The sequence below is a fragment of the Oryctolagus cuniculus genome, chromosome 11, assembly GCF_964237555.1.
Source record: "Oryctolagus cuniculus chromosome 11, mOryCun1.1, whole genome shotgun sequence".
NCBI lineage: Eukaryota > Metazoa > Chordata > Mammalia > Lagomorpha > Leporidae > Oryctolagus > Oryctolagus cuniculus.
This window is the reverse complement of record NC_091442.1, coordinates 114,302,432-114,407,439: the sequence shown is the minus strand read 5'-3', so window position 1 is coordinate 114,407,439 and position 105,008 is coordinate 114,302,432. Positions and strand designations below refer to the sequence as shown.

Sequence of the window (105,008 nt, the reverse complement as noted above, 5' to 3'; positions counted from 1 at the left end):
GTGAATGGGTGAGGCCACCTTACGCAGGGATATTAAAGCCACAGCAATGCATTTGCTTTGTGCCGTGTGCCAGTCTGGAAGCAGCTCCCGTCTCTCCCCTTTCACGAAGCCTCAGTGTTGGTCTCGTCCAGCCCCCCCCCCCCCCCCACGGCACCGGGGTCAGGCTTCTGGCTTGGCAGTTGACACAGTCGGGACACCCGCAGCCCGTCCTGGAGCGCCCGGGTTTGAGTTCCTGCTCTGCGCTTGATTCCAGCTCCCTGCTCGTGTAGACCCTCGTGTAGAGCTGTGATGGCTCAAGAAGCCAGGTTCCCACTCCCCGTGTGGGAGACCCGGGTGGAATTTCAGCCCCTGGCTTTGGCCTCAGCCCAGTCCTGGCCGGTGCAGGTATTTGGAGAGGGAACCAGCGGATGGGAACGAGCCGCTCCATAAAGTGGCAGCGAGGCCAGGCTCCTCCTTACCTGACATTCACACTGGTGCTGGCGGCTCTCCCCTGCTGCGGGGCCCTTGGGGACACACTGACTTCTCCCTGAGAGTCAGAGACAGAGTCACCGAGGGATAAAGGTGCCTGGTGGTCCCTGTTGCAGCCGAGTCAGGGGTCTCCCTCTATGGTGCTCCCCCAAGCCTGCCTGACACCCGCTCTGTCCGTTTCAGCGCTATCCTCTATTGGATACCTGCGCAAGGCGCTGAGACTGTGTGTGGGCTAGTCACCTCCTGGTTTTATTTACACGGACGCCTGTGGACCTAAAGGCTTAAAGTAGGAGATTATTAGAGAGGGACGGAGGCAGAAAGCTCCCATTCACTCCCACAGTGGCTGGGGCTGGGCTGAAGCTGAGGCTGGGATCTGGGAGCTCCATCCAGGTCTCCCATGGGAGTAGTGGGGACCCAATTACTTGAAACATCACTGCTGCCTTCCAGGTGCACAGGAACAGGAAGCTGGGGCGGGGTGAGGAGCCAGAGCAGGGAATTCCTGGAAGTTACTTTGTACGTTACTTAGCAGTGTCTACACTGCTACCTGGAGGTTACTTTGTATGTCATCAGTGTTACACCTCCTTCTAGGAGGTAATGAATTCCTTCCTTCATTGACTCGCCCTTCCTTAGTACATCCCACAAGCCGGAGCCCCTTGGTAGTCCCTGCTCCACCTGGGCTCTCTCCCCTGCCCTCCGCTGACCACGTGCTGCTCACAGCCACCGCCCCCCTGCTGGAACAGGAGTGGAGCTGTCCCCAGCTTCTCCAGGCCCTGCAGAAGCCCCTCTCACAGAGGGCTGAACTCCTCTTACCCAGCCAGGCCATGCTGGGGGCCTGCGTCCGGGGTGGGGGTACTATTACCACCTGGACAGCAGCTGGAGTCCCTCGGGCAGTTGCAGGCCAGCACCAGGAGGGGGCGCTCACGCCTCACTGCTGGTGTCACACCCAGCGCCAGGACAGCAACAAGGTGGGCCAGGCTATCCCCTTAGGACACCCCAGGTGCTGCTGGGGGGTGGGGGCGGGGACCAGGCCAGGCTTGGGAGGGCTCTTATTGGATAAAGAGGGGTGACAGTGGGCCCCTTGCACTCTTATCCTTAGCGAGTCCTCCCCAGCCAGGAAAGCTGAGTACCAGGCTGGCCAAACAGGGTCAGCCGGGGACAGCAGCCATCAGTGGGAAAGTGCCACGCCCACGGGGAGTACCAGTCAGTGTGCCTGTGGCTGCACTCCACCTGTTCTCAGGGAGGGGAGAAGGGCAGAGTGCGGGCCTGGGGGCCCAGGGGGCCCTCTCCAGGGGCGGGGACGCAGCTGATCTCCAGCCAGGAAGACCAGTTTGCACCCGCCCTTCCTTGTCCCGTGGGCCTGACTTCCCTGGAGTGAAACGGGTCTGGCAGCATCCCACCTGCCTGCCCCGGGAGCATGGCCAGGAAAGTGTGCCGTGAACAGGGCAGATGGCAGCGTAAGCGAATAGGAGACCATGAGGAGGCTGTGGCCTCCCGCTCTGGGGTTTGGGGTCCTCTGTGAGGTCCGCCTCAGTGCCCTGGCTGGCGCGGGTACCGGGGGTGGCCCTCGGGGGTAGGAAGATTCCTGGGGGGGCCTGAGCACTGTGGAAACGGGATGGGGGTGGGAAGAGGTGTGAGGAGGGAGCTGGGAGCTCCAGGGAAGAACCCCCACTCCGGACCGGGACCTCTGTGGCGGAAGGGCTGGGTGGGAGCATTTTGGGGCACCCCTGCCTGTGCTTGGGGGGCTGTCGAGGGCCTGGAGGATTCTGGGCAAATCTCTGGGTCTGTCGTGCCTTTGGGAGGGGAGTTTAGTGCGTGGCTGCCAGCAGCCCGAGCTCAGGAACACGTGTGTGTGTGCGTGTGCGTGTGCACGCGTGCCCAAGGTGTGTGTGTCACCACCGGCAGGTGCTCCATCTGCTGGGCTCAGCTTCCAGCCCCGCAGGGTTTCTGGGAGAGTCCGGCCGCGGGACAGAGGTGGCCGGAGCAGCTGGGGCTGGGGGTGGTGTAGCCTAGAAAGAGGCTTAAGCCCTGCAGCTGGGGTAAAGCGATTATCAGTGTGTGTGTGTGTGTGTGTGTGTGTGTGTGTGTGAGAGAGAGAGAGAGAGAGAGAGAGAGAGAGAGAGAGAGGCTGAGCACACAGCCTCTTCAGTTGCCCCCAGAGGGTCCAAAAACTCGGCCGTGGCTCCCCTCCCCCCACCACGATTCGCGCCCTGGGTGACCTGGGCCCCTGTGTTTGCTTCACAGAGCTGCGCTCCTGAATTCCGTCTCCTCCTCGGCCCTAATGTGCAGTGTCCATCCAGGTCAGGGGGAGAGGGTTTGGGACGCGGGGAGCTTTTGATGCTGCCCTGGTGACATGGACACACTGGGGCTCCCGACCTCGAGTCTGAGGGGGGAGTCGCCTGTCATCACCACTCATCTTTACCTGCATGTACCCAAGCGCAGGAAAAGCCCGGCCTGCTCCTCCCGCAGCCAGGGGGCCTCCGGGGTTGACGGTTATCAGGGCAGCCGAGCGGGGTCAGCCTTCTCGTCCCTGTGAGACGCACACAGGAGGAAGTAGGTTCTTACCGTGAGCACGGCATGACCAGCCAGTCCTTCGTGGCCCCACTGTGTGCCTGGCGCCACCACACCCTGTTCTTCCCAGGCCAGAGGCCCTCCCAGCCGCCTTCCTACGTCCATTTTATAGATGGAGACTGGCACAAGGACCTTGGGGGGGAAGAGGGGAGGGAGGAGGGAGTGGTGAGCATGACTGGCACTGAGCAATCGAGGAAGGCTTCCTGGAGGAGATGGCTGCAAAGTTGGAATGGGCTTGAGGGCTGCTCAGGTGTGATGTCCGGGCCTTGGAGTCCAGTGGCTCTGGAGTCAGATCCTGTGCTACCGCTGCCTGCCTGCGCAAGGGGCTGCTTCCCAAACTCCTCTGGGGTTTTTACCCCCGGGCTCTGCCTGCCCTACCCGCCCCCCTGAAGTGCTCGCCACCAAGCCAGCCGGCGGGGTCCGTCAGCCCTGCCCTTGGCCGGTAATCAGAGCACTTGGGCCCTGGATCTGCACGGAGCGGCTGCTTTCGCTCCCACGGGGTTTTCCCAGCGCTGGTCTGGCTGGAAGCCTGGGTGAGGCGAACTCTGAAGGCCTCCCACGGTCGCCTTTGATATCCTTGGCCTCACAGCTCTCATCTTTCCCGCCGGGAAGCTGCTGAGCTCCAGGGACCTGCCTCGCTGGGATGGAATCCGCATGGTCCCCAAACCCTGCTGGTCCCCCGGGGCTTCGCAGGCTGGTGATGGGAGGCCCAGGGTCGTTCATGTTTCCTTGTCTGGCATCTGCTGCTTGGAGACCTGTAACTGGTGGGGACCGCGCAGTTCCCATGGGCATTGTGTGCTGCAGGGTCACCTGTGCAGACGGTCCCAGGGCCGCCCCGCCCCTCGCTGGGCGCTGGGAGCCAGGCTGCCTCTTCCCACGCCTCGCGCCCCTTCCCTCGCTGGTCAGCGTTGCTTTCTTCCTCTGGTGCTTCTTGGAGGTGGGAATTCCACTGCGTCTGCCCGCGCTCCTGGCTCAGCTCAGCCGCGAGACCGCGGGGATACCAGGGGGCAGGTGCTCCATTGCCCAGGCCTCAGTTTGTTTATCTGGAAAATGGAGAGAAAAGGGTTCCATGTCTGCTGGGTACTGGAGCTGCTTAAAAATCCTAGGGTGTGGCCAGCGCCGCAGCTCACTAGGCTAATTCTCCGTCTGTGGTGCCAGCACCCCATGTTCTAGTCCCGGTCTGGGCACTGGATTTTGTCCTGGTTGCTCCTCTTCCAGCCCAGCTCTCTGCTGTGGCCAGGGAGTGCAGTGGAGGATGGCCCAAGTGCTTGGGCCCTGCACCCACATGGGAGACCAGGAAGAAGCACCTGGCTCCTAGCTTTGGATCAGCATGATGCGCCGGCCACAGTGGCCATTGGAGGGTGAACCAATGGAAAAGGAAGACCTTTCTCTCTCTCCCTCTCTCTCTCACTGTCCGCTCTGCCTGTCCAAAAATGAAAAAAAAAAAAAAAATCCTAGAGTGTGGCTGGGGCCGCAGCTCACGAAGCTAATCCTCTGCCTGCGGTGCCGGTACCCAGGGTTCTAGTCCTGGTTGGGGCACTGGTTCTGTCCCAGTTACTCCTCTTCCAGTCCAGCTCTCTGCTGTGTCCCGAGAGGGCAGCGGAGGATGGCCCAGGTCCTTGGGCCCTGCACCTGGGTGGGAGACCAGGAGAAAGCTCCTGTCTCCTGGCTTTGGATCGGTACAGCGCGCCAGCCGCGGTGGCCATTGGGGAGTGAACCAAAAGAAAAGGAAGACCTTTCTCTCTCTCTCTCTCTCTCTCTCTCTCTCTCTCTCACTGTCTAACTCTGCCTGTCAAAAAAAAATCCTAGGGTGCCAGAACACCCCCCAACCCACTGTCTACTTTTACAAACTTTATTTACAGAGATTCCAACAGCCTTTAGTACAATGGCACAAGGTACTGTTTCATCCAACTCTCCCCTCCCACAAACCATCACCCTCTGTAAAACGTTTGCGAAAGTTCAAACAAAAAGCTGGAAAGACACAGGATTTAAGGGGTGGTGTTGTGGCGCAGTGGGTAAACCCTCTAGCGGTTTTTTTTTTTTTCCCTGAACAATTTTGAGAGTCTCATTTGGATGTCTGCAGCATTGTATGTCAACTAGAAGCTCAGGAGAGGGAGAGAGGAGGTGGGGAGGGGGAGAGGGCTGAGGGCACGGGTGCTCGGCGGTCGACACTTAATGCCTGCGCCCTGTGCCTCATGCCGTGGGTGCCACCACCTGATGCCCCTGTGTTCAGAAAGATGCCTTGAATATTCCAGGATGTGGCCAGGCAGATCTCAGGTGGCGGCCGTCTGGGGTCCGTGGGAGCTGCCGTCACCCGGTGGCCGTGGTGGGCTGGGCTGGTGTCCCAGGTGGCTCCTGGCAGGTGGTGGTGGTGTGAGTTTAGTGAGGGGCCCTCGTGCGGGACCCTGTGGTGGCCTGGACGTGGTGGCGGTGTGGTCCTCAGGGTGCGAGGTCTCTGCGCCCTTGGAGGAGCTCACCCCAAAGGCATTCAGGCAGATCTGGGAGGGCCACTGCGCTCTCTGGCGCTGGTGCCCTGCGGGCCATGAGCTGGGGCCATGACCGGCAGCAGCCCAGATCCCTGACCCGGGGCCGGGGCATGGGGCTGCCCCCTGGTGGACAATCAGCTTCCCGCACCGGGAAAGGCAGAGAGAGAATGTGAGAAGAGACAGAGAGACAGAGAGAGGGTGGTAGTGGGGGGACATCTTCGGTCTGCTGGTTCATTTCCCGAATGACTGCAACCACTAGGTCAGGACCAGGTTGAAGCCGGGAGCAATCTGGGTCTCCCATGGTGGGTTGGGGGGTGGGGGGAGGAAGCCACGTGCTTGCGCCATCCCTGCCGTGCCCAGGGCCTGCCCCAGGAATCTGTTCTTTACGGAGCCAGCCTGCCTCAGGTATCTCACCGCAGTAACACAGACGTCGGCCCCACCGAAATGCTGCTGTCAAAGGCGAGGCGGGCGCGTGCGGCTTTCACTGCGCCCGGCTTCTCCCCGTGTTGGCTGTTTATTTGTTCTCTGTGGTTTGTAAACAGTCTCGTCCTCTTCCTCTCTCTTGAGCAGCTCTAGGCTGCGTGGGCAGATTTGTGTCAACAGCTCCAGCGAGGCTGGGGCACCAGTGACACCGCGGGGCCCACCCCCAGGGCAGCTGAGACCGAGGCACAGCGTCTGGGGCTGGTGATTTGTCACTTGTCTCTTGGACGCCATGGGCATCTGGGAGGGAGGGAGGCAGAGAGGCTGGGGGCCCTCTGTGCAAAGGGGGTGCAGATGGCAGGGGGTGTACAGCAGGGTCTGCCTCACGTGTTTCTGTTAAGGATCGCCTCTCGTTGCAGACAACAGGGACTGGAAATGGCCCTGGCTTGGACCATCCAGGCTCTCCTCCCTCACATCGGGAGATGGGGGTGTGGGGTCGCTGAGGACCGTGATGACACTGAAAGGGACCCAACTCCTTCTGTCCTTCAGTCCCCAGACTTAGCAAGGGGGTTCCAGCCCCAGAGTCACTGCATGACCCAAAACAGCTGCAGGACCTCCGCCATCACCTCTAACTTTCAGTACAGGGCAGCCTAGGCTGGTCGGATGTTCTCTTCTCTCTCACCTAACACTGCGGTCGCCTTTCACTGGCCACTCCTGGCTGCCAGGGGGGCTGCAGACGGGCACCTTCAGGCCAGGCGTGTGGCCCCTGGGTGCAGGTTACTAGGGAAACATCTGCCCTGGTGTTGGGTCTCGAGCATCCCAAGGGGAAGCCCAGCTACTGTCCAGGGAGACCACACTGCCAGGCAGGGGAGGGGAAGGGGTCCCAGCCTGGGACCCAGCGTGGGGCTCTTTTCGTCCCTTCGTCTCCCACGGCACTTGTGGCCCAGGGGCAGGGCGTCTGGGGGACACACGGGAGCTCTGGGTCATTGTTTCAGTTTCTGTGTCTCTAACGGATGCTGAAGTCAAACATTTTTCATGCAGCCATTGGCCATTTGGATCTTCCTTCATGAGAAGTGCCTGTTCCTGTCTTTAGCCTACTTAAAAAAATTTTTTTTCTTATTGACTTGTGGGAGTTCTTTATATATGCTGGCTACTAGTTCTCTGTCAATCTGTGTGCTGGAAGGCACTGGAGAGTCTCTTCTGCAGCTGCGGATTGGCTCAGCTTTTGAGATTCTGAATGGAGTACACGTTCTTAATGAAATGAGGCCCAACCTGGCCCTTCCCCCTCTACGGCTGATACCTGCTGGAGAAAGCTTTGCTCGCCGAAGCACAGCCTGCTTAGCCAGCGTCCGCCTTGCCTCACCTCGCTGGGCTGCTCTCGGCTTCCTCTTCCCCATCACATCCGCCTCCTGATCCAGCGCTCCCAGCAGCGAGAGAAGGGAGGGGAGGGGCTGGGAGATCCGTGGTGAGCCCCACACCTCCCCAGGACAGACCCGCCTTCCTCCCTGGGGAGGGAGGATTTGGGCTTATGCTGGGCTGCAAGATTAAAGGCGGAGAGATTAAGAGATTACCTCCAGTCAGGAAGGCAAATGCCGCCTCTGCTCCCGGAGCCAGCGGGAGGAGGGGTGGATGAGGCCGCAGGAGCCACCTCCACCTCCAGGCCCCCCCCCCCCCCGGGGCTGCTGTCACTCACTCACCTCTCTGGGCCTCGGTTCCCAAGGTGGAGAGTGGGTGGGGGCGGCGTGGATCTGCAGGCACCAGCCAGGGCTTTCATGGGGCTCCCAGTGTGCAGCACCCCCCCACCCCCGCCAGCAGTCCCAGCTTGTGAGAGGCGCAGCCGGCCCCTCCCAGGCCTGCTCCGAGGCTGGGCAGCAGCAACACAGAGGGCCCCGTGGCACAGCCAAGGCGGGAGAGCACAGCCGCTCCTAGCTTAGCATTTAAGGAACACGCAGGTCCTACTACTCATCCCGCTTTGCACTCAGGGAGACCACAGCGGGCACAGAGAGGTGAAGCCGCTGGCCCGGGGTCACACAGCTCCTCCGTGGCAGAGCCCGGGCACGGACTGGGAGGCTGGCGGCCGAGACCGAACCAGCACGCGCCGCCCTGCCGGGCTTCGGATTCCGGGGCTGTGTATCCTCAGCCTTTTCAGCAACTCACAGCTTTCATCTCTGCTGGCCCCTACTGCCCACGCCCGGGAGCCCCTGACTCTCAAGGCCCTTTCAAGGCCCCGTGGGACTTGTGCCACCTGCCTCTGCTCCCTGCCTCCAGGGGCTCCTGGGACCCCCTGCTGCTGGGGCGGAGGGCAGCAGTGTGGAGACCAGAGCACCGGCTGGCGCAGGGATCCCTCCCGGGTCTCGGTTCATTTCTCATGATCCCCACCCAGAGGACCCTCCTGCCACCAGCGCTGGTGAAACTCCCAACCCCCCGCGCTGGAAATTGATCAAGGAGCAGCCAGGCCCAGATGAGGGGGCTGATTTATGGGGCAGCGCTGGGGAGCGGGAGCCAGCAGCCTGCGGCCTGGAGGGAGCCATCCATCACCGCTCCCAGGAGCACTGGCGCCCGGCTCTGCTGCCTGCGCACCTCCCCGCCCCCTCCCCTGCTCCCAGCCAGGGCGCCTTGCCTCCATGGTTTTGGGGTTCCAGCAGCACCTGCTTTCCATTTTTTTGAGAAAAGATTTGGAAGGCAGAGTGATGGGGGGGTGCAGAGAGAGAGAGAGAGAGAGGTTCTGTCCATTGGTTCAATCTCCCAATGCCCTCAACAGCCAGGACTGGGCCAGGCAGAAGCCATGAGCTGGGATCCTACATGGTCCATCCAAGGTCGTGCTTGGGCCCCCGTCCATTGCCTCCCAGGTGCGTTAGCAGGGACCTGGAATCAGAGGCAGAGTAGCTGGAACCAGGCGCTCTGAGAGGGGGTGCGGATGTCCCTGCAGTGCCACATCGCCTGCCCCGAGCACCCCCTTTCTTCCGCGGCTCTCAGGCCTCTGAGCAGGGGAAGAAGGACCCCCTGGCCGTGACCTTGGGCAGTCCCTTCTCTGGAGCTGTTTCCTCCTCCCTGAGACCTGGGCCCCAGCCCTGCCCTGCCAGCCCCACAGGCCGGTGGTGGAGGTGAAAGACGTGGCTGTGACCAGCAGAGGTCGGAGTGGGGACCTCGCCCCGCCCTGCTGTGCCCCTGCGCGGTGCTGGGCTGTCCGTGGGAAGGCGTGTGTGGCGCGTGTCTGCGTTTGCACGCATGGGCCCGTGAATGCACTCGCGCCGTGAGCTGCAGCTCTGCCTCGCTCTCCCTCCGCCCCTGCCGGCTTGGAGGACCCCTGGGGGGGGTGTGGTTGGTGCTCATGCCCAGGCCCCATCCGGCTGGTTATTTATTGATTAATTCTGCTGCCAGCTGATGGATGCCAAGCCTGTGCCAGGCACAGGCCCTGAGCTGATTTACATAATTAAAAACCATCAGTAACAGAGCCAGGCCTCCACCGAATGCTTCCTCTGGCATGACAGCGGCTCGCCTCCCTCCTCCGCCCCGCCCTGTCCCCCGTACCTGGGGGCTCCTTCGCGTCTCCCACCCAGGCCTCGGCGCCAGCCCCCCGACGGCAAGGGCACCGACTGTGGGAGCGTGGAGCCCAGGGCTCTGAGGCTGCTGGTGGGGACCGCAGCTGCGATCCTCTCGCTCTCCGTGACCGTGACCGCGGTGAAGACGGCCCAGCGGGGTGGGGGATGGGTGCAGGAATCTGGACCAAAGGATGGAGGGCCTGAGACCCCGCGGGGCGGGTGTGGGGGTGGACTCCAGCCTCCCAGGGGACTCAGGACCGCTCAGGCCCCCCGGAGGGCGCCATGTCAGCCGCCTGGCAGTGTCCCCTTGATGTCCTCTGGGGTGACACAGGTGCCGGGTCATGAGCCTGAGCCCTTGCTTCCTGGTGGTGCGACCCTGGGCGAACGACTCGGCTGCCCTGGGCTGCACTCGCCTCACCTGCGGCGTGGGCCTTGGCGTGAGGATTCCTGGTGGCTGCACGGGACCCGGCGGAAGCAGAGACCTGCGGGGGACGGATGCAGATGCAGCTCCAGGCTCCCGGCTTCCGCCCAGCCTGGCCTCAGCCCCAACCCTAGCCCCAGCCATCGTGGCCATATCAGGAGTGAATCAGCAGACAGGAGATTTCTCCCTCCCTCCCTCCCTCCCTCCCTCCCTCCCTCCCTCCCTCCCTCCCTCCCTCCCTCTGTCACTCTGCCTTTCAAATAAACAAAACTTAAAAAATAAAATTAACAGTAGAACATAGGGTGGTGCAGGGACTATAGCAGTTCATTCAGAAATTAAACGCAGGGGCGGCGCTGTGGTGCAGCGGGCAAAGCCACCACCTGTGGCGCCGGCATCCCATATGGGCGCCAGTTCATGTCCGGCTGCTCCACTTCCCATCCAGCTCTCTGCTGTGGCCTGGGAAAGCAGCGGATGATGGTCCAAGTCCTCGGGCCCCTGCACCCGCGTGGGAGACCCAGAAGAAGCTCCTGGCTTTGGACTGGCCCAGCCCTGCCTGTTGAGGCCATATGGGGAGTGAACCAGTGGATGGAATCTCTCTCTCTCTCTCTCTCTCTCTCTCTCTCTCTCTCTCTCTCTCTCTCTCTCCTTTCAAATACATAGATAAACGAATCTGCAAGAGCAGGACATGATTAAAATGGTGACGTTTATGTTGTGTCTGTTCACAGTCCCCAAAGATTGCTCACACCCCTGGGAGAGATGAGCTGTCCTTTTTTTTTTTTTTTTTTCTGCATCTGCTCACCACTGTGCGCGCAGCCCCGCGTTCCTGGCACACAGTGGGTCTTCAGCCGCCGTCTGTGGAGCGGCCGAGGGCCCGGCTGGCTCTGAGTGGCGGCTCCTGTTCTGTACCTTGGCAGCTGCCTCCTTTCTCTCTCGATGTCACCAAATCAACCTGGCACTGTGCCGTAGATGCCGGCAAGGGTGCCTGGTGGGGGCACAGGTGGCCCTGGGCTCTGGGGGTTGGACACGGCCCGTGGGTGACACGCGGTTTCTCATGGAAGCCTCTCCCCAGTGCCCATCAAAGCGCGGCTCGGGCAGGGCTGCGGAGCCTGGGGGACGCCGGCTCGGCCTCGCGGTGGCTGCTTTGCACACAGGAGATCCTCGCTCCTCGTTCAGCTCGGCGGCGCCTGGAGCCCGGCTTTGCTGCGCGCCTGCGATTTGCTGTCTTTGATTTCTCCCCCTGAGCCGAGAAGAGTGGCGGCCGCTGGGACAGGCTCGGGCTCTCGGGGCCCACAAAGCTGGCTCCGCCGGCTGGTTTTGCGCAGTCCCAGTCTCTTTGTGTCCTGCATGAAGCTTGCACCGCGCTCCAAGGCCACAGAGTCAGCGCCAAGCCCTGTCTTCCTCGCATCGCAGGCGCGATGGTGTCGCCGGGAAAGACTTTAAATCTTGTCCCTCGTCTCCAAGACCTTGGCGCGCCGCCCTCACTCCGTCTCAGCGCTGCACGGGGTGGGAAAGTGGGTTTTCATTCTTGCCCATCCCTGCTGGCAGCTGGCTGGATAGCTGTCAACTCCAGGGCTTTGGTCTGAAGTGTCATTGTCACAGTTCCTCTCCCTGCTGGCTGAGGAGCGGGAGGCCCCTGGTTGCCCGCCAGCGGCTGGCTGCACTGCAGCGCCGAGGGCTGCCGTCCGGAGCCAGGCTCTGCCTTTCCTTGCAGCCGGCACAGCGGGCACCGCCCGGTCCCTCTGCCCCCGGCTTCAGGGCTCACGCAGCCATGATGAGCTCACCTCCAAAGTGACCCAAACCCTCGTGAGCAGTGGCACGTGTTTCCCATTGTTGGTGAGGATCAGCTTGCACAGGGTGGAAAATCCAGCCGCAACTCCTGGAACACAGTGAGGTGTGCTCCTGAGCACCAGGTCTGTGTGCTGTACAGAGCCCAAAGAAGCAGTGACTTCAGTAAGACAGGGCCTTGCTCCTCCATCAAAGCACAGTGCAATCGACGGTTTTATTGTATTACCTGCTTTCCTCCACCTGCAAGTGGCTCTACCATGTGGTATAAGAGGGCTGCTCCAGCTCCTGCCATTGCATCTGCATTTCACTCAATGGAAAGGGTGGAAGAACAAAGGCGAGCCCTGGACCTTGCCTTCTGAGGGCATGAACAGGAAACTGTAGCACTCTGGCTCTCAGAGTTCACAACCCCGCTCTCCTGGAAGTCAAGATGGGAGCGTTCCACGGTGCAGGGAGTGGCTAGAAGGTCAGAGGCAAGGTGAGTGTCTGGCCCAGGGGGTCACTGAGACCTCAAGGTCATGTCAGTGGCTTGGAAAGGCCCGAGGGAGAGGAAGTGGGTGAAGAGAACAACCCTGGGGGAGGGTAAGGAAGAAGGGGGATGGGGCAGGAGCAGCCTGCGGGGGCCTGGCACAGAGGGACAGGGCTGCCGGCCCAGCCTCAGAGAGAGCGAGGGGCCACCCCATCTTCTGGGGATGGGGTGGGGGGACCCACAGGCAGGCAGAGGGCATGAGGCAGGAGGGGCCTCGCCACGTGGGGGCGTCTGACTTTTTTTTCCCTAAGACTGATTTGTGTGAAAGTCAGAGACTTAACAGAAAAAGAAACGAGACCCACCAGCTGCTTTCTGCCAGGCTCTCATTGGTCAGACCGGGTCACGTGCCACTGCTAGCTGCAAGGGAGGCTGGGAGCACACTGCCTTGTCCAATGCAGCTGGGGCGGAGGGAAGAAAAGGGGGCTGCCCACTGCTGGTCCCCGTCCTCACCGCTGTCCGAGCGCACCTGCCGCGGGGGCTCGGCTGGCACGCAGGTGCGGGAATCGCCTGTCTCCCGTGGTTGGCCTTGGCCCCCTCCCTCCAACGAGCCACTCCCCGCCTGCCTGTCGAGTGTCCTGGCCGTGGCCGGCCTTCTACCCGGCCGCTCCATGTGACGGGCGCTCCGAATCAGGCCTCTGAGCTCTCGGTCCCTTCTCTGGCTTGAGTGACGTCAGCCAGCCGTTTGGTACCAGACGGCTTTATTTTGTGCTGTTCTAGAAAAGCCCCCGTGGCTTCCCAGCACGAGGCCTTGATTGTTTCGTGGGGGAAAAAAGATGTGAACATTTCAGCGGCCCCGCCCCCGGCGGACATCGGATGTGAGAACTGGCGCCAGCCGCCCAGATGACGCGGTCCGAGCCTCTCCCAGGTGCTTGGAGCTGGGCTTTCTATTTTTGCTTCTTTGCCTGTGCAGAATCAGACATTTCCGAGCCGGCACCTCCCACAGGCAGGCAAAATCCTGCTCACTATTTATGACGACGCTGTCTTTAATTACAGAAACTTTGGTAGATTCTCATCCCTCATTTGGGGTTGGCTGAAACAAACCACTTTGCATCCTTCATCCGTTTTTGTTATCTGGGGCTACACCCCAACCACAGACACCTCCTAAGGGCTTACTCTGTGCGAGGCACTTGTGGTTTTACAACAAACCCTTCAGACAGCGGGTAAAGCTGCTGCCTGTGGCACTGGTTCGAGTCCCAGCTGCTCCACTTCTGATCCTGCTCTCTGCTAATGCACCTGGGAGAGCAGTGGAGGATGGCCCGAGTTCTTGGGCCCCTGCACCCACGTGGGAGACCCGGAAGAAGCTCCTGGCTCCTGGCTTCCACCTGGCCCAACCCTGGCTGTTGCAACCATTTGGGAAGTGAACCAGCAGATGGAAGATCTCTCTCTCTCTCTCTCTCTCTCTCTGTAACTCTGCCTTTCAAATAAATAAATAAATCTAAAAAAAAACAAAAGAAAAAGACAACAAGCCCTCAATGTTTCGGATGCCCCTTCTGTTGAGAGCCGAGCTCTGGGTCCCCTCCTTTGCAGTCTGGGCTGTGTGGGGAGCGTTTATCACAGTACAAAGCAGCAGAAGCAATGTTTTGGGATTTCCCAGGACGCTCGCACCTGGAGAAGCTGCTCACCTTCCAAACAGCCACGCTGGAGGCGGCCCCTCGGCGACCAGCCCCAGCAGGGCTGTCAGCCAGCAGAGATGGCGGCCCCACTGCCCCCTGCCTGAAACTGCAGAGAAGCCGGAAGTGAGAGGAGCCCGGCCAAGTCCACCCAGAACTCCTCGCCCCCAGATGGTCAGCAAAAGTGAACGTCTCGCTTGCTTGCTTTCTCCCTTTCTTGCGCCCCGGGATTTTTAAGCAGCCCCAGTACCCGGCAGACATGGAACCCTTTTCTCTCCATTTTCCAGGTAAAGAAGAGCTGGAGCACCTGCCCCGTGGTCTCCCCGCAGTCTCGCGGCCGAGCTGAGCCAGGAGCGCGGGCAGACGCAGTGGAACTCCCGCTTCCAAGAAGCACCAGAGGAGGAAAGCAACGCTGACCAGCGAGAGAAGGGGCGCGAGGCGTCGGAAGAGGCGGCCCAGCTCCCAGCGCCTGGAGAGGGGCGGGGCGGCCCTGGGGACCGTCTGCACGGGTGACCCTGCAGCACACAATGCCCATGGGAACTGTGAGGTCCCCGTGAGAATCACCACCGGTTGCAGCTTAGCTCAACCCCTCCAAGCCTCAGTTTCCCTATGTGTTAAGTGCAGGAGGAGCCCACCCTAGCCACGTGGTCTAGATTATCCTCGGTGACAAGCCACAGGGATGCCACGTTCCCAGCACGCAGCAATGACACTGGCTGAGGTCCCGGGCCAGGGCTCATTCCTGAAATTTGCCAAAAACCCCGCAGTTCTGTGAGTGTTGACATCGGGGGCGGCTGGGCAGAGGGTGTGCGAGGACCGCCTGTGCTCTTTGCACCGTCCCTGGAAGGCTAGGATTGTTACCAGACCAAACATGGACTTTTTAAAAGCCCCTGCGCGGCATCTATGGCTTTTGTCTGCCTAGGTCCTTCCCCCCTACCTGGCCCCACTCCTGCTTACAGGGGAGGGGGCACCCGACCCCGGCTGGGCCATCAGCCGGCCCTCATCACCCTGGCCATGGTGATTGGTCCAAGAGGTAAGCATATGACTCAGGCTGGGCCAATCAGGGTCCTTGCCTAGAGCAGTCCAGACTGAAATGGGGAAGCAGCCCTGCCCTCCCCGGCTGGGGCCCGTGCTCCTGACTCCGGCATGGGTGGGCCCTGGGCCTGTGGGCCCGACAGCACCGAGTGAGAACGAGAACACCGACGGCCTCTGAGGTGGCCCCGTCCTGGTCCCCAGGCCACTGCTTTGGGCGTCACCTTTGGAGTGTGCGCCACTCCACACTGGGCTCTGGTTACATTTCTGTCACTTACGCCCCCGAGTCCTGACTGCTGATGCCCCTGCGGTCACCGTGAGGGTGCAGCAGCAGGTGCATGGTCCCTGGGCCCTGCAGGTGGGAGCCTGGGGCCTGTCCTGCCGGGCTGTGGCCCTGTCGCTGGCCTTATGCCCCTCCTGGCCCATGCAGGCCCTGGTCAGGGAACCTACCGCAACAAGGCGGGTGCTCCCCCTGCTTGGCCTTCCAGGTAGCCAGAGCACCTGTTTCCAGTGGAGGTTTTTTTTTTTTTTTTTTCTGCCCAGTGCCCCTCCTGCCCCCAGGGCAGGCCTCAGCTCACTTCTGTTCCTGCCAGGCGTCCATTCCCTCCGCACCCCCCCACCCCCTTGCTTCCCTCACTGCATGCACGTGACCGCTTCATGCCGGACCCTCAGCAAACCCAGGCGGGGAGGGTCTACCTGCCCTTGTCTGTGGCAGTGAGGGAGGGAGAAGGGGCGGGGCTTAGGGTGCATGGTGGAGGCGGAGCCGGCAGGAGTCACTGATGGATCAGACCTGCGGGATCCCAGCTGGCATCCAGGTGGCCCGAGGCTCTGGGCCTGAGTGCTGTGATGACAGCACACAAACCTGGGGAGCACACAGCTACTCACCCCCGGCGCTGCCAAGGGACAAACTCGCGCCCCTCCACACCTGGCCTGGGCCACAGCACAGCTCCGTCAGCAGGAAACCTGGCCCGGCCACGGCTTCTTTCCTCCCAGTGTGATCTTGGAGGAGTGGCTGGTGTCTCCGAGCCTCATCATCAGAGCAGCACACTCCTTGGGGACGGTGTCACTCATTCCTGGGCGCACTTGACATTGAGCCTGAGACAGTGAGCAGTCCGCATCTGGAACTCTTATGACCCTCCCAGATGCAGCCTGGCCGCTGGCGGAAAGCTCCGGCTGCCGCCCTGGGCACATCTCTGGGCTGAGAGAGGATGCGGGGGAAGCAGCCCGCAGAGCTTTTCTGGTCCCTGCAGCAGCCGGGGCCTTGGAGCGGGCGCGGGTCAGCGGTCAGGAGCACGGCCATCAGGGTGGCGACCTCAGCTCCCACGGGCCTCTGGCTGCCCCAGTTCCGGCCCAGGCGTGGAAGCCAGGCTGCCCTTGCTCCCAGCGTCCCTCTGGGCACAGTCAGATAGATGGTTTAATAACGCGGCTGCTGGCTGACCTGGCTCGCGCCACCCCTGGCTATGGCTGCAGGGCCCAGGCTGGAGGTTCCGGCAGGATCCCAAGACCGCAGGATCCGGGAGCTCCAGGTTGGGGCGCCCGGGCCACCGTGGCAGACACCCAACAGCGCAGGGCTCCGCGCCCTTGGCTCGGGCACTGCGTGAGTCAGGTGGGGCAGGGCTCCGAGCCTCCCTCCAGCCCTCCTCGGCTTTCCCCGCGGATGTCTCCTAGAGCGTGGGGGCGGTGGTCTGCCGAGGAGTAGGCCTGGGAGGGGGCGGACAGGGACGCTCTCAGTGTCACCCTGGCGTCTTTGGGTGGGGCAGCTCAGCAGGGCCTTCCCCAAGCCCCACCTCTGCACCTGCCAAGGGCACAGGCCCGGATCAGACGCGGCTCACACGCCAGGGGGGCGCCTTGTCTACCAGCACTTTGCGTATCAGGCGCCAGGGCCGCTGCCCGGACACCTCAGCTCCCAGCCTGACCCGGAGTTTCGCTGCCCTGGACTCAAGGCGCACAGGATCCAAGGGAGTCCGGGAGTCCAGCTCCGGCTCGCGGTGTGCGCAGGCGCGCGGAACTCCCTGCGTCTTCCCAGATGCAGCTCCTCTCAAACCCACCGCCCCCGGGGCGCCCCCTGGTGGTGCCTCCTAGGTCTAAGGGAAGGCCTCACGCTCTCTCCCCGTTCTGCTCCGGGGAGCGCCATGTTGCGAGGGCGCTCAAGGCGTCCTGCGGAGCCTCCGCCAGCAGCCAGCAGCTCCCCCGCCTTGGGATGAACCATCTGGAAGTGGGGTCCCCCAGCCCGTCCAGCCTCCAGCCCAACGGCCCCGCTGTGATCTTGGGAGGCGGTCCAAGCCTGACTCACCCCCCTCCCGAACCCCAGCCCATGGATGATGGGGAACCCTGCGTCTCTCTCGGGCAGCAACCGGGGCGGGGCAGGGGGCGGGGGACAGGCCGTGGAGGATGGGCTTGTCTTGCACCCTCCACCACTCGTGACAAGTGGCACGAACCGCGTTTTTGGGAACGCGACTCTTCGCCAAGGTCCCGTCACAGCCAGGCCTCTAACCCTTGGGTACCCCGCCCGCCAGGTGCCCAGGGAGACAACGCACCCCCTGGTAAGAGCCCCGCCCCCGGCTTCCGAGGGGAGGGTGCCCTGCCTCCTCTTGCTACCCGTGTGTGTGGGGGTGACTCCAGGGTGGGGGAAGGGCAGGGATTTTCCGTCCAGGCTCACTTGGCCCTGCCTCCTCTCCCGTGCCGTGAGCCGTGGCCCTCGGTTCCAGCACCAGGCGCACAATAGAAAATTCTGAATTTTTTGGTCTGGATCCAAACCAGGGCTGTGACACCCCCCACACACGCCGGGGCTGGTGTCTTCCTGTAAAAGAATCACTTAACCTAATTTCCTTAGCATCGACTCAAAAAGCCGTGTAGAAGGAGTGAAAAAATACCCAGCTACGCACGGGGCTGCGTCTTGCTGTTCGCCTTGAACGCGCTCGGGGCTTCTCTCATTGTTTGTCCCCTCTCTCCTGCTCGCCAGCAGCCCGCGGGTCGAGCAGGGAAGACGTCCTCCGGGTGACATGGCCAGGGCACTGGGTCACTGGGATGCCAGCCCCTGCTGGCCAGCCTGGGAACAGGGGCCACTTGCTGGTGGGAGGTCGGGTCCTTGGCACCCCTCCATGTGCCCCTGGGGAGCAGGTGCAGGTCTGGGGTGCAGAGCGGGGGTCCAGGCAGTCGAGGACGCCCACCCAGCCCTGTCACCCGGTACTGAGCCGCCTGGGATGATTCTGCTGCATTCTTTGCCTAGGATTCAATTAGTCCAGCTGGGGCTGGGTGGTCACCTTGAGTCACCGCCATCGCGACTACAGATGGCGGGGAACAGACACTGGGTGCCCTGGACAAACCCCCCTCCCCCCGGACATCACCTCGTGGCTTGTCAGTGGGCACCAAGTCTGGAAGGGGCCGGTGCAGGGCCTGGCCCCCGTCAGTCGGTCTGGAGTAAGTCAGGGGAGGGGCTCTGCCTGTGAGGACGAGCAGTAACAGCACACCGTGTGTGGTCATCAAGGCCTGCACGGGATAGTCAGGGGAGGCTTCATGGAGGAGGTGGCCTACCTGATGATAGACTGGAAGTAGAGAGAGGAGGAAGGGGCGTGGGAGCAGGGAGGACTCCCAAGCACACGGGTGTGGCGGCGATGGCGTGGGGCCCGAGCACACACAGAGCAGTCCTGGAGGTGCGGGCAGGCGAGGTTAGGGGTCGACTGCAAACTGCTGTACTTGGGTAGACGAAGGAGTTTGGGGGCCTCAGCACCCATCTCTGAGCCCTTGCCCGTGGCAGACATCACCAATCGATCATGACACTTTCTGCAAGGAGCAATGGCCTGGGTGGCCGCTGCCAGTCATTTGTCGTTGTCATGAGAAATGGACCCACCCCATCCCTGTGCAGGCTCTGGGGGCTGAACGGGTTGGTGGGGAGCAAGGGAGCTGTGGCAGGCGTCCAGCGAGAGACCTCCAGGCCTGGGCGGGGACCCTGATGGGGGAGGGTGCATGGCTGCCTGTGCCTGTGCCTGTGCCACCCTGCCCATGACCCTGGAGATGCTGAGCAGACCTGCAGGCCCCCACCCCCCAACCCAGGAGGTGCTCAGGGTCCCCGGTGCGTGTCTGTGTGCCGGCTCTGGGCTTTTATTTATTTTTTAAAAAAGATTTAGTTATTCATTTGAAAGGCAGAATTACCGAGAGGGGATTGGCTCACTCCCAAAATGGCTGTGAGGGCTGGGGCTGGGCCAGGCTGAAGCCAAGAGTCTGGAACTCCATCTGGGTCTCCCACGAGGATGCAGGGGCCCTTGTACCTGGGCTGGCTTCTGCTGCTTTCCCAGGCAGGGAGCTGGACCGGACGCGGAGCAGCTAGGACCGGCACTGGCACCCGTATGGGGTACGGGGGGTGACAGGTGCTGGCTCAGCCCTACGATGCCACATCGCTGCCCCCCCCGGGGGGGGCGTGGATTCAGTGATGAAGTTGCTGTATTTCTGGACCTGCACAACTCAACACGGTAGCCACAAACCACAATGGCATTTAACTTTAAATCAATAAAAATAAAAATTAAACTTCAGTTCCTGAACCACACCAGCCACAGCCTTAACCGTTCAGAAGCCACATGTGGTTGGTGGCTTCCCCAAGCGGGAGGCCTCCTCCCCCTTCCTCTGCTTATCTCACCTCCAGGGCCCGCGGGTGTAGACGGAGCCCAACGGGGCGTGCAGACGGGGTGGTCCGCTTGGACCCTCAGCCCAGGCCAACTCCGGCTTCTAACTCAGAACCACCTCGGGGTGCGCCCGAGTGAGAAGGGGGCGCCCCCACGGTGCAGGGGCCCAGCCCCTCCTCAGCCTCATCTCACCGCACAGGAAACTGAGGCCCAGGCAGGATTTTACCTGCACTCCTGCAGGAACCCCGACAGCCCGTCCTGCCTCCTGGTCTTCTCAGGACCCCTGCCCAGCCCCTGGGTCCCCAGCAGACCGGGAGGGGCCTCCGAGCGCGGGAGACCGCGGAGCTCCCTGCAGGTGCACGCCGCGCCCGCCAGAGGGCGCAGGGGCCGTCGTGTCTCCGGCCGAGGGGGGCGGGGCGGCGGGGAGGGCGCGCTGCGCTCCGGCCCGGACCTGGGACCCAGCCTCCCGTCCAGCCGTGCCTGGACGCTGCCTTCCGGGAGAGCTCGGGCTAGAGGGCAAAGGCTTTGTAATGGCTTGCTGGGGTGTGAGACGAGAGACTTTGCAGGGTGGGTAGAAGTGCACCAGGCAGCCAGAGGCGCAGGGGCGCAGGACAGAGGTGGCCCACCCAGTGCTCAGCCGGCTTCCCCTTGGCAATGAGCGGCCAGCGTCCCAGGCTTGTGGGTCCTCGTAGCCCACCCAGGGCCATTTCCTGGCCTGCTTAGTGGACAGACACGTTCTTTCCACCCAGGTGGGGACCACCTCCGTCGAGTTCCCTACACACACACACACACACACACGGGGCTGTTTCACGCCTATGCACATGCAGGGACCCATTATTGCTGCACCCTCGGCAGCGGGCCACTCCTGCTCAGCAGAGACTGTGACCTCCCAGGCCTGGACGAGCTGCCCGCCGCGGGGCGGGCCCTGGCGCTCGAGTCCCCATCACAGTGATTGAGAGGTAGGGGGCCTGCCCGCAGCCGGATCGGGCGGCTGGGTTTGCCGATGGCCGAGGCCAGGAGGAGGGGCCTGGCGCAAGCCCAGTCTCCTCCGAAGGGGCTGTGTGCCCCGACACGCGGGGATGGGCCCCGGGTGCTGGAGATCCGAATGCATCTCCGCCTTGGCAGGGGGCGCGAGTGTGCGCGGTGGGCGGCAGGGGCGGCCTGGGCCACCAGGGTCTTAGGACGCGTCTCCGGGAGCCCTGGAACCGGCTCGTGAGACGTGGAGTCGGATTCTCGCCTGTGTACCCCGGGGGAGTCTCCGTCGTCACGACTGTAAAATGGGTACGCAGCCCCCACACTTGGCCCGTGGCTGGCGGTGGAGCACAGGACCGGCGAGCAGGGGTCTGCCCGCGAGGAGAGGGGCGCCCACCGCGGGAGGCGGGGTCGGGGGCGTCCTGGGCGGGCGGGCGGGCGCTGGGGGGCGCTGCGCACCTCGCGCTGCCCGCCCTGCAGTAAGTTTGCCTCCAGCTGTTGAATGCGCTGGCTGCCCACCGCGGCGGCGGGACCGGGTCCTCGCGGGGTGAGCCGCACTGGGGGCCGGGCCGGGGTGGGGGGCGCGCCGGGTCTGTGCCTGGAGTTCCGCGGAGCCGCTGTCACCGCCGCCGCCTCCTCCTCCGCCTCCGCCTCCGCCTCCGCCTCCTCCTCCTCCCCGGGCGCTGCAGCTGTAGCGGCGGCGGCGCCAGGCGCGGCCCCCGCCGGCGGGCGTGTGTGTGTGAGCGCGCGTGTGTCCGTGGGAGAAGCCGGCCGGGAGGGGGCGGAGGGTCTCGCTGCGCAGAGGCCTGCGGAGGCGGCCGGGCGCCCGCGGCCAGGGCGCAGGGACGGACACACTCGGCGCGGCCCCTCCTGGGCGCGGGGCCCGCCGAGGCGGCGGCGGCGGCGGCGGCGTGGGCGGCGGTGTCTGCGCGCACTCGCCGGCTCACAGACACACGCACGGACACACACGCGCGCGGGCCCCGCCACAGACACACGGCACGCACCGAGCCGCGGCCGGGCTCGCACTCACGCTCGCGCGCAGGGCCCGCGGCAGCCGCTGCCCGGAGGCGGCGCTCGGTCCGGATCCCGGCTGCGGCTGCAGGTGAGTGAATTCCTCCGGATCCGGACGCCAGCGGCCGGCGGGGACCCCCGCCCCCCACCGCCGCCAGTGGGGGAGGGGCTTGGAGAGGACCCAGAGGGGGAGGATGAGACGGGCAGAGCCGCCGCCGGCGCCTGCTGGTCTGGGGGTCCCGGTGAGACCCCCCGGGTCCCCCCGTGAGTGGGGGTGGGGGTGGGGATGAGAGGACGCAGAGGTGAGCGGTTTTGGGGATGGTGCAGAGGCTCCGTGGACGGCGGCGCCAGCGGGCGCCACACCGCATCTCTCTGCCCCCCACCTTTGCGATCCAGGGGCCCTTCCCCCACCCCCCTTTCACGGGGTGCTGCCGGGTCAAGAAATTCGTCTCGTCGCTGGTAAGACACGGTTGGCTGGTGCTGGGGGGCTGGTCCCCACGCAGGGGCTCTTCACCCTGCTTCCCGCCAGAGGGGCTGGGATGGAGTGGGGCGCTTGGAGAAGGTTTGGCCCCTTGCTGTGCCTGCCTAGGGACTGCAGCTCTGCCAGGGCCTGGGCCACAGCCGGTCTGTGTGCACGCGTGTGCGTGTGCCAGCGCGTGTGCTTGCTGCTGTGGGCTCCAGCAGCCGGCAGGGGAGGGGGAAGAGCGTGGCCGGGTGGCCCCCGGGTGTGTGTGTGTGTGTGTGCGCGCGCGCGCCGGGAGGGATTGTGTGCCGGTGAGTGTGGACCTAGGACAGAGCCCCCTCTCTTGGCACACGCACGCACACTCACCCGGGCTGTCTGTCCAGCGGGATTTCCTGGGACTGCTGGGAGGGGAGACAGCTGGGGTGTGTGCGTGTGTGTGCACTTGGGGGGTTTGTGTCCAGGGTGAGGCTGCCCGGCTGTGATGTGTCAGGCGTGCCCCCCAAGAAGGGCACAGTAGCATCGACCCTGGACCCTCGCCCGCTGGCCAGGCAGGGGCACTGAGGGCACTCCCCGTGCCCGGTCCCCTGTCCCCTGTCCCCTGACTGCTCCCTCCCTCCCCGCAGCGGCTTCTGGAAGGCACTGGCTCGGCCCTTGCTGCGAGAAACAGGTGTTGGGCTGGAGTGTGTGTGTGTATGTGTGTGTGTGTGTGCCGGGCTGCGGCTGTGTCCCTGTCAGCAGGCCGGGCTGTTGGAGGCGAGAAGCTGGGGGAGGGGGCAGCTGCTGGCAGCACCTGGAGGCCCCAGCCCACGGAGTCGGGCGCTGAGGGGGTTTTAAAGTGAGAGCTGCATCGCAGGGGCCCCGGGCATGTGCGTGTGCGGCTGTGCGTGTGCAGGGCTGCCCACACCTGTGGGACATGGCATGCACAGGCTGACGGGGCATGTGGGCCTGCACATATGTGTCAACATGTGCCTGTGTGGGGGTGCGTCCCCCACTCCGTGGCCTCACAGGCACTGTCCCTGGGTGGGTGGGGGCTGCAGCTGTGGTCCAAGGCAGGAGCCTCAGGGCGAGGTAACTGCAGGAGGACAGCGGGCAGAAGCGTGTGTGTGTGTGTGTGTGTGACGTCACTGGGACGTCAGGTGTGACATCAGCTCCAGGCTGCCTGTGACGTCACTGGGACGTCGGGTGTGACATCAGCTCCAGGCTGCCTGTGACGTCACTGGGACGTCGGGTGTGACGTCAGATCCGTGCTGCCTGTGACGTCACTGGGACGGTGGTTTAAGGGGTCTCCCCCACCAGCTGGAGTGTGTGTGATGTCACCATGAGTGTGGTGACGTCCCCGGTGTGTGGGAGGGGTGGAAAGGGGAAGGGGTGGAGCCCTAGGGTGAGTGACCCCTCCCATGAGACCTCATGTCCCAGTGTCCCGAGTTGAGTGTGGGGCCCCTTAAGGCCTGCCCCCCATTGTGTGTCGCACCTCCCATCTGCACCCCAGCTGGTCCCCTTCGCCTCCCTGTCCCAGCCAAGTGGAGCAGATCCTGGAGACGTGTGTGTGTGTGTGTGTGTGTGAGTGCATGTGACAGGCGTGTGTTAGAGTGTGGATGTGAGGGCGTGTGACACGTGTGTGTTAGCATGAGTGTGAGTGAGGGCGTGTGGCAGTAGCAATGGCCACAGGTTTTCGTGCCCTTTTGCCACCTGCTTAGCTCACGGCTCCGGCCTTTAGCTCAGCTCCCTGGGCCTCAGCCTGTCATCAGTGGCACGGGCAGGGGGTGGGCGAGGCGAGGGAGCAGGGGGGTCACAGGAGGTGGGGGCCTTCGGGGGGGCTGGGGCCCAGGACCTCGGCCTCCAGCCTCCCAGCAAGCAGTGGCCGCCTCCCTGTTTTGGGTGAAGTCTAACTTTATAAAGAACTTTCTTTTCTTTCCACGGGTCCTTACAGCCACCCAGTGAGGCAGACAGGCTGGTTCCATGGACATTTGACAGACAGGCAAGCTGAGGTCTGGAGTACGCTGTCTATTGAGTCCTTTAACGTGAACCCCCTGCCCGATGATGGAGTGAGGCACGCGGTCAGCAGGTCCCTTCCCGAAGGGCATCGCGCGTGTGGACAGCCAGGGAGCCGGTGGGGGGGGGGCGGTGTGCCAGGCCTGGGGCGCAGAGGTCGTCTGGAGGGGCTGCTGTGGGCGCCTAGGCTGGGGTGGCTGCTCCCTCTTCCCGGGAGACAGCAGGAAGAGAGATGCTGGGCCACTCTGGGTGCTCACTGGGGCGCCGGCCTTCCTCCCCTGTGTGGCCCCTTGTCCCCTGACCTCTGCTTTGGACCTGGGTTCCCAGTGGGTGTGTGAGGTCAGCCTCTCCCTTCTATGTGGGAGGGGGCAGTGGCTGCCTATGCGAGCGGGGCCAGGGTGGTCCCGTCACGGCTGTCCTTGCCTGGCCCAGCCCGTGTGCCCTGTGGATGTGTGGGCAGGAAGTGGATTGCCCCAGCCTCCGTGGCAAGTTCATGGTCCCGCAGGTCCAGGGAATTAACCTTCTCCGGGCTCAGCCAGCACCTGGGGCAGAGTGGCTGCCGTTGTCCCTTGGGGATGGTATCGGGGCGGGGCGGGGGTTGGGAATAACAGAAGCCCCTTTCCCTTCGCTCTGTAGGGGGTCCCCAGGGGAGTCCCCTGAGAGGCCCCGAGGACTGGAGAGCCACCTGGCAGGCTTCCCCCGGGGGCCGGAGGAAGGGCTCAGGCTGCCCGGTAGCGGTAGCAGTGAGGACCGTGCTAATTGCGAATCAGGCCCCGTGTGCACCTCTTTCCAGGCGGCCTTCTGCGCTGGGAGCTGTTATTCCTCATTTCACGGACTAGAAACAGGGCACCAAGCAGTGCAGGGCCACGCAGCGGAGGAGCTGGGCTGGCAGCCCCACAGGTGCACCCTCCCAGCAGAACGCAGGGGGCTCCCGTGTTGGGGTGCCCCTCTGGCTGCATGTCCTCCCTGGGCTTTGCTTTGCCCATCGGTAAATGGGGGCGGTGACCCCATGGTGGAGACAGGGACAAAAGGGCAGGAAAGAGAGGCATTGGGGACAGATCCTGGGCCTTAATGCCCCGCCCTGTTGTGCCTGCCCCCCCCCTGCAGTCACCTGTGGACTTCCTGAAGGCAGCTCCTGGCTCCCGGCCCTCCCCTGGCGCCTCCCAGCTGGTGCCCAGCAGTGCTCACTGGTCTCCCTGGGGGATGGAGAGGGCGCCAGCACAGGTCACTCAGCTCTCTCATTGTCATGGCTGCAGCAGGGGGTCCCCCAGACCCCCCTGCCACAGCCTTCTAGTCGTGCTTGCTGGAGGAGAGGGGCTCAGGGGCCCAATTCTGCTGCTTTGCCTCGGCAGTATGTGTCGTGGGCAAGCCATTCCACACCCTGCCACATGGGGACGCTGGTGCGGCATCCCTACCCTGCCAGACGGTCCTAGAGGGTTGGGGGGGCAGTGCCAGGTGTGAGGAGCCCTGGCTGGGGCGCAGCAGGTGCCACGTGGTTTCCTCCCCCTGCCCATCTGACTCCTGTTTCCAGTCCTGCTTCCCCGGAGGGCGTCTGAAGCTGTGTGTGCGCAGGGGGAGGGTGTGTCTCTGCGTGTGCAGGTGCACGGGGGTCTCCATAGCGGGGGGGCGTGTCTCTGTGCGTGCAGGTGCACGGGGGTCTCCATAGCGGGGGGGCGTGCCTCTGTGCATGCAGGTGCACAGGGGTCTCCATAGCGGGGGGGTGTGACTCTGCGTGTGCAGGTGCACAGGGGTCTCCGCCTCTCTTCAGAGGAAGTGGGCCTGCTCTGCACACAGCCTCAAGGCTGACTCAGTTTCCCTGCTGGTCCTGTCTCTCTCACCTCTCCCCACTGCAGTCCCCTCTGGGTCTTGGCGAGACAGAGGCTGTGGGGTCAGCCTGCCCGCCTCTCTCATTTCTCCTGGCCTGGGGGATTTTGTGTCAGCTCCCAGAGTACTTGTTGAACAAAGTCCTGACGGGCTTTGGAGACGGTGGCTCGCCTGCAGGTGGTGCACACACGCAGGCAGCCTGCTAAGCCGGGGGAAACGCTGGGCTCTGGGCTTGGGCAGGAACCCCAGGCATCACCCCCTACCCGGGGGAGGGGGGGCACCTAGAGCGTCTGGCGGGTTCTCGTGGTAGGGCCAGCTTGACAGGTGCTTCTCGTTAGCCTGTGACCTGGCCGGGAGGTGCTGAGCCCGGCTCCTTGGCGGCGCCTCTGTTCTGGGCCGGGGGAGGCTGAGCCACTCTGATACTTGGTGGGTTTTGAGGGCTGGGAAAGAGATCCCAGTGCCCGCCCCTCCCAGGTTGGGGCGCGCCAGGGGGTTGACCGTAGATCCAGGGGCCCGGCAGTGGGACACCTTGGAGAGGGCTCTGAGACGCTGACCAGGAGGAAGCTCAGCCACACAGGCCGTCTGCGCTGGGCTGGGAACGTGGGCGTCGCCCTTTTCGACAGGGAGTTGCAGAGCCTCCGGGTTGTGTTAAAATGCAGATTCTTGGGCCCTGCTTGGATTGCTGTTTGGCCCAGGAACCTGCGTTTTCTGGGAGGTTAATTCACCCAGGTTTGCTGGTTGGATGCAGCTGAAGGGGGCTGCTGCCTGCCCCCTCCCCGTGCCACAGGGTCCCCCCCCCCCCCCGGCAGCACCCTGCCGAGGCTGATAGGGCAGGGCCAGGCCTGCACCGCCTGGGGCTGGCTAATGAGCTCCCAGTTCCTTGGCTGCCATTCCCAGCATCAGGAGTCCCTGGTGGGGGCCTCAGGTGTCCCTGTGCACACTCCCTGGGGCAGAGGCTGCGGCTGCCTGCAGACACAGGTTCGAGGCGCACAGCTGGTAAAACCTGGTGCTGGGGGGCTGGCACCAAAGAGCTGGACGGCGCTGCCCCAGCACCTTGGACAGAGCGACAGCCCGCCGTCTCGGTCCTCGGGTGGCGCTGAGCCTGCGCTGTGCTCACGCGCAGAAGCCGAGGGTGGGGGTGGGGGAGAGCGCAGAGCTGGGAAGGCCTCCCGGAGGAGGCGACGACACAGGGCTGTGGAGCTCTGCCCGAGGCCATGTTCCCGGTGACAGGTGCGTCCCTCTGTCTGACTTGGGCATGGCTGGGCTCCAGGAGGCTGTGCGCCGACCCCCAGCCCCTGGTGCCTGTGGCCCGCCCCGCCAGCTCCCGCCGGCCCTCATGCCTTACTGCCCTGTGCTTAGAATTTGCAGCCACATCCCCCTGAGGCCTTCAGCCAATTTCACGGCCCCTGGGCCTGGTGCGGAGCCGGGTGGGGGTGGGGAGGGGCAGTCTGGAGAGGAACACAGACTTGTTGACCAAGGTGTGGGTCACACCAGTATGGACAGAGTGAGGGGCCCCCGCTGGCCTGGACCCCCTGGGAGCGGTGGCCCAGCGTGCTGGGGTGTGCTGGGCGTGCTGTGTGGGCCAGCATGCTTGGGACACGTATGTGTTGGTGTGGGAGTCTGTGTAGGCCGTGCCTGTGGCCGTGGGCATGTTTGGGTGTGTTGGGTGAACCCTGGGACCCGCGTGTGTTCGGACGTGTTGACACGTGTCTGTGCAGTGTGCCCGGGCGTGTTGGCACAGGCATGGTCTGTGTGTCGGTTCCTGAGTCTCGGGAGGCCTCCTATGTGTGGGCTCTGTGGGCAGCTGTGTGCAGCCAGTCTGTGGGCATGTGGGCGTCTGGTCCGTCTGCTGGGGAGGCTGGGGTGTGTGTGAGTCTCGTGTGGTCCTGGGGCACCCCCCACGCTGCTGGTCACGGGGCCCAGGGTCAAGTGCGGGCCCCTGAGCTCTAGGGCTGGGGAGCCCCTTGCTGGAGCCGGCCCCCCTTCCTTGCTCTCCGCCTCTGGGGCGGGTGGGGGGAGCGGAGGCGCGGGGGGAGGGCGGCGTGTGTGTTTGTGTTCTGTCGCTGACTGTGACACTGGCTGCCAGCACTCGGTGGGTCTACATATGTTTGTGAATGGCAAGGCTGAGGGGGCTGAGGTGTGAGCCCCTGCCGGCAGGGGAGGGCCCAGAGTGCCATCTGCGCCGGTGGGGGTGGGGGCCAGACAGAATGGGGAAGGGGCCGGGTGTGCTTGTGCACGTGTGCGCGCAGATGGAGGCAAGCTTCGGTGAGGCCCGCTGTCTGTGTAAGCTGAGGTCAGACATGGTCGCCGCTCTGGGGCTGAGGGTGAGCACTGGGGCGCGGGGAGCGGGGTGCAGGGGTGGGGCGGGGTGGTGCAGGGGCTGGGCAAGCCGGGGCAGGGGTGTGCCCTCCCCAGCGTGGCTCTGGGAAGAAGAGAGGACCACCCACTGACTGTTCCCTGCTGCAGGGGCCATGGGCCTGGCTGGGGGCGGCAGTGGGCAGTGCTGGGCTGTGAGGGGGTGAGGGCTGTGTGTGGGCACCGGGTGCAGGGGGAGCACGCAGGGTGGGGGGATGTGTGTGGGGGGCCAGGACTCTGACTTGGGAGGCACCTGCAGTCTATGGGGCCCAGCAGGGTGAGAGGGGCAGGGGGGAGGGGGGAGGGTCCTCCTCCCCAGGGGCTTGCAAGAGGTCCCCTGGGCCCCGACCCCTGCGGGCGAGAGTAGGGAGCCCCCGCCTGCGTCTGCGGCTTGAGTCCCCTCCGTCTCTCGCTCCATCGTCGGCCTCGGCTCTGCCTCCGTCTCTCCCCAGCTCTCCCTCCGCCTCTGTGCCTCTATCTCTCTCCATCTCCCCCCATCTCTGTCTCCATCGCTCTCCATCGCCCTCCATTGCTTCCCTCCCTCTGCCTCCTCCCTCCCGCTCACACTGATATTCATTTGTGGTATATTCGGTTGCCACGGGAAACCTAAGAAAGAAGTGAGTGTACCCTTCAAGACTTCAGCGCCTCCCCTCCTCCCTCCCTCCTTCCCTCCCTCCCCTCCTCCCCCCCCCCCCCCTTCGCCTCCTTGCAGAAGGAGAAGACTTGGCTGAGGAGCTGCTGCCGCCTGGGCTGGGCCAGGACCGGAGACCCCACTGCTGCCGCTGTCGCCTAGGCCCTCCCCGAAAGCCCGTGGCCGGGACAGAGCCTTGCTGGCGCTGGCCGGAGCAGCCCTCTGGTAAGGATGGGACCCTTCTGACTGTGTGCGTGTGGCTTCTGTGAGCACGGCTCCCTCAAGCCCAGCCTCAGCCTCAGCCTCCCGGGGGTCCCCAGGAGAGCCGCAGGCCTGCTGGGGGCTGGGACGGTCCAGTGGGAGGCTGATGGGGGGAGCAAGCCCGTGGGAGGCTCAGAACCGCCCTCCCCCAACACCGCTCCTGCCACTTTGCCCAGCTGAGAGGCTGAGCCTGGCTGGGCCTGCACCCCCGCAGGTTGGGGGGCAGGGAGCCTCTGTGCTCCTGCTGGGGGCAGGGGACTGGCTGTTAGGGGGAGGCTCAGGAGAAACTGGCCTCTTCTCCCACTGGTGGGGGCACACCGCGGGCTGGGAGCGAGCTGGGGCAGGGCGAATGCCGGCGGCTCCGATGGGAGGCTGCCTCCTGTGTCATCGGCTTGGGGAGAGCAGTCTGGCACTGGAGCCGCAGGCAGGCAGGCAGGCACGACGCTGTGCCCCGCGGGCTGGGGCTGGTGGCTGCCCTGGAGAGCAGAGGCCCTGGCTGTCGCTGTCGCTGTCGCTGTCACCGAGGCTGTGCTGGTGGTGGCCACGTGGAGAGAGCTGTTGTGCGGGCAGGCGGTCTCTGTGGCATCGTGGTCTCCATGGAGAGGGGAGCCAGAGGGGGAGGTGGCCTCGGGGCCGGTGTCACGGTTGCTAAGGAGAGAGGGGAGATGCTGTGTTTGTGGTGCCATGGTCCCCACGTGCAGCGGCTGAGGCTGCCAGGTGGGGAGGCCCCCAGGAAGGGGTGGCGACGGGGGCCCTGCGGGTTGGACCGGGTGTGTGGGGGGCTGGGCTGGGGAGGGTGTTGCTGTCCCAGGCTGAAGTGGGGAGCCTGGGGGAGGGACTGGGGTACAGTGGGCGGGTCTGAGCTCTGCGCGCGCGGCCTGGCTCCCCTGCAGCGGTCTCTGCAGCTCTGGCTCCCTGCTCCTGGCCCTCGATCCTGTAAGTCCCCATCCGGTTCAAGCTCCTTCCTGGCCCCCAAAGGACTCTGCCCCCATCCTTTGTGTTTTGGGGGGGCACCTGTGACCCGAGCTCTGAGAAGCCAGGCACGCAGAGGTGACTTTGAAGTGCCAGCTACAGGAAGTGCCTGGCCCAAGGGCACACGGCAGCCCCACGCCGGGCTGGGATTCAGTCCCGGGCAGCCCCGCCACTCAGCACCTCCCTCCGTGTCTCTGCTGCCTGCCTCGGGGGTCCCTTCTCTCTGAGACCACCTGCCCTTGTTCTGGCTGTCCCAGGCCATAGACATTCTCATGAAGTGAGGTTTGTTTAAGTACCACCAACAGGAGGCAGCGTGGAAGGGTGCCCAGTTCTGGGTTGGAGTCCTGGCTCTGGTGCCTGCGTATGGGGGGGGTCTGCCCTCATACGTGCCTCAGTTTCCCCCTCTGTGCAGGGCTGCTGGATTTGGGGTGAGACGCATCGTCTGAGTGTGGCTCCTAGCACGTAGCAGGCCGTCAGTGGTGGTGACCAGCGCCATCATAACTCCTCACACAGAGGCTTTAGATGGAACATTCCGGTGCTCAGGGGAGGCCGGTGGCGCCTTCTCAGCAGAGCTCTGCCTCGCGGAGCCCTCCCCGGCCCCTCGAGCAGTAGGGGTGCTGTTCTGAGTGCGTGGCAGCAGGAGGGAGGCCGAGAGGGGCAGGGCACCTCACATGGCTCCCTGGGGGCTGCGCCAGGTGGGCCTGGGTGCTCCTGCCCCCTACCTGCCCCAGGGACCCCCAGCCCCCAAGCTGTGGCCTGAGTCCCCTCTCATTGGCTTCCCATACCCGTTCTGGGCCTGCTCAGCCCAAGCTGGCCTAGGGCAGGCGTGGGGGGCATGGGCTTGTGGTGCCCCGGGAGTAAGCGATTCCCAGGAGGCCCATCCTGTCTACCTCGCCGGCACCAGCAGGGGACAGACCAGCACGGGGCTGGAGGGATGCCCCAAGAGGGACATTCGAAGGGCGTGGGAAGTGATGGGCAGGAGGATCAGCTTTTTTTTTTTTTTTTTTTTTAGATTTATTTATTTATTTGAAAGGCAGAGTTACGGAAAGAGAGAGAGAGAGAGAGCGCGCGCTTCCATCCGCTGGTTCACTCCCCAAATGGCCACAACAGATGGGGCTGAGGCCAGGAGCCAGGAGCTTCTTCGGGGCCTCCTACATGGGTGGCAGGGGCCCAAACACTTGGGCCATCTTCTGCTGCTTTCCCAGGGGCATTAGCAGGGAGCTGGATGGGAAGTGGAGCAGCCAGGACTGGAACCGGCGCCCATATGGGATGCTGGTGCTGCAGGTGGCAGCTTTACCCACTATGCCACAGGGCTGGCTCTGCTGATGGTCAACTTTCAGGTCCTGATGCTGCTACCACTTTTCTTGGGCACGTTTTGTCACCTGCCCAAGTGACAGAAACCCAGCAGTTTCTTTATCTGTGCCGTGGGGATGGCGTAGAGTGGCGGCTGCCCTTTCTAACCTGCATTGCAGGCTGGCCCCGGGGCGGGGGAGGATGGGGGGCTGCTCAAGGGGCAGAAGGGAGACCAAGCCCAGCCGTTGGGTCATCGAGGGCGACTCCAAGTCTGAGCTGCCTTGGGCTATCCAGGGGTACGCGGGGAGGACTGTGCGTGGGTGGGACTTCAGTGGAGAAACCATGAGATTTGTGGCAAAGCCTCAACTTCCTCACCTGTGGAATGGGAAGAAAATTCAGCTAGAAGGAAGAGACCCAGGATATGCCGCAATCTGCTCGGCACGGAGGGAGCGAGGAGCAGGGGACTCGTGGGGTTTGGGGCTGGAGTTGTTTCTGCAGCAGCGGCAGCTCCCCAGGCCCCGCCCCTCCTGCTCCAGGTCTCCTTTGAGTCCGCGGGCTGTGCGCTCCGTGCCTTCTGCAGGAGTTGCTGTACCTTCTGTGCTCCGTGCTGCTCGGCCTGGCTCAGTGCGTGGCTCCTGGCTGGTTAGTCATCACCTCCTCAGGGAAGCCCTCCCAGACCAGCTGTTTCCTTCTCGCCCCGGAAACAGTCGGATGCAGTTTCTCTCTCTCTCTCTTTTATTTACTTGACAGGTAGAATTACAAACAGTGAGAGAGACAGAGAGAAAGGTCTTCCTTCTGTTGGTTCACTCCCCAGATGGCCACAACGGCAGGCGCTGCACTGGTCTGAAGCCAGGAGCCAGGTGCTTCCTCCCGGTCTCCCATGCGGGTGCAGGGCCCAAGCACTTGGGCCATCCTCCACTGCACTCCCGGGCCATAGCAGAAAGCTGGACTGGGAGAGGAGCAACCGGGACTAGAACTGGTGCCCACATGGGATGCCGGCGCCGCAGACGGAGGATTAACCAAGTGAGCCACGGCGCCGGACCCTGTGTCTTTGCTTCTTTTCCTATCTGCCCTCACCTGGGTAGAGCAGCCCCTCTCCGCGGGCAGCTCTTCCCGTCCAATCCCTTGGCTGGATGGGTAGCCCCTCCCCCCGGGAGGTGGAGCTTCCATTCGTGGTGCTGGGGGCCCCTGGCCTCTGGAAGTGGCCAGCTGGCCCGATGCCTTCTTCAGCGGCACTCCCCTGCCTTGTCGCAGGTGGTGGTTGGGGCGGGCTTGCATTTCACGCTGGAGTTTGGACTTGACTCTGCCGACAGACACAAAGTCTAGAAGGTTCTCGGATGACAGGAAAGGCTTGTGCCTAGTGCATAGCAGAGATTTTGGTAGCTGCCCGAATTGCCCGAAAACAATCACTCCTGCTGCCGTGTGACCTTAGGCAAATCACTTGGTGACTGTTCTGGGCCTCAGTTTACCTGTTTGTAGAATGGGGATAGTCCCTCTCTGCTGGCATCTGGGAGGTCACGGCTCTGAGCTTTGATGCACAGGCTTGGCTCTGGGGCCTCTTCCTCGGGGTGGAAAAGTGGTCTTGGCTGCCCCCCACCAGCCCCAGGAGGCCCCAGGGGGGCGGGAGGTTGTGGTTTGTGAACAGGGCTGTCATAAGCGCTTGGACCAGGCCATTGGCGGCTGGCTTGACGTGGCACCTGCTGTGTGCCAGGGGCCTGTGCAGCCCCAGGTGGCTGTGGCCGTCTGCCCATGGCGAGGTCGGGGAGACTGTATACTGGAGTGCCTAGTGGGGATCTGGCCTAGGCTTTGAGGTCCTGGGCCGCATTGGCTCCCTGGGGAGTGGGCTGGGTCCCAGCCCCGCCAGCAGAGAGCTTAGGGTGCTGGCCCGTGTTTCCGAGGGGCTGAGGGACGGAGCGCCCACCCCCGCTGGCCAGCAGGCCAGGCTGGCAAATAGACCTGGCCTTGTGCACCACGTCCCGGGCCTTGCTCAAGACCGCATTTGTTTGGGGAGGAGAAAGGGGGGTCTGTGGTGGCCAACAGAGGTGGGATTCATGCGCAGGGCGCTGCGGAGGGCGAGCCGGCCTGGCACCGGCCAGGCCTGGAGGGGCTCCAGGAGGCAGGGGTGGGAGGAGGGGCTGAGGCGTGGCCTGGGGTCCTGCTGCTGCCCCTCCCCTGCCCTGGGCGGTACAGTCCTGTACCGGGGTTCTGGAGAGGCCGAGGGTGACTTCCTAGTCTGAGGGAGAGGAGTCCCCTGTCTGTGGGCGGAGGTGCTCTCTAGGGTGGGAGGAGAGGCCGGGCCCAGCGAGGGGAGGCTCCCTGAGCTCGGCGCGCCCTTCTAGGCCGAGACAGTCCCCGAGGGCCGGCAGAGGAGTTGCAGCGGGGGCAGGGCCTGTGGAGAGGCCTGCTGTGCAGTTGCAACTGGGGCTGAGTGGGTTGGCACACGCTGCCTCAGTTTGCTCCTCTGTGGAATGGGGATGCTGTTGGGCTCTTGGAGGGGACGGAGTGAGGCAGCGCTTGGAGGAGGTGTGGCTGCACACAGCAGGGCACAGGCTGCCAGGACCGCCCCGTGGTCATCTGTGTGGTCGGCAAGTCAGGGAGGAGAAAGCCCAGCGCCATGCACGGGCCCCACCGTCTCCCGTGGCGTCTCCCATGGGTGCCTTGGCGTCCTCTGCATCAAATGGGAGCAGGAGCAGCGCCCACCTCCAAGGTTGCTGCTCTACTCCCCCACACCCCTCGTGCTGCCGGGCCCGTGTGTGCCTGCTCTGCGCCTGTGGCCCGGGCGTCGCGGCCATCCAGCCTCTGCGGACGGGCTGCCCGGGGATGTTGGATCCCTTCCCCACCCCTCGCGCTACCCGCCAAGAGAGATGTTAGGGAGAGAGCTAGGTGGGGTGCCTTCTTGGAGGAGTGAGTGGGAGCAGCAGGAGGCAGTGCCCTCAGGTTGGGGTTGATAGCGAGGGGGAGGGAGGGCGGGGCTTGGGAGTGGGCCCTGGGGAGCCCTGGTTGCAGGAGGGAGCTGCAGGGGGACACCATCCTCGGGGCCTGCCTGGGTCTGCAGGGGTCTGGGGCCAGGGAAGAGTGACCGGGCACCAGGACCCCAGGGTGCTGGCGGGTTGGAGGCAGAGGGGTTTCGCACCCACTGCCTGCACTGGTGGGCAGGCTGCAGCCCAGAGAGGTGAGCCGCTGGCCCAGGGCCACACCGCAGTGGCTGGGCCGAGTGTGGCACCGGCTTTGCCAGCTTTCGGCTTGGGCACTTTTGCTTCCCGTGGTCCCTGGGCCAGCCAGAAGCAGTTGCTTCTGGGCGGGGTCACAGCAAGGGCTGAGTGGGGCTTTCTTGCCCTGCGCCTGACTCTGCCTGGCTCTGTCTGTGTCCACCCATCTCTCTGGCCTCATCGGCCGCAGGCTCCCGGGCTGCCTGGGACCACGGGAGTCCCGTTTGTGAAGGCCTGGGCGAGTGTAGACCCTCCTTTGCCTCCAGGAGCTGAGGCACCTGTCTGAGTGTAAAAGGGGAGGGGGCAGGCGGCAGCACAGAGGGAGCCGGGTCCTGATCCCCCTCAGTTGGCCTTGGCTGGCACAGCCCCGTCCCTGGTGTGGTGGCTGGGCTGTGGGTGGGCCCTGCCTGCAAGGCGAGGTGTGGACATGTGGCTCCTCCCTGCTCCACACCCCCTGCAGCTGCAGCTCCGCGAGTTGGGCAGGCAGGACCCGCTTGCGGGTGGGACTCCTGCCTGCCGGCATCCCTCAAGTGCCCTTGGCTCGGGCACCTGCAGCAGGGGCTGGGAGCCCACCCCGGCCCTGGCCGCTCCCCACCTGCTCTGTCGCAGGCTCCCTGGGCGTTGGTCCCTTGATGCGAAGGGGATCTGCTTCAGGGCCTGGCTGCCCCAGGCCCCGAGTGCCCGCAGAAGGGGATGAGGCCCTCGGGAACTGGGGTGGGGCCGGGTGGGGGATGCCCCTGCAGAGAGGGAGGGGGGCGTGGGGCTGGGGCAGTGCGTGGAGGCCCAGACCCTGCTCATCTTGCTTGGTCCCTCTGTCCTTGGGGCCTGAGCTGGGTCAGTCCTGGGACTTGTTCCTTCTCTCGGCTGAGCTGGAGATGTGCTAACAGCCAGGCACTGCTCTAAGAAGTTAGTAGAATGAATGAAGTCCTCACGACAACCCAGCAAGATACATGTTCTGTTCCTCTCTCTCTCTCTCTCTCTCTCTCTCTCTCCGCGGTTACTCCCCAAATGGCTGCAACGGCCAGAGCTGGGCCGATCCAGAGCCGGGAGCCAGGAGCTTCTTCCGGGTCTCCCACACGGGTGCAGGGGCCCAAGGACTTGGGCCATCTTCTACTGCTTTCCCAGGCCATAGCAGAGAGCTGGATCGGAAGTGGAGCAGCCGGGACTCGAACCAGCGCCCATATGGGATGCCAGCACTGCAGGTGGCAGCTTTACCCGCTGTGCCACAATGCCAGCCCCAATAGATGTTCTTGTTTCTCCTCATTTTACAGATGGGGAAACTGAGGCACAGGTTGTGGAACTGTCCCTGGTCACCCAGCAAGTTGGCAGGTTGGTCCTTGGCTCTGGGCCAGCCTCCTTGCTGCGGTGAGCATCCTGGGTAGCCAGGGGGCACGGGGTCTGCGTGTACCGGGCATGGGGACACCAACACTCTAGGTGTTCAGCGTGTGGCAGGCAGTGGCGATGGCCCTGTGGTGAGGTGAGAGGGAGGCGGATGAAGGGACACAAGTGGCGATGGGGTGCACTGTGTCCCCACGAGTGTGTGCTGTGGGCCCTGGGGGATGCCCCGCTCAGCCCTCAGCCCCATGCACCTGCCAGTGGTCACTGGCGTGTGTGCACTTGTGTGGGTGTTACATGCGTGTTCTCACGCACACACCTGTGATCTGGAAACTATGGAGCGGTTTTGTGTCTGAGGGCTGGACTCTCCTTTGGAGACCAGCCCAGTTCCCTTGCTGTCATTGGGGAAACTGAGGCCTGGGCAGGGGGGAGGGGCTTTGCGCCAGGGCCCACACTGAGTCCTAGTCCCTCGAGGTTCAGTTGCTGAGCCGGTCCTTTTATGAAACAAGCTGGGGCCTCTTCCCCTGCCTGTCCCTGCCCACCGCTGCCTCGCCCGAGCCCGGCCCAGCACCTCTCCCCGTCCAAGGCCCAGGGGCTCGTTTCCTGCTTTCTCTGTCCACCCCCGCCACTGCTGGCTCCTCCGCAGTCACAGCGGACACCCCTTGAGGACAGGGCCTTGCTCACCGCCAGGCCTGCAGGCCTGACCCGGGGCTGGGGCCTGCACTCTGGGTGCTCGGTGTGAGTGAAGCCCGGCTGCTTCCGAAGTGATTTCTGAAAACCATCCCCTGGGGACGAACCTAGGCCCCCGGCCCCAGTCCCGAGGCCTCCTGTGTTGTGCACTCGGGTGTCATGTGTCATGCACACGCACACGCATACATGCACAGGTGCACACACACACGCAGGTGCACACAGGCACATACACATGCGCAAGTGCACACACACGCAGGTGCACACACACGCAGGTGCACAGGCACATACACACACAGGTGCACACACAGACACATGCCAGTGCACACACGCAGGTGCACACACACATGCACATTTGCACACACACAGGTGCACACACACGTGCAGGTGCACACAGGGGCAGGTGGACACACAGGTGCACACATGCAGGTACACACATACATGTAGGTGCACACACACAAGTGTGCACACATACAGGTGCACACACATACACACAGGTGTGTGCACACACGCAGGTGGACACATGCACAGGTGCACACACATGCAGGTGCACACATGCAGGTGCACACACAGGCACATACACATGCGCAGGTGCACACACACATGCAGGTGCACACACAGACACACGCCAGTGTGCACACACAGGTGCACACACAGGTGCACACACATGCGCAGGTACACACACAGGTGCACACACACAGGTGCACACACATGCACAGGCACACACACGTAGGTGCACACACATGCAGGTGCACACGCACACAGGTGCACACACATGCAGGCGCACACACAGACACATGCCAGTGCACACACGCAGGTGCACACACACGTGCAGGTGCACACAGGGGCAGGTGGACACACATGCAGGTGCACACACAGGCACACACACGTAGGTGCACACACACAGGTGCACACACACGTGCAGGTGCACACAGGGGCAGGTGGACACACATGCAGGTGCACACATGCAGGTACACACATACATGTAGGTGAGCACACACAAGTGTGCACACATACAGGTGCACACACATGCACACAGGTGCACACACACGCAGGTGGACACACTCACAGGTGCACACACACGCAGGTGGACACACACAGGTGCACACACACGCAGGTGCACGCACACACACCAGGCTGCCACCCAAAAGCTTCTCTGATCGTTGCTCAATTTTCTCGCCTAAAAGTGTCCATCTGTTGCTGTCTTCGCCAAGGCTGCAGGCTGGACGCCTACCGAGGCACCTGCTGCAGGATTCTCCCTCAGGACAGGGCAGGAGTCCTGGAAGGGGGCCCTGGAGAGATGGGGCCAGCCCAGGGGATGCCTCATCCTTGCAGTACCTGCCACGTGCCCCAGGGGGCGCTCTCTGGCCCCAGCTGCTGGCCACGTGCATTGAGCCACACCCTGAAATCCACCTGCCCAGGCCATCTGATCACCACTCCGCGGCCACCTCCCGTGGCTGGGCCCTCTCGGGCTTTCGGGGAGGGGGTGTCATTCCCAGGGCCCAGCCTCCCCCTCCGCCTCACCCAGGAGGTCTGCCCTAATGCCCAGGAGGATGATAATTAGCACGAGGCAGGCTGATTAGCTAGAAATTAAGTCTTTGTTTGCCTCCCTCCCCGGTTTGCCTAATTGAGCAGATGCAGAGCGGGGGGCAGGGGAGGGGCTGCTGGCTTGGTCACGGGGCTGGTGGAGGGGGCACGCGTGGTTGTGCGCGGGCTGCAGGGGCTGGGGGCGTGGGGGCCCTGTGCTCGGGGGCCCTTCCTCTGGGGGGGCCACGCCTGGGAGGATGCACCTGGGGGGATTTGCAGAGCTGTAGCCCTCTGGGGGCGGGGGCCAGGGGGGATCTGAGTGCCTGCAGGTATTCGGGGGTCCCTGAGTTTGGACGCTCATGGGAACCGCTGTGGGGTACCGAGCGCCGACTGTGTGCGGTCACAGAGCTGGACGCTGGCTTGCTTTGTTCGGTGCTGGGGGCCGTGGCGCAGGCATGCGTCTCAGAACACTGAGGTGGCTTTCCGAGGCCACACGGCTCCAAGAAGCCGGGAGGCAGCCTCTTGCTGCCCTGTCCTGGGCTAAGAGGCCCCCTGGGCTGGGGGAGGGGGCATCGAGTGATGCCCTGGATGTGGGGTGGGTGGGGCCTTGGTCTTTTCCTTTGTTATCTGTACCCGGGACCCTGCCTCCTCCTCCTCCTTGGGTTACTGGGAGGGTGACGGCCACAGTGCTTATGACCCGGGTGAGGGGTTGGTCAGTGCTTGCTGAAGCCCGGAGCCTGGAGTCCACGCTGTCAGTCTGTCCATTTTAGATTTGAAGAAGCTGGGGTTCGGAGAGGTGATAGGCCTGCACGGCCCCCCAGTTACTAAACAGGAGCCCCAGGCTTCAGTGGGGCCTCAGCTCTACACCGCGTCCTTGGGGTGCTGGCCCCTGGCAGGTGCGTAACGAAGGCTCCTGTCCTGCCTCCCTCCCCCTTCTGAAGAGGCCTGGACGTGCAGTGTCCCGGGGCTTGGCCTGGTGGGTGTGGTCCATGGTCATGACCTTCCTCACAGCAACCTGCGTGGTAGTTACTACTTTTATTACCATCTTGCAGATGGGAAAGTTGGGGCTTAGAGGGGAGAAATGACTGGGCCAGGATCGCGGCGCTAGTGAGCTGTTCGGGGCTTGGGGTTTGAGCCCAGGTGGTCTGTGGCTCCAGGCCTCAGTGTGTCCACCCTGCTGCCCCTGCCCATGTCCGGTGGCCATCAGGGGCCTGCACTATTGGGGCAGCCACGCCCCTCTGATCCACCCCCTACCCTTCTGTTGGCCTTGCCTCCCTCTCCCACGTGCCATGATCTTGTTCTCCTGGCTTCCTTCTCGGTGGGTTCTGTGTCCAGGTTCCCTTGCCAGGCTCATGCTCGGCACAGCCACAGAGCCTCCCAGGTGCCCTGGCGCGGGGGCTGTCCCTCCGTTCTAAGAACCCTTTGAGGGCAGTGGTGCAGCCCATTTTGCAGATGGGAAAGCTGAGGCTCAGAAAGGCGAGCTGGCGTCTGAGGCAGTGTCTGCCTCCTTCTGGGCCCAGCGAGCGCATGTGCGTGTGCACGGGCGCACACGTGGCCGGCCCTGCCGTGTGCCGTCTGCCAGGCCATGTTTGGACTGGGATGCTGAGCCGCCTCCGCGGGCTCAGAGGTCTGGGCTGGTCTTTGGGAGCTGAGCCTGTTTTCCTGGGGGTGGTGCCCAAGCTGTGCGAGCTGGGAGGTGTCCTGGCCCCTCGTTAGCCCTAGGCGCAGAGCCCCCAAACTCGTCTCGCTTCTCCCTGCTCCGTTTCCAAACAAACGTTCGCGAACCCAAACTGCCCAGCCCGCCAAGGCACAGATGGAGGGAGTCGGAGTAATGAGTGCTGTTTCCACGGCAACCAGCCCAGGCCTAGGATTTAGGTTCTGACTCCTCCCTTGTCCTGGCTCCTCCCCTGCCTGTCGTGGCCCCACCCCTTATGGACCTGGCCCCGCCCTTTCCCCCGTGTGTGTCGGGATGCTCTTGGGAGGCCGTGATAGGGATGGTTGAGTGCTGGCGTGGAGAGACCTTGGACAAGTCTCTGAACTGCTGGAAGCCACACTTGGTTCATTGGATGGATGGATGGATGGATGGACAGATGGACGGACAGGCAGATAGGCGGAGGTGGAGCGCCATGGAGTTGGCGGTGAGAGGGAAGATGGAAGGCAGCCTTGGCCTGAGATACTGTTGGGCCCACAAGGGGGTCCTTGTGTTGCAGAGTCAGGTGTGCTGTGACGGCCAGCGGGTCCTGACACCCTCCTCTGTCCCGCACCGATACCGGTCCCCAGCGCCTGCCCCCTCCCATGACCACTGGCCCGTGTGGTACCCACCCAGCTCTGCTGCTCCCTCTGCGGCCCTGGGCAGGGCGTCTGCTCCTCTCTGTGTCTGGTCCTTGCCTGAGAACTGGGTGCAGTGGCGCCCACCTTGCAGGTTCACGGTGAGCGGGGCTGAGCCGGGCAGCTGCTGATGAGGGCCAGGGCAGGAGCCAGAAGATGGCCACGCTGCTGCCCGCTGGGGTGGCCTCACCTGCCTGTCTGTAAGAGCCCTGCCTTGGTGCAGGTGGGGAAATCAAGGCAGAGAGAGGGTTGCTAGCAGGAGGCGGGGAGCCGGGCCATGCAGCAGGCTTTGGAGGGCCCTGCAGGGTCTTTGGAGGCTGAGGCTTCTTCTCCCTTGGACTTAGGGAATTTGCCTCCTCTGCTTGGGCCTCAGTTGCCCCTTCTGTGAAATGGGAGACATGCAAGAGGCCGTAGCTGGCAGTGAGGGTTGTGCAAGGTCCTGGCTGTGGGCATTGATGCTTTGTGCTGGCAGCTGGGGGCCCTGCAGGCAAATGAGGGGCATCCCTGAGAGTGGACTCAGGGTGGAGGGTGCAGAGGGGACTTGGGGGGACCGGGCCACCCCTGACCTCCACCCCCTTTCTTTCAGAGCCCCCAGTGCTGGGGGAATGCGCCCCTGGTTCGGCTGGGACCAGGCCCTGGGCAGCGCTGGCTTCTCTGGGAGCGATCCTGACCCACGGAGCCCAGAACCCTCTCTCGCAGGTTCGCAGGGGCCTCTCAGGGTGCGCATGAGCAGGAAGCCGGATTGGAAGCAGAGGCAGGACTCCCAGGACGTGGGTGTCCCAGGCAGGAGCTGCCTGGTGGGCCAGGGCCATGGGAGAGAAAAGGTGCCAGGACTGGTGGCTGCATCTCCCCTCGGCCCTACAGCTCCACCCTCTGGGGACTGTGGACAGGCGGCTGCCGCTTTGTGACTGTCCTCATCTGTCAGCCGATGCCTCTGCCATCCCCAGTTGGAAGGCATGAACCAGAGGTGACGGGTCAGGTGCCGGCCAGGGCTGGGTCACCCCAAGGTGCACCTGGGGCCTGAGGAAGGCAACAGGGGGTGGCGAGGCCTGCGAGAAACTCCAGCAGAGCTGGCCGGCAACACGGAGCCCGGGGCGCCTTGGGAGCCTCCAATTTGCCCCAGAAGGCAAACTACAGACGGATTAGCTGGGGATGGCGGTGGGGGCGGGTGTTTCGCTCTCCTTTGCTGACAGTTACCGAGGGCTTGCTCTGCGCCGGGAAACAATGAAGCACTTTACCAGGATTAGCTCACTTGATCCTCATACAGCCACGACGGGCAGGGCACGCTGGCTGCTCCGGCTTTGTAGCCGAGGCACTTAAACCACAGAGAGGTTGTGCCTGGGCCGGAGGTCACACAGCTGCGGGAGGGCGATGGAATGGGGCGGGGCTCGCCCTGGGCCTCTGAGTCCTTGTCTGGGGCTTTTCCCTGAGCCGTGCGGGCAGACCTACTTGGCAAGGAAGAGCAGAAATCGGTGGTTTGCGTGCTGCCGAGGGGCAGGGGGGAGGGAGGAGACACAAGGACGCTCGGGGGGCTGTGGCGCCCAGGAAGAATAACTGATTTTTGATGAGCTTGTTGGCATTTGTGAAGTTAAGGAAGCAGAAATGGATCCCCTCATTTGCATGTATTACAGGAAGGGCTGGTGGGGCCAGGCAAGCACGGTTAGCCGGCATCTTTGCCCGCCTCCTGGGGCGGGGCCCTGGGCTGGCCAGGAGCAGCTCCCGTGCCTGGGTGCCGTCTTCCGCTTGAGCCTGGCCATGTTTCCTCTCTCTCTCTCTCTCCCTCTCTCTCTCTCTCTCTCTCTGCTGGGCCTGAGAGCAGAGGCTTGGCCCTTAGTTCAGTGGTGGAATGTTCTAGAACCGGTCCCAGCCTCCCCACGGGCCTCGGAGTGTGCAGAGATCACCGCTTTGCTGCCTCTGGGCTGTGGGTTCTGGGGCTGCTGCTTCTGCTAGCGTCCTGCTCCGGGACCCAGCTGGCGCAGACCTGTTGGGGAGCCACCCCCCAGTCCCGGGTCTAGGCCACCCCCACTTGCCGTCCCGGTCACTGCAGGCCGCTGCCACTGCCCCGGGCCTGGGCGTGAACCAGGGCCTTGAGAAGAGGCGCTGAGTGGATAAGATTATTTACCTGTGTCACTCGCAGCCACTTTGGCGCTACAAGTCCCTTCCCGGCCAGCGCGGTCATTTGATCCCCTGGGAAGAGGGCCAGGCCGGGACAGTGATGAGAGGCTGCGGGACTTGAACCCCGCGTACTGGCTCCCTCTTTCATTTGTTCAAGGGAGCTTTCAAACGCCTGCTGGTGCCAGGTTTGGCCCAGGAAGCCGGGGAGGCCTTGGGAAGGCGCTGGCCCTCTGCGGGCCTCAGCCTCCTGTCTGTCCGCCGGGGCCTGCGGGGCATAGACACTCCCCAGGCACAGGTGTCCGGGCCCCCAGGGTGGGGCTAGAGGAGGCTGCTGGTGCTGCCCTGGCCTTCGTCCACGGGCCCTGTCTGGCCGCAGGGAGAGCAGTCCCTGAACAGGAGAAGTCGCACTGGCGTGGGGAGGGGCCACAGAGCATGGGGAGCCCCCTCCCTGTCCCGTCTTCTCCCCCTGTCCTTCCACTTGCCCAGGGAATGTTTTAGATTTGTAAATTAAAAAAAATTTTTTTTTTTAGGAAGGCGAGGGGGCGGGGGAGATCTTCCATCTGCTGGTTTGCTCCCCGAATCCTCTCAACAGCCACAACTGGACCAGGAGCCCAGGAAGCCCATCTGGGTCTCCATGTAGGAGGCCGCGACCCCGGCACCTGGGCTGTCACCTGGGGCCCCCGGGTGCTCGTTAGAAGAAGTTGGAGTCAGAGGCAGAGCTGGACTCGAACCCAGCCCCTCTGATGCAGAGTGCGGGTGTCCCACGTGGAGACTCAACTTCGGTGCCGAATGCCCCGTGCTGCGGTTTGGGTTTTGTTCCCTTCTGGTCGGAGTTGGCAGCGGGTGAGGGCAGAGGCAGGTGACTTGGGTGTGTGAGCCGGGCACCGGAGGGCGCCCATGGAGGGCCGGTGGACTTAGTCCCAGAGCCTCCGTGAGCTCAGGGCAGCTGCTGAGGGGGACGCGTGTTTGTCCAGCACACAGTTCTGCTGGGGCTGGTGGGGGTGAGCTGTGTGCACACTGCTGGGGGCGCAATGGGGAAGATGGCTCCTGCCGTCAGGAATCCCACAGCCAAGGGGGGTCCAGGCAGAACTGGAGACTAGTCCTTACAGGGCAGCTTGGAGGGCTTCCTGTAGGAGGTGGGGCTGAATCCTGTGTGAGAAGGCACTGGGTGGGCTCCCAAGGGGAAAGGCCAGAGGGGTGAGACGCTGCCTGAATTCAGAGGGTGAGAAGCTTGCGTGGACCAGGAGGATGCCGGAGTCTGGGGGCAGAGCAGGCCGGGAGGAGGAGCCGGGATGCGGCGTCTTCCCGCAGCAGGGAGCGCAGGGGGGCACTTGGGGGCGGGTGCGGAGGACCTGCTGCAGCCCCTGAGATGGACGGGGAGAGCAGTGCAGGTGCGGGGCTCCTTGCACTGCCGTTCTGGGCTCTGGCTGGAGTGGGGGAGGCCGGTGGTGGAGAGGAAGAGGGTGAGGGAGGGGCCCAAGCTCAAGGGTCGTAGGTCTGTGCGTGTGCACGTGCCTGGGGTGTGCCCATGTGTGGCTGTGTGTGCAGGTGTGTGAGGTGTGTGCATGTGTGGTGGCGTGTGCATGTTAGCATGTGCGTTCGGTGTGCACGTGGCGTGTGCATGTGTGTGGTTGCATACGCGTGGTGGTCTGTGCAGGTACGTGATGGTGCCTATGTGTGGTGGTGTGTGCCGTGCATGACTTGTGCGTGAGGTCATGTGTGTTTGGCGTGTGCACGTGTGTGCAAGTGCACGCGTGGTATGTGTGCATCAGAGTGAAGGCGCTGTGGCCGAACGGCCTAGCCCAAGCCAGGCAGGTTCGTGAGTGCTGGAGTCCTGGGCAGCTGGCGCCCGCCCGCCCCAGGGTGCACAGAAGCTGGAGAGGAGGCTCGGGGGACCCCGTGGGCCACTGGCGGAGCCCAGGGGGCGCAGGCCAGGAAGGGGAGCTAAGCAGTGAGACCTGGCCCAGGCTCTTACCCTGTCCAGCCTGTTTCCTGGGCTGCACGGTGCCCAGGGGCCTGCTAGCCGCTGCCTTACCCCATGGCTCTGAGAGTGGACAGAGCAGGCGCCCCGCGGTGCGACACCGGCGTGAGTGCGCTCACAGGGTGGGTGTTGCCAGTGCGTCCTGCACCCCTTCCGCAGGCCAGCGCCCGTGTGGTACCCGTCGTCAGGGCTCGCTGTGGGTGCGCTGCGTGGAAGCCCCCCAGGAAGCCGGGGAGTGAGCGGGCGGCCAGGCGGCGGCCTCTGCGCGCCCGTGCGCTCCTCCCTGCTTCTGTCTGCCCAGATCCTGGGCCCGGCACGAGCAGTGAGCTTCACAGGTGCTTGTGCAGTGCGGGGCGGCCTCCCCTGGGGGTCCCCAGGGGGCTGGGGAGGCACTGAGCCTTCCCAGTCACTCGTCAGCTCTTGGTGCTGGGCTCAGCTGCACTCGCGGCTTCTCCGGCTTTTGCAGGCTTTGCGGTGCCCTCGCTGGTGGCCGGCAGGGGCCTTCACCCTGCTCTCCCTGAGCCTGGAGCCGCGGCAGCGGCGGGGGAGGGGGCAGCTCTCTGCCCCTCCCACCCTGGGCCTCTGCCGTGCAGGCCGGAGATGCAATTGGCTCCTGTCTGCAGCCCAGGGTGCAGCGTGCCCGTGGCACGGGAGTCCTTGCTGTCAGCCCGAGGCACCGCTCCCCGCCGAGCGCCCTGCGGTTTGAGCAGAGCTGGTGGGGACAGCAGAGCTTGGCTGTGCCTTGGGACAGCAGGCCCCACTGCCCTGGGCCTCAGTGCCCGCATCTCTGGGATGGGTGTGGCTTGGGGCTGTGTGAGTTACCGCAGAGTGCCTGGGAGGGCCGGCAGGTGGCCGGTGCCCGTTGTCCAGGACTTCCTTTCCAGCGCACAGTCTGAATCCTAGCGCCACCTCCCGGCTTTCGACCTTGCGAGGCCCCTTTGGCTGTGGGAGCCTCAGTCTCCTCATCTGAGAAGTGGGTCAGGTGATCTCCACCTGGCTGCCTTGTTAAGTGCAGGGCTGTGTCGGGGCAGCCGGGCCAGTGCTTGGTGATGGGGACGGATGCCCAGGCGAGGAGCCAAGAGCCCTGCGTTCACAGTGAGAAAGACCGGGGCTGCCACAGCCGGTGCGGCCCGCAGCCGACGGAGGCCGTCCCTTGGCTGCTGCATCACCGCGCCGGCTGCGCTGGGCCCCAGAACTGCCGCAGTGATTGCGCCTTGCTCACCACCTGGCCCCGAGGGTCCAGGAGGGCCACCCGCTCCCAGGGGGTCAGACGGGCAGGGGGACTGGGAGAGGAGAGGCCGGAGTAGGCGGCCAGGCCAGGGTTGGAGAATCCACGATCTCCTGGAGGGCTTTTTCTGGCATCAGCTGGGGATGGTGGAAGCTTCTAGAAGGGCTTTGAGAGAGGGGCACCCCATGGGTCCGTGAGGATGTCAGGTGCTGGGGTGGATTGGAGAAGGTTAAGGAGAAGGCAGAGTCGGCGTCATTTCAGCAGCACAGAGAGGGTCAGTGATGTGCCCACGGTCACACAGCCCCGGAGCTGAGCCGAGCCCCAGGCGGGCCCTGCCGATGCGGGTGGCCCCGCGGCACGGCGCCAGGGGATGCTGAGCGGCCCTGCTGCGGGGCGGCGGCAGAGGCATCACGCTTCATTCGCAGCTCCGCTCGGCGCAGGACGCAATGGAGATTGACTGGGGCGTCTGCCAGCGCACGGGGGATGCGTTCCATGCCGCCTGGCCTGTCACGCCGTCAGCTGGGGCCCAGCGTGTGAGGAGCAGGTGGAAGGAGGTATAGACAGAGCCAGGGTGAGGGCTGGCCGAGCATCACGGCCAGGGAGGCTCCCAGACCCCAGGTGAGAGTGAGCCAGGTTCACAGGCAGCTCCAGCCATTCCTGGGGAGAGGACTTAGCCTCGCCGGCCTCAGTTTTCCTGTCTGTGAAGTGGAGGTTGCTCCAAGAAGGGGACGTGCCCGGGAAGTGGTGGGTGCTGTTAGCCTCGTCACCTTGGCTGCTAGTGGTGGCAGCTGGAGGCAACTCTCCATGGTCCTGGGGTCGATTGGCCTCTGACTTGTGACCTGTCTCCGTCTGCTGAGCCGGGTTAGCCCCAATGATGCCTTCGCGATGACAGACTGGTGCCAGCGCCATGGCCACTGCCTGCAATGCCACGGTCCCAGCCCAGGCCACCGACGGGGGGAGGACATGGGAGACTGCAGAGGACATCACAGGGCCTGTGTGAGCCCGAGAGAGACTTCCACGCGGGCGAGGGACGAAGGATGGGACGGGGCCGCCGTGGCGAGGCCTGGCAGCACTCAGGGACCCTCCTTCTCCTGAGTGTACCGGGTAGATGTGCAGGAGGCCAGAGAGGGTGAGGGCTTGACTCAAGGTCACACAGCAGCTGGCGCGGGGAGCAGGCCCGCTGGCTTGGGGCCTGGGTGCTGCCCGCCCCCGTGCAGGAGGGCTGTGATCGTTTATCAGGGGAGTTTAATAATGAATGAAGTTGAAGTGTTTTTAATGCAGGCAGCAGGCCCAGAGTAATAAGGGATCCTGGATTAATTCGGAAGTTAATGAATATGCAGGTGTGTCTGAATGATTAATGGGGCCCCCGAAGGCCTCGGAGAGGGGTGCGCGGCTGCCGCTGATGGAACTATGAATATTGCATACATCTGGGGAGTCGGAGAAACTGGGGAGCAGGAGGGCATGGACGAACCCGAGGACGCGCCAGCAGCTGAGTCTGCAGGCACGCTGGGGGGCGGAGCAAGTGGCACTGTCGCATCTTGGAAGTGTGGTCATGAGCAAGTCACTTCCCCTCTCTGGCCTCAGTTTCCTTGTCTGTAGAATGGGCGTGGGACACTGTAGGTGGCACACCACCGAGCCCTAGCAGGGCCAGGGCACTTGGTGAGAAGCAGACGGAGGGAGCCGAGGAAAGACGGCTGCGGCGCAGGAGCCCCCCCGAACATGGACAGCCACTGGGCTGACCCTTTGCTCCGTGCAATGGCGGCTCCTTGTGGGGCAGAGGAGATGGGGTTGGGGTCTGAGCTGTGGCCCAGAGCAGGCTGGGCACTGCAGGGGCCAGGTCTGTGGTCCCCGCAGGGACCAGGGGACCTTCCCCAGGGGAAGGCGGAGCCTGGGCCAGGCCTGGGGCTGGGGGCGGGGTCCTCTGCGGGGAGGGTTTTTCTGCTGCCTGGGGCTGTGTGAGGCTGTGATGGGTAAAGGGGACGCTGACCCCTCGTCCGTGCCCAGCTTCCGATGCTCAGAGCTGCAGAGTTCGTGTGCGTCACCCCGTCTCGGATCTAGGGCGCTGTGGGCGCTGGGGCGCTGAGCTGGGCGTCCTTGGGCACGTGCCTGGTCGCGTCTCAGCTTCAGCGTCCCTGTCTTTCCAGCGGGCACACCAGCGTGGCCGCCGTGGACCAAGAGTGCCCCTCCCACCCTGTCGCGCCCCCGTCCCGGTCCGCGTGTGCCTTGGGGTCACACCTGCAGCCCAAGAGCATTTGTGGGAGCTTCTGGGCACGAGCGAGACTGGCCACCCCGACCCTGCTGTCCGTGCAGACCCTGGCCTGGGTGGGAGGGGACGTGAACCTGGCGTCCTGGCATGGTAGCTGGGATGCAGCAGGAGCCCGAGGGCGGCCCCCACGTGCGCTTGGGCAGGGCTGGGTGGGCTGCTGCTTCCTCCCCGGAGCCCTGAGCCAAGGCCAAGTCTTCTGGCTGTGGGTCTTCAGCTCCCAGCAAGAGATCCTCAGAGAACGGCTGCTTGAGTGAGTGAGTGAGTGAGTGGCTGGCTTCTAGGTCCCTGTCCCCCGCTGCAGGCCGGTGGGCAGGGCGCAGCCAGACCGCCCCCACTGCTGTCCCAAGCGGGTCTCACCTGGGTCGCAGGGCTCCCCCCCGGGGCCAGACAACTGGCTGTTGGGAGTAGCGAAGCCAATGGCCGTGGTCCTGGTGCCGCCCGCTGTTGCCAAAAGGGAAACTGAGGCCCCGAAGGGCGAGGGGCTGCAGGGCCCCTGGGCTGCTCCTCAGGTCGCCCTGGGCGTCCAGCCTGGCTATTTATAGCGCTGCTGATCTATATTAACGCCGGGCCTGCCCGGGGCCTTTGCAGCCTCCGGATCTGGGGCTGGCTTTGAAGCCCCCGGGGGGCTGTGCAATCAGGGCTCACCCCTGCGGTGAGGGGAGCCCGCAGCTCCTCACCTTTTCCTCCTCAGCGCTGGGGCTCCCGCTGGGCCCCGCGCCTGGAGGATCTGGGCCGGCCGGGCTGGGCTCCCCACGGCTGGGTTTGCTGGGTTGGCGTCTTTGTGTGGGGTTTGTCACCGCGCTGTGTGGCCTCGGGCAGGCCAGCCCCCACCCCTGTCCCTGCGCCGTGCCTCTGTCTCTGCCTCTGTAGAGTGGGCGACTCTCGGGTGTCAGGGGTCACGGTGGACACCCCCTCGCGTCTCTCTGGTCCTCCTCCCTGCTGCGCCTCGCCTCAGTCTGAGCGTGCCAGCTCCCCAGGCCCTTCCCAGGGCCCGTGGGGTCCTCGGGGCACGCCGGGCTCCTCACCCCTGGCCGCCGCGGGAGCAGCGCCACTAACTCTTTGCTTCTCTTCCAGAGCAGAGACGACTGGCCGCCCTGAGCGCAGTTCAATTCAACAGACATTTACTGAGTGCCTACTATGCGCCAGGCCTTAGGCTAGGCACCGGGGTGGGCGGCTCAGAGAGGAAGACGGGGTCCCCGCCTTGGGTAGCTGAGGGCCGGGGTGGGGGGGACACGGGGGAGACAGGGGATGGCCGAGCGGCCGGCCTGGAAACCAGGAGAGGAGCCTCCTGGGGGGCTGGAAACGGCAGAGCCCCGGGTTCAAGAGCGTCCCTGGAGAACTGCTGGTCCCCCTCTGTGCCTCAGTTTCCCTGCCTGTATAATGGGCCACACACTAGGGGGCTGGGGACAGGGCCAGGAGTCTCTCCCTAGAGAGGGGAACTTTCCAAGGGTTTCTCAGAGGAGGGGGTGTGATGAGGGCTGGGCCCCCCGGGGTGGAGACAGGTGGGGGTGGATTCCCAGGCTCAGGGGTAGCGGTAGCCAAGGCCTGGAGGGCAGCTCCTAACCCCCACAGGGCTGGGAAGGGACAGGGTGGGGCGTGGGCTTAGGCAGGGAGAGAGGGGTTCGAGGACCACATGTTGGGGTGGGGGCACCATTCTGGGGACAGGGGGAGTCACGGGCTGTTGAGCCAGGGGAGAGCCAGGATGACCGCCCTGCCTTGTGCCACCTCCTTCTCCGCCCCCTGGGGTGCCCCGAGAAGCTCATTCCCGTAGGTCCTCACTGGTTGTGTCCACGCCCGGCTCTGCACTGGGCCCTGTCAGTCCTTGCTGTAGCCCCGGGAGGTGGGCATTAAGGGGCCCGAGGCTCAGAGAGGCAGGCTTCCTGCTCAAGGCTGAGATCTGAGCCCCCCTGCCCGCATCATTCCCACCACCTCCCCCGGGGGCCGTCTCTGTTCTGTGTAACCTCTTCCATCCCTGGGGGGCCCCTGCCCCATCCCTGCCCAGCCCCAGAGTGCCTGCCAGGAGCGAGGCAGGAAGCCCCTCGGCTGCTGTCAGCAGGACCAGATTTCCCAGCCCCTTCTGATCTGCAGAGAGAGGCAGGGCTCTTTCCCACTTCACAGATGAGTAGACTGAGGCCCTGAGCATCGAGCGGCTGGTCCGAGGCCAAACTCCAGGGAGAGACAGCCCAGGTTGGGGGGCGTCTCCTTATCATTCAGTGGAGACTAGAGAGGCGTTCAAGCCCCCCGAGACCTGAGCAGAAGCTGATCCCCGCCAGGGTGTGGGAGAGGCTGGCACGGGAGTCGCAGACCTGGGTCCAAATCCCAGTGTTGTGTTTCGTGAACCGCGTGATCGTGAGCAAGTCAGTCATTGGTCTAAGCGTGGTTTCCTGATGTGTAGAGGGGAGAGCGGCCTCCTACTTTTGCCCCCTTTTTTTTTTCTTTTTAAGATTTATTTATTTATTTGAAAGGCAGAGAGAGCGAGAGAGGTCTTCCATCTTCTGGTTTACTTCCTAAACAGCCACAATGGCTGAAGCTGGGCTGGTCTGGTCCGAAGCCAGGAGTCAGGTCTCCCACGCGGGTGCAGGGACCCAAGGCCTTGGGCCATCTTCCACTGCTTTCCCAGGCCACAGCAGAGAGCTGGGTCGGAAGTGGAGTAGCCAGGACTCAAACCGGTGCCCATATGGGATGCCGGTACTGCAGGCGGCGGCTTCACCTACTATGCCACAGCGCCGGCCCCTTTTCCGCACTCCGGAGCAGATAACACTGGGCACCTGCTGGGTGCCTGTGCCAGGTTCTTCTGCAGGGCAGAAGCAGCAGCTCTGATTCTGGGGTGACCAAGGGAGTCCCGGCAGAAATGCACGAGAGAGACCTTGGCCGGGCGAGAGAAGCAGGGGGCAGGGGAAGCCCTCGGCGTTTGCCCAGACTCCCCAGGAGCCAATGCAGGCTTTTCAGTCGGGGTTGCCCTGGTCAGAGGTATGTTCTAGAAAGTTCTTCCTCTGCAAGGTGGAAGCTGGATGGACGGGGGCTCTAGGACTAGAGGCAGAGAGGCCAGGGAAGGCGCTGAGGAAGGCATTTTGGGTGAAGAAGGCGGTGAAGGGAGAGCAGGGGCTGGGGCTGGTGGGCAGAGGCCAGCAGATGTGAGCTGCTGGGAGAGATGCCAGGCAGGGAGGGGGCAGTCCCAGGTGCGAGGGCGGAGTCCAGGAGGCTGAGGCGTGGTCAGCATGAAACTGACAGCAGAAGCCTCAGAGGGGCTGAGATGCTGGGGTGGGGGTGGGGGCGGTGAGGATTAGGAAAGAGCGGAGAGCTGGGACCAGGACCTCAGGGAAAGCCACTGCTCCAGGTACAAGCAGAGGTCCCCCCCCCGCCCCCGCCCCGTACAAATACCCCAGGGGTGAGGCCTGGGGGCAGGAGGAAGCCAAGGTGCAGGTCCACCAGGAGGCCACGCGGGTGACACGTGCCAGGCTGGCAGCCCCAGAGGGGCCCCTAGTCTGCTCCCGTGCCTTCCTGGGGCACAGGGGGCCTGGGGGGAGGTGTTGAGAAGGAGGGACAGGGAGGCTATTTGCATGCGGAACCAGGCCGGAGTGAGGGAGAGAGCGAGGAGGAGAAAGAGATGAAAAGAAATTACCATGCACCAGGATCTTGTTATTCAACCTAATTTTCAAAGGACCACAGCTGTCGCACTGAGATAATCCGTTAATTATAACAGCCATTGTGCTTTGGCAATGGGAGAGCAACCGAGGCCGGGAACAGGGCGGAGGGTGGGGGCGGAACAGGCCTTTGTGGGGGCTGGACCTCAGCGAGGGGGCAGGGCAGAGGCCAGGAGGGGTGCCTTGCTCTCAGGACCTAAGGGAAGGTCCTGTCGGGGCCAGGCCTCGGCCACCTTCCCAGTCCTTGTGATGTGATGCAGCCCTACTGTGTGCCAGGCACCTGCCAGGCTCCAAGAGGCGGGGCCACGGCAGCGACCCCTGCAGCAGCTAGCTTTCCTGAGCACCTACTGTGTGCCCGGACTCCCTCTGTGAGCCATGGAGGCCCTGCCCTCCTGGCCCATTTTACAGAAGGGGAAACTGAGACTCAGAGCAGAGCAGCGGCTTGCCAGGACCAGGGGTTAGGTGAGTGGTGCTGCCTGGGTTTTCCCTGAATGTGGACCCCGCCCTTCCAGGCACCCGTTAGGAAGGGCTGCTCCCGCTGGGTGGGCCACCCTGAGTTGCTGGACACGGGGGATGTCAGGGTTCAGGGCCGTGGCTTCTGTCCAGCCGGCAGTCACCGGCCGCCCTCCCCCGGTGTTTCCGGCGCCCGTGTCAGCCCCTGGGCACGGACAGAGCCTCCTTGTTCTCCGAGCAGCAGCTGCAGGCCCCCCGCGGCCTCGGGGGCGTCCTGCCGCCCGGGCTGCCTCCCCAGCCTGCCCCAGCACAGGGCCAGCTGAGGGAATTTGGGACCATGCAGGGCAGCATCCATCCTGACCCTTGGGACCAAGTGCCAGGTTCAAGGTTGAAGGGAAACAGAAGGCTCCTGGGCTGTGGCCCACAAGGGGTTTCTCAGCCTGGCCTTGGAGGTCCTTGGGACCTTGAGTGCTGGAGCCCGGTAGAGGCAGGCTGGGGAGGGGGCAGCAGCCAGGAGTCCCCGTGAGCAGTGAGGGGTGCCCACAGCGTGTGGGGGAGGGGCAGGAAGGAGGGGTCACCCCAGGAACTGCAGGGGAATCCACCACGGCCTTGGCTGGGAGCTCAGGTTTGATGGGGGCGGGAATCGTGGTTGGGGCAGGTGAGCCTCACCCCAGCAGGAGTTTCAGACTTGGTCCAGTGGCCCAGGCAGTGTGGTGGGAGGAGCTGGTACACCTGCCCCAGTGCACTTGATCTCAGACCCACAGAGCGCCCCCCCCCATGTCCCGAGGGACCCCCGGAGGGCAGCCCCTTGTCCTGGAGCTCAGAACCCAGAGGCGGGATGTCCTCTGCACAGCTGAGGACTCTAATTGTCCCCCCACCCCGGCCCTTCCCTTGTTCCAGTGCTCAGGGGTCAGGGCGACGTAGGCCAGAGGGGAGGGAGGAGCGTGGGTGTTGCCAGGGCAGGGCCGGGGCCGGGGCCACCCACTGTGTCCCCGAGTGGGCAGCCCAGCCCGGCCGGGTCTTGGCAGTTTGCAGGTGGATCCCTGGAGCAGGGCTGCTTCACACCCCACCTCTCCCGTTTTCCGTTGTGCCCTGGTCTGGGTGAGCCGCTCTTGGGCTAGAGCCTGGGCCGTGGAGGGGACGCCACTGTGTAGCAGGGCGAGGCCTCAGTTTCCTCATCTGTAGAGTGGGAATGATAGCAGTGCCAACACCCGGTTATGCTGAGGATTAAGTGAGTTCACCTGAAGCGTTTAGGCCCCGCCTGGGTGAGCCGATGACCTTCCCTCTGGCCCCCTTGCTGCCCACCCCTTCCGGCTAGGCCACTCTGAGTGGGCTGCATCCCCCCACACCACCCAGGGCCTCCCCTTCTCCCTGTGGGGGCCCCGAGCATGCGCCCATGCCTTGGCAAAGCCCCGAAGACATTGGCAGGCTGGGAGCGGTCACCCCTTGGGGCCTGGAGGAGGAGCAGATGTGGGGCAGAGCTGGGCGGGTGGGCCTAGCCGGCGCCTGGTACATAGTAGGTGCTCCATAAATGTTTATTGAATGAATGAATGGAGGCCGTGCAGGCAGAGGCAGCCGTGCGTGCGCAGGCCCTGGTGAAAGAGCGGGTCCAGTGGAGCCTGGTGAGTAGTGCCCAGGGGTGGCAGCTGAGCCGCTGGGGGAGGTAAGGGGCAGGGGCAGGCGGGGCGAGGGCAGGGGGCAGGTGGGGCGAGGGCAGGAGTCAGGTAGGGAGAGGACAGGGATCAGGTGGGGAGAGGTTGGGGTCTTGGAGGTTGAGGGCAGGGGTCAGGCGGGGAGAGGGCAGGGGTCAGGCGGGGAGAGGATGGGTCGGGGGGATGAGGGAAGGGGGCAGGTGGGGACAGGATGGGCCGGGAGGATGAGGGCAGGGGGCAGGTGGGGACAGGATGGGCCGGGAGGATGAGGGCAGGGGGCAGGCAGGGTCCAGGGGAGGAGAGGAGGAGGAGAGGGGCTGGGGGAGGCAGCGCCATAAGGAGCTTGGATGATTCTGGGCGAGGAGGGTATGAGCCCCGGGGTGGGCTTTGCACTACAGGGCGCCCTTGGCTGTGGGCCGTGTGCTGCCCCCAGGTGCCCGCAGCTGGGCGGGCCGTGCAGGCTGCTGTCGGTTAAGAACAGGGCAGGCCTGGCTTGGGGGACTGCTGGGCGGCTCCTGGGGCCAGGGCGTCCGCAGAGCCCTCCCTGTGCCTGCCTGCCTCCTTCCACTGAGCCGCGGCTGATGGACGGGCCAGATCAGCTTGTGGGGCGGGAACGCAGCGGACCTGGGCAGGAGGCTTCGTGGGGCCCCAGCAGCGCAGAGAGCCACGCGTGCACTGCCGTCCTGCACACAGGCGAGGAAACTGAGGCCCACAGACGGAGGCGCTGACTCGCCGGGGCCACGCTGAGCCCGCCTACGAGGCTCCCGCAGTAGCCGGCATCGCAGGGAGCCGGCCACAAGCCCTTCCTCGGGCCTGGCAAGCCGGGGCGAGGTCGCTGCGCTCGGCCCTGGCTGCCGGGGACGTTGTGTTCTGGCCCAGCTCGCTGAGTAAGGTGGCAGCATAATGAGGCCGCGGCCTGGCTGTCTGCTGCATTGCCGGGCGCACAGTAGGTGTGCAGAATGCGGGAGGCGTGTGGCCATGGGTGTGTGGCTGATTGAGCTGCGAGCAGGCTCCCCGGCCCCAGGCGCACGACACAGGGGCAGCTGTGGCAGGCTCGGTCCTTGCAGGATGTCACAGAGCTGGGAGCGGGTACTGAGGCAGCGAGGGGCAGAAGCCAGCGTCCCCCGAGAGCCGGAGCAGCTGGCACGGGGGCCTGAGACTAATGAGACGTGATTGAATGGGGGTGCACGAACACCCGGCTCCGCGGGTGAGACCTAAACAGAGACTGCCCAGGGCTGCCCAGGGCCGTTCGGCGGGGGTCGGGGCTGCCGTGTGTGTGAAGGGACCCCGGGCTAGGACAAAGGGAGGACACAGCGCTGGCACGGCCCTGACAGAAGCCGGGAGCCAGACTGAGGGAGGCAGGGGCCAGGGGCCAGTCCCTGCTCTCCCGCGTGTGCTGCGGGTTCCAGGTGACACCCTCCAGGGGGCCCTGGACAGCAAGCATGATCCAGGGTGGCCGGACCTGGGTGGGGGCGGGCAGGTGGCCGGCGTGGGGCTCTCAGCTTGGAGAAATCAAGTGGCGACAGCTTGGCAGGTGTCGGGGGGCCTTGTCCTCAGTGGCTGCAGGCTGCAGGCTGGGACCAGTGACCAGGGGGACGAGGGGGTTTGGCTTCGTGGAGCAAGGGGGGTTTCTGACAGTCCGAGCAGTTCTGCAAGAGAATAGCAGCTTCTGCTGGGGCTGAGAGCCTTGTCCCCGGAGGTGTGCACGTGACGCGGAGTCGCTCTCCGGGGATCCTGGGAAGCCGGGTGGCTCCAGGGGCTCTGGCATAGGTTCCCGGCTGTGCCGTCTTGGGCGGATCGGCCTCAGCGTTCTCATCTATAAAGTGTGCTGAATTACACCAGGTGCTCAGGGTTAGAAGATTCTGGAAGCAGAAGATGCCAGGTGAGCCGTTGGCTAAGGATACGGAAGCCCAGAGGTGCATCAGTTGCCCCTGGTGTCCCACAGCCCAGCCTTCAATCCCGGGACCTAATTGCACCTGAAACCCAAAACCTGTAACTTCCCAAGTGCTAGTTCAAGGACGCAACTATGATGACCCATTTTACAGATGAGGCATTGAGGCCCAGAACAGCCTGCTCGCGATAGCCGTGTGAGGTAGAGGCAGCGGCAGCAGCTGGTCGGTGTCCCTCGTTGGGCGGGCAGGCTCTCTCTCAAGAGTGGAGCAGAGGCAGCCCGCCTCTGGCCCCCGGCCTGCTGCAGGGCGAGCGGCAGCGCCCGCCCTGAGGGTTCTGGCTGGGCCCCAGGAGTCCTGGACACGGGCAGTGACAATGGCACCTCGGGGAGTCTTGGCCAGCCCGGCTCAGAGAGGAGCCCGTGCCAGGGCTTATCAGCTGCTACAAATGAGATTTCCCTGGCTGAGCTTCCGGGCCCTGCTCCTGGGAGGCGCGCGCACCTGCTGCACCACCCCCAGCCTGTTCTCATGAGCCTGCGGCTGGCCAGGTCCCCGCAGGAGTGGGGCTTCCCGCCCTGACTGGCTCCACTGTGTCCTGGCGGCACTCACGTGGCGGCAGGGGGAGACACCGAGGCAGAGAGCGGGCCTCCAGCACAGCTGAGGTCTCAGAGCTAGTCAGCCCTTGTCCCTGGTGCTGACCCCCGCCGCCTGCCCCCACTCTGCCTGACTTCAGCCAGGCTGCCCTCCTCCTGCCCAGCCCAGGGAGGAGGCCGAGGCAGCCGCCCGGGACCCTCAGAGCCTTCCCTCCCACATTCCCTCGGTGGCTGCCACTTGCAGGCCGGCCAAGGGAGGGCCCCGGGGCGCGTGCCCGGTATCTGGGCTTGGCCAGCCAGGGAGCTCTCACCACAGGACCGTGAACTCCCGCAGGGGGCTTCGGGGTTGCTGGATCGGGCCCTGTTGCTTCCACCGCGGGTGCCAGACTTGGCCTGCTCCCAGCCCTGAGCGTGTCCCCTTCCCTGTCCTGGCCCCGGTCCCCCCAGGGGCACAGGGATGGGGCCAAGCAGGGGTTCCTCATCTTCCCAGCATGGGGCTCTCAGAGCCGGAGCCCACGCAACAGCCCAGGAGCAGGTGGCCCCTGGGCAGGAGGACAGAGCTGGGGCAGCTGTGGCCATGAGTGCGGCCCCTGCGCGCGCTCTGCCTCCTGTTGGTCTTGCTAGATCTTTGTCCCCTGCTCCGTCCAGCGATGGCCCCGGGAGTCCTCTCTCCTGTGTGTCACTGGCCAGACAGGCGCCCCTGCACGATTCCTCCCTGGCGTGCTGCTCCCGTGCCTTCTCCCCCCTGGCGGTGGGGGTGGGGGGTTCCACCGGGCCAGGGTGACAGGGGCGCTGCTTTCCACCGTCCGCCCTCCACCTGCTTCCCTGCATGGCCGCTGCGAGGAGGGTTTTAGTGCCCCTGGGGCCTGGGCAGGAAAGGCCGCGGGTCCTGCTGCTCCCCTACTCCTGAGTTGGCTCAGCCAGGCCCGGTGTCGCCTGTCTCCCCGGCTCATGGTGGTGGTGGGAGGTGGGCAGCGTGGGGCGCAGGTCCGGGTCCCCTTCACCCCGGCTCTGTCATCCACCTTGCTCCATGGGGTCCTCCAGGGCTGCCAGCCCCTCTGCCATGAGCATCCTCTCTCCCTCCCCGCTCGGCCGCCTCCGCCTCTCTGCCTTTCTCTCATTCTCAGTCCTCGCCTCCTCCCTGCGGCCCCCCTTCCTCGCCTTGTTTCCCTCCTCCTCCCATGCGGGGTGTGGGGCTGGGATCTGCTCCCCCGACTAGTGTGTGTGCGTGTGTATGTGTGGGCACGTGCGTGTGCAGGGCCATCCTCCTGGGAGGATGTGACCTTCAGGAGCCGTGACCTTGCCTGTGTGACCCCCAGACCTGAGCGAACACGCTGGCACCCCTGCGCCTGGCCCACCTGCACCTTGAGTGGGTGAGCAGCTGGGCTGGGGGCCAAGTGCTGCTGTCAGCGCCTTCGTGGCCTCCCTGCCCCCACCCCCCGGCTGCGTCAGGCCTCGACGGGTGGCGGGCAGGCAGCCCAGGGACGGGGACAGGGCGGCTGACGCACATGGGACAGGCTGACGGGGGCCTCCTCCGCCCTCTGTCTGAGTCACGGGCAGGGTGGGGGCTGGGCCCTGGCCTAAGCTGTCCTGGGGACCAGAAGGAGCAGGAGAGGGCCACGGGCAGGTCACCTTGAGGGCTCTAGGCGGGGAAGGGAGGGGTGGGGGCAGAGCCAGCTGCTTCGAAGCCTTGGCCCCTTCTCCTGCGCCCTCCCTCCAGCCTCTTCCTGGGCCAGCCTTGCTCTCCATGACTCCCTTGTTGGACGGCCCCCGCCCCCATCCCGGGTCTGCTTGACCAGGTGCAGATTTGAGCAACTCAGGTGTGGGTAGAGGGGGAGAGAGGGGGGCGTGTGCGTGCGTGCATGTGTGTGTGGCTACAGCTGTGCATGGGGGCGCACGGGCGTGTTTGGCGTGCACACCAGTGTTTGCCTGTCATGGACGCCTCCCCCCCCCCTTGCCACACTGGAGCACGTCTTCCTATAACCAGCCACGCGTGCACGCGCGCTGTGCACACGCACCCGGTCTGCTCGCACACGTCAGCAGCACCCCTGCATCGCCTCTCGGAGCCAGCCGCACACCTGCGCGTGCACCTGCATACCAATGAGGTCCCCAGACACTGCCAGACCGAGCAGGAGGGGGAGGAGGAGGAGGAGGAGGAGGAGGAGAAGGAGGAGGGACCGCGCTTGGGAGCCGGTGGGGGGCCCTGGGACGGGCTGGCTCACAGATCCCTGAGGCGCTGCTGTCTTCGGAAGGGGAAACTGAGGCCCAGGGCAGGGTAAGGACCGGCCTGGGCTGCCCGCGGGAGGGCTCAGTGGCCACACCAGACGGGAAGCCCAGTTCTCTGCCAGCCTTGAGAATTGTGCGGGGCACAGCCAAGGACGCGCCCGCTGTCTGCTGGCCGGGCAGCCCCCACGCTGGGCCTGCAGGGGCTGGGGAGGTGCGAGGCTGGCCTCCCAGGTCCCAGTCCTCACAGCCTCTGACGCAGCATCAGCCTGGAAGCCAGCCAGCCGTCTGCGCCCCTGTGCACCTGCCGCCGCCTCAGCGGAAACGCCTGCCCCGACTGCTTTTGGGATTCTGTCCCCACCCCGCCTCCCTGCCCTCTGTCCCAGCCCTCTGTGGCTCAGTGCTGTGAATTGGTTTTGCTTTGACGGCAAAGGTTACAGTTTTTTTTTTTTTAAAGCACTCTGCTTCCTGGTGTTTCCCAGGTGGAGAGGCAGGCGGTGGAGGTGGCTGTGGCGGTCTCCAGCTTCCTTTGTCTAAACGTGTGTTTCTCTGGCCCGGTCTGCACACCCCTGGCCTTGCCGAGGGCAGAGGGAGGGAGAACTGAGCTGTTGGCGTAGACGAGAGGGCAGGTGGGAGCCGGAGCCAGGATCGGGCCACGGGTCTGTATGCAGTTTGCTGTGAGACCCAGGCAAGCCCCACCCTGTTCTGGGGCTCAGGTTCCCCACTTGGGAAGTGAGGGTTGATGCAGGTGGGGTGCAGACTGGGACCCCCGTGCTGCCTCCTCTGTAACTCTGAGCCCTGTGTCTGGGCAGTGTGTCCTCCATCAAATGGACTGGTCCCCGCTCTGCAATGTGGAAATCGACCCAAAGAGATGGTGCCACTTACCAGACTTGTTGGCAGGGGTGGGTGGGGCTGCAGGCCTCCTGGATCCTGGCTTGGGCTCTCCTGGTGCTGCGGGAGCCCTGATCCTGGCTCACGTGGTGCTGTGTGACCTGGGGCGAGTGCCTGTCCCTCTCTGGGCCTGTGACTCTCCAGCTGTGGAAGAGGACTCGGGGCTTCAGCCGTGTTGTTGCAGAGGCCGGAGGAGCCCTTCCGGGGTCAGGGTCCTTGGTGGAAGCCCACTGGGGAGGTGACGGCGGGAAGAGCCGGCTTCCCAGACCTTTGTATTCTGTCTCCCTGGACTCTGCCTGTCGGGTGAGCGCTCCCCACGCAGGAGACCCCGGCCTCCACGGCGTCCCCTGCTCGGGGGGACCCACAGCCGTGATGCTCTGCGCCCCTCCCCCCGGAAGCTGAGACAAGGGAATTATTTTTGGAACAAGAGCAGTTACACAACAAATGAATTATTTATCTTTGGGCATGAAAGAAAGGAGGCATCTTGCTGGGCGTGTTGCTGCTTCATCTGGACTTGGGGATGCCCACTTGGGTGCGTGGACATGTAGGGGCCTGCGTGTCGTGTGCACAGGTCACAGGTGTGTGCGTGTCTGTGTGTGTTTCTGTCCGAGTCTGTGCTAGGGAGCCCCGGCAGGTGAGGGTGGAGGCCGGTGCTCTGGGCACGTGTGTGTGCCCGTACGCACCTGTTCGTCCTGTCCACTGCCCACCTCTGCCTTCTCTGCCCACTGTCCTCGGACGCCGCCCTCCCCCTCTCCCCCTCCCCCTCCTCCCCTTCTTGCCAACCACCGGCCTCCCTTCTGTTTTGTGGCAGGGACCGCCCCCCCTCCACCCCAGGGTGTTTGCTGGCCCCCAGGCCTCCGGGAGGGGGTGTGGAGAAGACACCGGGGGCCTGCGCTGGCATGGAAGGGCTGCCCGGGCCTCGCGCTAATCTGTCGCCTCCTCTCCACGCTGCCTTCCAGGAACCAGGTGACAGATGGGTCCCTGCCTGCCTGCCCTCGTCTCTCTCGCGCCCTCTGCACTGCTGCACTCTAGCCTCCTGCAGGAATAGTTTCTGAAGTGCTGAGCCCGGACCCCAGGAGGAAGCAGCGGAGGAAGAGGAGGAGGAGGAGTGGAAATCAAGCCCAGAGACTCCGTGCGCCTTCCCGGCAGGAGGCGAGGAGCGACACTGCCAACCTGCCCGCCCTGTCCGTGGCCAGGCCCGACCTCTGCTCCTAGCACCCCCACAGGCACCTCCCCCAGCAGCCGGCACCGGCCGAGCCCACCTCGCCTGGGGCCCCCGTGCTGGGGGTCGCCCCCAAGATGGTGGCGGCCCCAGGGAGGACTGTGCTGCCAGCCCCCACCTCCGGCCGCTAGACAGCCGCCCCTTGCGCCCGCACCTCGGCCCCTTGCACCCGGCGGCGGCAGCCCGGCAGCCTTCGAAGGGCCCGAGGCCGGCGCCATGCTGCGCCTGGGGCTGTGCGCGGCGGCACTGCTGTGCGTGTGCCGGCCGGGCGGCGTGCGCGCCGACTGCTGGCTGATCGAGGGCGACAAGGGCTACGTGTGGCTGGCCATCTGCAGCCAGAACCAGCCGCCCTACGAGACCATCCCACAGCACATCAACAGCACCGTGCACGACCTGCGGCTCAACGAGAACAAGCTCAAAGCTGTACTCTACTCCTCGCTCAACCGCTTCGGGAACCTCACCGACCTCAACCTCACCAAGAACGAGATCTCCTACATTGAGGACGGCGCCTTCCTGGGCCAGTCCAGTCTGCAGGTGCTCCAGCTGGGCTACAACAGGCTGAGCAACCTGACCGAGGGCATGCTGCGGGGCATGAGCCGCCTGCAGTTCCTGTTCGTGCAGCACAACCTCATCGAGCTGGTGACGCCCGCCGCCTTCTCCGAGTGCCCTGGCCTCATCAGCATCGACCTGTCCTCCAACCGCCTCAGCCGCCTCGACGGCGCCACCTTCGCCAGCCTGGCCAGCCTCATGGTGTGCGAGCTGGCCGGCAACCCCTTCAACTGCGAGTGCGACCTGTTCGGCTTCCTGGCCTGGCTGGTGATCTTCAACAACGTCACCAAGAACTACGACCGCCTGCAGTGCGAGTCGCCGCGGGAGTTCGCCGGCTACCCGCTGCTCGTGCCCCGGCCCTACCACAGCCTCAACGCCATCACCGTGCTGCAGGCCAAGTGTCGCAACGGCTCGCTGCCCGCCCGGCCCGTGAGCCACCCCACGCCCTACTCCACCGACGCCCAGCGCGAGCCCGACGAGAACTCCGGCTTCAACCCCGACGAGATCCTCTCGGTGGAGCCACCCGCCTCGTCCACCACGGACGCGTCGGCCGGGCCCGCCATCAAGCTGCACGCCGTCACCTTCACCTCGGCCACCCTGGTGGTCACCATCCCCCACCCCTACAGCAAGATGTACGTCCTGGTGCAGTACAACAGCAGCTACTTCTCCGACGTCATGACGCTCAAGAACAAGAAGGAGATCGTGACGCTGGACAAGCTGCGCGCGCACACCGAGTACACCTTCTGCGTCACCTCCCTGCGCAACAGCCGCCGCTTCAACCACACCTGCCTGACCTTCACCACGCGGGACCCCGTCCCCGGCGACCTGGCGCCCAGCACCTCCACCACCACGCACTACATCATGACCATCCTGGGCTGCCTCTTCGGCATGGTCATTGTGCTGGGAGCCGTCTACTACTGCCTGCGCAAGCGGCGCCTGCAGGAGGAGAAGCACAAGGCCGTGAACGTCAAGAAGACCATCCTGGAGATGCGCTACGGCGCCGACGTGGACGCGGGCTCCATCGTGCACGCGGCGCAGAAGCTGGGTGAGCCGCCCGTGCTGCCCGTGGCCCGCATGGCCTCCATCCCCTCCATGATCGGCGAGAAGCTGCCCGCCGCCAAGGGGCTCGAGCCGGGGCTGGACACGCCCAAGGTGGCCACCAAGGGCAACTACATCGAGGTACGCACCGGCGCAGGTGGGGACGGCCTGGCCCGGCCCGAGGATGACCTCCCGGACCTGGAGAACGGCCAGGGCTCGGCCGCCGAGATCTCCACCATCGCCAAGGAGGTGGACAAGGTCAACCAGATCATCAACAACTGCATCGATGCCCTCAAACTGGACTCGGCTTCCTTCCTGGGGGGCGGCGGTGGTGGCGGTGCGGACCCCGAGCTGGCCTTCGAGTGCCAGTCCCTCCCGGCAGGGGGGGCTGCTGCCGCCGCTGCCGCCGCCGCCTCTGCCGCCGCCCCTGGGGCCCTGGAGCGGCCCAGCTTCCTCTCGCCTCCCTACAAGGAGGCCTCCCACCACCCGCTGCAGCGCCAGCTCAGCGCCGACGCCGCCGTGGCCCGCAAGACCTGCAGCGTGTCCTCCAGCGGCTCCATCAAGAGCGCCAAGGTCTTCAGCCTGGACGTGCCCGACCACCTGGCCGCCGCGGGGCTGGCCAAGGGCGACTCCAAGTACATCGAGAAGGGCAGCCCGCTCAACAGTCCGCTGGACCGGCTCCCGCTGGTGCCCGCGGGCAGCGGCGGCGGCGGTGGCGGCGGCGGGGGTGGGGGCATCCACCACCTGGCCGTGAAGCCGGCCTTCCACTGCAGTGAGCACCGGCACAGCTTCCCCGCCCTGTACTATGAGGAGGGCGCCGACAGCCTGAGCCAGCGCGTGTCCTTCCTCAAGCCGCTGGCCCGCTCCAAGCGAGACTCCACCTACTCGCAGCTCTCCCCCAGACACTACTACTCAGGGTACTCGTCCAGCCCCGAGTACTCGTCCGAGAGCACGCACAAGATCTGGGAGCGCTTCCGGCCCTACAAGAAGCACCATCGTGAGGAGGTGTACATGGCCGCCGGCCACGCCCTGCGCAAGAAGGTCCAGTTCGCCAAGGACGAGGACCTGCACGACATCCTGGATTACTGGAAGGGGGTCTCGGCCCAGCAGAAGCTGTGAGCCTCCCCTGCCCGGTGAGGTCGGAGGGGGCGGGCGGGCGGGCGGGAGACAGGCTCGGGCGACCGGGCGGGGCTGCCCAGGGGCCGAGGCCCAGGAGTGGACGCACACGCACACCCGCACGCACGCACCCACGCACACACACCTGACCACCACCTGACTGTGAACAAACCAACACCCGACAATAACGGACAGGAAAACAAAGACACATTTTCCTTAAAGTTTACAGACTGATACCGAAACCAGTCGTCTTTACTGTGCTGCCCAGGGACTCTGCCGGGCTGTGCGGGGCGGGGCGCGGGGTGCCGGGGGCGGGGCGGTGGGGGCAGGCCAGGCAGCCGAGAGAGGGGCTGGGGTCTGCGGGCCTGGAGCCGGGGCCAGGTTCAGGGGCAGAGGAGACTGGGCTAGAGGTGGACTGAAGGGGGACCCCTCCCCCCCAGACTGGGGCACAGGTCACTTGGAGACGTAGCACCTGATGGACGTGACATTGGAATCGCCTCCTTCCACTTTGTGGGTGGGGAAAACGAGGCCCAGAGAGAGGACGTGACGACCCCAGGGTCACGCAGCAGGTCAGTCTCGGTCCCCCAACTCCCCAGCCCTGAGCGGCTCCCCTGTGCCCCTGCCTTCCCCCTTCCTCCCCCCTCTCCCCCCCCGCCCCGCCTCCACCTCCCACCCTCCTGGAAGCTGTGGTCTCCTGGGACTGGGGACTTGGGAGTCAGGCAGGTGCTTTTCCTTTCTAGAAAGATCCATGGCTGTGCTCCCAGAGCGTGGAGCTGCGATTCGTGTCCCCGGGAGCGTCTCTGCCCCCGACGCCAGCACCTGGGAGGAGAAAGAGGGCCCCAGCAGGGAAGGAGCAGAGGCAGGGGGGCAGCTCACCAACCCCCCTCAAGTGTCTTCCACGTCACCCGGGGAGCTGCCTGTTGGCTGGGCTGTGGGCAGGCCGGCTCCCACGGCTTCTCAGGTGCAGGCCCCCACGCCCCTGTCCCCCGAGCTTCTCTGGGCTTCCGGGACCCCTCCCCACCCCAGAAGGGCAGCAGAGAGCGGGGATGCTGGGGGGCTGCGGGGAGGTGGCATGTAGCGGGGACTCCTGCCTGTCCCCGGCCTGGTGCCCCTTGTCAGTGGGATCCGGGGGAGGTGTCCGCCTGCCCGGCGGAAGGAGGGCTCCCCTTGCCCCCTCCTGGCTGCCTCTGCATCTCTGCCTCACCCCCTGTCCCCATGGCAACGCCACTCCCCCTTTCTGACCCCCCACCCAACATCGAACAAAGCACAAACAGTGAGGTGCCCCTCGTGCCCTGGGTGGGGGGCAGGAAGCGGGCTGGGTCGGTGGACCCCCTCCCCCAGCCAGCCTGTCGCCATGGCAACCCATGCCTGGCAGTTGGTGCCCAGAGCGCGGCGGTTGGGCTCTGGGGCTGTGAGTGTGGGCGGCAGCAGAGGGCAGGGTCCTGCTGCAGGGAGGAGAGGGGGCTTCCGGGGCTAGACCTGGGGGTCTCCAGCGGTCCAGTCAGGATTCTGAGGACCCAGAGTTGGGGCCCCTTCACTCCTGAGTGGCAGCCGGGGACAACGGCTCCAGGCCTTGTCCACCTGCCCCTCGGCTCCCCTGGACCCTGGCGGGAGCCCCCAGCTTCCTGCTTGTCACCCACATAGGCTGCTTGGGATGCGGGGGGTGGCTGGGGTGAGGGTGGGCCTGTGGTAGGACACAGACCCGTACCGCGGGGGCCCCCAGGGAAGCTCGTATCACCCCTAGGGGCAGGCCTCTCCTCAACGCCCAGCCAGGGGTGGCCCAACCCAGGGCTCGCTCTGCAGGTGACCTTGGCAATGACAGACTGTGCTGCTGGGGAGACGAGGGCATGCAGAGCAGCCCCCCGCCCCCGCCCCCCTCACACCCCATCGGCGAGCTGGGGGAGCGCGCGTGCGAGAGCAGACTCCCTGTTATATTTGCATGACGATTTCACTGTATTTTTCTGAGCAAACACCTGTCGTGTATGTACCAGTCTGTCCACACTCCCCGGCCCCGCCTCCCCAGATGCCTCTGTTGTGATCTGACGAGCAGCTCTTGAACCCGGGGAGGGGCCAGCTCTGCAAGGGACCCAAAACAGGTGCCACCCAACCCCGCCCTGCCCCACACCCACCTCCCCTGTCCCCTGCTCAGTCCTGTCCTCCCTCCTCCCTTCTTTTCCTCCCCCAGGCCAGGGAGGGTGGGCCCCCAGTGAGGTCCCTAGAGCTGACCTCTGAGCACAGGACACCGTAGGGGGCTCCTCGCTCCAGTTCCCCAGGGGTTCGTCTGGCGAGGCCAGCGGGGGCTTGGCTGTGCTGCCGAGCAGAGAGGCTAAGAGGGAGAGGCTTGGGACCTGAGGGAGGGAAGCGGGGTGGGCCCCAGGTGGGGTTCTCACAGAGGGGTTGCCCCCCACCCTCCACCCCCTGGGGCGCTTCCTCCTTGTCAGCCGCCATCTTGTCTGTGGGGAGGAGACCTTGAGAAACCGCAGGCTACTGGGGAGGCTTGGAGACCCAGGTCACCTCGGGTCCCCCACCTGAGCCAGACTCCCAGCCGCCCAGGCCAGGCCTCTCTGGAGCACACCCCACCTGGCGGCACGTGTCCATCTCTGTCCCGAGCAAAACATTCACGAGAGACAGAGGGAGTGCCATGTGGGAGGGTGGGTGCTGAGAGGAGGGAGGGGATGGGGGCGCAGAGGAGTGGGGTGATGGGGGTGAGCCGGCCGGAGGAGGAGGTGTGGGGGCTGCACCCGGGCTGTCTGGACCCCAAGGAGATCATGCCCAGCTTTGCTGTGCTCTCCGGCAGTTGCAGCTTTGAGCCGGGCAGGGCTGGGGTGGGGGAGGAAGCGAAGTCTCAGTGGACCCCACCTCAGCGCCCTGGGCTTCTCCTCTCCCCAGGAGGGGCTCCTCACCTTTGCAGCCCCCTAGGGCCCAGTGCCCAGGCCGGGGTGCCCGTGGCTAGGGTGAGAGGTGGCCAGGCCTGGGCTGCCCCAGAGAGGCACCTCGCTCTCCCAGGACCACCAACATCCCCCTGCCACACCCCTGCCCCAGGAAGTTTACCCTGGGAGAGACAGAGGCACGGGAAACCCCAGGTGGATAAACCCTTCGTGACGGGCAGAGGCCAGGAGGGCCAGGCAGAGCGACGCCAGCCTGAAGGGGTCAGAGGTCAGACACAGGACAGGGACTGCTCCGCGGGGTGGGGGTGGGGGTGGCTGGGGAGGCTGGGGCGTGCCCCTCAGAGGATGTGACGGGGGGGACAGCTGGAGAGGCTGCCTGTCCCCGAGGCGGCACCTCTGGCCACCCCACCGCCTGCCGCTGCCCGCTCCTGGCACTGAGGGGCCAGGGTTGGGGGTGGCCAGGCAGGGTCGGGGGTGGGAAGCCAGGGATGTCTGACGCCCCGCCCCCAGGCCCTGCCCCGCCCCAGGCCGAGGCCTTGCCCACTGAGGCCCGTGTAGAGGTCGGGGGTGGGGAGGGGGCGTGGCCTTGCTGCCCCCCTGCTCTTGCCTCAGACCAGGTCATGATGGCTCCGTCCCGCACCCTCCCACCTGTAAGACAGAACCAGGCTTTTCCCTGCTTTCCCTGGAGGCTGCCCCGCCCCCCGCCCCTGCGCCCATTTAAAAGTCACTTCCTGGGAGAGGAAGAGGGGGGTCCCAGGGGGAGGGGGAGGATCCGGGCCCTTTTCCTTCCCCTGCCCCTCTGCCGACAAGCACAGGGCTGGGGCAGGGGCTTGGGGGCCAGGGAGGGGTGGCCACACTTCCTCGCTCTCTCCCTGTCTGTCTGCCCCCTCCTGGGAGCCGCCAGCCCCCAGGGGCGCCGCGGCCTGGCACCTGGTTTGAGCCTTGCAGAGCTGGGCCGTGGCCCTGGCCCCTGACCCTGGGAACCCCAGCTGTGTATGGACCTTTCTTGGGGGGCCCTGAACCCTCTCCTTCTCTTCTTCTAGGGGGTGACCTGGTTTATTTTCTCTTCCCCATATCTGCCTCCCCCCCCCCCATTCCTGTTTTAAACTGAATGGCACGAAATTGTTTTCCTCAACTCGGAGATTCCTGTATGGAGAGAATCAATTTCTATATTTGCAATAAATTTCTTATTTAAAACAACGGGACCAAGGTCTGTGTTGAATGTCCTCCATCCCACCCCAGACTGGCCCCTGGCCCCCTCCGGGTCATGGGGTCACCCCTCCATGTCCCCTTCTCACGGGAGCCCCGTGCGTGGGACCGAAGAAGTCAGTGGTCTCTGAATCCATCCAAGGGGAAAAGGACTCTGGCAGACAGGGCGGCCAGCAGGAGGCCAGGGTCCCCGGGCGCTGCAGCACTGGGGCGCCAGCACCCCCCAGGTGGCAGGCAGAGGTCCTGAGGCCCAGCCCCAGACCTGGGGTCCCTCTGCCCTGTGGCTTCCGTCGCTCCGGGTTCAGCCCCCTGGGTGGCGGCGGACGGCTATGTGGGGGCACCTCAGGGCTTCAGCGGCTTCCCAGGAGCCAGGTTCTCCCAGGCCAGCCTCCTGCCCCTGCAGTGATGGGTCAGGTTCTTATGGAAACTGCCCCCTACCTCCTGGCACCCACTCCAGACCTGCCCCCCGCCGTCACCTACTGCCCTGCGCTCCACACCTGGGAGTCCCCTGCCCCTCCCCAGCAGTTGAGAGACACACACCTGGCCCCTCTGGCCCAGCCATGAGCTGTGGCACTGAGCACTGACTGCAGGCTGCACTGCCCAGACCTCAGCCCACGTGGAGCCCGGAGCCCAGTGCTCGGCCCCAGCTGCCTCCCATCCCCAGAGCCTGAGCATTCCTGCCCCCTTCTCAGACTCCTGTACTCCAACTAGGACAGACTCCTCCTCCAGGAAGGCTCCCGGCTTCAGCCTGGATTACTAGAGGGCTTCTTTGAGTGGAGCCCCTGGGACTGGGCTGGGGGAGCTGTGGCCCTGGGGGCTCTGGTGGCCCACAGGGCTGGACTTCCTGTTTCCTCTTGGGTCGGTGGGATTGTGGGGACTATCTGGGAAGGCCCGGGGCTTTGGGCACCCACCCCTTCTTCAGTGGATTTTTGGCTGGTACTCTGTCTCCAGCGAGTGTCCCCCCACATAGTGTGTGTTCCCCCACATAGTTGTGGCCTGGCCACGGCCTCTCCTTGTTCCCTCTGTGGTCCCCATGCAGCCCCGGTTCTTCCTGCCTGAGGGAACTCCCAGAACGAGCTGGCGCCCTGGGAGGAGGTGGAGGGAGGGACGTGTGTGTGTATACCAAGCGGGGGCAGTGACCAGGCTGTCACAGGCCTTGCAGCTCCAGCCGCCCTGCTCCACGGTCCACCCGTGACGCTCTGCCACATGTCACTCCAGCAGCTCCCAGGCCGGAAGGACTCACCTGACCCCGGGAGACGGAGGTGTGAGACTGGCTGGGCCAAGTCTGAGTCCATGCCCTCGCCTGCCCAGGACCCCGCCTCCCTGGGGGAGGGAGACCTGCAGGTGCCGGGGGTGTGGGGACGGCTGGCTTTGCCTCTGATGCACTTACTGGCTTCCATCACATTGAAGGTTAACCATGAACTCAGATCCACTAAGCTACCAATGCAAAGCCCTCACCTTGTAGGTTTCACAAAAACAAGGGGAAAGTCCTTCCATTCATAATGTAGCCAGTCTGTTCATAATGTAGCCAGTCCATTCAGAAATGTAGCCAGTCGGACTTGCGGCGGGAACAGGGGCTCTGGGCTCAGGCTGATGCTGGTTGCGAACGTGATGAAGGCCATTGCTAACCGGCCTGGGCTTCACCCGCAGGTGCCGTGTGTTTGCTTTCCTTTTTGAATGCTCCATTGATTTGCAGAGTTTCAACAAAGAGCCCCAAACCCAGCAACGCTGAAGCCGGGTCCCCGCAGACACGGGTGGCCCAACCAGTGTGCCCAGCTTGCATTGCAGGGCGGGTGGGTCACGCACGGCGGGGGTGGGGGGCAGGGCACATGGCCCACCTCAGGCAGGACCCCGTTTACACTTCCTGCGTGCTGCCCTCCTGTTGGGGGCGCTGCTGTCTCAATCCGGGCTGCAGGGGCAGCTGCTTCTGCCTCCTCCAGGGGTCCATGGCCCCCTCCCCAACTGGCTGACAGGAGCCTCTGTAACCCAGACATGTTTTCTCCCTGGGGCTTCTCAGGCCCCCACGGAGAAGGCCCCCAGCCCCCCGGGGGCGTGGCCCCCAGCTTCCCTGCGTGCTGCCAGGCCTCGGTCTGCAGGTGCTCCCTGGTCCCTGTTTCTCGGGCTGGCCTGGCAGCCGGCCACGTGGGCAGGCACTTCCTCCTCGTGTAGTTCTTCAGCTCAAGCCCGTCTTTCAGCCCCCGCCCCGCCCTCTTCTCAGCAACAGGGCCACCTTCTCCTCCAGAAATGCCCGTAGGAGGGGCCTCAGGCCTGGGGCGGCTCTGGGGAGTCTGGATCGCAGGTGGATCCAGACTCTGAGGGCAGGGCCCTGGGCACCTCAGCCCCAGGTCCAGCTTCTCCCAGGCTGGCCGCCTCCTGTGTTGGTGGGTCAAGTTTTTGTGGGACTCCCTGCCCTCCCCAGGCCTGCTCCAGGCCTGGCCTGAGGACCCTGTCCTGGCCCCCTGCTGCCTGCTGCCCTGCGCTCCACACCTGGGAGCCCCCTGCCCCTCCCCAGCAGTTGAGAGACGCACACCTGGCCCCTCTGGCCCAGCTGCGAAGCTGGAGCACCGAGCACTGACTGCAGGCTGCACTGCCCAAACTCAGCTCACACGGAGCCCAGAGCTCGGCCCCAGCTGCCTCCCGTCCCCTGATCCCTCTTGTACCTTTCTCAGACTCTTGTACTCCAACTAGGACAGACTCCTCCTCCAGGAAGGCTCCCGGCTTCAGCCTGGATTGCTGGAAGGCTGCTTTAAGTGGCCCCTTGAGGACTGAGATGCCACTCAATGAGTGACGTCACACCATGGCTTTCAGCAGTTCGGGGCCTGGGTCAGTGGGAGCTGGCCCTGGCCTGGGCTGTGCTTCCTGCTCCCTTCTGCATCCGCGAGGGTCAGCTGCACTGTGGAGGCATCTGGGAAGGCCCCTCCCCTCCCTCTGGTGAGCCCCGGCTGGTCCTCTGTCCCCTGCAAGTGTCCTGAAGAGCCACAGGACAGCCCAGCCACCTGCCGCCTCCCCCCCTCTATTTCCTGCATGTCCCCAGGCAGCCCCAGTCTTCCTGCCCAGCGCCCTTGCCCCTGGGCTGCGCTGGTGCTAGGCCTGCCTGGGGCATGGGGCCCCCTTCCCAGCTGCTTTCTGTCCCCCCTTGCTCGGGGTCTCCACCCTGCTTGCCGCCAGCGCCGTGGGGCTCGGAGCCCCGCTCTGAGCCTGAGCTTGCTCTCTGCAGTTCTCCTGGCTTGTGGGCGCTCTGTACCGTGAGCAGAGAGCTCAGGTGCCTGGTGTTTGTCGCCTGGGTGCTGTCCTGTCTCTACAGCTGTGGGTCACCCTCTGGGCCCTGCCGCCTCCGCTGGCTCGAGGTCCCCTGCTCATACCCCAGTTCAGGCCCCCACCTCTCAGTGGGCTTTTCTGCCCTGGCAGCCACTCCAGTCTGGAGACACCCACACGAGGGCCAGGCGCCGCCACTCCGACCTAAGCCGGGGGCCCCTTCTCCTTCCCTAGGCCTGGGAGCCCCTGCCTGCTGTCCCCTGCCCTCAGTGCAATGCCTCTCCTAGGCCCTCCCCCCACTCCCTCCCTGGGTCTCTAACGTAGCCACCACACCTGCACCTCTGGCCCTCGTGGGTGGGGCACGTGTGAAGGAGCTCCCCAGTGCCCGAGGCAGAAGCAGGAAACCGTAGCTTCTTGAGGTCTCCCCTGCCCCTCCCCTCCCCCTTTCCTGCCCAGCCCCCCTATCGGGCTCATGGCCTGTGCCCCATTTCCTCGGCACAAGCCCTGTGAATTTAGAAACTTCCATCTGGGGGCTGGCACCTTGGCTCACTAGGCTAATCCTCCGCCTTGCGGTGCCGGCACACCGGGTTCTAGTCCCGGTCAGGGCGCTGGATTCTGTCCCTCTTCCAGGCCAGCTCTCTGCTGTGGCCAGGGAGTGCAGTGGAGGATGGCCCAAGTGCTTGGGCCCTGCACCCCATGGGAGATCAGGATAAGCACCTGGCTCCTGGCTTCGGATCAGCGCAGTGCGCCGGCCATGCCGGCCATTGGAGGGTGAACCAACGGCAAAGGAAGACCTTTCTCTCTGTCTCTCTCACTCTCACTGTCCACTCTGCTCATCTGGGTTCTGCTCCAGAGACCCGGACTCTCGCTCGCTAGATGAAAAACATTCATCGGAGGTGTCTGAGCGGTGGGTGGGAGGCCGGGCACGAAGGAGACAGTGTTTTCAGGGTCGATGTTCTGAGAGGCAGTGCAGGACAGGGCCGCGGAGGAAGCGTCAGCCGTGCCTGTGGTCAGTCAGGAGGCCTGGGCAGGCCCTGCAGGGGGTGGGCTGACACTGGGCAGGGGACTCTTTGGTGCTGTTTTGAGTTTTGGGGAGCAGGATCAGAGGCGGTTGCTTCTCTGAGCTGGCACCCCCCAATCCCTCCTCCTCCAATCTTCGCTTGCTCCTCTGAGTGGCTTCTTTCAAGCAGCCCCTGGGGCCTGGGCAGAGCCCCCACCCCCCACCGCAAGGCCAGTGGAGTCAAGGGGTGCCGTCGCTGCCCTGGGCCTGTGGCACAGATGGGGCTGTGTCAGGCCCTACCCTGATTCTTGCTTCCAAAATCCTTCCGAGATAGTGACAAGTTTCACCTGAGGACAAGGAGGAGGAGACCAGAGAATAGGGGATTGGGTGGAGTCTTCCCCGGTGGCCGGGAAGCAGGAGGCCGGGCCTGGTGGTGTGGCCAGGGTACCCTCGAGGTGGCGAGTGGGGAGGGGGCAGGTGGGACCCGGGTCAAGAGGGGCCCTGTCCCCAGCCGTACACGTGAAGGGCGTCCTCTGGCCTCTAGAGCCTCCCGGTGGGGCGATGATTCTACAGGGCCAGCCCCTGTGCCCAAAGCCACCTGCCCACTTCCAGTCCATGCTTTGACTCCCTGGGGGTCCAGGATGTGTCTGCGTTCTGGGCCTCTCCTCCCAAGGGCGGGCTGTGTGTGGAATGGTGGTTTCCATGCACGCACGTGGGAGCCGTGCAGTCGCGGGCTGGTGCTGAGGTGGAGTGGGTGGGGACAGGGACAGGAGGTGGCGGCTCACGCACCCTGGGCTGGCACCGTCAGGGAGTCCATGCGTTTGACCTTGAGGCTTGACTGACAGCGCTGCAGGACTAACTCTGATGCTGTGTGAGTTCTCTTCCCCCAGGGCCGGGGACCTGGGCTCGGAGTCCGGGGAGCCTGCACGGCACGGGCAAGGCCCAGCGGCAGGAGGAAGGGGCTATGTCAAGGGGCCTTGGCAGAGCCTCGGCCCAGTACTGCAGTGGCGTTGGCACGCCTGGCTCTTGGAGGGGGCGGGAAGGCGGAGACAGAACCACTTCAGTGGGGGTGGGGGGCGGGGTCAGAGGGCGCTTAGCACTCGAGGTGCCTTTGCCTTTTCTAGCTGGGTGAAAAAAAAATTCTCTGGTTTGCTGCTCTGACCAGAGTCCCCTAGCCCAGCTGCTCCTCCTGGTTTCCTACTCTGAGGGTCAACCCCCCCTCCCCCCGGGCTCCAGCCCTGGCTGCCACCTGCCGCGGAGATGCGGAAGGAGACACGGCTGTGTCCATCCCTTAGCTCTGTAGGACGTCCCTTTCACTTTCTAAGGAGGAGGAGAAAATACTGGAATGGACCCTAGCAGACCGCAGGGCCCCCGTGTGTCAGTCCCTGCGGGGTGGGGGGTGGTGCTACCAGCAGAGAGTGAGGGAGGCGGAGCCCTCTCTGGACTTTGCTCTCTTGAATAGCATCGAGGTTGCCCCCGTCGGCACAGACCCCGGTTCTCCGCCTTCCAGCACTGCGCTTGCGCCAGGGGCCCTGAGCTGAAATCTCCCAGCCCACGCCACGGGGAGGTGCGCGCTCGTGTGGGCTTGGGCGCCTCCTCCAGCAGGGACTGGAGACGGACCAGGCTGGGCAGTGGCATGACACAACCCAGCCGCTGGGCTCCGTGAGCCCACAGTCGGACCACGAGCCGATGGCTGGAATGGCTGCCAGGGTGACCCCAAAGAAGGCCGGCGCTTAGCCCGAGGGTGGCTGTGGGGAGTCCAGAGCCATGTGACTTGCTCTGACTGCAGAGCGGAAGCCTATTGGTGGGCGGGCGGAAGGGGGCGGTCCTTGTTAGACATGTGCCTGGGACACAGAACCCTGTGCCACCTGGGACCCCCGTGGGTCGCCCTGTGAGCCGAGGGGACGCACAGGTTTGTCTCGGGGGAAGGAGGAGCGGCGGGCAGAGGCTTCCCAGGCCGGGCCTGCTGCCGCCGCCCTCTCTTGTGAGATGAGGTCTCTGCGGGGTGGGTGTCTCCTGTCACTTGCAGCCCCACGCAGAGGTGCAGCCAGAACGCGTAGGTCTTCCTCCTGTGGGTCGTGGTCGACGTGGCCTCCGTCCGCGTGGGGTCCGGGCTGGGGGAGGGGAGGGTGCTGTGCTGTTCTGAGCCCCCCAGAGTCCCCAGAGAGGCGCTGTCCATGCAGGGCGCTCCAGGAGGGAGGCTGGCTCCCTGGGGTCCCTCTGCCGACCAGGGGCGGGATCTGGAGACCCTGCCCCACGGGGGGCCGAGCGAGAAATGGGGCAAAGAGGAGGCTTTGCAGAGGCGTCTCGAGTGTCTCCGGATGCACGTGGGGCCGACCGAGAGGCAGTGGCGCTGGTCGAGAGCGTGCTGGCTGCTTGGGGCAAGCACAGGTTCACGGACACCCTTCTTGCCTGGGGACCTGGGTGAAGCGCGCCGAAGCCCACAGCCCCCTCGCTCTCGGGTCTGGGCCTCTGAGTGCTGCGTGCGACTGGGGGACGCTGACGCCTGCTGGTGCGTGGCAGCCCCTGCCAGAGAGGGAAGAGGCCACACTGGCCGGCCGGCTGCTGAGCAGGGTTTGGCCCGTCCAGCGCAGACGGCTGGGAGACGTGGTGCATCCCCGTGGGAAGCCTGCCGTGGGCTCGGTAGGCAAAGGCGGAAGGCTGCGAGAGAGGAGACAGGGCAGGCAACAAGGATGTGCAGGTGAGACCCCGGCTCTCCTCCGCCTCCCCTCCTTGTTCCGCAGGAGCAGGACTCCTGGCCCAGCCCCCACCCAGTGAGGCCACGCGCCCAGCTTCCGGCCAGCAACAAGTAGCAGATTCAGGAATCTTCCTTAAAAGATGGCTGGTAGGTGCTCTTTGCTTTCCTTTTCTTTAAGATTTATTTTTACTTATTTGAAAGAGTGACAGAGAGAGGGAGAGAGAGAGAGAAGGAGAGAGATAGAGCTAGGGGGTCTCCATCCATTGGTCCACTCCCCAAATGGCCACATTGGCCAGGGCTGGGCCAGGCTAAAGCCAGGACCCTGGATCCGCTTCCGAGTCTCCTACATGGGTGGCAGGGGTCCAAGCACTCGGGCCCTCTACTGCTGCCTTCCCAGGTGCACCAGTAGAGGGCCAGGTTGGAAGTGGAGCAGCTGGGACTCAAACCAGTGCTCGTGTGGGATGCCGGTGTTGCAGGTGCTGGCTTAACCAGCAGTGCCACTATACCGTCCCCTATTTCTTCTTTCTTCCTGTGGCTGGAAGACAAGATGTAGTAGCTGGGGATCCAGCAGCCACGCTGGACTATGAGGAGACCTTGGGAACAGAGATCACACAGCAAAGTGACGAGAAGGAGCCGGGGTGTGTGACACGGTGGGATAGAGCTGACATGCCAGCTCTGGCTTCTGTCTGGTATCGCTGCACACCCGACCCTGACCGATGAAATGCAAAACAGGACAACGAACTGTCACCCTCTGCACAGGAGACTGGCAAGGATCAAGAGGATTTTATGATGGGGTTCGTGGCTGCCCCGTGCTGCAGCTGATGCCCCCTGGGCTGGGCTGGGCTGGGCTCTGGAGGCTTGGAGGACAAGCGTGTAAGCTCTGCACTCCCCTACAATAAAGAAACGCGCCCCGAGGGCCTGCCGTTCCCGTTCCTGGGAGCACCTGGTGTCCCTGGGCCAGCGAGCAGACGTGGACAGAGCGTGCTCCTGCTCGGACCTGGCACTTCGCAGAAGGCTGGGGCTGTTTCTGTTAACTTGTGAAAACTGCCTACGAGGCTCCTCCTCTGTGGGCCCTCTGACCCAGGATTCCCCTGGGGCCAGATGCTTCCCACTGGAGGGAGGCAGCGCGGTGCCCTCGCCTGCTCCGTGGAGGCTCTCCCAGAGGGCCTGGGGTGTCCAGCCCGCCTCGGATTCCTGCCTCGTGCTAGCTCAAGTGGCCCTGGGGAGCTCCGGAGAGGGTGTGCCCCTTGGGGTCACCCCAGCTGGCAGGGCCCAGGGACAGGCGGTGCGTGTCCAGCACCCCATGCTTCCCAGGAGCCCTCAGAGGAGTGGGCAGCTGTCCCCCCAGTGTCCTCTGCCATGACCTTGACAATGGCCCTCACGGTGGCTTCTCCCTCTCCTGCCTCACTCTGCCCGCTTTCTCCTGTTTCCTGGGTCTTGGAGGAGCCCAGCCCCCAGGGCCCCCCCGTGAAACCCATGACTCTGTCTTCTGCAGGCAGGGAGACAAAGGCCTGCGTGGTCCCACCGGGGCTCGGGTCAGGTTTGCTGCCCACAGGCAAAGGAAGGGGCTGGGGTCATCTGAGCATTTGGGTTCCCAGCTGAGGTCCCAGGGGCCCACAGGTGCACCTGCTCCTGCTCACTGCATGACTCCCCAGGGCCGCCCACTGCACCCGAGGGCCCGGGACACAGCAGCAGCCAGGCTGTGGAGTCTCCCGCCCTCGGGAGCTGGCGTTCGAGCTGGACGAGGCAGCTGGGAAACACAGGTACAGAGACGAGGCCACATGGCTGGTGACGGCACTGGGTTGGGAGACATGGCTGCTCCTGGTGGGGTGCTCGGGGGCTGCCCATTTGCAGGACGGAGGTAGGAGAGGGGGTCTGATGAGGCACATCCAGGCCAGGAGCACAGCAGGTGCAAAGGGCCTGAGACAGGATGGGGGCGCTTATTTGGGCAGGAGCCAGGAAGTCGCAGGAGCTGGCTGGCTGGGAGACAGCCCAGGGTGACCATGACCTGAAGGCCTTGAGCCCCGGGGACCCACCTTCTGATGGGACAGTGGACGGGTGTGTCGAGGGCAACAGGGCAAACTAGCACCCGGCTTGCTGCTCTTGGCAGGTCATGAGTGGGGACGTGGCCAGCCTCGGCCTGGAAATGTGGAGGAGGGGCCGCAGATGTCCTTTGACACAGCCAGGCAGCCTGGCCGCCATCCTGCTGAGGAAGCTGATCCAGGGTGGGACAGAGCAAGAGAGCATCCAGGCCCCCAGGGCTCCCTCCTGCAGGCAGACCCGTGGGCACATCAGTGACAGCAGCAGGTGCGCCCTAGGAACACCAGGGGACCAGGGAGAGCGCGGGTCGGTCCTGCACCCCCGGTGCCCCCAGCCCCAGCTTAGCCAGAGAGACTGATGAAGAGTTAAGTTGGCATTTAGATAAACATAAAATGCTCTGTAGAGTCACCTGTCCCCGATACTGCGCATTCACTAATAGAATTCATTAATATTCATTAATAGGGTGCCCTGCGTCTCCTGTGCCCCCCGCAGCCCCCGAGACATTCAGCAGTGTCTGCAGGCGCGTCTGGCTGTCCCTGGGGTGGGGAGGGACCGCTGGCCTGTGGTGGGTGGCGGCCGGGGTGCTGCGTGCCCAGGGCGACCCCGCACGGAGGACAGGCCAGCCTGAGACGCCAGTGCCCAGGGTGAGACCCCCAGGGGTGTGGGAAGGACTGAAGCCCAGGAAGAAATGGGAGAGTCCCGTGTGTGTTTAAAAAAGAAAAACCCAGCGGCTGGCATCAGGCTGAGCTGCCCCCTGCAGCGCCGGTATCCCGAGTCAGAACACGGGTTCAAGTCCCGGCCGCTCCACTTCGGATCCAGCTCCCTGCTAATGCGCTTGGGAAAGCAGCGGATGGTGGTCCGAGTGGGTGGGCCCCTGCACCCATGTGGGAGACCTGGAAGTAGCTCCTGGCTTTGACCTGGCCCAGCCCTGGCTGTTCTGGCCATCTGGGGAGCGAACCAGCAAATGGAAACTCTATATCTCTTTCTCCTCTCTCTGTCACTCTGCCTATTTCAAATACATACTAAAAAAAAAAAAAAAAAAAAAATCCAAGTGCACCATAGTGCCTCAGAGGGCCAGGTGTGGGGGCCCGTGCCAGCTCACGGAGGGGAGGGGGGTTGCTCTCCACCCAGCTTTGCGGTGCGGTGTGAGGACCCCGGGGTTAATCCCTGTGGAGTTGGTGCCTCTGTGAGTACGGGCGCTCAGCACACAGGCCAACAGGCTGAACACACACACACACACACACGTGCACCCCCATGCGGCCCTCCTGCCCCCTTCCATGCCCCCCATGCGGGTCCCAAGGTGGATCAGTCACCTGACTTTAAAAATATATATATTTATTAGGAAGAGACAGACAGGACAGCGAGGGATTTCCCACCCCTTGGTTCACTCCCCAGATGGTCACAGCAGCCGGGGCGGAGCCAGGAGCTCCATCCGGGTCTCCCACGTGGACGGCGGGGATCCTATTCCGGAGCCCTCACCTGCCGCCTCCCGGATGCCTTCCAGGATCCGCAGCTGGAAACGGGAATGGGGCTGGGACTCAAACCCAGGCGCCTCGATGTGGGACGCGGGCGCCCCAAGCGGCGGCTTCACCGCGGCGCCAACGCCTGCCCCGCGGGCCCTCGGAGCCGCACATCTGTGCTGGCGTGCGTGTGGCTTCCCGCGTCCAGGCAGGCGGTGGGCCTCCTTTCCCTGGGCTTCGGTGGGCACGTGTCCCCGTCTCTGTGGGAGGAGGGGTCAAACCCAGGAGCTGGGTCTTCAGGTCCGTCCAGGGCGCGCGTCGGGCCCCAGTGGCCTGCGTGGAGGCCGAGGAGACGAGGAGGGCGGGGACAGTCCTGCGTCTGCTTCTCGGGAGTCCCGCGATTGGATCCAAAGGCTGAGGGCCTCGGCTCCGCCCCTCCCTCCCCCAGGACCTGAGCCCCCTCCCCTCTCCCCAGCGGCAGCCGAGGAGGCAGGGGAGGAAGCCGCGGAGAGCGAAGGGAGTAGAGGTCGGGCGATGAGAAAGGAGGCCAGCTCGCTCAGCAGACTCCGCCCCCGGCCTCTGGTCCCCGCCTCCACGCTGTGTCAGTGCAGTCCGTACCCCTCCCCCCAGGCCAGCAGCAGGATCACCTGGAATGAGCGCGAGGGGCCCAGCACAGACCCTTTCCGGGAGCTCACCTGAGGGGCCGGCAACTCCTCCGGCTGGGCACCTCCTCCGGCTGGCCGCCTCCGCCGAGCCGGCCGCCCATCCCGCCAATGACGCCGAGTTCCCAGCCCTGGGCCTTCACACTGGCTGATGCCTCTACCCACAGTCACATGTCCTGCACCCTCACTGTTCTGTTTTTTAAGGTTTATTTATCTGGAAGCATAGTGACAGAGAGAGAGAGAGCGAGAGAGAGCGAGCGAGCTTCCATCCACTGGTTCACTCCCCAAATGGCCGCAGCAGCCGGGCTGGGCCAGGCCGAAGCCCCGAGCCTAATCTCTGGGTGCCCCGTGTGGGTGGCAGGAATCTAAGCACTCAGGCCATCCCCCGCTGCTTTCCCAGGTGCCTTAGCAGGGAGCTGGATCAGCAGTGGTGCGGCTGGGATTTGAACCAGCGCCCACGTGGGACGCCAGCGTCAGCCCCTCTGACTGTTTTATTTCCTGCCTGACGGGGGTCACGCTGCAGCGACGGCTTTCTGGGCTTTCTGTTCAGCTGTGTAGGGCGTGAGACCGGAGGACGGTCGGTCCCCGAGTCCCAGCGTGCACCTGACGCACAGTAGGCCGCAGGTAATGCCGGTCCCTCTGTGTGCGTGCCTCGGCTGGGCGGACACTAAGAGGCTGCCTGTTGGGGTTGCTCCTGACCTGGGCAATAAAATTCTGAAATCAGTGCCGGAGAAAGCTGCTGAGCTGGGGAACTGTAGGTGTCTCAGCCCTGCTGGCATCTGGAAGGTTCTGAGGAACCCAAACGGAGCTGGGCGCCTGCGACTGGATGGGTTTGGTGCGGGCTGGGGTAGGGGCTGCGTCTTTCCGGTCCAGTAGGCGGCACCCTCTTGGGCAGCCCGGGGTGAGGCCAGGAGGGGCGGCCCAGGAGCCCCGAGAGGAGCAGGAGCATGGGGACTGCTCAGAGGCCCTGGGGCGGGGGCGGGGGGACAGGGATGAGTGGCTCCGGGGGGAGTGAGCGCTCCGTGGCCAGCTGAAACACTCCCAGCCCAGAGCCTTCAAGGTAAAAAACGAAAGCAAAGCGTCCCCTTATGGCGCAGCGGGAGAAGCAACCACTTGCCATGCTGGCTCCCACACCCAAGTGCTGGTTCGAGTCCCAGCGGCTCCAGGTCTGATCTAGCTCCTGCTGATGCACCTGGAAAAGCAGCAGAGACCCGGATGGAGGTCCAGGCTCCTCCCCAGCCCTGGCCATTGCGGCCCTACGGGGACGACATCTCTCATTCTCTGTGACTCTGTCTTGCAAATAGATACTTTTTTTTCCCTAAGGGAAGCCAGGGCAGTAGGAGTGATGCGGAGGCTGCAGTGGCTGCTGGGGTGGGGGTGGGGGCGTGGACGCCACAGCAGGGCCTCCCTTCACAGCGGGGCATACTGAGACCCAGGGAGGGGGCCCGGTGCTCTCTGCTCCAGCGCTGCAGAAAGCCAGAGCTCCCCGCTGGGGGGTGGGCGAAGGGCGCTTGCTCCTTGGGGAGGAAATGCAGGAGCCTGCAGGCCTGGAGCAGAAGTGGGGGGGGGCACCAGCACCCAGCACTGTCATGCAGGGAGCCAGGGAGCGAGGAGGGAGGAGGAGGTGGGGCGGCGGCAGGGCCGGGGCATTAGCATTCCAGGCAGCACCCGACACCCAATTTTCCAGCTGGGTGCCCCAGCCTGCTCTGGGAGACTTAGCCAGAACCCGCCTAATTGACAGGGAGAGAGGCTGCTGGGGGTGGGGGCAGGGGTGGGAGAGACTAGGGGAGGGGACAGACGCAGGGGGAGGTGGGGAGAGCGAGGGGAGGGAGAGCAGGGAGGAGAGGAAGGGGCCGAAGTCCATGGTGCGGAGGTGGACCCTGGGCCATGGGGGAAAGATGGGCCCACGGTCAGGAAATGCCCCTCCCTCTCTCCCCACCAGGAGTTTCAAGGAGGAGGGCCCACCCAGGCAGAGGTGGGATGTGGCGTGGGGCGGGAGAGCCTGGGGGTCCACGGCGGGCAGGAGTGGGAGGGAGGGGCAGTGAGAGGTGGGTGACAGGGGACGGTGGGGCAGCCCTCCCCTGTCCTGCCCATCTCTGTGCTGGCTGCCAGGAATGGCACAGGGCAGGCTGTGACACGGTCGTGGGTGGCTCCCCTTGGAGTCTTTGGTGCCCATGACAGGGCGGGGCTCTGTTAGCACAGCCCTGGCAGCCCTGCGGGAGGTGGCGAGACACTGGGCTGGAGGGGGGGAGGGGCCTCAGGTGGGAAGGAGGGAGGAAGAGGCAGAGGCAGTGGTGGGGTGGGCCTGGGCCCGGCGTCCCCGCCCCTCACCCCGGGGATGGCCCCTGCGGCTCCTGTGCTTCAGGCTGGGCACGAGGGGAGCTCGCGTGCTTACAGGAACAGAACTGAATGTTTAAAACAACGTTTTATTTTAAAGGCAGAGAGAGGGAGACAGGCAGGCAGTGATCCCCGTCGGCGGGCTCTCTCTCCCCAGATGCCTGCGATGGCCAGGGCTGCGCCAGGCTGGAGCCAGGAGCCAGGAGCCCAATCCCAGTCTCCCTCGTGGGTGACAGCGACCACGCACTGAAACTGACACCTGCGGCTTCCAGGGTGTGCTGGAACCCGGGGCAGAGCCAGGACTCAGGCCAACCACGGCCTTAACAACGGGGTGCCCACACCCTGTCTCTGCTGCCCACCGGGCACCCGAGGCTGCCGGGTGCTGTGCCCGTGCGCCCCTGATCCCAGGACTCACAGGGCTGTCCCTTGGGGCCCAGAGACCGAGCTCCCCTCTGTCCCCAGGGAGGGCTGCACCCTGGGCTCCTTCTCTGCTTGGGCCCCAGCCTCCTCTCCCAGGGTGGCTTCCTCTGACACAAATTTTATTTCTGCAACTTAAAAGCTCCCTAACTTCTGTGGTTACAGCCGTACCCTGAGGGCAACACGTCTAGAATGTTCTGGGCTGGCGGGGGCCCGGGTGAAAAAACACGTGCCCCTGGGTGGCCCCACGTGCATGTGGGAAGCACGAGGTGGGGGTGGGTGCGGGGGGAAGGAGGTTCCACGGAGGAGGTCCCATGCCGGGCTCATGCTGGCCAAGCCGGGGGCAGGTGCGTGGGGCTGGGTGGAGTGGCGGCTGGAGGTAGCTGTGGACAGGGCCCCTGGGCCCCCCCTCAGGGAGATCCAAGCATCCTTGAGAAGTAGGCCGGGCGGCAGGGCTCGCCAGTGCCGCTGCCCCAAACTGGGGCAGGTGCAGGGAATCTGGGCCGAGGGCGGGGCTGCTCCCCAGAGCCGTGCAGCATGAGCCCCGGCGTCTCTCTCTGCCCAGCCCCGCAGGAGGAGTCTGCCGGTCCACCCTCCAGTCTGTCCCCGGCCCTCACAGACACACGGTATTGGGGGCTGGGTTGTGGTACAGTGGGTTGGTCTCCGGCTGTGACGCTCACACCCCATCCTGGAGTCCCGGCTGCTCCTCTGTGCACTCGGGCGGACGCTGAGTGTCTGGCGTCTGAGGATTTGGGTGCCCTGTGCCAGGCCGGTGGGAGATTCGGTTGGAGTTCCTAGCTCCTGGCTTCAGTGTGGCTCCGCCCTGGCGTTGTGGCCATTTAGGGAGTGAACCAGTGGATGGGCGATCTCTCTCTCTCTCTCTCTCTGCCAAATAAGTGAATGGATGAATAAATAAATCTGAAAAAAAAAAAAGCTAGAGAAATTATATATATAAAAAAACCAACAGAGCCACACACACAGCCAGAGGCCCAGGCCTGCCCAGACACAGGCGTCTGCCTGCACCCATGGAGCTTCCCCACCCTGACCCCCAGTCCCCAGGGAGGGCCACTGCCCAGCGCCCTCTGTGCCCACGGATTGCGCGTGAATCTCGTCTCTCCTGGTTTCAAAAAACCAATTGTTTGGACGTAACCAGTGGGAAACAAGGCAGTGTGGGAAGGGGCTCGGGCACAGGGGTGGGGGCTCCCAGGAGCCAGCGGCTGGACTTGGGCATAAGTCGTCTCACATACCGCCTCCTCTGTGAAGCCTTCCCAGATGCCACCGACCTAACGTATGTGATCTTCCCGTGCCCCCCAGTGCTCTGCTGCCCACTCTCAGGGCCTCTGTCCTCCCCCTGGCAGGGGCTGAGAGACCCCCGCATCCTCTCTCCCTCCCCAGGCATCTAAGGGGGGAGCGGGTGCTGCACAGCCATTGCACAGGGCTCAGACTGGTGGGCCCTGGGTGCTGAGGGTGGAGGGAGGGCCTGAGCTTCCCCTCCCCTCACAGCCAACCTAGAAGGGGACAGGCTCAGTCCTGGGTCGGGGGAGCCAGGAGTCCCGCACCTGTCCTGCACCTGTCCTGCACTGAGGCCCGGATTGCCCAAGGCTGGGACTTGTCGCCCTCTGGGCTGTCTCCCCTGCATTGCCAGGGCTTGGATGAGCAGCCCCGGGATGCCCCAGGAAGCCCGTGTCCTCTCCTACCTGGGCCACCTCTCTATCGCTGGTCCCTTGTCTCAGGAAGCTCTCTTCCCTCCTCTGTCCCGACGCACAGCTCTGCGTCCCCACTGCCACCATCTCTGCGGAGCTTGGAAGCCACCCCACCACGCGCACAGATGGGCATGGGGAGGAGGTGCACTCCCCTCTCCTGGCACCCCGCCCCTCCCAAGAGGATAGCCCCTGGGCTCGAACAGGTGCCCACATGGGATGCCAGTGCCACCGGCAGTGACTTTACCCACTATGCCACAGTGCTGGCCTTGGGCTCATTTTTTTTTCTTGAAGATTTATTTATTTGCAAGAAAGGCAGAGTTACAGAGAGAGGGAGACACAGAGAGGTCTTCCATCTGCTGGTTCACTCCCCAGATGGTGGCAACGGCTGGAGCTGGGCCGATTGGAAGTCAGGAGCCAGGAACTTCTTCTGGGTCTCCTACACGGGTGCAGGGGCCCAAGCACTTGGCCATCCTCTGCTGCTTTCCCAGGTGCATTAGCAGGGAACTGGGTCAGAAGTGGAGCAGCCGGGACTTGAACCAGCGCTCATATGGGATGCTGGTGCTGCAAGCGGCGGCTTTACCTGCTACACCACAGCGCCAGCCCTGGGCTCTTTGAGTCTCATGAATGTGTGCTTGTATCTGTTAACTTGCAAGTTCCACATAGCCATTGGGCCTCTGTCCTTGGCCCCTGGGCCTGATGTGGGGCAGACACCCCACCAGACCCCTGAGGGGACAGGCAGCCGGAAGAGGAGAGGGCTTGGGAGGCCCGGGACGAAGGTGGCAGCATCTTGGGGATCAGCGTCCAGCTCAGGCCAAGAAGGACTCAGGAGCGGAGCCGGGCGAGCAGGCGTGAGCTCCCCGTCCTGCAGGTGCGCAAGCGCAGTGGACGCACTGGGGGCAGGGCTGCAGTCAAGGGAATGCAGATGCCAGAGGCGCCGGCCTTTGGGGTACGGGGCCTCTCCTGGGCCTAGATCCAAGGTTTCGGGGGCTCCCCGCCTGACAGTGTCAGGTGCTGTGCTTGCCCAGGGGACTACGTCCACGCGGTGAACTCCTGGGGATCTTGCAGCTGCAAAAGGCAGCCCCCAGAGGACTGGTGACTGTAGACAGGGGACCCTGTGACTGGCATGCGCACACTGGTGTGTGTGCGAGTATGAGTGTATGTGTATGAGTGTGTGTACGTGAGTGCATGTGTGAGTGTATGAGTGTATGTGTGCAAGTGTATATGTGTGAGTGTACAAGAGTGCATATGAGTACATATGTGTGAGAGAATGTGAGTGTATGAGTGTGTGTGCGAGTGTGTGTGAGAGAGTGTGTATGTGAGTGTATGCAAGTGTATGAGAGTGCGTGAGTGTGAGTGTGTATGAGTGTGTGAGAGAGTGTATGTATGTGTGTGTGTGAGTGTGGACCACCACCTGCCAGCTGTCCAGCTGTGGTGAGTCCAGCTATGGCCGGAGGCTGGGGACCCAGCGACCGCGCAGGGCTGCTGGGGCAGGCGTGATGCTGGACGCAGGTGTGCGGCAGCCGCCGGCCGTGAGGGCTACTCTGTCTGCGATTTGAGATGTGCGTTGTCCAGCCCGGCAGTGGGGAGCCCCTGAAGGCTCCCTGTGTGTTTTTTTAAAAGACTTATTTTATTTAAGAGAGAGAGAAATCTTCCACCTGCTGGTTCACTCCCCAAGTGGCCACAACAGCCTTGGCTGGGCCAGGCTGAAGCCAGGAGCTTCTTCCGAGTCTCCCACATGGTTGGCAGCCTCTCCCTTCCCAGGCGGGCGCGTGAGCCGGGAGCTGCACCGGATGCGGACCGGCTGGGACTGGAACTGGTGCTCCTGGGGCTCTGATAGACGATGCCGGGGTCCCGGAAGCAGCCTCACCCGCTGTGCCACAGGGCCGCCCCCACCCCAAGGCTTTTGAAGGGGGCGGTGCTGTCCACTTGCGAATACTTGTGGCTCCACATCTGGAAGGGGCCTTTGGAATGGGCGTGGACGGCAACCCCAGCCTGAAATAACGAAGATGGCCTGGATCTAAGAGCAAAATGCCAATATCGGGGTGTGGGAGGCTGAGCTTCGGGGTGGAGGCAGTGTAGCCATGCCCCCCACCCAGCGAGGGGGGCTGGGGATGCCGGGATGTGGGTGCAGGTGCTCCCCTGAGTGAGGGGACTGGCACACGTGTCTCATGTGTACATGCGTGTGCACTGCTGTGTGCCCTGCGTGCCTGCGCATACGGCCAGGGAGCCGCCGTCTCTGGCTGAGAGCAGAGGAATTCATTCCACGGCTGTCCATGGTGATTAAGGCGCCCAACTTTTCCTTACCCATCATTTCTTCAAAATGAAAAACCAAATTGCGTTCCCCAAGCAGCTTGGAAATCGATTTATTTCGAAATGAACTTTTGGAGAGGCGGATTTCAGAGACAGTGCAGGAGGGTGGTGACGGGGTGTGGGGTGCGTGCAGAGCCCCAGAGTCCCTGGGGGCTGCCTGGGGAAGGGGGGCAGGGCTGGGACATGGGCAGGGGGTACAGGATGCTGGCTGGGCAGGCAGCCTCGCCCCAAACCACACCCCCCCCCCCACAGCCAGCCCTGGGGGCTTGAGGGATTACCCTCCTAGCTCCACAGCAATGGTGTGGCCGGAGTGCTGGGCCAAGCTTCTGCCTGTGTTATGTCAATTCTCACATCTTAACTGTGGCCCCAGGGACTGGAGGGGCTTCCGAGGGGCGGTGGGAGGGAGCCAGGCCAGGCTGGGTGGAAGTGCTCACCGCTGCACCTGCCGCAGTTCCGGAACCACAGATGTCGGCTGTGGAAAGCGGGGTGACACATGGCACAAGGACAGGAAGCGAGTGTTCCTTGCCAACAGAGAGTCACAGCCAAGGATCAAAGGAAGTCCCCGAGCGCCCTTCAGGGGGAAGAGGTTTGGTGAGCCCCGGCTGTGTGCCAGGGAGCTGGGTGTTAATTCATTGTATGCATAAGGAACCAAAGCTCAGAGAGGCAGAGCGACTTGGCTGAGGTCACACAGTAGAGAAAGAACCCAGAACATGCCAGGCCCAAAGCTCTGTACACTGCCTGCCAGAAGCACCTCGCAGAGCATCTGGGGGGGGGGCTTCCTGGAGGAGGTGGCTTCTGAAGATGATACGGGAGCAGCGGAGAAGAAACCCCAGTGGTAGGCCAGGACCGGGAAGGAGTGGGGGAAGGGGGAGGCCAGTGTGGCTGGACTCCAGCTTCTCTCACGTTGGGGGTACGAGAGGGGCGGTGCCAGGTGTGGCAGGTGAGCAGGCCCACGGTGGGGGGGCAGCTGGGCCGGCTCGCAGGACAGTGGTGTGACAGAATGGAGAGGGCCCGGCACAGCGAGTGGCTCGGGAAAGGGCACGGGGTGGGCGTGGTGACTGCTCGAATGATGACGAGTGCTTAGTGCTCTGCGGGCCTCCCAGTCGCTGACCCAGCAGCGGGCTGAGCTGACACCGTGACGATCCCATTTCCCAGATGGGGAAACCGAGCACACAGCACTAAGGAGCGGCGGAGCTGGGTCTCACACAGGCTTGCGCTGCACTTCCCGCAGGACTCCCCGAGGAGCAGGTGCGCACAGCAGCAGGGACATTGGGCTTCGGGGGTGGGGCTGGAGCACAGGGCGTCACACCGGGGGGAGGGGATGGTGAGAACGTGGCCACGAGGCTCACAGCGGCCCCCACTCTGGCAGAGGCGCAGGACAAGGACGGGAGGAAGCAAGGCTGGCCCCAGGCCAGGGCCAGGAAGGCAGCCGGTTTGAGGGCGCCAGAGGTGAGCTCAGAGGCAGAACTTCCCGGGGGCTGGAGCTGTGGGGCCCTCTTTCCTGTCTGCTCCCAGGATGCCACGGGACGTGGGCGGTAGGTGCTGAGTCTGCGTGGGGCATCAGTGGGCTGTGCCCGCACACGTGTGTGTGTGTGTGTGTGTGTGGCCCCGGCCCTGGGAGGGAGGGGGCTGTGCGCCTGGTGGTGGGGTGGCTGCCTCCGCCCTCCGGTGGGTGCTGCGCTCACCTGATGTTCACAGCCTCAGGCCCGGCTGCCCGGTGGGCCCAGGACCCCTCCACCTGCTGCCTGCTTCACCCCCTATTTGGTGTGGCCTGAGGGGTCCACTGGGGGCAAGTGGGGGGAGGCAGAGGAATCTTGGGGGGACTCGGGCCAGGAGGGTGGGGTGAGCTTGTGGGCAGGAAGACGCTATGGGCCTGGAAGGGTCTGGGGGTGCTGAGGAGGGGGGCGCCGGGGACGGCTGAGGGCTGTGAAGGTGTCTGAGCCTGGGCAGGAGGCCCTGAGGGCTCACAGGCTGCCCACTGGCCACGGTGGGTTTTGCTCACTGGGGAGGGAGCAAGGTGGGTTTGCAGGCGCCGGGGAAGCTGGCCACGGTGGGGGCAGAGGAGAAGGCAGCCGTGGCAGGTAAAGCACGTTGGTGCCCACGATGAGCCGCTGTGGCTCCCACGCCCGGGGAGTTCAGAGGCCCAGGGCAGGCAGCCACCCCACTGGGGCTGGTCACAGCGCCCACGATTTGGGGGTGAATGAAGTGGGGAGGCAACAGCTGGAGGAGGAGGAGGAGCCATCTCGACCCTTGACCCTCGCAACTGGGACCTCTGCCCCTCTCGCTCCTGGGGACTCCTTGGCCCGAGGGGCGTGGCCCAGGTCTAGCGCCTGCCCAGCCATGGCCTCACTGTGGTTCCTTGGCGAGTCACTGCCCTGTGGGGCCTCGGTCTCCCTGTCTGTGAAATGGGAGCCTTGGACTAGACCACCCGCCAGATTCCTTTCAGGGTTTGGGACTCGAACCCCGAGGGCGGCGCCGTGCCAGCGCCACCAGGCTGGGCAGTGGGCACAAGTTGTCCCTTGGCTGCTGGGTGGCCTGGGGTGACTCTCAAGCTCTCTGCACCGGTGGGGCTGGCACGGGGCTTCTCCCTGCACACAGGGCTCTGCAGGCCCCTCAGGGGCAGGGGCGGAGGCGGGGGGGGGGGGGCTCCATCTGAATGCCGCATTTTCCCTCCCTGGTGCGGGTGACAAATTCTGCCGCCAATAATCACTTGTGAAAAATCAACAGTGAAGCCCAGCAGCTCCCGGGCCCCCGGAGAAATCTGAGTGGATTTCCGGAGAAGCAGAGTGGAAAAAACCCAGGGGCAGCTGTGGGGCCTGGGGAAGGGGAAGGCAGTGGGGGGGAGGGAGAGGCACAGGCAACAGGGCACAAGGCAGGGTGGTGGGGGAGGGGCACAGATGCACCTGCTCTGAGGGGCTGACCCGCCTGGGGGGCTTCAGGACAATAGGGAGCTATGTTGGGCTGTTGGGCCTTGGTGTGCCCTTCGGGGGCAGACTTGGTTGGCTCCCAGGGCCCCTCACCCTCACCCCGTCTCACATGGAGGTACAGGGGCTGAGGGAGGTGGGGTCGGAGCCACTAGCCCTTGGGCCGGCTGTCTCAGGGTGGGGCAAGCAGTAAGTGGGCTCCATGGCTGAACTTGAGTTGGAGCCCAGGTGTGCCATCTGCAGCGAGCCCCTGCTGGGCGGGAGGAGGACCCCAGCAGTGACCGGCAGGTGGGGGGGGGGCAGGGAGGACTCTGTCCTCACTGACCTGAATAGGAAAGCCTATTTGGGATGGCAGTGATTGGAGGTCATCAAAGCAACCAATATTCCTGGCTTCTGGGCCAGCGCCTAGAACACAGCAGGTGCTCCGTGCAGGGATGCGAGTTGGGATGTGAGACTGGGCTCCGGGATCGGCCCTCTCCAAATAGCACCAAAGGGCTTTCTCTGGGCTGCAGCTGCTCTCAGACAGCGCGGAACCCCCCACGGCGCAGAATCAGTGGGGAAATATGTCACCGTTTTGGAAACAGGGTCCAGAGCAGGAAAGCGACACACCCAGGGCCACACAGCACCCAGTGGGAGAGGCGTGGCCTCCCCTCCCCCAGCTGCTGCGGGCCCATCTGTGGGTGCCGCTGCCTCGGGGCTCCCTGCGAGGACGCCCCTCTGCCTCCTTCTCTGCCGGGCCAGTCTTAGGGTGGCTGAGATGGAGGCGGGACGAGGGGAGACTGTCACTTAGGGATGGTTGAGGGGGCGCCAGGGCCAGGACTGAGGTCCCCGGGGGAGTCCCTGGGAAGGGCGAGGGCTCCGGCAGCCTCAGCCGGAGGCACAGCCGAGGCGGGGCCGAGTGCAGCCCTGGGTTCCACACTGGGCCCTGGGCCTCCTCCTGCTCCCTGTCTTGCCCGGAACTTGGGGCTGACACCAGGTCCCAGAAGGCAGACAGACCTCAGCTCGGGCCCCACGACGGCCCCGGCATTTCACCGTTCCTGGGCCTCCGGCCGGGGGAGCCAACAACATTCATTCTTTTGGCCCTGGCTTGTTCCACCCAGCAGAACCGGACGACCTCTTTGAATGGATAGGTAAACTGAGGCAGAGGGCGACCACGGGCTCACCCAGGCTGTGTACCCCTCCCGCATCTCTCTTCTGTCCCTCCCAGGAAGAGAGACAGCAGCCCCGAGGAGCCATGCGTCCCCTGGCTGAGACCCCAGTCCAGAGCTCTCACATTCCAGGAAGCCACCCTGCTTGGCCCGGCAGGGGACAGGGGCTGGGCCAGCCCGGGGTTTGGTGGGGACAGGTCGGGGACCGCCAGGCCTCTCTGCAGGTCCTAGTGTCTCTTTCTGATGCCTTGCAGGTGGCCTCGGGCTGTGCTGGCATCGCCTCTCCCGGGGCCCTCTGGGCACAGGAGGGGACAGGCTGACAACTGGCACCACGGCCCTGGAGGCTGCTCCAGGCATCGAGGAACCTGATACGCGCCCTGGCCTCCAGCTGACCCGGCTGCCTGGCACAGACCAGGCTCGGCGTGAGTGAGCTTGCAGAGGCCCGGCGGGGACAGGAGGGCTGTTAGGGACTGGGAGACACATTGCGTGCATATGTGTGTGTGTGTGTGTGTGTGTGTGTGTGTGTGTCAGCCTGGGGACACGAGCAGGCCAGGCACCAGGTGCCTTAAAGAGAAGGCAAAGGATTCTCCCTGGGCGCCACCCGCCTTCTTAGCCTAACACCTGAGACCTTTTGCCATGTGGCCCAGCCCGTGCGCCCCTTGGCAAATCCTGCCATGCCCTCCCCAGTCCCTCCGCACGCTCATCCAGCGTGCAGGGGCCGCTGGGAGACGCCTGTGCGCAGGTGCAGCTCAGGCACCAGGGCCACGGCTGTGGAGGCTGCTCTCCTGCGGTTCCTGCGCTCAGGGCCCAGCTGACGAGGCTGTGGGGGAGGAGCGGGGGCCTCGTGGGGGGCTTAGACGATAAGTGGGAATCAAGAAAGCTTCCCGTGAGCAGAGACATGGATAGAGCCGACCAGGCTGGGAGCTTCAGGAAGCTGTTCCAGGCAGGAGGAACAGCACGGGAGATGGCCCAGAGGCACGAAAGTCCCCTGAGACTGGAGCACCTAGAGGGGGCTGGGAGGGTGGGAGCAGGGAGGCTGGAGCAGCATAGGGTGGATCTCTCCGGGCGGAATCCACTGGAGGGAAACTGAGGGACTTAGCGGGGTTAGCAACCCCCCAGTCCTGGAGCAGGGAGGAGCTGCGGCCCCGGGGTGGGGGGAGGCTCGGCCTGGCCACGGACACCCCGGCCTCTGCCCCACGCCCACCCTCCAGCTTCCTCCCGGGGTTCCCTGCCAGGAGCCAACTCTACGGGAACCAGAAGACGCTCCCTCCGTGGAAGGGGCACTGGTGCTGGCTGGGCAGGTCCGTGGGCCAGGCCCAGAGGTCTGGGTGCTGGGTGCCGGCAGCCGCTCCGCGCATGGCCCGGCCGCTGCTTGGCCCTCTTCCGGCCAATCTGACCCTCAACACTTGTCCTTGCTCTGTCCCAGCAGCTCTGAGATGGGTCAGCCGGGGGCCTCTCGGTCTTCGGCCCTGGGGCCAGGCTGTGGCCGCGACTGCACCTGCTCTCACCAGGGGCACTTTCCGCTCCCAGAGTGCAGGGCACCGGGTGCAGGTGGAGGGCCAGACAGGACGTCGCAAGCCCTGGGAAACAGCCAGCGCGGGCCCGCAAGCCGGAGGAGCGGCTTGGGGTGGGCCCGGCCGTGCTGTGCACAGGTAGGACTGCAGGTGGCGCCAGCGAGCCCAGCCCGGCCTGCGGGGTTCACAACGCCTCGCTGAGTGGTTTGTGGGAGACACGGAGGATCCTACGGAAAGGGGGAGACCTGGCTGGTGGGGGTCGGGAAGGGCCTGCGTTGTGACGGTAGCCTGGAGGGAGAAGACGGGCGAGGGGGTCCTCCTAAGGCTGGGGGTCATCTGGGGCACCAGCCTTTCTGGGGAGGCTGGGATGGACGCCCTCTCCTGCCCCGAGAGCCCTGGGAGACTCGGCCGCCTGGATTCCCCGGTTCCGGGTAGCCCTGGGGTGGCCATGGTGGCTGCAGTGAGGCTATGGCAGGCCCGTGTGTACCCTGGGGGCGGGGAGTTCTAGCAGTCCTCCAGCCCATCAAAGGTTAAACTGGGACCCTGCCACCTTGGGGCCGGGTTGGGGGAGAGTGGAGGCCTGGCAGACTGGGGTGGCAGGCTCCTCTGTCACCCGCAGCAGTGGGCGGAGCTACAGAGAGGTGGGGGAGCAGTGGCAGTCGCAGCAGGCTGGGCGCCCATGTGTCTGGCTCACGGGCAGGTACAAGTATTATTTTTAAAGTTTCATTTGGTAAATGTTTGCGCTTTATTGAGTCACTGGACTTGCTAATGCATTTATACCTCTCAATATCCGAGAGGAGAGGTAGGTGTCTGCGATACGGAAGCTCCCGCCCCTCCTCCTCCCCAGGGAGCAGGCAGCACAGCCACAGCCACTTCCCTCCCCCCTCCCGGGTGTCTGCGCCCAGACAGGCAAACACAGGCCCAGTTAAACGGATGCCACCCCTGCACTTCCCCGCTTTTAACCCCTTAAAGGGCGGCATTCTGTCACCTGGTGTTCCCACCTTCTGCTCACTGTATCTGTTCTACACTGCAGGCCACTGCTAAGGCCCAGAGAGGTTAAGACGCCGGTCTAGAGTCACACAGTGCGGGGGGTTGGGCGGGGTGGGGACAGGTGCGCAGCCACCGCACTAAACCGGAGAGGGGGATGGGGCGTCCGGGATCATTCGGGATTGAGACGCTGGATGAGGCGCCGGGGCGGGTGGGGCGGGGCTCCGGCTCCTGCCGCCCGCGCTCTGGCGGATGCTGGGGGAGGCAGGCGGCCCCCAGGGTCCAGGGCCCTTTCCTAAGCGCCCACCCTTCTCTTAGCGGGCGGGGCCGCCTTCCCGAGCTGCCCGCCTCCGCCCCCCGCAGGGCTCGGGCGGAGCCTACCAGGTCCTCACGCCCTCCCCACCCACAACGTCCAGCCTCTCTGTCCATCGGGCCTGGACATCGGGCGGTGGCGTCGGCTGCGGGTCTGACCTCAAACAAGCCATCTGTGCAATGGGTGCTGTGTGCGGAAGGGTGGCGACGGCGGCCGCTGGGCGGGTGACTACCGCCCCCCGCGCCCAGCAGTCCGGGTGCACCTGCCAGAGCTCCGGGAGAGGGGGCGGGCCCTAAGCGCGGAGGCCCTGCGGGTGCCGGGCCTGCGCCCCCGCGGATGCCGGGCCTGCGCCCCCGCGGATGCCGGGCCTGCGCCCCCTTCCGGGCAGTTCCTCCGCCGCCTCCGCGCCGCTGAGCTGAACGGAGGCCCCGGCGGCGCGCGCCTAACGCGTTCCGGGCCGCGGCTCTGAGCACCGCCGGGTCCTAGAGCGCGGCCTGGGCCCTCGCAGCCTGGGTTCGAATCTCCGCGAAGCCCCGCTTTGCTCCCGGGAGGGCGGCGGAGCGGAGGAAGAACCTCTCTAGGCGGCGGGGTGGACGGAGAGAGGGATTCGGCCCCAGGGCTCGGCTCCTAGGCAATGCTCCATCAGTGTCTGATGCTGTTCGCTGTGATTACGGCTGCCACTGGAGGACCTGCCTGCAGCTGGACCGGAGCTCGTCCCGCCCTCTTCGCACTCAGGGGCGGGGCTTGCTCCAGGGGGGTGTGGTTCGCAGGTGGCACTTCTTGGACCTCTGCGTGGCAACCTTCCCTCTCCACGGCAGGAGGAGCCGCACCGCGCGCCCCTTCACTCTGCCCCCACCTGCTTCCGGGAAGTGGCCAGGCCGGAAGGCCCAGTAGCCATCCTGTGGCCTAAGCTCCTGACTTGCTGTGTGGCCCAGGGCTAGAACCCACCCCCGCTGGACCCACACACACACCTGTCGACCGCGGGCGGCACTGGCCTGCAGCTCCCAAACCCAGCCCTGCCCAGAGCCCTTTTTCAACACGCCTGGCTCTGGCCCCGCCTTAGGCCTGGTGGGAGATCCAGAACCTTCCAGAGAGCCTGCCGCCAGCTTGGTCCTGGCCCGGATCCGTGCCTGGCAGCACAGACCAACCCCTCCCCCACCCCCAAATAAAAACCCCAAAGCCCCAAACCCTGCAGTTGCTGACTGAGCCCTGTCGGGGAGAGGAGGACCCTGACCCGGGGAGGGGGATTTGCCGCAGAGGGGGCGGCCAGCCTCGCAGCCCCTGCCCTCCCTGGGCCCCTGCCCTGGCTTCCATCCACTCCCACCTGAGGCTGACCAGACTGGGGCCTGGGGATGGGCGTGGCCCTGCCCTGACGACAGCCCCTGCGCCCCCCCACCCCTCACCCCTCACGGTGGAGTCTGACTCCGGAGCTGGGAGGCCCCTCCTTGCTCTCCAGAGCCCACCCTGTGGGGTCTCCCGGTGGCCCCCCACCCTGGGGCAGAGGGCAGGGGTGTGGGGGAGGGGACGGCGGGCAGGCTGGAGGGGCTCCTGGTCCGGTCGGCTGGGGAGAGCAACTGATTGAAATGTACTTTTCGTTCCAGGGAAATTAAAGTCTTCAACTGGAGAGGGTGGCGGCAATTAGTGTTTAATCACGGCAGGATCAGGCACGCGGCCGGGGGGGGGGGGGGGCTGGTGGGCTGATTCCCCGCCTGCTTCCCGGCCTGTCTCCCCCAGGACAGATTAAAGGTGTTATTTGATGAATCAATTTCTTTCCTGGAGGAGAGGGGGGGAAGCGGACGGGAGCTGAATTTCGCTCAGTTCTGCCCTGCCGGAGTCGGCCGGGAGGGAGCCAGGGAGGAGGCGGACCCGGCGGACGGACGAGGCCCCAGTGCCCTTCGTTCTGGTTGTTCAAATCCTGGTCCTGCCGGCAGTGAGCTGTGTGACCTTGAGAATCCACTTCCCTCTCTGTGCCTCTACCCCATCCTCTGGAAGAGGGGCCAGCGCCCGAGGGGCTGGGCTGGGGTTTGTGGGTGACGCCCCTCTGGCAGCCTGGGGCTCCCCGGGCAGGTCCCACCCATCCCGCCCTCCCCTAGGACCCCTCTGTAGCCCTTGTGTGTGGGTGGGGCTGGACAGCGCTCCGGGAATGCAGGGGTCCTCCGCCGTGGGGCTGACCACAGCAAAGAGCTGGGTGGTCGCGGCACAGGGTGAGACAGCTGGGTCAGGAGAGGCTGGGCTGCCACAGACATTGCTTGGGTCTCGAGCCGACAGATCTGGGTTCCAGTCCCTCCGGTTCCGGCAGTGTCTGGCGGCGAGCTGCTGCCCGCTGGGACCCGTGCGCGTTTCCGGGGCTGCTTCTTCAGGAGAATAGCATTTTTGCCTTGTGCTCCCTGGAGGGTGGGGGCCACGGCAGCCTCAGCACAGCCCCCAGGAGCAGTTTCGGGCGTGGGGAGCTAAATGTGATGCAGGAGCAGGCCCCTGTGAGGCAAGGGGAGTTGGTCCCATTTTCCAAACGCAAAAACTGAGGCCCGAGCGGTCCCCTGAGTTACTCAGGCTCCCCAGTGGGGAGCTAGTTGCTGGAGTCCGGCTCTCTGACTCAGCTTGGGCCCTGCCCGACCCTGGCTGCTGCTGGGAGGTGGGGGCTGCAGCTGGGCGTGGGTGGGCAGGGCGGGGCGCAGGCCCATGGATCTTGGCTAATGGTCCCCCATGGGCTGGGTATGAGTGGGCACAGAGGCAGTGGGAAGGCTGGTGCTGGCTGTGGTGGGGCCAGAGGCTCCTCTGCCCGCGTTCCCCAGGCTGGGGGGGAGGGGGCTGAGAGGGCATGGGGGAGGGGCGGGTGCCCAGCTGTGCCACTGGCTCTGCTGCTGTGCCTCAGCATCCCCTCCTGCCCCGTGGGCTAGCGTGCCATCCTCTCAGGCGGTAGTGCGTGAGGATGAGCCTGCTAAGCGAGGGCTGGGGGGGGGGTGCCTGGAGTGGCCGTGCCCCCTGGACAAGATGCCCTCTCTGCCAATTCCAGGGCTGGGGATTCAGGCCAGAACCCCCACCTCTGCTCCTTGCCTCCATCCCCCACAGTCCTGGGCCTGAGTGGGTGGGTAGGTGGCGCTGGCTCAGCCGGCAAGTACCTGCCTCTGATTGGAGGGCTGGTTGCCATGGCGACCAATTGATTGCCCGCGCTGCAGACTCAAGGGGAATGAGCAATGGGCTTCTCTCCCAGGCTGGACAGCTCCGGCTTTGACCGGGAGGCCAAGGCCGCTGTGACATCTGTGTGTCTTCTCCAGGCCGAGAGTCCCACTGAGGAACACGAGGGCACCGTGGCTCAGCCCAGGAGCCCCCGATGGGCACCTGCCGTGTGCACCTTCTGAGCTGCCCACTGGACAAGGGGAGGGGCCTAGCGTTTAGGAAGATCTGTGCAGAAGTGGAGCTGCTGGGACTTGAACCTGGCCCAGCAGAATTGCAAGTGTGTGAGCTTAAGCCCTGGGCCAGGGCACTCCCCCAGAGCCCAAGGGCTCCCGCGGGGGCGGGGCAGCAAGCACCCCAAGTGCCCAGGATGTCACCCTGGTAGCATCACTCTGAGGGTGAGGGAGCTGGGGGGGGAGGGCTGGAGGAGTGGGCACGCCCACTCAGCAGGCCTTGGGGCTGGAGGATGGAATGCTTGGGGTGAGGCACTGAGCCCCAGGCCAGGATCCCAACAGGGAGGGGAGCTGGGCAGGGCGTGGGGTGGCCGCAGCCCCCTCATGTGGGACCTGGACTTGAATGGGGAGGGATGGCAACCGTCCCCCTGGTTGGCCCACCACACCCTGCCTCCAGCCTGTTCCCTCCCCCTGCCACGCCCTCCTGCCTCCCCTGCTAGGGTCTGCTCTGCCCGCCCCTTGCTGGGACCTGGGCAAATCCCTGGCCCTCCCTGGCCACCGTGGTCCCCCTGCCAGAGGAGGGGCCCCATGTGCTGTCCCAGGATGAACGCTGGGGGCCTCCTCCCCTCCGCTCCCTGCTCCCCCTGCCTGCCTCCCTAGAACCTTTTCTCTCGGCTGTGAACCCCAGGCTCCGTCCACTCTGCCCCAGCCCCGCACCCATCCTGTGCTTGGGACCCATCTTGGTGCCCGCCTGCCCTGCTCACGCGCTCTCTCCTGCCTGCCCCAGCTCTGGCTGCGCTCTGAGCCTGTGCCCCCAGCCTCAGGTGCCCAGGTGGCCTTGCCTCGGTCCCCACCTCATTGCCATTCTGTGCACGGTAGCATCAGCCGCCGGCTGCAGGCGCTGTCGGGGGTGAGGGCGAGAGTGAGACAGAGAGGTTGGGGCCCCAGGTTGGAGGCAGCTGTCTATGCAGGAGGGCTTGGGCCAGGCTGGAAATAGCTGCCCATTATTGAGCACCTACTGTGTACCAGAAACTTGAGATAACAACATCTCACCCCCGCCCTGCCCCCTGCCCCCCCACCATGGTCCCAGAGCAGACAGTGGGCTGCTGTGGGGCTGGGGGCTGGATTGGCGAGCATGGAACAAGAGCAAGCGGCGTGGGGCCGGGGGGCCAGGGGCCAGGGATGGACACTTTGAGTTCTAGGTGCGTCCATCCGTGAGCCAGCAGATGGAAGATCTCTCTCTCTTTCAATTAAAAAAAAAAATATATATATATATATATTAGTTTTGCAAGACATACCACTTGGCTAAAGCTACTGAACTCTGTCACCATCGTGGGAAGACAGCATAGACAGGACCAGAAATGAATGGGGGTAGCCACGTGCCAATATGGCTATGTGTACGGACACTGAAAGTCCAATGTCATAGACTTTTCGCATGTCAGGAAATTTATTTCCTTTTATGACATGAAGCCATGCCCTGGGTTCTGTTGTACCAAAACAGTTGGCCGGCAGCATCTGTGCCCTGGGCTGTCCGTGGCCTGCTCTGGGTGAGGGAGAGAGGGCAGAGCTGAGTTCAACCAGGATGTGCCGTCCTGGGCGTCCAGTGCTGCACAGCCCCAGCCACCTGCCCCCCTGCTGTCCCTGCCCTTGGCTCTCTCACAGGGACATCAAAGCTCAGTGCATCCCAGGGCAGCCATCTGGGGGGGGGGGCAGGTCATGGGCTCTGAAGCTGCCAAACTGGAAGGGACCTTCCAGCCGCTCCCCAGCTGGGAAAACGTCGACCTCTCCAGGCCTCAGTCTCCCCATCTGTAAAGTGGGTGTAGCAGAGAACCCATCTTCAGGGTCGCCGGGAGGCTGCAGTGAGGACATTCCAAGAAACGTGCCCTTACCCCTGGCTGCCTCAGTTTCCCTCCTCTCCTCCGGATCTCCGAGCCTGGTCACCCCTCCTCCCTCTGCAGCCCCCCTTCCGGAAGCCAAAACCACATCTTGGGTGTCTCCCAGCTGCCTCCCCGCGGACGTGGATGGCTTTTCAAAAGCGAGCGCAGGTGGGGAGGGCGCCGCCACCCGCCGGAGCTTCCCCGGTGGGCGGCGGCGGCCGCGCTGGCCTTTTCCGGAGAACTGTGGCTGATTATTATGGAAATCAGGCCCCGGCAGCGCGCTCGGCCTGTGCGCTCGCTCACGGGAAAGCGTGCGCGGCTCGGCTCGGCGGCGCGGAGGCGGCGCGGCCCAGACCCGCTCCGCCAGCCCAAGGAGAGGCGTGGGGGCGCCGCGGTTTCCCGCGCCCGGGGCGTGAGGTGGCCTCTTCCAGCCTGGAGCCCGGGAGGCCCTGTTCCCGCGCAGGCCTGATGGGCTAGGCTGCAGGCGGAGGGGCTAGGGGCGCACTCAGCAGCCTGCGCAGGTGGTGGAGATGGGGGGGGGGGGGCTCCTCGGGTTCTTTTCCTCTGAGCCCTGGGGCTGCTGGGCTGGACGCGTTCAAGCCAACCAGGAGAGGGCACAGGGTTCAGGCCACCCCTCTGGGAACAGAACCGGACAGAACAGGTCCAGGTAGTGAGCTTCAGGGTGGCGCTAAGCGCCCTGGTGGCTGTCGATCTATTGTAATCTCAGCATGGAAGCCCACTTAATGGAAGAGAAAACAGAGGCTCAGGCACAGCTCATACGGGGGAGGAGAGATCTCGCGGGAGTGGCACCTGCGGTGACCCTTACACCTGTCTCCAACCTGTCCCCCCCTTGGCTGCCCAGTGCCGCCTGGGGAGGGAACCTGCTCCCGGGCAGAGAGGATGTGGCTGTCTGGGGCCGGCTGAGGGTGGGGGGCTGTGGAGCTGCCCGCCCACCCCAGTGTCCCGACTCTGCCTGGGATCCTCAGGAGGGGGCTCCTCCTTCCCCGCTTGCCGCCGTCCAGGTGCAGGAAACCCCATCACTCAAAATCCAGCTGCTTTCTACGGATCACATTCTGGAGCTGGGTGGACAAGTGATGCAGAAAGTAAAGGCCGGAAGTCCGTGAGCTGGGGCGACACCCGGGTAGCCAGGCGCCAGGCGCACAGCAGGCTGTGACGCCTCGGCAGCAGGTGGGCGGCCGACGACAGGGTTTGCAGCCTGCGCTGGGGGCAAAAGGAAAGACAGGAGGGAGCAACCCAACTGCTTCACGGGCGCCTGGAAACATGCATTCCCACTCACGTCCACAGGGAACGGCCATCCTAGTCAATGCACCTCCATTCAAATAAGCAAATATTTTTAAACAGGGAGTTATTCAGGCCACCACCGGCAGCATGGAAACTGTCTTTGAATGGACTCGGTCCACGCGGCTGGCAAATGCTGAGCAAATGGGAGCTCTGCGAACCCCCACCGCCTCCAATTCACAGGCGGGGGCGGGGGGAGGGCCCTGAGGCCGGGAGAGGCTGCTGGCCGCCTGTGCTGCAGGTTACACAGCGGCCGAGGGGCTGGGCAGGGGTCCGCTCGCAGGTGGGGATGTGGAGCCACCAGGCCGGCCGCTCTCAGCGCGTCCTCCTGGACCCGCGGGTCAGCTGGAAGTGCAGCTGCTCCCGACACACCCTCTCGGGGTGGGGGCTCCGATGCTGGGGTCTGGGAGCTGCGCTGGGCTCCCGGTGGGGTGCGCGCACAGGAAGTGGGTGCCTGCCTGTGCCGGGGAAGGCCCCTAGCACTGCCCCGCGTGTTTTGAATTCCAGCGACTGCGCTTCTGAGGAGCCGACTGGACCAGCTTATTCACGGAGCACCTTAAGACGATGCTCTTATAACCGCGCGAGACCGGAAGTTCTCTGAATCTCCAGCAGTGGGGGATGGGGAAGATGGGAAAAAAAAAAAAAAAAAAAAAACACCCTATGACTCATCTCCGAGATGGCTGCTGTGCAGTTTTGGAAAATGAGCTTGGGGAGAGGTGCCAGCGTGGCACAGTGAGGTGACAGCTCCTCCTGCCTTGCCCGAGACCCTCCCCAGGTCAGCGCGGTCGCCCTGTGTTCCAGGAGCCCCCTGGAACCCATGGGGTTTCTTGCGGCAGGTGGAGGATGGCCACCCTCCGCCCTTGGAGGTAGGTGGCACCTGCCCCTAGCAGGTGGAATGTGAGAGACAGTGACAGCCCTGGCAGCCGTGCTAGGATGTGGCTTCCTCAGCCCGAGTCCCTGACCCCTCGCTGCTGGGTGTGGATGTGGAGCCCCTGAGGTTTAGCTGTGGGACCATCTGAGACCCCAGCCTCCCCTAAGGTGCCCCCGCTGGAACGCGTCCGGTAGGTGGGTTCTGCGGTATTTCACCAGACAAACCGCGTGAGCGCTCTTCAGGAAGTTTGTGGGGGAAAATGCATATTCTGGGAAAACTGGGCATGGATTTCAACACTCACCTTCTCACGCCATTTCCCACGAACTCTGAAGCCCGCTGGAGCGGCAGTGCCGGAGCCGTGACGGTGGAAGCGGCCGGCACTGCTCGGAAGCGTGGATGCTTCCCGGCCCAGGAATTCCCCCGCTTCCCGGCTTTCGCCAGCGCTTTTGTTTAATGGGAGACATTTATTAAAAAATAATTTCTTTGGATCAAAGGTGAGTCCTGGCCGGCTCTTCGCTATTAAATGTGGATGGCTTGGGGGTGAGAGACAGCGAAGGGGGCTGCCCTTGTGCTCAGAGGCTCAGAGGGCTGGGCCGGTCCCCGCCGGTGCGCGCTGACCTCCACCGCTGGGTCAGGCGCCACCTCCCGGCCGTGTGACTCTGCACAAGCCACAGCCTCGCTCCTCCAGTGGGAATGACCAGAAGTTCACGGATAAGTCAAAGTCACCAAACAAGTTTATTTTGGAGGAAAAAACATGTTTAAATCCACACACAGCCTCTCCCTGGTACATGTTTTTCTTGCTTTCTTTTTTAAAAGATTTATTTATTTGAAAGAGTTACAGAGATACGGAGGTTGGGGAGGGGGGAGAGGTCCAAGGACTTGGGCCATCCTCCACTGCTCTCCCAGGCCATAGCAGAGAGCTGGATTGGAAGTGGAGCAGCCAGTACTCGAACCAGCTCCCATATGGGATGTGGCCCTGCAGGCGGCCGCTTTACCTGCAATGCCACAGCGCCAGCCCCCCGGTACGTGTTTTCCAAGGACTTGTGGAAGACCCCCGTCCCCTCATGCCTGATCTGCGTGGGTGCCTTCTGCCTGTGTGTGCTTCACGGCGCCTCTTCTGGGCTGGTTCAAGTTCTTCGGTTTCCTCCCAAGGGGAGGGAGGAGGTCTCATAGGCTCAGGCGTTGCCACATGGGGCTGGGATCCCCGTGCACAGAGCTCACACCCTCGACCGAGCGGCTGTCCAGACCCCGAAGCAGCTCACCCAAAGGCCGACTACAGGCACCTGGGGTGGGGGCCCCACTGGGGGCCACGGCGCCTTGGGAGGATTGGGGCTGGCACACCTGTGACCACGCCTGCCTACAGAGTCTTTAAGGAGCCTGGGTGATCAGGGAGGGCTTCCTGCAAGAGGAAGATTTCTGAGCTGAAGGGGCTGGGCTGGGCGTGGGGCCCCCCTGGGAGGGGAGGTGGAGCCCTGCTTGGTGGGGAGGGGTCCTCCTGGCCTGAGAGCGCACAGCAATTTGGGGCAAGGCGTGGATTTTGACCCCAAAAGTCTCACTCGGAGGCTTCCTTTACCGGGCAGTGGGGTGGGGTTGGGGGAGTGCAGGCTGCCCCCTGCCGGGTCTGCGGTGGGCCTGGGGCCAGGCTCTGGCGCACCCAGGGGTGGTTCTCCCTTGCCTGGGGCCCGCCCACCGTGGTGGGAGGAGTCCTCCTGGCTTAGATGGTTTGATGCTCACTCTTACGGACCCCTGGGGAAGGCCTGAGTCATCGCTGAGCCTGCAAACGTATTTAGCGCCTGTCACCATCCCTGACAAGCCAATTTCTCTGGGCCACTCACACTTGGATTCTGGGCTGCCTGCCCCTCGTAGCTGGGCTCAGGGCTGCTCTGCCAGCTCTGGGTGCCAGGCCTTGGCGTGGAGGGGCCCCTTGTCCCCGGGCACCTGCCCTCTCTCGCCTCCACCCCAGGGCATCGTGTGCCAACCTTCTCCCCGCCCGTGCTGGGATGGCCGCCGCTCAGCGCCACATGCCCAGATCCCCAGCTGGGCCTCACGCAGGCAGAGCTGTGGCCTTGGCCCTGGAGTCCCAGGGATCCTCACAGCACGCATGCAGCTCAGCCCCCGCCATGCCCGAGACTCCCTTGCACACAGATGTGCCCGTTAAACGTCTGTGTCACGGACACAAGGCCTCAGGGGGAAACCACATCCACAGAGCAGGGCACAAGTTCAGGTCTCCTGCCCAGCGGCCGGAGCTTCCAAGTCTCCCATCTGCGGGCTGGACGGGGTGACTTTGTCCAGCATGGCGGGAGGGGGGCCGCGTGCTCCTCTGGGTCCCTGGGCGTCCGTCGGGCTACTCGAGCCCACAAGCCCTAGCGGGCCGGGCGCCTTCCCTCCAGGATGCCGGGGCTGTACTCTGGACAGAGGCCCTTGCCTGCTGTGCGCAGGGGCCCAGCTTGGAACAGCTCATCCATGTGCAGTGGGGGCCCCCTGCTGGCCAGAATGAGAATGGCAGAGAGTGGGAAGGTGGGCAGAGACTGGGTGTTCTTGGATGAGGCGTGGCCCTGGGGCCTGTGCGGCCTCCCACACCCCCTCCCCCAGCAGCTCCGGGGTCCTCACGGTCCCCTCTGCCTCCTGACACCTGCAGCTGCTGATGCACAGGCCCTGAGAGCCACCTATCCGTTACCCTGGGTTGAATCAGCAATGATGCTGCACCCACTGTGCACGGCCCAACCTGCAAGGGAGCTCCCAGTCCAGCAGCCAGGGAGCAGACATGGGGTGAGCTCACCCCAATATCATGTGGGGGCAGGGCTGGGCTGAAGCCAGGAGCCAGGAGCTTCTTCTGAGTCTCCCATGTGGATGCGGGGGCCCAAGCACCGGGTCACCTTTCACTGCTTTCCTGGGAGCGTTAGCAGGGAGCTGGATTAGAAGTGGTACAGCCGGGCCTTGAACTGGATTCTCAGTCACCTGTGAATTCCTGGCTCTGTGCACAGAGCCTGGCACACTGCAGGTGCTCAGGGCGCAGGGGCTGTGCGGGAGCCGCCTCTTGGGCTCTCCCAGGTCTGCAGGGCAGGCTCTGATGGCGGTGTCAGAGGCAGAGCCGGCTGAGGCTGGGGGCGGATCTTGGTGCCCTTCCCTCCTGGGGTGTGGCCTGGACCCCTGAGTGCCCACCTGTCCCTTTCTGGCGTCCTGCTCTCTGCCCGGAAGGGATGGGGGCAGGGCCCGAGTGAGGTCGAGCCTGGTGGACACGGTCAAGGACAGAGCCCCCTCGTGAGCTGGATCATGAACTTTATTCTGTCACCCAGCCATTTGTGCCCAGAAAGCCACTGGCCCTCCCTGTCCTCGGTGGCCAGAGAGGGCAGGGGGCGGGCTCAGGGCACACAGCCAGTGTGTGCGAGAGGCGGGCTGCTTCCCGCCCAGTGCCCCTGCTGCCGCCCCCCGCTGTGCTTCCACACGTGGGGTCACCTGTGGCCATCCTTGTGTGTCCAGCTCCTCCTGCAGGTGCCCAGCTCAGTCCTCCGGGGCAGTAGCATGAGGGGCTTGCACACCTCTAGACACGGGGATCTCACCCCCTCACGAGGCCGCTGCTCCAGCCTGGCCCTGTGGAGAGTGTGTATGTGTGTGTGTGTGTGTCTATCACTGTGTGTGTGTCTGCGTGTGCATCTCTCTCTGCATGTATGCACGTCTATGTGTGTCTCTGCAGGCATGGGAGTGTGCATGCGTGTGTGTGTGCATGTGGTTGCCTAGTAACCTGCTCTCCTCCCGGGGCTCCGCCCACTCCACTCGCCCACTCAGGTGACTACCTCCTGCCCCCTAGTCTGGCGTTTCCCTCCAGGCTTCCCTGGGCCTCCGTGGAGGATGAGAAAGGAGCTGTTGACAGGGCCTCCTGCAGGTGGCGCTCTCCCAGACGGAGCTGCCTGCCCAGGGAAGGAGCTCACTCTCTATTCTGACAATGCTGCTGCAGGGGGTCTCAGGGTGCCGGGACCCCTGGGCCACCCCTCACCACCTTGGGACCACTGGCCAGTGGGCCAGCAGGGAAGCTGTGAGAGGGTCTCTGCCTCCCCAACCACAAGCCCTGTGTCACACTTGGTGGCTGGGCCACTGCCTCCAGGCAGCCCTCCAGGTAGTCACAGCCCACAGGGCTCTTTTCCTGGCTGCTGGGTTGTGGCTCTATCCCTGCTTGGGTTCAGTCTGTGTTGGGGACACACTGTGTCATTTCCTCACTGGCTCCTGCCTGCTTCTCCCTGCCAGGGACACATCCTTGAGGGTGGTGCCTGCTCTGCTCCCCTCCTGCTGGCCTTGCTCGGGGAACAGAGTGCAGAGGCCGCGGCCTTTCTAGTCCAGACTCTGGAAGAACCAGAGAAGCGGCAGTGACTTGGGCGAGGGCACACAGCGCGTCCCAGCTGGGCTCCTGGCGCCTCCTGTGTCCTGCCCCTGGGTCTGGGTCCTTGCTCGGGCAGGGAGGGGCTGCTGCAGATGTCCTGAGCAGGAGGAGGGGCTGGTTGGAGGTGGGAAGCGCTCAGGGACCCCACGGCCCCTCCTGCTTTGAGGACAGACATCTCAGCGCTGAGGACACGGAAGCCCAGAAGAAAGCAGGCGCTGGCCCCCTTTGGCTGCTGGCCTCGCTCTCCTCTGTAGTGGGCTGGGAGTCCCTCCTGGCAGCCGCTGCGGCTGTGGGCTCTGTGCCCTCTGGGGTTCCCGGTCTCCCTCCTGAGCACTGCGCCCCCTACAGTCAGCTCTAGGAAGTGCAGGGAGAAGGAAGCATCAGTGGCCAGGAGTAGCAGGTGGGGCTCCAGCTACCACAGGGCACCGGGTCGCAGGACGCTGGCCTCCGGCGCCGCCTCCCAGGAGGCTCACTGCTTGCTGACGATCTTCTTCCTCCGAGCAGAGACCAGGTCGTAGAAGGGGACGCGGGTGATGCTGGCCCTGCAGTGAGAGCGGGAAAGGCGGCTCCCAGGGCTGGACCGGCCAGCACAGGGTCTCCCAGGGCTCGAAGCGGGGGCAGGGGAGCCCTAGGGAGGCGTGGGGCTGCTACGCGCCTGGGGAGAGGCCACATGATGCCAACAGGGCCTGAGCGGGGGCACTCGGATCAGGGACTGAGTCTTGGGAATTCTGCCCCCAGGTGCCCTGGACCCCTCTTCAGCTCCCGCTGGAGACTCTGGAAGGGAGTGGGGAGAGGCTGGGTGGAGCCCGGCTCTGCCCCTCCGCAGCTGTGTGGCCCCATCCCGCCACCTCACAGCCGGCCCCTGCTCTGTGGCCTCTCTCACCTGGCCACACCCCTCCCCATTTAGCAGTCTGTGGCTCCCCAGTGCCCTCAGGAGAAACCAGAGCTCACTACCACGTGCCCATGACCTTGCCGCGCTCTGTAGCCTCCTCCCCCATGGCCCGGTCTCACCTGGCCTCTGGGTGCCACCCAAGCAGGCCTGCCCCTTTGTGTCTGTCTCCAGTGGTCCTTCCACTCCAGGAAGCTCCTCCCTGCACCTCCAGGGGAGGGTGATGCTGACGGGAGCACCCTTGCCAAATGCAAGGTGCTGGGCCAGTGCGCTCCGAGCATCACTGCACTG

At 64.6% G+C, this 105,008-nt stretch overlaps 2 protein-coding genes across 13 annotated transcripts in view; one reads left to right on the top strand and one right to left on the bottom strand.

The window, feature by feature from the left end:
• The first annotated feature begins 20,549 nt into the window (after positions 1-20,549).
• Positions 20,550-67,287, top strand: ELFN2 (extracellular leucine rich repeat and fibronectin type III domain containing 2). 11 transcript variants are annotated; one of them, XM_070052905.1, is made up of 6 exons: positions 21,147-21,548; positions 28,804-28,947; positions 48,999-53,643; positions 60,229-63,193; positions 63,635-63,763; positions 63,935-67,287. In XM_070052905.1, the coding sequence occupies exons 4-6, from the start codon at positions 60,708-60,710 to the stop codon at positions 64,836-64,838; spliced, it is 3,519 nt and encodes a 1,172-aa protein (XP_069909006.1). In that variant the 5' UTR covers positions 21,147-21,548; positions 28,804-28,947; positions 48,999-53,643; positions 60,229-60,707; the 3' UTR covers positions 64,839-67,287. The 11 variants fall into 11 exon arrangements, with proteins under 11 accessions (XP_069909001.1, XP_069909002.1, XP_069908998.1 ...); XM_070052900.1 differs by lacking the exon at positions 21,147-21,548 and adding an exon at positions 20,550-20,755 and having other exon boundaries at positions 63,635-67,287; XM_070052901.1 differs by lacking the exon at positions 21,147-21,548 and adding an exon at positions 20,934-20,993 and having other exon boundaries at positions 63,635-67,287.
• Positions 67,288-103,074: 35,787 nt separating this feature from the next.
• The window catches only part of CYTH4 (cytohesin 4), a 23,021-nt gene continuing 21,087 nt past the window's right edge, over positions 103,075-105,008 (bottom strand). The window contains exon 13 of one of the 2 annotated variants that reach the window (XM_070051495.1): positions 103,075-104,370. In XM_070051495.1, the coding sequence (XP_069907596.1) occupies positions 104,298-104,370 (73 nt within the window). In that variant the 3' untranslated portion in view covers positions 103,075-104,297. The remainder of the gene's footprint in view (positions 104,371-105,008) is intronic. The other variant, XM_070051496.1, reaches the window with a different exon arrangement.

Bases quoted from the DNA above. Each gene is read 5' to 3' on its own strand.
- ELFN2 (XM_070052900.1), top strand. From the start codon at position 60,708: ATGCTGCGCCTGGGGCTGTGCGCGGCGGCACTGCTGTGCGTGTGCCGG. The intron at 63,194-63,634 runs GTGAGCCTCCCC...CCTCCCCCCCAG, and splicing joins GTCTCGGCCCAGCAGAAGCT to ACTGGGGCACAGGTCACTTG.